Source organism: Chamaea fasciata, unplaced genomic scaffold (assembly GCF_029207755.1).
Source record: "Chamaea fasciata isolate MVZ Bird 193981 ecotype frontalis unplaced genomic scaffold, bChaFas1.0.hap1 SCAF_15, whole genome shotgun sequence".
NCBI classification, from domain to species: Eukaryota; Metazoa; Chordata; class Aves; order Passeriformes; family Sylviidae; genus Chamaea; species Chamaea fasciata.
The window spans coordinates 713,044-822,000 of record NW_027094100.1 but is presented as its reverse complement, the minus strand read 5'-3'; the positions used below and the strand labels follow the sequence as shown (position 1 = coordinate 822,000).

Below are 108,957 nucleotides of genomic sequence, written 5' to 3'. Positions count from 1 at the left end.
GGGGCTCCTTTCCCCCCCGTGAGGACCATCCCCACCTGCGCCAGGTGAGCACATCAACCGCCCTGCCCTGCCTCCAGCTCTTTTTGGGGGCTCCTGGAGGAGGCTGGCAGCCAAATCCAGCCAGGACACCCCTGTGCCAGGGAAGGCAGGCTGGAACCTTCAGCAGGGCCAGCAGCACCACGCTGCTGGGTTTAGGGATTCAGCTGAGACCAGGGCAAGGTGACCCCTGCTCTGGCAGGAGTCGGTGCTGCAGATGGCTTCCCGGGCTCCTGCTGGGGGAAAAGAAGGTTGAATCAAACCGTGACATCTCAGTGCCTGTAACTTGTGTTGCAGTGCCCTTTTCCACAGCTCCGGGGAGGGGCACTCACGGGTAAAGGGCACCGAGTGCAGGTGATCCTCGAGGGCAGAGGGGATTATCTCCTCAGTGACTCAGTGATGTCCTACAGGTAAATCCCGGCCCACAAAATGAATTCACAGCCTCTCCTGTGAAAGCCCTCTGCACATGGGGGTGACTGTGTTCCAGGTTTTCCGTGTCACTCCGTGCTGAGGAGATCCTGTTGAAAACCCAAAGTCCCCGAATTCATTATTGGCTTCCACTCCTCTCCTTTGAGCACAAGGCACCATCATTCACATCTCCAGGGCCCGCCCGGATTGAGTTCATTACAGTAAAACTTTGAGGAGATATCTTTTAAAATCGAAGAAGTTGTCGAAGATAGTACTCCATTTTTATTGCAGGTGGTGTCCTCCATTTGGCACGTTGGGAAGTATTCTCACCTGATACTCTGGAAATGAAGTCATGACCTTTAATAACTCCATTTAGCCTAAATGAATAAATAGAGCTGGCAGTGAATTGAAAGTCTTCCCCAGTGCTAACCAGAATGTATCCTCTCTGTCTTGCTGTCATTAATAGCTGACGAATTCAGCTAATAATGACAGAGGACATTGTCAAGGTTGATGGACCCAAAACTTGTCCTTGTTTTGCCAGTGTTTCCACGGAGGAGGGTTTTTTAGGGAAAGCCATTACCCAGGCACTGAGAGTGGTCTCCAAGGAGCAGATCTGGATGGATGGGCACTGGGAGATGGATAAAACAGGATTTTTTTTTTTCCTTTTCTTTTAAAACCTCGAATTCTGATCCACCCTAATGTTCAGTTCTGGCTGTTTGCCAGGACTCAGTGTCAGCTCAGGCCCTTCCAGCTCCCCACGGCGCCATGAACAGCAAAGTCCTCCCAGATTCTGTCATGGGTTGTTCTCTGCCCTTCCTTCATCTCCTGTCACCGTGGCTTCTCTGACCCCTTGGGCTTTCCCTGCCCGGCACGAGCCCTTCTCCTTCTCTGGGTGTTTAACCCGTCACCTCGGGGTTATTTGCAGAACATTTGATATTGCAGAGCTGCTGGGCAGCACGAAGAAATCACCAGCCAGGGGTGAGGAAGACAAACTCCCATGGGGAGTGCGGGACAGGCTGGGACAGGCTCGGAAAGGCTGAGTCCCTGCCGAGGTGAGTGAGAAATTCCAGTGTCAGTGACTTCCACTCACCGAGAATGCCCCCAGGGCACCGGGTCTGACTTTCTGGATTCATCACAGTGGCTTCAACCAAATATTCCCAAGGCAGGGGGAGCTGAGCCCTCACCTCAGCTTCCCTTCCTGAGGGGCTGGTTCATGTTTTCTAGTGGAACTGCATCCTAATTGTTAAATCAGGAGCTATTGCAACACAGGCTTAAAAAAAAAAAATCACATCAATCTTTAATTTTACAGAGAGAATACATTTATTTTGCCAAATTTTTAATCTAAAGCCACTTTACGTCAGGGAAATAAGAACTGTGGCTATAAATCGCTCAGCAGTGGTGTGGAGAAACAAAGAGATACTGGACATGCTTTTATGTTTCTCATATTATTCTGTGCAAGATAAGGCCTTACCTTATCTGGAATATCTCTGCCTTGATCTCCCCAGTGAAATAAAAAGGCTTGGTGAAGTCAGGAGGAAAAATGTATTTGTGGGGTGAGTGCAGATGGAAATTGAAAAAAGAGCACAGAAAGAGGGGGTGTCAGCACGAAACCTGGGCTGGTGTTTGCTGCCTCCTGGTTCCCAGCACTAGTGGGGAAGGGAAGGAGAGAAAAATGTTGAAGTACTTGGATTCGTTTCAGATTTGCAAATATCTGTGATTGTGCAGGACCCCACAGGTTGGGGATTTTTGTTAGTAACGTCACAGGATCCCAGACTGGTTTGGGCTGGGAGGGGACATTAAACCCCACCCAGAGCCACCCCTGCCATGGCAGGGACACCTCCCACTGTCCCAGGCTGCTCCAGCCCCCATGTCCAGCCTGGCCCTGGGCACTGCCAGGGATCCAGGGACAGGTGGGGATGTCACCTCGGGTGGAGTCACACAGGAAAAACCCCACACAAACCTGGGGATTTTCTCCTTCTGAGGTGAGGATTCTCTCACATTTTGCCTACAAGAGAGCTCTCCATGGAGCTTTGAATTTGGTGGCCCCAACTCAGCTGTGAATACATTACAAAGCGACCTTTTATAAATGAATAATCGCTAAATAAAATGCTTTGAACTGTTAAACACCATTACACAACGTGCACTCTAATTATTTAAGTGACAGAGGCCAAACTCTCATCTCGATACCAGCACCAACTCAAAGCAAATCCATTATTTAGCGGGGAATTACTTTGTCTGACATGAGCACAGCTGAGATGGAAACCTGGGCCCTGCTTTTCCAGCTCTAATGAAGTTCAATTGTGCAGAGCACTTGAAAGCTTTTTTTTTTCTCCAGTCTGTAGTGTGTACAACCAGGAACACTGGTCATTTACGAGATGAAAAAGCTAAACACCAAACCTGAACATATGTAGATGTTTAGGCCACCGGGAATAAAATTCTCCAATTAAAACACTAATAAATGCAGAATATCCCCTCCCTTAATTAATTGGTTAAATAAACAGTGAGACTAGGTGAAATACTGCCATGATTATTTAACACAGAGAAAAATCAAGAAGGTTGGCTGAATAACAATTCCTCAATTAACACACAATGAAGAACATTTGAGTTTTAATTAATCCTTATTGGCACTGCAGTAACTTCCACAGAGAATCTGTTCCGACTCATTTCATAGGCAGGCCTTTCAAGTTTAGGTAATTTTAACATTCGGTGTCCAATATAAATCTCCTTATTAAAGGTGATACAAATACAGGGATTAAGCTCAGAGCCCAGGGGCACTTGGGGAGTTATTTCCTCACGCAGAGCGTCGCTGCTGTTGACAGAACACGGCTCCATTTCCTGCCCTGCTGATGAGAAATGCTTCGCAGCATCATCATCATTATTATCATATTATGATTATCATCATCGTTATGGTTATTTGAAATCCTTTCTTGTGAGTGGTCAGGAATAGATAAACTGAGCTTGGCAGAGCAGCTGTGGCTGCCCCTGGATCCCTGGCAGTGCACAAGGCCGGGCTGGATGGGTTTGGAGTAACCTGGGACAGTGGGAGGTGTCCCTGCCCATGGCACGGGTGGCACTGGATGAGCTTTAAGGTCCCTTCCAGCCCAAACCATTCTGGGATTCTGTGCAACGAATAATTTTTGTTTCTGGGGTTTGGTGACATGAACATGGATAACCTAATGGAAAGAAATCTTTAAGCCCAATGGCAACACTGATATAGACAGCACTGGGTAACAGATGTTGTAAAAGCCCTTTCAGACAAGATCCAGCTCTGTAGCTAAATGTTGCTGTTACTAACAGCACCTGCAGCAGTTTTGCTGTTGTTCTGTGTTCAATCCCCAAACCAATTTCTGAGTTGTGAGTGAGGAAGCTGACAAGCAGCTCCTTGTCCTGCAGTGATACCACAGACCTTTTAAAATTTTAATTCTGATCTTTCATAACCTCGATTTCTCTTCCTTGCTCAACAAGAGCCTTTATGTTTGGATTTACAGCTGTCTCAGAGGATCCTTTTTGTAGTCTGGGTTGGAGAAAGAAAGGGAGACTCTCTGAAGTGTGTGATCTGATGGTGCTGGACAGGGCTGGGACACTCTGGAGATCTCCCTCTGCCCCAGAGCAGCAAGGTGAGGCTTGTTCCCTCCTGACAAACAGAGAATTCCCGTGTTTCCCTTGACTGATCTTGGTTTTTGCTGTATGTTCACTTAGGGCCAAGACACGCTCAGAACTATTCAGTAACACATGAAATTCAACTCCATTCCAAATTCATAAACACCAGCAGGATGGGCAACAATAAGAGCAGAGAAAGCCTTCAGAAAAACTGCAGGGAGCTGATTTTCCCCAGACTGGAACACTTGGCAAAGAGCCCACTTCAAAATGAAAAAATCTCTCATTTCTTTAGCCCCGTTACCCCATTTCCAGCCCTTTGCAGAGGGAAGCTGCTGGGTTTGTCCAGGGCTCTGCTCCCCTGGCCTGGCCGCCAGCCCAGGGGCACTCAGAGCCCGTCCTGAGGGTGTCCTGGGCTGATGTCCTGCTCCACGGGACCACGGAATGGTTTGGGTTGGAAAAAACCCCCAAATCCTCTACTTCCACCCCTGCCATGGGCAGGGACACCTTCCCCTGTCCCAGGCTGCTCCAAACCCCAATGTCCAGCCTGGCCCAGGGATCCAGGGGCAGCCCCAGCTGCTCTGGGCGCCCTGTGCCAGGGCTTTGGGCACAGCCTTGGTTTGATGCAGAGCTCTCTCCTTCCCCAGCATGAGGAGATGTTGTTGGGGCAGTGCTGGGGCGTTGTGGCCCCGCTCAGAGGAGCTGCCCACAGCAGTGCTCCCCTCGGAGCCAGGCAGGTCTCACCCATCCCCCTGCAGGTCCCGGAGGTGTCTGTGCAGGGCAGAGCCCCGGGCTGCCTGTGTGGAGGGCAGCGATGTCACCAGGTGGATTTCAGTTCACTTGTTCCAGGCGAAGCCTCCTATTTGCACAGCTGCAGCTCTCTGCTAAATCCCAGCCCTTTCTGAGGGGCTCAGCATTTTCACCTCACCCTTTTTTTAAAATTTTTTTTTTATTTTTTTTTTTTTCCAGGAAACTTAATGCCTAAATGGGAAAGATGAAATTGTATCCGCAGTGGGGAATGGAAATGCATTAATCGAATCTCCCCTTCCAAAAAAGGGGCTTTTGTACCAGAGCTGCCGCAGCAGAGTCCTGTCATTGGGGCGTGTTTACATTAGAGATGAAAAAGGCTCTCTGGTAATCAAATAGGAAGCGGCGCAGGGCTCTGTGCAAGCCTTGTCTAGACGGCGCAGCAGCGGCCAAACCACAGCGGGGCCGTGGCAGCTGCGGGGCTGGCCCAGCTCCCCCGGCTGTGCCCCCGCTCAGCCCCGGGCCTCGGGGCTCACAGGGGCTGCAGGGGACCCCCAGGATCGCCCAGCCCAGCTCCTGGCCCTGCACAGCCCCCCGATCCCACCCGGGACATCCCTGGAGCGCTGTCCCAGCCCTCCCGGAGCTCTGGGGACATTCCCTGGGGAGCCTGGGCAGGGCCAGCACCCTCTGCGGGAAGAACCTTTCCCCAAACCCAACCCCAACCTGCCCTGGCACCGCTCCAGCCCTGCAGCAGTTGCCCTGAGGGGGAGCAGGGCTGTTGGGGCAGCTCCTGTGAGATGTGATCGCTGAGCCCGCACACTGCCCAGGCTCTGTGCTGGCAGCGGCACCTCAAAACCCGCTCCAGAAAGCCGGAGCTTTGCTGTTACACTTCATTAAGAGCCTCGCAGAGCTAAAAGGGGAGGTGTGTGACGGGGTTTGCACGCAGCAGAACCCTTGACGTCTGTCCCTGACTGAATTTGGTGAAGCTCAGGCGTGAGGAAAGGCCCTGGCTTCCCTGGCAGCAGGAATGTCTTGGGAGGGAAGGCTGCAGGAGCTGCCCCGTGCCCGGGGCACTCAGCAAAGCCCACGCGGGTGTTTGTGCTCCCAACCTGCCTGCAAGGGCGAGCTGGAAGGGCTCTGGCACGGGCAGGAGCAGTGGGAGAAGCAGGTGCTGCTCTCAGTGCTGGGGTGTTTTTGGTTATCCGTGTGCAACATCCAGAGTGATTCATTCCCCACCCTTCCCTTCATCCTCATCCTGCCGAGCTCTGGGCAGGGTTTTTCACCAAGAACCAGCAGCAGCCTGTGCTGAATTAAAGAGTCTGAGCGAGCCTGTTCAACTCAATTTAGTCAAAGCAGCCCCAAAACTGCACGTGCTGTTGGAGGGGGAGCCTTTTTCCACTCTGCTTTTGCCTTAACTCTGCCCGCATGCCCTAATTTCGAAGTTTGTTTTGCTTATCTGTAACTTCCAACTCTCACAGCAGAACGTTCCCCTTCCTCACCCTCCACCTGGAGCTCAGCGGTTTCTCCGTGGTCTCCTGTCCGCAGCAGAGCTGGGGGCTGAACCCGAGCAGAGCTGCTGCCGGAGTCTGACGGGGTTTGGAGAGCATCAGGTGGTGGATTTGGAAATGTCCCCTCTCATTCCGCCCCGGGTGAAATCTCTCTGTGCACCCTTTCAGTGCTCAGAAACTGGAGTCTGAGGTCAGGCACATCCACTTCGGGGGCCCTGGAAAGGGAAAAAAAATCCCAAAATTACCTCTATAAAAAATCATCTTAAGGTGGTTCTAAGCAGATGAGGAGATGGCGGGGGCTGTGCCCTGTGCCCTGCCCAGGCTGCACACGCTGTGGAGGACATTTGTTCCCTCCAGGCACAGGCTGAAGCCACCAGGGAGGAGTCGGGGGGACACTTTGGGGCTGGAGCACCCAGAACCCTCTCCAGGTGTTCCTCCCAGCACACTCCATCATCTGCCCCTGCTCTGCACAGGCTGGGACTGAAGGAACCCGAGGTAATGGGGGGTCTTGGGCTCACCAACAACCCAGAGCTGCCTAAAACCAGCCTGGCACAGGGCTCGTGCAGCTCACCCCCCTGAGCCGTGGAAAATGCCCTTTCTGGGCCAAGAACACCTGCGAGTTGGGAGGTTGCAGCCCGGAATGGCCCCGCTCAACACCCCCAGCCCTCCCAGGCAGAAATCCCACCACGTGTGCCCAGCTGGGGATTGGTGCCACGGTGTGTCACAGCTCCAGGGCTCTGCCAGCCTCAGTCAGGTTTGGGAGAGGCTTTTGGGGTGACTTTGGGAGCACTTTGGGCGTGCAGAGCACTCCTGGGAGGCTGCAGGAACGGTCTGTGAAGAGAAGATGAAAGTCAGAGGTTGCAGATGGAGCTGTGAGGGGAGATTAAATTCCCCTTGCACTCGGTCGTGAGCAGGAGGAGGGAGGAATGCTCCCCAGGTTCCAGAAGTGTTAAAGAACCTGGGTCCAGGCCCGGCAGGGACCTGTGCCTGCCTGCCAGCAGGGTCACAGAGGTCAGGAGGGATTTCTCTCCATCTCCTGATAACATGAAGCAGCTCGTGGGGAGGATCCTGCTGTATTTCAGGGTGTCCTGCAGCTGCTCGGCATTCCTGCCGATCCTGCCTGTAAATGATGCAGCTCCTTGCGTGACCAGAAATCGTAAAGAAACCCATGTAAGGGCAGGCAGGCAGCTCTGAATGCACAAAAGCAGCACCAGATTTCATCCCCTGGGTTACGGCAGGAAGGAGTCTGGAGAAGTTTGTGTGCTCACACAAAGCTCTGGTGGCAGCAGAGGACACGGGGCTGGAGCTGGCCCCGGGCACAGCCCCCACGGGCACCTCCCGCCTGTCCCCCAGCTCTGTCCCTGCTGGGTCTGGGGAGGACAGAGCCCTGTCCTCGCTGAGCCCACGGAGGACACTGGGGGTCACTGGGTGTCACCCCTGCCATCAGCCCCGACCGCCCTCACCGGTGGCCCCGTCACAGCAGGTTTGGTGCCAGGTGACAAACACTCATAAAGGGACCCGGTGTTCCGTCGAGGAGCTCCAGCCTGAAGAAATATCTGTGCCTTTCCCCAAAGGTCTCCGTGTGACTTCTGCTCGTTTCCATGGGCAGGAGTGTTTATGACAGCTGCATAAATCAGGAAGAACTGGAGGTATTTATTACAGTCCTGAAGCTGAGGAATGAGGTCTTTGCCCTGGGTTTGAATGCCAACCATCACATTTAATAACCGCAGGGAGCCCATTTGTTCCTCGGGCTCTCCCAGCACCCATGGCAGCGTGATCCCTCCTGTATGGAGGGAGGGGGGATGTTTGTGCAGACTCCCGAGCTGCGAGCCAGCAGATTAAATTATCAACCTCTAGTTTTGGCCCTGCCCCAGAAACGTGAATATTTGTTCCCTGTGCTGTCCCTGCCCTGGTTCCCAGCCGGGCCGGGGGCACGGCACGCACACAGCTGTCTGCATCTGCACACGCACAGCCCTCCCTGCTGGAGCACCAGGACACCCACAACAGGAAGATCAGGGGGGGTTGCCACATCCTTGAGCTGTGTTCAGTGTTTCTGCAGAGTCAAGAAATCAGGGGGGAAAGAAGTTGTGACTCAGATCTGGCAACCACGGCTGCACCCATTTACCACCTATCAGAGCATCTCCAACCCCATTCCTCCAGCCTCGGGGGCTGCTGCTGCTGCTGCTGCTGCTGCACTCACTATCAGTCGCAGAAATGTGTGGGACTTCTTGCTGTGGTTTGCAAAGCCGAAATCGATGGGTTTTCTCAGGCTCCCTTGCCCCCAAAGAGCAGTAAGAGCATCCCCCTCACCTCCGGTAACGGCTGAGACATCCCTGCCCAGGAGCAAAACCCCTGTGCTAAACAGGCCTGCATGAGTCATTCCTATTACAGCTTTAATTTAAAAGGAAAATAAATTAAACACCTCCTCAGAAATTAGGAGGTTTGGGGCCCTAGCAACAATGAAACGCACACGTGTGTTTTGGTGTTAGAGCAATGCTCGGCTCCATCCTCGTCCTTTCCTCCTTTTCCTGCTCCCAGCCCCGGCAGGTTTTGTGGGCAGCCCTGAGCACTGAGCTGGAATCTCTGTGGAACGATCTTGTGCAGCCCTGAGACAGAATCCTAGAACCGGAAAGGCTGGAAAAAAAGACCTTGAAGATCATCATGTCCAATCGTCAGCTCAGCCCCAGCAGGTGCACCTGGGGGTCCTGCAGGGGAAGGACCAGCCCAGAGCCCCCCCCTGCTCAGCCCAGCCCTGCCTCTGCCCCTGCAGCAGCAATAAAACACAAACCCTGCAGATTTACACCTCCTCCCCAATGTCCTCCCTTAATTGGACCTTACGTCACCACAGCTGAAATAGTTCTGTGAGCGGGCACAGGCATTGCTTCAGAAATAATTATAGAAATGACACATTTCCCCCCGTTACAGTCCTTACACCCCTGGGGGGTTCAACTCCCAGCCAAGACACGCCTCAGGAACTTTTCTGTGCTGCTCTGGCAATACCTGGAGTCAGATATCAATCAATCAATCAATCAATCAATCAATCTCTCTCTTTCCTGGGGTTCCTGTTGGCTTTATTGGACACTTTGTGGCCCCTCTGACCCAGCTCAGTGCCACCACCCTGCCTGTCATTGTCCCCACCACCAGGGCCAGCTCTGTTCCCTTTCATCCCACTGACAGCACTATCAGCGGCAGCAAGGTTGTTTGGGGGTTTTTTATGATTGGATTATACAACCCCAAATTAATTTACATACATCATCCTAAGCCAAAAAGGAAAAATGAAGCAGGATGTCCTCTAGCCTGTTAACAAAGGTGATTAATTAAGGAGCAATTGAAGAGTAGGGAAACATCTTTTTTGCTAAATACTTTATTCCGGCTGAGATTTTGATCAGGATTCTAAGGAACATCTCTCCTAAGGCTTCACAAGTTGCTGAAAAGATTTGCATAGGTAAAACCCACTGAAAATAGTTATTTTTTACCTGCCACTAATGTAAATATTTTCGTTCTTGGCCTTTTCTCTTCTGTAAGCTTGTGATGTTTGTGAAACCATTGTGCTGTGCTTGGAAAGCCAGGAAGAAAAATCCCCCTCTAAAAACAGCAGAAATAGAAAAAAAAACCAAAAAAAACCCTGTGGGCTGATGAAAGCCCAAACACAAAGCAGCACAAACAATTCTGGCATCATCCTCAGGCACCAAGAAATGCCCAGGTCAGAGATGCCCCATGCCACCTGGGAGGCGGAGGAGAAGCAGCCCTGCCCAGGCCAGGGCACACTCCGTCCTTCACAGAGCTCCCACAGCCTCCTCTGTGTTATTTTTTGGGGCTATTTTTGCAGAAAGTTTGAATTCCCTGCAGGTTTTAGACACGAACGTGCAGAATTCCTTCCCCAGGCTTGACTCATGAGCTTTTATAGATCCAGTGGCAACACTTGAAAATAATGGCCGGGCCATTATTCACGGCCGTGACATTTATTTTAATGACATTAATCATAACGAACTCATTTGGTATTAATGCAGGTGTCACAAGGTCTTTTATAGAATTCCTCAGGCGTTCATTTAGGCCGGGCCGTTCTTTTTTATTATTTTTTTCTCAAAGTTAATTTAACTGTGCCTGAAAGGTGCTGGGCTGGCAGGGCCTGGCTGCGCTGTGTTTACCCAGGAGAAAAACACAAATCGCTTCCTCCGGCGCAGGGGTTTTGGCTGGGCTCTGGTGGGATGTGAGGCTAAAAACCATTTCCCTGCCCAGTGCCCAGTGCCCTGCTGTGGCCCAGCCCCAGGGCACAGCTCCTGGCACCCGAGCTCCTGAATCCATCCCTCCTTTCCAGGAGCCTCTCTCTGTTAATAACCTTTTCTCCCAGGCAGGGCCACGTTGCCAAGGAGCTGAGAAATGGTGCCAAACGCTGCATCTCTGCAGGAAGCTGTAAAATCACACAGTACCAGCGTCTCTGAGGCTGGAAAAGCCCTCCCAGCCCAGGCTGTGCCCCGTCCCCACCTTGTCCCCAGCCCAGAGCACCCAGAGCCACCTCCAGGAATTCTCCAGGGATGGGGATCCAAACCTCCCTCTGAAATTCCCTGCCATGAAGAAATTCTCCCCGAAGAAAGGAGCCTCTCTTCCTCTGGGCTGCTCTTTTTGGAATCGAAGCTGGGATGGTGTCTCAGAGCACACCCGGGGCTCCTCTGAGGTTTTCTCTGAACCAGATAAGCAAGGCAGCTGATGCAGACTCTTCATTCCCTAATCCAAACACTGCCTCGTCCATAAATATTTGTGTTTTAAAGCTCCTCACTCCGCCAGGAGCTCGCAGGGGGAAGGAAAACACTCTAGACATTAAAACTACAGATTGGAAACCCTGAGAGAGAAACCTGCTCCTCAGGGAAGTCCTTCTTATAGGAAAAATGTCCCATTTGGAGCTAGATCCCTAGAGAGGAGGGCGCAGCCAGCTCATGATGGAGAACTCAGAAACACAACAGGGGTAGAAGAGATAAATCAGTGTAAAAGCCACGAAAAGAAACCCCCAGCACTGCTGAAATCTCTTCAGCTAAATTTTAATTCGACAGCCACATCCCCCTTGGATGACAGCTCCTGTAGGGTGGAAGAAGGAAATAATGTGAGTTCTGGCTTCCTTTGCTGCTTTATGGCACACTTCAAGGGAGAGTTTATAACCACCCACATCCTCGAAATTCGCGGATTGTCATAATCTTGGAGGAAGTACCCAAACCTCCCAGCAGTAGCACATTAAAAGACTGTTTTTCAACCGGAGAAGAATTAAATGCGAGGGGAAGGCAGGCTCCCCGCTCCTCTGCGCTGGAGGCTCAGGGTTGGCAGCACCAAGAGCTCCGACGCGGGAGCAGGAAGGAGCTCAGCCCTCGCTGCTGCTGCTGCTGCTGCTGCTGCGGTTGTGGAATTACTGTTGCACGGCCAGGCCCAGCTCTTGGGGCAGGCTCCGTGTTATCTCGGGCAGTTTACAACCGGAGTGTTCTCAGTTTTGTACTCCAGGCCTCTGCAGAAAGGACTTTCCAGTAATCGCAGGGTGAATAGAATGCCGACGGGATCCTGCAATGAGTCACGCCGAGGGCAGCAGTGATGGCCCGGAGCCCCGAGGGCAGGAGGAGGATTGATGATGACGATGATGACGATGATGATGATGATGATGGTGATGATGGTGATGATGATGATGATGATGATGCTCGGCAGCCAGACATCGCTGGCCGCTCTCAGCGAGCGGGGACAGCCCCGGCTCAGGGATTTCCCTGCCCTGTGGCAGAGGCGCAGCAGTGGCACAGCAGTGGCACGGTCCCTGGCACACCCGCAAGTGCGGCAGCTGCAGGTACAGCCCCGCACACCTGAGGGAGGAGCAGGAGTGTCCCCGCACACCTGAGGCAGGAGCAGGAGTGCCCTGCACACCTGAGGCAGGTACAGCCCCGCACACCTGAGGCAGGAGCAGGAGTGCCCTGCACACCTGAGGCAGGTACAGCCCCGCACACCTGAGGCAGGAGCAGGAGTGTCCCCGCACACCTGAGGCAGGAGCAGGAGTGCCCTGCACACCTGAGGCAGGTACAGCCCCGCACACCTGAGGCAGGAGCAGGAGTGCCCTGCACACCTGAGGCAGGTACAGCCCCGCACACCTGAGGCAGGAGCAGGAGTGCCCCGCACACCTGAGGCAGGAGCAGGTGTGTCCCCGCACACCTGAGGCAGGTACAGCCCCGCACACCTGAGGCAGGAGCAGGAGTGTCCCCGCACACCTGAGGCAGGAGCAGGAGTGCCCCGCACACCTGAGGCAGGTGCTGCAGCCCCAGCACAGGCACAGCTCCCCCGGGGCAGCAGCAGGGAGCACACAGCCCAGCCCAGGCCCCTCACTGGAGCCCTTGAGTGCTGCCACAGCCTCCCACTGCTCTGACATTTCCTGGGATGTCAGAAATCCCAGTAAACCCAGAGCTCCCCTGTGCCCGTGCACAGCCCTCAGAGCAGCGGGATCCCTCAGGAGCGATCTGTGTTAGTTCAGATCATTAAGGCAGAGGGGCACAGCCATAAATCATTGCTGGCTTTGTACCCTTCTTTGCTGGGGGAATAAAGGCAGCAGTTCTGGAAGCGCGGGAAGCTGGCAGCAGAAGTTGAGCCAAACCATCCGGCCATCACCAGCCCGGCGCTGCCGCTTCCGAGGCTCGGCAGGAGAGCCAGAGATGCGTTAGGGACGTTTGTGTCTGACATTGCAGCAGGCTCAGTGTTCTGCAGGTACGAGACTCCCAACCCTTTTAAAAACTCTGTCCTTGAGAAGGTAATGGCTGTGTCAGACAGTGAAGTTAAAATAAGAAATGTGGAAGTAATAAAACACTCCCCGTGTGGCGCGGCAGGGCCCGGCCCTTTCACCCACTGGCACGCCAAGATGTCTCTTTCCCCCAGAAGATAAGCTGAGAGAGATGACTGCTCTGAAAATTACATTTTAGCTCCAATGAATCACATCTTCCAGCCTGGAGTCACTCGCAGTGAAAGCACTATGTGCCCAAGGACTCCTGTTTTCCAGAAATAAAGTCTGGAGTGACTGGGAACAAACCCCAGAGTGCAGCGGCCGCAGGGATGCAGGGATGCAGCTTGGATGTGCCTCAAAATTTCCCCCAAAGGCCACGGTCACCCCTCGATTTTTCATCCTCCGGGGTCTTTAGCACAGGACATTGGTGCTCGTTCTCGCACCGTCGTGCCCAGCACAGGGTTATAAATACCCAGAGGTGGTGCCAGGGAGGGAGAGAGAGCCCGGGCAGAGGAGCCCAGACAAATTGTCTTTTCTTGCTGCTCTCACATCATTTACCTTCCCACTTTCTCTCCACACTTTGCTTTCTCCTTCTGCTGCCTTCTCCATGTTCTGCTGGCAATGGTAATTACGGTTTTAAATGCAAGATGAAAGGGATGAGCTGGTTGCAGAAAATTATAGCGCTTTATGTACCCACCAAATTGAATGTTTTCCTTTTCTTGGATGTTCACATGAGCTATTAATTTTGTTTTCTTTTAGGTATGGAAGTCGGGGCTTCAAAATAATCACTTGGCTTGTTTATTTGCAGAAGATCTTCTGATTTAATTATTTATAAGAATTATGAATTAAGAACGATGAATAAACATGCAGGACAATTAATGGATTCTTTGTTGAATTCTCCTATGGAAACAGATGGTCTGACTGATGCATGTAAACAGATCATTTGTTGCATTTGGAATTCTGAATATTGAATAAGAAATTAGATATTTGCAGTTGAAGACCTTACCAAATGTTTCAGCTAATTCAGAGCAGAACTGGGGAATGGGTTGTACATGGAAATAAATCCAGGGCCTCCCCAGAATGACCACAGTTTAACACGAGCTCATCACAACCGCTCGGTGTGCACAGAAGGGCAATATTTGCCTGTCTGCACGTTTTAGTCCCCTCATTTTCCATCAGAAGGATTTGTTCCGTCTCTCCGGCCGCGGGCTGCTGACCTAACACACAAACTTTGGTGGTGGGGGCTGCCCGGGATCCCTGGAATCAGCTGGACGGGGCTTGGAGCAGCCTGGGGCAGGGGAGGTGTCCCTGCCGGGGGACAAGCTGGGCTCGGAGCTCCCTCCCAGCCCAAGCGCTGTGTGCTCCGAGATGCCCCAGCTGGTGCAGGGCCAGGGCAGAGCCCTGAGCAGCTCCGAGGTGTGTTTGCCCCTCGGCAGCCCCACTGCCGTGCCTTGCAGGGCGGGTTTGTCGGGGGAGGAAACCAGCCCGTCTGTGAAACCCCGAGGATGCTGCCGTGACACGGCTGCGAACAGCAGCGGCGGCAGCACAGAGATATCATCGCTGCGGGATAACGGCTGAGCCCGCCCGCACCGCGGGGCAGCGGGCAGGCTGAGCCCGGATCCTGCTCCTGCACCTCTGATCGATGATCCGTGATCAGGGATGGGCCGGGATCCTGCTCCTGCACCTCTGATCGATGATCCGTGATCAGGGATGGGCTGGGATCCCGCTCCTGCACCGCTGGAAATGATCAGTGATCAGGGATGAGCCTGGGATCCTGCTCCTGCACCTCTGATCAATGATCCATGATCAGGGATGGGCCGGGATCCTGCTCCTGCACCTCTGATCAATGATCAGTGATCAGGGATGAGCCTGGGATCCTGCCCCGGCACCGCTGGAAATGATCAGTGATCAGGGATGGGCCGGGATCCTGCTCCTGCACCTCTGATCAATGATCCGTGATCAGGGATGGGCCGGGATCCTGCTCCTGCACCTCTGATCAATGATCAGTGATCAGGGATGAGCCTGGGATCCTGCCCCGGCACCGCTGGAAATGATCAGTGATCAGGGATGAGCCTGGGATCCTGCTCCTGCACCTCTGATCGATGATCCGTGATCAGGGATGGGCCGGGATCCTGCTCCTGCACCTCTGATCGATGATCCATGATCAGGGATGGGCTGGGATCCTGCCCCGGCACCGCTGGAAATGATCAGTGATCAGGGATGAGCCTGGGATCCTGCTCCTGCACCTCTGATCGATGATCCGTGATCAGGGATGGGCTGGGATCCCGCTCCTGCACCGCTGGAAATGGGCAGGGATGAGCCTGGGATCCTGCTCCACTGATTAATGATCAGTGATGCACTCAGAGCTCCCGGCACCTCTGATCAATAATCAATAATGCACCCAGAGCTGCCAGCACCTCCGATCAATGATCAATGATGAGCCCAGAGCTCCCGGCACGGCTGATCAATAACCAGGGTACACCCGGGGCTCCGCTCGCCGCCTCCCCCCGAGCAGGCAGGGGCGGCTGTGTCTGTGCCCCCTGAGCTGCGCAGGGCATCGCCTGCGCTCTAATTAATTAATTAATGGATTGTCCGGGCTGATTATTCCGCGCCCGTTCTGGCGGTGACCCGGGCAGGGGGTGGGCGCGGGGCCGAGGGAGGAGCTCCCACCCTGCCGGGGCTGCTCCGCTGAGCCCCCCGAGCCTCCCCGGCCCGGGGCACGGACGGACGGGCGGACAGACAGACAGGCAGCCCCTGCCCCTCCAGGCTGCTCCCGAGGGAGCCGGGACGCCCAGCACAGACATTCCCTCTCCCGGGGAGAAGCTGCAGGCGGCCCAGGGAGGGTGAAGTGCAGCCCCCGAGGGGATTCCGGCCCCCACCGACCACCTACAGACCCCCAAATGTTCCTTTCCAGCCGAGCTTTGCCCCCATCACCCCGAGCCTCATCTGCTCTGCAGCCCCGGCCCGCACTCCTGCGACGTGCAATAACATTCACCTGCTTCAAAGGCAATTACCGTGTTTAATTAAGGACTGCTGAGCCTCGAGATGCTCCATGGCCAAGTTTATCCTTTATTATCAGAATAATCAGCCCTTAGTGAGGAAAAAAATGCAGATTGCTGCCAATAAATTCATACCTGCAAGTCCATCGAGCTTTTCTTTGATGCGGTTATTTTGCAGCAGGGCTGGGTGAAGCCTCCTCCAGGCCTGGAGATCAGAGCCTGGGGTGCCCACATCCCCCACAGGCTGCAGGGACAGAACCCTGGGGGTCCCCACGTCCCCCCCAGGCTGCAGGAACCTCCCATCACTGCCAGGTCCATGTTTTACATCCCTGAGAGGCCCCAAGTGCCCCAAGCAGAGCCGCCCCAGCCCAGGCTCTGCTGGAGCAGCCCAGCCCTGGCCACACCCGCCTGGATTTGGGCTCGGGGGGATTCTGCCTCCCCCAGCAGCAGCAATCTGTCCAGCGGGCTCTGCAGACACGCTGAGCTCAGCCAGCCCAGCCTGGGCAGGGACAGGGGCTCTGGTGGGGACTGGTGGGGCAGGACCCAGCCCTGGCAAACCTGCTGAGGACCCACAGACACTCTCTTCCCTCTCTGCACAGCTCTGGAGCACTTTGGTATCGACTACAACACCGTTTTCCTCAGCAATTACTGCAATGAAGCTATTGAAAAAGCAAGGATTTAAAAATAAATTCCACAGCTACAAAAAAGTAAAAAAAAAAAAAAAATCGAATAGTTGAAGTATAATTAGTGATAGAAATCACGAAGATTTTCACAGCTTTTAACTATAGATGGAAGAATGAAATTTTTCTCTCTGATTTTGAGGTTTGGGAGGGCCTGAGGTCCAGCTGGGATGATTTGAATCAGCAGGACCAGTGGAAATCAGCCCCTATTCAAGCACTAAACAGAGGTTTAAAACACCAACATTGTTGTTTATTTGACAGCTCGTCAGCCTTGGTTTTAAAATTCTCGGAAAGTCTGGGCACACACCTGGAAGGCGCCGTCCCTGGAGCCAAGGAAATCTGCCTCTGTGGGACGGGCCGGGCAGGAAGGATCCAACGGCTGGTGCGGGAGTGATCCGCGCAGGTGGATGTGCTGGAGACCAACCAAGGTTCCTTCTCCCCTCCCCACAGCCAGCAGCCCCAGTTACAGCCCAGGCTGCAGGAGAAAGCCAGGCCGGCTTTGCTGGGGGCTCCTGCTGGAGGATCTGGGGCTGTCCAGCAGACACGACGACCAGCAGCGGGGCAGGGCCGTGTGTGACAGCGCCGAGGCGGCTGTGCCCTGTCACACGCGGGCTCCGTGTGTTTGTCTGTCCCTGCAGGGCAGCGGTTCCCCCCAGAGCTGTGCCTCGGCCGCAGGGGAGGATCCCAGGATTGCGGAGGCTGGAGAACAGCTCCAGGGGCATCAAACCCCCCGGTGCCCCAGCCCCACCTCATCCCCAGCCCAGAGCGCTCAGTGCCACCGCCAGGACTTCCTGGGACACTCCAGGGACGGGCACCCCAAACCTCCCTGGGCACTGCCAAGGCCTGAGCACCCTTTCCATGGGGAAATTCCTGCTGCTGTCCACCCCGAGCCTCCCCTGGCCCAGCCTGAGGCCGTTCCCTCTCCTCCTGTCCCTGTGGCCAAGACCCACCTGGCTGCAGCCTCCTCCTCCTCCTCCTCCTCAGGTTCCTTAGTCCAGCAAATGCAGAAGCTCAGTGGGGGGGAGGGGGGAGGGAATTTTATCTTTGGTTTTCATTTCTCAGTTTCCTTTTCCCTTTCCGAAGAGCTCCAGTTCCCTGTCAAACACCAAACATCCCAAGCAGCCCTGGGGCAGGTGCCTGTCACTGACTCCCGGCTCCCTGATCCTGCTGCCGAGCAGAAACCTCACAACTTCCCCGAGGATTAGCTGGGGTGACATTGAGCTGCAGCAGCACCTCAGCACCATCTGTTCCCCGCTAAAGCCTCGCAGAGGGGGAGCTCAGTGCCAGCTCTGCCCTTGGGGCTTCGCTCCAACCTCCCACTGCTGGGGGGTCCCAGCCCGACCCCTGTGGGACCTCCGGGCTCCAGGTGGGATCTGGGGCCTCCACGGGGAAGGGGAGCCCTCAGGCAGGCGGCTGGGTCTGTGCCAGGGCTGCTGCTGTTGTTGCCTGGGGTTTTTGGAAGCCGAAGGGTACCCAGTGAACAATGCTGCGGCTGGAGCAGGGCGCTGCCATCGCCAGAGTCTCAGTGATTAGCTGAGCTCAGGAGATGCAGCCACCTCCGAGTGACTATGAATATTCAGGTGAATATGTTTAGCTGAAATATTGAGTCAACAGCACACGCTACATGCACAAAATGTACTCCTGCCTATTTGTCCCTAATTTCAGCACCGTGCTGGCCAGCACTGCTGGCAGCTGCAGAGAGCTGCTCTCACAGCCAGCTTGGCTTTCCCCTGGCACTCACAGGGCACTGGAGGGACCAGCTCCACGCAGCACATCAACCTGGATCTCCAGAGAGATTTGTAACTCCAGAGTGGGGCTTGGAGCCCAAGGAAAGGAAGAAAGAGTGTCTCCCAGGGGCACAGCTCCATCCCAGGGGCACAGCTCATCCCAGGCCATCCCTTCCCCAGATTCCCAGGGACACAGCTCCATTCCAAGGGGCACAGCCCATCCCCGGGGCACAGCCCATCCCAGGCCATCCCTTCCCTGGATTCCCAGGGGCACAGCTCCATTCCAAGGGGCACAGCCCATCCCAGGCCATCCCTTCCCCAGATTCCCAAGGGCACAACTCCATTCCCAGGGGCACAGGTCCATCTCAAGGGCACAGCTCCAGCTCCACCCCAGGCCATCCCTTCCCTGGATTCCCAGGGGCACAGCCCATCCCAGGGGCACAGCCCACCCCAGGCCATCCCTTCCCTGGATTCCCAGGGGCACAGCTCCATTCCGAGGGGCACAGCCCATCCCAGGCCATCCCTTCCCTGGATTCCCAGGGGCACAACTCCATTCCCAGGGGCACAGCTCCATTCCAAGGGGCACAGCCCATTCCAGGCCATCCCTTCCCCAGATTCCCAGGGGCACAACTCCATTCCCAGGGGCACAGGTCCATCTCAAGGGCACAGCTCCAGCTCCACCCCAGGCCATCCCTTCCCTGGATTCCCAGGGGCACAGCCCATCCCAGGGGCACAGCCCATCCCAGGCCATCCCTTCCCCGCATTCCCAGGGCCTCCTGCTGGGAGCAGCCTCTCTGCTCCGGATTTGGCATTTTTCACGCTGCTGCAATATAAACAGCCCCGGCTCTGGGTAAATGTTAGCTCTCGCTGACAGCCCCTGCACATATAGATTGCATACAGTTTACTCTGCCTGTTTTGGTTAGAAGGTCACAGGAGTGCTCAAATATTTGGAAGAGGCAGGAAATTTATGGCACCCGAGGAGTTCCAGCACACGGTAAACACACACACACACCTATTTATGTGTCCGTACACACAGAGACAAACGGCTCGGGCTGGGCAGGGGATTTGTTCCTGCTGGCAGCAGGAGGCAGGCAGGGAGCTCCCGCTCCTTGGCAGCTCCTTCCATCTGTGGCACACAGCGAGCCGATGCCGATTTCTATTTACATTATCTTTATTTAATTAAATGCTGCCTTTCAGACGCGCAGCCCGCGCAGCTGACGCTCACAGCTCTCCCTGTGTGCCGAGGAGAGTTTCCTCTCGGCGGCCCCTTCTCCAGATGTTTGTCTTTCGGAGGGTGCAGGGCTGCCCCAGCCGTGCAGGGGTGGCAGAGGTGCCCGGGACCCTCCGGCGTCCCCTGCCCTGCCCGGGCCGTGCTCCTGGCCCGGGGTTGGGCTGGCAGGGAGCAGCAGGAACGGCCCCGAGCCCAGCGCTGCCCTCGGGGCACGGGCCGAGGATGGGAGCCCGTGCTGCCCCGGGAATCGGCAGCTCTGACCCAGCCCAGGGCCCGGCCAGCGCCGGCAGCTGCAGGGAACTTCGGTTCTGATTCTTGAAAGGATTGCAGCTGCAGCTGCGTTCTGACTCACAGCCCTCCTCTCCCCGGTGCCCAGCAGTGGCTGAAGGTCCCCCACTGTCCCTGCAGCCCCAGAGTCACACGCAGAGCACAGCCCGGGGGATCTGCAGCCACAGCAGCCGCCCCGAGTGACCGCCAGAGCAGCGCGGGGTTGTTATCATTGTTACTGTTGTCATTGTTATTATTGTTATTAAAAGAGTCATTGTGAGAATTGCCTTTCACTACACAGAACGAGTGGGAAAAGCAAAGGAGTGGAAGCTCCCGGCCTGGGTGACGAGGACAGGGAGGGCAGCCAGGTCTGCACACCAGGACAGTGCAGGTTCCCTGGAAAGCCACGGCTACAGTGCCAAAATGGGATTCATTGTCACCCTTTGGCTGCACAAGCACCAGCCCACGGCCACGTCCTGCCCAGCACCTGTAGATCAGAGAATCCCAGACTGGTTTGGGTTGGGAGGAACCTCAAAGCCCATCCAGTGCCACCCCTGCCCTGGCAGGGACACCTCCCAGTGTCCCAGGCTGCTCCAATGTCCAACCTGGCCTTGGGCACTGCCAGGGATCCAGGGGCAGCCCCAGCTGCTCTGGGCAACGGAAACCAAGACCTGGAACAGCTTCTGCTGCTCTGGTTGCTCCCAGGTTCCAACAGCAGGGTTTGCTCAGGAAGATTTTTAACTTAACCCAAAGATGGAGTTTTCCCCTCAGATGGAGTTTAGGACTGGGACACTCAATCCCTGAGCAGGACCCCCCGGACTGGGCTGCTCTCTGCCCTCTGCTCTCCCCCAGCTCTGCCAGAGCTGCTGCCCAGGGCATCTGGAATCAGCCCTGCAGCGCCCGACCCTTCCAGGCTCACAGCTACAGACACAGCAGAACTCACCCAGGAACTCCAGAGCTCTTCACACAGGAAGCATTTCAAACCCCTCGTAATTAAAATAAAACCCGGTCATTTTTATGTTCATCATCTTCTTCTCCCCGATCTGTTTTTAGAATTGGAGTTGCCATAACAACACGTTTTAGCGTATCGCACACCCTGAAATGGGTCTGGGCTCCCTGGTGGTGTGAGCAGCGCCCTGAGGGGCACAGCCCCCGTGCCAGGGCACCCCCAGAGCAGGGCCAGGAGCCCAGACACGGCCCCAGGAGCCCGAAACCAGGGGGAGCACGGCCGGAGGAACAGCCCCAGCAGCTCTTTCCTGCCTCAGTCAGCGCTGCACAGCCCGAGGAGCCCCGCTCCATCCCAGCGGCCCAGAAACGCCCCAGCTGCACCCGGAGCCCTCCCGGGGAGAAAGGACACCCCGAGGGAGAGCCAGAGCCCCCGGCTGCGCTGAGAAACAGCAAAGGGTGGGTGGGGACAGCGGGGCAGGGGGACACCGGTGGGTATGGGGACACTGTGGGTGTGGGGACATGGGGACAAGGGACAGCTGTGGGCACAGGTACAAGGGACACCGGTGGGCACAAGGGACACTTGTGGGCACAAGGGACACCTGTGGGCACATGGGACACCTGTGGGTACAAGGGACACCTGTGGGCACAAGGGACACCGGTGGGCACAAGGGACACCTGTGGGCACAAGGGACACCGGTGGGCACAAGGGACACCTGTGGGCACAAGGGACACCGGTGGGCACAAGGGACAGCTGTGGGCACGGCACAAGGCGCACCGGGGGAGCCCCCGTGGTGATGGGCAGACCAGGCCCTCGGGGAGCAGCTGTGGGGAGGGGCACAGCGGGCTCCGCCAGACCATTGTAGATCCCTTCCAGCTGAAATATTCTGTTCTGTGCCACGCCGTGCCGTTCCCCATGTGCACGGGCACACCTGCAGCCGCCCTGCCACCTCCCTGTCCCCTCAGTGTCCCCGCGCCCAGCCCAGCAGGCTGGCAGGAGCAGGCTGCTCTGTGCTGCCCCAGGGCAGAGCTGGGATGGGCACAGGGGCACAGGGGGGACAGGGAGGGGACTCTGTGCCACCCTGCCCCGGCTCCAGGCCCTCAGCCCCGTTTCTCTGGGACCTTTAGGATGAAAACCTTGGCCGGTGAGCTCTGGTGCTGCTGGGGCCCCGCCGAGGGGTGACTGAGGGGATGGGACTGGGGGGCTGCCGCTGCCAGGCCCCAGCCCCCTGAGAGTCTCCTTGGAGCTCCTGTTCGCTGCTTCAGATGTGTTTGATGTGCAACGCTTTTCCTTGTGCTCCGGGAGGACTCTGCCCCCAGCGCCTGTCACGGGGCGCGGGGAGCAGGGAGCCGCCGGGGCTGGGCCCGGCCACCGCTGAACGCCGGCTCTCATCATTTCCAAGTCTTCCTCCCCTCCTGCGCCCCCTTTTTGCAGGGAAAAGGGCAGTGTTCTCCTCAAACCGGGCCAGCCAGGGGCACAGGTGAGCCCCCCTGGCTGCTGCTGCTCTGGGATCCCTGTGGAAAAGCTCTGCCCGCAGCAGCTCCTCAGCCCCCGGGGAAGGACGTGCTCAGACCAGCACAGGGCTGGGGGAAGCACGTCCCGTGTTTGAGCAGCTGAAGGGCTCTAATGAAAACCAGGGGGAAAGAGTTTTAAGCATAGAAAACACTATTTTTTTTTTTCCAAAATTATTTGCTCTGCTTGAAAGCTAATGCTGTGTTTAAAGTCTGGTTTTATATGTCTCTTGGACTTGAGCTACGGCACATTAATTATGGCCAGAGGCAATGAAGAAGTGTTATTTCTTTACAAAGGAGATGGAGAAATTCAGTTAAAAATAGATTATAAGGCAGCGCTGTCAGGCACAGGCGCTTTCCTGCTCCGCTGGGTTTCTGCTTTCCATCGACCAAGGAGGAATTTGCTCTCAGAATATAGGGAATTTTTCATATTACTCAGCATAATTAAGTGTAGCTGGTTAAATGACTGTGGAGGTCACTAGAACAGGCAGTAACTTTTCCCTGCTCAGGGAAGTGGCAGTTGGCCAGGACTCCTTATCCTCTCCAGCCCTTTCTGGTTTTTTAGCACGGTTTGCACAGGGTTTGGAGCTTCTGTTGGGAGGATGAGGAGGAGCAGGGTGTCCCGTGCCCCAGGGCTGCCCCGGGGTGGCACAGAGCTGGATCTGGGCTCTGTGTCACATCCAAGGGATCTTCTGGGCTCCTGCAGGACCTGGAGCCATCACTGGCCTGAGGACACAGAGCCTGGGGACAGAAAATGCTCACCACGCCTTCATTTTCTTTAAAAATGCAATCCCTGCATGGGGGGCAACCTTGGATAATTCACGGATCGAAGGGGGAAACCTTGGATAATTCACGGATCAAAGGAGGCAGGGTTTCTCTGCTTGTGCTCTGACACACTGAGTGTCTCAAACACGTCCCCAGCGAGTCTCCAAAAGCAGCCCCAGCTCGGGATGTGTTCACTGGGCTGTGTCCGCGCCCTGTCCCCTCCTGTCCCCTCCTGCGGCTCCCTGGCCCTGCTGGGAGTGTGACAGCAGGGATTGGATTCCGCTGGGAACGAACGCAGAGAGGGCAAAGCAGAGCCGGGGGCTGCAGGAGGAGCTCCGGGACCAGCTCCCGTCCCAGCTCCTGTCCAGCTCCTGTCCAGCTCCTGTCCCAGCTCCTGTCCCAGTTCCTGTCCAGCTCCCGTCCCAGCTCCTGTCCAGCTCCTGTCCAGCTCCTGTCCAGCTCCCGTCCCAGCTCCTGTCCAGCTCCCGTCCCAGCTCCTGTCCAGCTCCTGTCCAGCTCCTGTCCAGCTCCTGTCCCAGCTCCTGTCCCAGTTCCTGTCCAGCTCCCGTCCCAGCTCCTGTCCAGCTCCTGTCCAGCTCCTGTCCAGCTCCTGTCCCAGCTCCTGTCCAGCTCTTGTCCAGCTCCCGTCCCAGCTCCTGTCCAGCTCCCGTCCCAGCTCCCGTCCCAGCTCCTGTCCCAGCTCCTGTCCCAGCTCCTGTCCAGCTCCTGTCCCAGCTCCTGTCCAGCTCCTGTCCAGCTCCTGTCCCAGCTCCTGTCCAGCTCCTGTCCAGCTCCCGTCCCAGCTCCTGTCCAGCTCCTGTCCCAGCTCCTGTCCAGCTCCTGTCCCAGCTCCTGTCCAGCTCCTGTCCAGCTCCCGTCCCAGCTCCTGTCCAGCTCCTGTCCCAGCTCCTGTCCAGCTCCTGCCCCGCTCCCGCCCCGCTCCTGTCCAGCTCCCGCCCCGCTCCCGGCCCGGCTCCTGCCCCGCCGCGGCGCTGGCCCCGCGGGCAGTGCGGGACAAGGCAGCGGGCGCCGCCCGCAGCATCGCGCTCCCCGAGCGCTCCCGGAGCGATTCCCCATCGCAAGGCGCCGATTGCCATCTAGCGGCGCCCGCAGCGGGCCCCGAGCCCGGCCCCGGCTTTGGCGGCCCCGGCCCGGTCTGTGCCCCGGCAGGGCTGCTCCGAGCTGGTCCCCGCGTCCCCTCGGAGCGGTGACCCCGCCACTGCAGGGGCTGGACAGGGGCTGGACAGGGGATGGACAGAGATGGACAGGGGATGGACAGAGATGGACAGGGGATGGACAGGAGTTGGACAGAGATGGACAGGGGATGGACAGAGATGGACAGGGGATGGACAGGAGTTGGACAGAGATGGACAGGGGATGGACAGGGGATGGACAGGGGAAGGACAGGGGATGGACAGGGGATGGACAGGGGATGGGTAGAGGATGGACACGGGATGGACACGGGATGGACACGGGATGGACAGGGGATGGACACGGGATGGACAGGGGATGGACAGGGGATGGGCAGGGGATGGGCAGGGGATGGGCAGGGGATGGACAGGGGATGGACAGGGGATGGACAGGAGTTGGACAGAGATGGACAGGGGATGGACAGGGGATGGACAGGAGCTGGGTAGGGGATGGACAGGGGATGGACAGGGGATGGACAGGGGATGGACAGGGGATGGACAGGGGATGGACAGGAGTTGGACAGAGATGGACAGGGGATGGACAGGGGATGGACAGGGGATGGACAGGGGATGGACACGGGATGGACAGGGGATGGACACGGGATGGACAGGGGATGGACAGGGGATGGACAGGAGTTGGACAGAGATGGACAGGGGATGGACAGGGGATGGACAGGGGATGGACAGGAGCTGGGTAGGGGATGGACAGGGGATGGACAGGGGATGGACAGGGGATGGACAGGGGATGGACAGGGGATGGACACGGGATGGACAGGGGATGGACACGGGATGGACAGGGGATGGACAGGGGATGGACAGGAGTTGGACAGAGATGGACAGGGGATGGACAGGGGATGGACAGGGGATGGACAGGAGCTGGGTAGGGGATGGACAGGGGATGGACAGGGGATGGACAGGGGATGGACAGGGGATGGACAGGAGTTGGACAGAGATGGACAGGGGATGGACAGGGGATGGACAGGGGATGGACAGGAGCTGGGTAGGGGATGGACAGGGGATGGACAGGGGATGGACAGGGGATGGACAGGAGCTGGACAGGGGCTGGCAGGGTCCCAGCCCCCCCAGCCCACCCCTGCCTGGCTCCCTGCCCGCGGGACGGGCACACCCGGCCCCGGCTCCCTGCGGGGCTCCAGCAGACGGCTCTGGAGGGAGAACGGGGCCATGGCAACGGGGCCAACAGAGCTGGGTGGGATCTAAACACGAGCCCGGCCGCGGCACAGAGCAGGGAGTTGTTTGGGGGATCACACTGCAGGTTTCCATGGAAAACGCTCCCTTAGCACAGCCTTCCAGACAAATTACTGGGTAAACTGCAGAGGCTCCAGAGCTCCAGCCTGATGGCTTTAATGGGTGTTATCTCGCTGCCGCCAGCACTTTACAGGTCCAAAATTCAGCTTCGCTGTCTCTCCTCCGGGGTCCAGAACTGTGTTTGCTCCGAAAATCACGAAGGCCCAAGGAGGGGCCTGTGTGGTTATTCCATCACCTGCTCAGCAATCCAGGCGGCAAACAGGGAATGCGCAGAGGCAGGGAGGGAGTGGAAGGCAATCCCTGCTGTTCCCCAACAGGGGACTGGCTCTGTGCTCTGGGTGACCCCCACGGCTCCCGGAGCCTGCTGAGGGCTCCCCCAGCCCCCCGTGCCGGCCCTGGGGCTTTATTTCCCCCTGGCACCCTGGAGACAAAGCCCTGTGGATCTGAGGAGCAGGGGGGATGCAATCCCACCCCGTCCCATCCACCAGCTCCATCCCAGCACAGCCGCCCCACATCTCCCCACTCCCCCGGGAATAGGGCCCGTTAGTGGAAGCACTGACTGCCTGGGGAAACTAATCCCAGCTCATCAGCTTCAAATTCCAGCTCTACCTTCAGGCCTGAAACAACACTAAGAATAGATCTGAGGCAGAATTAGGCCTTTTAAGCTCAATTAAAGCTCAGGCAGAACATGAAGATCATCAGCACACGAGCGAAGATCTCCTGATTGCTGCAAATTTACTCTGAATTAACAGTGGTGGGAAGGATTAATCCAATGATGTGGGCTTGCACTGATCAATCATTTGCAATTATTATCTTCTCTTTTGTCAATATGCACACTGGGAACTTAATTCTGGTGGTGTATCCAGCAATGACAGGGAAACCACCGGGGATGAAGAAGTGAAATGAGGAGAGGCCCATGCGACAAAATCCCCACACAGACCTTGGTATTTAAAGCGGACAAATAAATGAGCAGAAACAAACTACCCCACGGTGTCACAACTGTCATCTTGGCTGTGCAGACGTTAATATGCATTCGGACTGGAGATGCTGAAATCCCCTCAGAACTCTTCCCGGTTACCCAAAAAATGAGACATAAAATTGAAGCAAGAACTAGGACAAAACTTCAGTAGAGAAAATCGATGGGATTGATTTTGGAAAGGCAATTAAGAGTCAATGCAATCACATTAATTACTGCACCAGAAGTTTGGGGTATTTAAGACAACCTCCCTTGACATAACACTGGTTTTTATCAAGTCCTCCACTGAAGTCAAGTGTTTGACCTCCTGCTCTCATCTGCTTCTCTCTGTTCCCCAGAGACCACTTAGAAATTCAGTTACAAACTGCTAAATTCTGCACAAAGTGCTCCTGGACACTCCCAGGTCAACCCTCGCTGCTGGAGTAGAACGTGCAGTGTCCTCCACTGCTGACTTTGTGAGCATTTCAATCTAAACAAATCCCTTTTCCTATGGTTTCTCCAAACTCAGCAGCTCTGTTGCCAGGGCAACACTGTGTTGTTTTTCCTGTGCACTGAAGTTTGCTCACGCAGTGGTGAAAGAAAACGTTGTTTATATTATTTAATATCCAGGTGATCACCCTGGAAGGTACCGGTGGAATCCCTGCAAAGCTTTCAGACCTTCCCCTCTGGAATGAGTGCAGGATGAGCTGAATTAGCTGTTCCCAAAGGACAGAATTAGAGTGTTAGAACCTGACTTGCTCAGGCAGCTCAGGGAGCTCTTCTATGTCCTAGAACTGTTTAATTAGGCTCATTGCCAATCAGTGCCATTGATCAGCACAGGACAGGGGCTCCCTCCTGCTCTTCACTCACTGAAGCAAACCCCAAATCCACCCAACGAGTTCAATTTTAAACGGGATTTTGTTTCAACATGAAAGTTTCTATTTCAGTAAGCGAACATCAAAAAAATAAAATCCGGAAAATCAAACACCTTTTTCAAAATTTAAGGAAAATTTAATCAATACGCCTTAAATTATTTTACAATAACTACAATACTGACAAGCATAACGTTTTCCAAATGGTGTTTTCCTTGGAAGTCCTGCGAGAGAGATTCCTCTTCATCCAGCAGAATGTGCACCACGAGGGAAGGAACCTCTGCCCACGTCCTTCAGAAACCCCAGTTGACATAAAGCTACAGACACCCCAGTGTGGTCATGTTTCAAGTGTCACAGAATTACAGATCCCTTTCACTTTTAAGCATCTGTTTTCTACTTCATAGTTTAAGTATTTTAATCCTGAAACACTCTCACAGCAAATGAACAAATAATTGAGACTGGAGAGCTTAGGAGGATATTGGTTAAAATACAGGAAATACTCTAATTACTTTTGTTCATTTGTGCATTTTTGGTGAGAGGGGTCAGGAAACAGGTTCCTCTTTCCTGCAGTTTTATCCAAAGTCCCCCAAATCCACAGCAGCTCCTTTAACAGTTTTGGATAAAAATCTACCAATTTGTGACTGCAACCCTTCGCCCTCCCCTACAAAACAAAACAAAGCGAACAAAAATCACAACCCTCAAATAAACAACCGAAAGTTACTTTTTTCTAAAGATCTAGGAATGGGAAAGAAATCACAGGAACTTGATAAGCATGAACACGTATTAAAGCTCTGGACTCCCCAGGTCATTGAAAACAGTATCCAAAGTCCTAAAAAAGTGAACACGAGACGTTTTCCGTTGTTCCAGGTGATTCAAACAGGTCTAAGTTTCATGATAGCAACACGAGACAGTTGTTTGCAGCTGCTTCTGGTCCAAGTCCATGTTCCAAGCTGGGATTTTTCCTTTTGGCCCCCCTGGAGTCCCCCAGAGTCTGCTCAGAAGACGGAGATGAGGGCGAAGACTCCGTAGAGCAGCGCGCAGGGATAGGCCACGAGCAGCTGCTGGCCCTCCATGGCTAAGGCAGAGATAAAGATCTTGGAAGCAGAAAAGCTGCACCAGCCAATAATTCCAGCCGTGAGGATAATCCCCATCACTCCCCTGCAAAGGCAGAAAGGAGAGAATTCCTGTGAGTCCCGTGTAAATCCACCCGTAGGAGCCACACCTGGACACACCCAACGGCTTGTGCACGTTCTGGGATGGATTTCAGCATTTGGCATTCAATGAAATATTCCCACTAAAAGCACTGGGAGAGCACTGGCACAGGTTCCCAGAGATGCTGTGGCTGCCCCGGATCCCTGGAAGTGCCCAAGGCCAGGCTGGATGGACACTGGGGCTTGGAGCAGCCTGGGACAGGGGGAGGTATCCCTGCCATGGCAGGGGTGGGGCTGGAGGAGCTTTTCCAATCCCAACCATTCTGGGATCCTAGAATTTTAAAACACGTCAATTAGGAGGGTAGAAAGCCCCCTCCAAATGAACTCTGTGCATATGAAATCTCCAAGCAGTGAGTGAAAGAACTGCGGCAAGCTGTTTCTTTTCAGTCCCTAAATTCACAGAGCCAAGAGGAATCATTCTCATTTTCTTGTATTTGTGAAATCCTAATTTGCATCTTCAATAATAATTGCTTTCAGACTTTACTGGTGCTGAGACTTGTCAGATTCAGAGCTGGCTGAAGACAAACCTGAGATGGCTCTTGGAGTCTGTGTATCCAAAATCTGTTAAAGGACTTAGAGGCAAAGCCAGGATTCAGGCCCCTTTCCCCCAGTAAACACCTGAGGCCACTGATAATAAATTCCTGCCCTTACTCAAGATTCCTGTCATATTCCAGTCACACAGCTCCAGCACTGAAGGTGGGAATTCCTCTCAATTCAGTGAGGACTCAGTGATTCCCCTGCCCCAAATTCACTCCAACTCAGTGATTCCCTGCCCCAAATTCACCCCAATTCAGCAATGTCCCTGTCCCCAGTTCACCCCAGCTCAGAGATGTCCTTGTCCCCAGTTCACCCCAATTCAGCGATGTCCCTGTCCCCAGTTCACCCCAAGTCAGTGATGTCCCTGTTCCCAGTTCACCCCAGCTCAGCCATGTCCCTGTCCCCAGTTCACCCCAGCTCAGCCATGTCCCTGTCCCCAGTTCACCCCAGCTCAGCGACGTCCCCGCGGCAGGGGCAGCACTTACTGCAGGGAGAAGACGATGGCGAAGGAGGAGAGCAGGATCATGGGCAGCAGGCAGTAGCCCAGCACGCTGGCCACGCAGCCGAAGGACACCCCGGTCATGCTCATCAGGTTGAGCAGGCAGAACATGCCCAGGCAGCCGATGGCGCTGATCCCGTACACGTACCCGAACTGGATCTTGCCGGCCTGCGGGACACGGGGGTCAGGGGGGAACAGCACGGGATGGGTCACAAGGGGGTCAGGATGGGATGGAACCGGCACGGGATGGGGGTCAGGATGGATCCAACACAGGAGGGAACACCATGGGATGGGGTCAGGATGGATTCACCATAGTACCAGCACGGGATGGGGTCAGGAGGGAACCAGCACAGGAGAGGGTCAGGATGAGATCAGGATAGAACCAGCACAGGATAGGGGTTGGGATGGAACAGTACAGGATGGGGGTCAGGATGGATCCAAAACAGGAGGGAACCAGCACAGGAGGGAGGTCAGGATGGATCCAGCACAGGAAGCAGATCTACCTACCCTGGCACACAGCAGGGGTGGGCACAGGCATTGTCCCCCAGCCCCCTCACTCCCATCCCACAGGGAATGTTTCCCCCAGGACACCTCATGCTCCAGGAGCCTGGAATTCCTCCTGACTCTGTGGATCTTACTGATCAGGTTCTGATCTGATTGTTGTTCTCTGATCTCAGCCCAGGAGCTGAGGGTTTTAGGGTTTAGGAGTTAGGGTTGAAGAGTTTAGGGTTTAATCAAGGACTTCTCATGCTAACTGATTACTTGCAATACTGATCTTTACAGAACTGATGTGTAAAGACAACAAAAATAATTCAGGAACTTCTTGACAAACCCAGGGCTGAAGTCCTTTAATTTGTGGTAGAATGCACAAAATTATGGCACAAGGAAAATTATTTTAAGAAATCCCAGGAACAGCTGAGGCTGAGCTGCCAAGCACTGGGTGTGAACTCGGGACTAGCTGAGGGAGACTTTAAAAAGCCAAACCCCAACTTTGCTTGTTCACAAGCACACAGAAGCACATGTGGGTTATGTCCATGTGCTCAGGTCACCTCCTGGTTTTCCCAGGCTGAGACTGATGCTTCCCTTCCAGCACCTTCCCCCCGCAGGGCACAGGGCTGTGCAGCCTCCAACAACTCCCAAGCTGGATGTGCTCAGACCCAGCTCTCCTCCTTCCCAAGCAGCATAGGAAACAATCCCACCTGCTCCAACCTCTGTGCCAGGCTCAGCCCACTCCCTTTCACCACACTCCATGGCTTTTTTTAAAAAGCACACAGGAGAAATAATTTTAGAGGAAAAGAAAATTCAACTGTGTCTATTATCAACATGTTCATTAATTTGACTGGCCTACTTTCCATAAATAAAAGTTACTTATTAAAGTGGGCTTGAAGTCCCCTTGGTACCAAGGTGTGTTTTAACTGTCACAGCAGCGTGAAACTTCAGGCAGAAATGAAAAGCAGTGCCTGAAGCATTTAAAGCTAAAACAGATGAAAACCCCTGAAGCTTTCAAAGCCAAAGAACACTGTTTGCAGCCATCTCATCACTGACACTCAGGAGTCATTAAAGCACAGCCTTACTCCAATTAAGCCCAATTAGAAAGGGCGAGCAGGCTCCAGCAGTGCCAGCCCCACTGAAGATTACAAAGGGTGTGACAGCAGGTTTTCTGCAGAGTGACTGACACACACCTGGTGTGTCGGAGCTCACCCAGCCCAGCAGTGTGAGAGGCCCCACACACAAATCCTCGGGCTGCGCAGGCTCAGGGGCTGGACTCGGATGATGCCTGGGGGTCCCTTCCCCTCCATGGAAAGGATGAGCTCCCCTGGCCTCCCCAGCCACAAGTGCAGTGCCCTGCAGGCCCTGCCGTGTCCCCAGCCCCTGGCAGCGCCTCACCAGCAGCAGGGTGGCCCCAAAGGCCAGGCAGAACACCATGGGCCCCGCCAGGTCCGTCTCGTTCATGATGTTGCCGTCAGCCACCTTCAGGGGGTGCAGCACCGTTAGTGTTTTCTGCCAGATGTGGTCGAAGTTGATCCCCAATTCTGCAAGGGAACAGAACGTGGGTTTCATTTCTTCCCTTCCTGGCTGCCCCACTTGCTCCACCCTTTGTCTGCCTTGTTTCCCCACTCCCCATCTCCCCCGGGCCCGTGGTGGGCACCAGGGGTTTGAGCCCTCCCCTCTTTCCTCCTGCTGCCTCCACACCTCCCGGGGCTGGGAAGTGCCCAGGTGGTTTCTGAAGGAGCAGGGAAGAGGCCAAACACAGAGTTCTGGGTTCACAGAGGTCCCTTCAGCCCAGCTCCCTGACCCTGTTTTATTTATGCAAATAAAGTAATATTTTTAATACAACAGTCCAGGGGGTGGAAGGTATCATGCCTGTGTGACAGATGCCCACCTCTGCACCCAGTAACAGTGAGGGTTTATTCCGTTTGGAACTGAAAAATCACAGAAATAAGCTGGAAACTGATCCCAGTGAGCCAGACTTAGCTGAACATCCAGCCTGGCACTCTGCACAGGCATTTCTGCAGTGTTTAGCATTCCTTGTTAGCAGTGAAACACACTGTAATAACCAAGGATCAACTCAAAGGACCTGCAGCCACTTGTTTTATGGAAGTGGGCAGTCACAATTATTATCTGCAGCAAGAGGAATATTAAGTGTTCTGCCACAAAGGCAGGTCTCCCAGTTCACTGGTTTAATCTGCCACAGAGCAGCTGGTGTGAAGCGAGAAAGCACCAACTCCCAACTGCAGAAGTTCACACAAGAACAAGAATTCCCCATGCCAAAATACAGATTAAAAAAAAAAACCAAACAAACCCTCAATGAGAATTTCAAACCCACTGAGCACTCCCAGCAGCAGGGAATCCACACACTGCTACCAACTCATCCCCAAACTGGGAGCAGTTCTGGCTTCGGGCCACAGCAAAGTTGTACCTTCTAACAGCGGAGGCTCATCCTCAAAGTTGCTCCCATAAAAAGACTGTGCTGAGGCTGGAGTGTAGCCCTGGGTGGGCTGGTAGATGTGCCCCGTGTAGGGCTGCTGCTGCTGCATCATGTCAGGGGGCACAAAGGCGCCCTGCTGGGGGTACTCGTAGCCTCCATAGGGCCTGCAAAGCACAACCCCACGTTAGGGCACAGCCAGGGCTGCTGCTCCAACACCTCCTGCAAGGCAAAGCTGGGTCCAGTCAGTAATCACAGCAAACCCTGCCTTCTGCCTTAAGAAGTCCCCCAGCTCCTCCACGAAAAACCCCAGCCAAAGCCACCCTCTGCCCTAAACAAACTCCTCAGGTATTCCTGCCACTGATCCATCCCAAGGCTAACCACAGAGACTTCCATGAACTTTTCCAAGACCTTTAACTCTGGAAACAGCAAGAAGGGAAAGGCAGAACTCCTCGTGCCAGCAGAGCCCAGCCCCGGGATCCTGGCCAGGGGATGGCACTGACCTGCTCCATCCACCTCAGGGGTCACACGGAGGGACCAAAGCCCCCAGCCCGAGGCTGGATGTTCCCACAGGGCTGCCAGGACCCCCTGGCCCAGGAACACCCCCCACACCTCCCTGCTGCAGCCTGGAACCCACCAGGACACTGCAGGCTCACTTAGGTGACACTCATTTCTACTTCCCAAGTGAGTGACTGGAGATGCAGCTGCACAAGAATACTATCTCTTCGCCCAAGGACATGCAGATCGCTCATATAATTAAAATCATTCATATAACTTGTCCCTCAATCTTCTAACACTTGCTCTGAAATCCACCAGGCACAGAATCCAACACAAAATTCCTCTGGATCTCCATTTACAGTGAGTTCAGCTCTCCACCAAACAGAGCAACCAGGACTCACTTCCAGAAACCAGCAGCTGGCTGAAGCTCCAAACCTCTCCTGGAGACACAGACTGTCCCAGAAGTGTCCTAAGGGAGCCCAGAGGAGAGCTGGAGAGGGACTTTGAACAAGGGCCTAGAGTGCCAGGACACAGGGAATGGCTGCCCCCTGCCCGAGGGCAGGCCTGGACGGGATCTTGGGCAGGAATTGTTCCCTGGGAGGATGGGCAGGCCCTGGCACAGCTGGGGCTGCCCCTGGATCCCTGGCAATGTCCCAGGCCAGGCTGGACAGGGCTTGGAGCAGCCCGGGGCAGAGGGAGGCGTCCCTGCCATGGCTGCGGTGGGACGGGCTGAGACTGGGGGTCCCCCCAAGCCGAGCCCCGGGACGCCGTGACCCCGGGCACCAGTTACTTGCTGTACGGCCGCCCGCTGTAGTCGTAGGGCTGCGCCTGGTCCTCGATGCTGTAACTGGTCTGGAAGAACTCGGTGTTGAAGCCGTCGAACCCGGACATCGCCCCCTCTGCAAGAGAACAGCGAGGAGCGTCCCGACCGCTCCCGAACGGCCCGCGGCCCCTCCCGCCGCTCGGCCCCCGGCCCTCGCACTGCGCCGGGGGCCCGGCCGCCGCTCCGCCCCGTTCTCCGGCCCCCGGGCCGTCCCTGCCCCGCGCTCCCCGCCCGGGGTCCCGCTCCCCGCCCGGGGTCCCGGCCCTACCTGCGGCCCCGGCCCGGCCCGGCCCCGCTCCCGCCGCCGCGGCCCCTGCGACGTGTCACGGCCGCGCCTCCACTTCCGGGACAGCGCGCGCCGCTCTGCGCAAGCGCGGGCGGGACAGCCCCGGCCCCGGGCCCTCCCTCCGCCCGCCCCGCCCTTGCCACGCCCCCGCCCCGCCCAGCCCCGCCCTTGCCCCGCCTCGGTCCCCGCCCAGCCCCGCCCAGCCCCGCCCCTGCCCTCAGCCCCGCCCTTGCCCCGCCCTTGCCCCGCCCCGTCCCTCCCTCAGCCGTGTCCCTCCCTCAGCCCTGTCTCTCCTTATCCCGTCCCTCCCTCAGCCGTGTCCCTCCCTCAGCCCTGTCTCTCCTTATCCCGTCCCTCCCTCAGCCGTGTCCCTCCCTCAGCCCTGTCTCTCCTTATCCCGTCCCTCCCTCAGCCGTGTCCCTCCCTCGAGGCCAGATTTATCCACAGGAGGTCAGTGTGGCTCCGGTGCAGCCTTTTCATATATCCATAAGGTATTTGAAACTCCCTTTTCATAGATCCATATTCACTCCCTTTTCATACATCCACAAGAGATATTTTCCTGTGGCCACGCGAAAGCTTTGCTAGAGCTGTGGATCTTCTTGTCTTTATCCCAGCCCTGCTGTTGGCCCAGCCCTCCCAAATCAGCTGCAGGACCTGGGGACACGGGGGAATTGAGGAAAACATGACTGGCGCTGTGAGGACACTCTCATGTGAAGAGGCTCCTTTTAGTGTCACTCACTGTTTATCCCCAGGGCCGGGGAAAAGGCTTTTAGCAGCCTTTAGAAGTCTGTTAATCAGAATTTGTGTTTATTAACTCTCTCGTGCCCCAGAGCTGAGCGCAGGGAGCAGTGACCGTGCCTTGCCGGCTTTGAGGTGACAGGGAAAACCCCGGCTGAGGAAGTGCAGCTGAAACCTCCGGATGAGCTGAGTCAGGAGTGCAGCTTTATCCTTGCTTCACACCTCGCTGGAGGAGTGCGTGGTGCTGAGGTTCAGAGCTACAGCAGAACCAGTTTCCATCCCGGGCATGACGCACTCTGAGCTCTGGCAGCCTCCCGGAGCCGAGCGCCAGCCGTGGGGGCACACGAGGTCCCACAGGCCGCGTTCCTGGTGTAAGTTTGTGTACGTTTTCCCTTTTAAATTCATTTTGGCTCAGGACACAGTTACAGTCATTTTGTTACAAATCTCTGTATGTAATATTCTGCCGGTGAGATGACTGCATTTAAATTGCAGCCCTGCAAGGCAGATCTGATGGTGCAGAGTCCGTGGCAGCGCCGACAACAGGCTCCTGAGAAATGTCACTTTGTGGTGCTGAATGGAGCTCCAGTGGAGAATTACAGCCACGGAGAACAGAACTCAGTAACCACAGAGCTCAGTAACCGTGCTGTAAGCTGCTTCATGCAAATTTACACTCTAGGAAAATTAGTGTTTGAAGGCTGAGAGGCTGCCAGCTCTCACGCAAGACCTGCACAGTGTGCGGGCTGCATCTGATGGCTCAGTGCCCCTTGGCTGAGCTCTGTGACTCGCTGCAGCTCACTGGGCAGGGAAATGAGACCCAAATCCCAGGCACTGGGCTGTGTAATTGGGATCTGCTGGGGAAAGGCTCTTTGCTGAGAAATCTGTTTGGGTTTGCTTAGATTATTAGAATTTCCTGGCGGCTTAGGTCGTGCTTTCCTTAATGAGCTCTCCCTGCACCAGGCAGCTCAGCACTGCTGTGGAGAATCACGTGTAGGATGGATTCCCAGCCCTCCGGGGCAGGGGTGCTCTGACACAGCCCGTGGGTTCGAGGGGAGGGCAGGCACTGCAGCTGCACAGTTTCCTGATGGTTTGGGGTTTGGGAAGGGCAGCCTGTGGGCTGCCTGGGGAGGCACCAAACACCGGGCACTGTCCCTTTGCCGAGGCCCCAGCTCCAGTGTTGGATTCTGGCACTGGGGCCATCACACATGCTTTGGGGTGGAAAGGACCTTAAAACTCATCCCATCCATAGCCCAGTTTGCTCCGGGTCCCACCTGGCCTTGAACACCGCCCAGACAGGGAATTTGGGTTTGCAAGAGACCCTGAAATGGCTCCAGCCTGGAATAAGTTAAAGTACTCATAGGAGTACTCAGTACCTGGGTTACACAGCACCACAGTGTTGGTGCCATGATAATGCTACCAAAGCTTTGTTTTAGCTGTAATGTTAAAAAACACACTATAATTACACCACTGTTAATAACAGGATAATTTGAATCAGACTGAGAATAAAAGTATTACTCAAAGAACTTTGGAGGAACGGGAGGATGTGGAAAGGGAGAGGAGGAAGATGTCTGCTGAAATAGGCCTTGTTGTGGCAGAACTTGAAGGGGAGGGAGGAAGGAAGCACCTTGCAGAGGGGAGACTGAAACCAGCGATTTTTGTTTGATTTTAATCCTCGTTTCCCAGTGTGTCCAGGAGGTCTCTGCCTGCCTGCCCATGCTGACTCTCCTGCAGGGTCAGGGCTGTTTGTGCAGCAGATTGCTTTGTTGAACAGTGGCCGTGGAATTCCAAAGGAGTTGTCAGCACACACACATCAATTATTCTCCAGAACGTTCTCTGATGGGCAGTGACTGATATGAAGATTACTGGAACATGATTCCCTCGCACTGTCGGCTTTTGGAAGGCCCAGACCTTGTGCTCTGCCTGTGCTGTGGGTTTCGTGTTGGCCAGGAGGAGCAGAGGGTTTCCTGTGCAGGAGCTGTGCCCCCTCTCTGTGTGACACACGATGGCAAAAGCGAAGTCGTGTCTCCATCTGAGCCTTGCTCCCAGCCTGTGCTCGCACCCTGAGCAGCTGGGAAAGCTGCTCTTCCCCTTCGCTTGTTTGGGATGAAAATACATTCTGCACTTGAGCGATGAATAAAAGATCAAGGGCGAATCTGTGTAATGCTTGACTCTGTGAATAAACCCGCCTTCATGGCACTCACGCTCTTTGCTGGAAGATCCTTTCTCAGGGACACTCAGCCATTTAGTGTCGCTTTGTGCTTTTTCTTCAAAGTGAAAGATTTGTTAGGGCTTCCCGTTCGCACGTACGGCTGGATTTGAGCAGATGAGAATTTCGCTGTGTGTAACTCACACTGCTGGATCAGGGGATAATCTCTGACTTAACTCGGTATCGCTTGTTCTTGCCTGGCTTCCCTTGCAGGGAGCTCAGTCTCTGCAGCTGGGTGGTGAGGAGGATACAGCCCTGCTGGAGAGGGGCTGGCACTCGCAAGGGTCTGGGGTTGGTTCCTCCCAGGCTCTGTTCTCTGCCGTGGCTTGGCAGTCCTGTCTGGGAGCACCAGAGCAGGACACGGTTTCTGCCTCTCATGACAGGCCCAGTGCAGACATTTCCTTATTCCTCTGCCATGCCACCACTCTCCGACACTGCCCTCTTCTCACTGACTGGATGGAGTTCTGCCTGGGAAACACTGCCTGGGCTCAGTACTTGGACATGAGCCTGCTGAGAAGCACAGAATGTTACAGGGAACGGGGCTGAAGGATCCTTAGGTGCACCTTGAAGTTGTTCCTGAATCAAAGTGCAAGCCTGGAACTGGAAGTGCTGTTCTTCTTTCTTCCTTTCTTATTTTAACTGTTGTGTGTAAAGATCACACAGAGCGATGAAAGTTCTCATGTGCCTTTTCAGGTGGAATCTTCTGTCCAAAATCCAACCTGGATATATCTTTTCCTCAGAATTCCTACTTCAGTTTCTCCTACTTTCAATTGCTCCTTCTCCAGGCACCTCAAATCTCTTGTGTTGTTGCTGATAAACATCTTCCACATTTCTCACTATGTGTGGGTGACTTGATTTGAATTTCCAGCCTGTGTTTCCTCTGGAGATGGGAGGTGATACACACACACACACACATTGCTACTCCACCCCAGGTAATGCTGCCCTTCCTTTCTAGCACTCATTGCTCCTGCTTTTCAGACACCTATTTTTAACACCCACCAAATTCAATAAGGTCAGTTGTTCCATGATTTCCCGAAATGCCAATTTAGCACTTTGTCATAAGGAATGACCTCAAACCTGCAAATGGTGTCACAGCATACATGGGTTGGCTTTCAGCACAGCTAAGCTGGGGCTTTTGGAACATACACTTTAAGCTAAATTTTCCCTTGCCTGTGCTGAAAGTTATGAAGGCATCTGTCAGAAGCGAGAAGTGCTTCATCCTCCTCCCTTTGATGGATCTGCTTTTCTCTTCCATCAGAACTGTAGTTGCCCCTTGGTGTGGTCCTGACACATATTTTACATTTAGGTCACCACGTATTTGGCCCAGATTTTAAAGTTTCACTCTCTCAGGCTGCATTTTGATGGATTTGGCCCATGGCTTGTATTTAGCTGGGGAGCATTACGTGATGCTTTTACTACTGAAGTCATTTCATCAAAGGAAATTGTGTTACAGTGAAATGATTGGAATGTCCCGTGTAAAGAAATAAAAGCAGGTGCTGAATTGCTTTCATTATTATTTGAAAAGTGCATATGCATTTCTAAAGCTGTTGTGATTAAAATTCCAAGGTTTTTGTTCTTTTCAAAGGGCAATTCTGATGATAATGTTCCAAAAAGACTTCGAGCTTCGAGCTGTCTGTACTGGCTAATCACACTGATCCGTGCCTGATGCTCGGCAGAGCTTGTCAGGATTCCCAGGTGCGGGTAACTCCTGTCCCCGTTCACGGAGCACCTGCACATCCCACTCTGTGCTGTCCTGGCCCCCAGAGCAGCACCTGGCCGAGCTTCCCCCAGCCCTGGCCTGTGGGTTTTGTCACTGGGACATCGCAAAACCTTCTGTGCTGCTTTGAACACCCTCCATCCCCAGCCCTGGCCTGTGGGTTTTGTCACTGGGACATCGCAAAACCTTCTGTGCTGCTTTGAACACCCTCCATCCCCAGCTCTGGCCTGTGGGTTTTGTCACTGGGACATCACAAACGTTTCTGTGCCCGTTTGTACCCTGTCAGTTCTTACTGGGGAGAGGGAATTGATTCTTCCAGCCCTGCCAATATGGCACCTCTGCCTTTATGGAAATGGGTTTTAATTAGATTGCAGCATATGAACCAGCACGGGGAACTGAAATATTTGTAAAAGCTGATGCAATTCTCCCTGCTTTGAGCAGGGACAGCACTGTCACTCCCAGAGGCAGCTGCCGTTCCCTCTGGCTGGTCATGCAGATGTTAAATCCTGTCTGCACAGACTGAACCAGGCTCTTTAAAAAGTAATGAAGACATTTAAGTGAACATGATCTCACATCCCACCTTTAAATCCTCTCTGCAGGGGTTATGGAGCACTTGACCTGCACTGCTCCAGCTGCTCTGCACAGCCACAAAGGCAGGACACAGGACCTGGGCTTTTCTCTGAGGCACAACCAGCACACCCTGTAGTAGCACCAGACTCTGCTGGTTTGAAAATAAAGATCCTGAAGTGAGAGACAGACTCTGTTCAGGAGTGCAGCAGTTGCTTCAGAATTATTGAATTAAGGTAAAAATCAAGGGTTTAATTAACTGTTCAGCTCTCAGATTTAATTTGAAAAATCTGTAGGTACACAAATAATGATTTTCTGTCGTAGCCATGAAAATTATTCTTTTTGGCTCTTTTGTTTTAAATCGTGGCCATGTTTTCAGAAGAATCTCACTGAAGTATCTGCAGCCTCAGCTGGTCAGAGCGTGGTGCTAATACACCAAGGCTGTGGATTCAATCCCCGTGTGGGTCATTTACTTTAGAGCTGGACCCCACGATCCTTGACCCTTCCAACTCAGAATATTCTGTGAAACTGTGAACTTGACTGCAGTCAGCAAAATCTGCCCCTGCATGGTGACTCCATCACAGAGAGGCTTCACTCCAAAGCTTTTGGTCACCGTTTGAGTGAAAGGCTCTCTTTTCTCATATGTTTGTCGTTCCGAGTAGAGTATTTATGCCCAGAAGTGGTGTGAGCCGGCCCAGGGCGGTGCTGCCCCATTCCCGCGGGTGCCCGGCGGTGTGGGTCGCTCCGGGGAGCCGCTCCCGCAGCTCCTCCGCTGGCTTTCGGCCGCCGGCTCCACTCTCCGTGTCCGCAGCGCCCGGGCCGAGCAGCGGGGACGGACACGAGGTGGCGGTGCCGGCGCGCCCGAGGCTCCCCCGGTTAGAGATCCACAAGTAAAGCGAGTCCTCCGCACCGCCGGAGCCGCCCCCGGTCCCTCCTCCTCCTCCCTCCCGCGCCCCTCGGCGAGTCCCCTCCCTGCCGGCTCCGGGGAGATGAGGAGCGGCGGCAGCGGCAGCGAATTCCGGTGCTGCCCGGCGGCGAGTCCCGGTGCTGCCCGGCGGCGAATCCCGGTGCTGCCCGGCAGCCGCGCGTCCCGGGAGCGCCGCGCTGCCCGCCCGCATCGCCGGCGGGGACCCCGCGGAGCCGGGACAGGCACGTTGCGGGCGGGCAGGGGACGGGCGCTGCCGGCCGAGGGGACGGAGCGGGAGGGACCGCGCCGCAGGCGGAGCGGTGAACGACACGGCGAGGCGGTGACCGGCGCTGTCCGCGGTGCTGCTGCTGCCCGCGGTGCTGCTGCTGCCCGGCGCGGTCCGCCTGTGCCCGCCTGTGCCCGCCTGTGCCTGTGCCCGGCCGTGCCCGGCCGTGCCCGGCTGTGCCCGGCTGTGCCCGTGCCCGGCTGTGCCCGGCCGTGCCCGCTCGCGGCGCTGCCCGGTGCCGGTGCGGGCGCGGGACGCGGGCGCCCATCCCGGCCCGACTCCTTTAAGATGATGCAATCGGCATCGCCCTCCGCGCTGCCGGCCCCGCGGCGCTGAGCGGGGCCCGGAGCGCGCAGCGGGGCGGAGCGGAGCCGGCGGGGCGGCCCCGGCGGTGCCGGCGGTCCCGGCGGGCCATGGGGGAGCCGCCGGCCGGAGCCCGGCAATGCCGAGCGCAGGCTGCGGGCTTTCTGCAAGTCATCGGGGCTGGCGGACGAGCCCCCGCTGCCCTCCCGCTCCCCCAGCCCAGCGCATCCACTCGGGAATTATTTCATTTATTTATTTATTTGTTTGTTTATTTATTTATTTTCCTCCGCCGTGCTGTATGTACTGGTTTCCTCGTCACCCGCCACGGTTAACTTCCCTGTGACTCGGTTTAACACTTGAGACCTCCGTGGATGCTACTAAGCGCACTTCTCTTGCCTTTGCTGTCCCTTGCTGGGATCGGATTCACACTACCCGGACCCTGTGTGCCTGTTTGTGTGTTCTGAGTGTCTTGACATTTTGGTTTTCTTTACAAGAGCTATGCATTAATTGTAACCAAGGTAAGACTCCCCGTTCTTGTTCCCTCATGTGCATGTCTAATTTAGATGTTTCTTTAAAGATGAAGTATGCAGTCTCTTTTTAACAGTGAGTCGTATGTAGCCCTTTCATTGATGAATGCTTGTGAAATAGAAGTGTAGAACTTGCCAAAAAAAAAGAGAGACCTATTTAGCAGATTTAGCTTGGGTCTACAAACTGCTCTGCTTTTCTCTGTTGCAGCAGCTGTGATGCTTAGAAGAGTAATTTGTGCCTTGTTTTGTTTTCCCTTTTCACAGACCTGTGAATGACCATAGGCTTGGCTTGACCTTGATTTTGACGGCTTTGTTGGAAGATCTGATGATGTGATTGCATGTCATGAGGTGATAGCTCTCCAGCCTCCAGCCTCCGTGGCTCAGTGTATAAACCACTTCTGCCACACTGTCACCCATGGACAATTCAGCTCTTTCTTTTAAACAATCCTTTTGGCTATTTTTATTTTCTCACTTCTTCTTTGCCCCTTGTTTCTCCTTAACATTGGGAGCCTTATTCTACCCTCTGATGTGATTGATAGTCCTGCTTCTCCGTGCTGCTGATTTCCAGTTTGAGCTACCATGGCTCTAAGTGGCAACTGCAGGACTTACCTTCCTGCCCGGGAGCAGGGCACGGGGCTGCACGCCTTCCCCGAGGTGGTGGAGCTCAACGTGGGCGGCCAGGTTTACTTCACTCGCCACTCCACCTTGGTCGGCACCCCTCACTCCCTGCTCTGGAAAATGTTCACCCCAAAGAGAGACACGGCCAACGACCTGGCCAAGGACTCCAAGGGAAGATTCTTCATCGACAGAGACGGTTTCCTTTTCCGCTACATTCTGGACTATCTCAGGGACAAGCAGGTGGTTCTGCCCGACCACTTCCCAGAGAAGGGGAGGCTCAGGAGGGAGGCTGAGTACTTCCAGCTCCCGGACTTGGTCAAGCTCCTGACTCCCGACGACAACAAGCAAAGCCCTGACGATTATTGCCACAGTGACTACGAGGAGGTGTCCCAGGGCAGTGACACCAGAATCTGTCCCCCCTCGTCGCTGCTGCCGCCGGACCGCAAGTGGGGATTCATCACCATCGGCTACCGAGGCTCCTGCACTATCGGCAGGGAGAGCCAAGCAGATGCCAAATTCAGGAGGGTCCCGAGGATTTTGGTTTGTGGGAGGATTTCTTTGGTCAAAGAGGTTTTTGGAGAAAGTTTGAATGAAAGCAGAGACCCGGACAGGGCTCCAGAAAGGTACACCTCCAGGTTTTATCTCAAGTTCAAGCACCTGGAGAGGGCTTTTGACATGTTGTCCGAGTGCGGATTCCACATGGTGGCCTGTAACTCCTCGGTGACGGCTTCCTTCGTTAACCAGTACACAGACGACAAGGTGTGGTCCAGCTACACGGAATATGTCTTCTACCGTAAGTACCAGCGGCGCGGGGCAGCGCAGCGCGGGGCTCCGGCTGTCCCTGCCCCGACAGAGCTCCCGCAGCGCGGGCAGCGCCGGCTCCGTGTCCCGCAGCTCGGGCCGCGTTCAGATCCGGGGGCACACATTTCCCCGGAGCTGTGCAGGTGGAGCGGGGCCGAGCCGGGCCTGGCTAGGTGGCAGCACAGACTGCCGAAAGCGCCGTGCCTGTGCCCGGAGGACGCGGTGCCTCTGGCGCCGTAAACCAGCACCCGGGCGCCTTGCGCGCTTCCCGGGACACAAAACCGAGGGTGCAAGCGCTGCGACATTCATTACGGGAAACCTTCGATTGGGGTTCACTTTGCTAAGGTAACAGCGGCTTGGTGATCATCAGGCGCAGGCAGCCCAGCCATCTGTCAGCAGCCCTGACACGCTTCCACACAGGGAGGGGAAAACACAATTCCATCCCTCTGGCCGCGTTTCAGCCGGGCCCTCCCAGAGGCAGCTGCTGTGCCCTGGAATGAGAGCACAGAGCGGAGAGGGGCAGCGGCTGCGCCGCGTTACACAACACGGCCCTGGAAAGGCGAGAGTCCTCTCCAGCAGCGGTGGGTGCCCTGCCGCCCGCAGCCACAGCGGCTCCGCTGCTCCGCCGGGTTGAGCCGCCCCAGGGCTCATTAACCCTGGGCTGATCCCAGGTACGGGCTGGTTACCCGTGGTAACACCGGCTGATCTGGGTCCTGGGAGTCTGTGTCAGAAAACCATTCCACAACCGCTGTGCTGAAACGTTTCAGAGGTTCATGAGGCTGCTTGCCTCCATTTTCATTTGAGGAGCAGGAAGGATGGAACAGCTGCCCCGTCCATCAGTGTAGCCAGGGGCTGCCTTGGCCGGTGGCCTTGGGAGAGAGGGACAGAGGGACGGAGGGACGGAGGGATAACGCAGAGCTGCTGCCCTGGGTGTGGTGCTCACAGTGAGCAGGCTCCTGGCGTGGGGAGCTGACAGAAGTTTTCGATGGAAGGTGCCTCAGGAAGTGAACAGTTTGGGTGTAATTCCGTGGATTCAGCACCATCTACTCTTGTGTGGGGCTCAACAGGCAGCCCTAATCTGCTTATGCAATGAAGCTTAAGTTAGCATCCTGAAAAGCCATCTGGGTTTTTGACATCTGTAGATTTACTTAAAATTAGTTTTCTAGCTGGATTTCTTAGCAAAATAGTCCTAAGGTCATGGATCCGCTTATATTCCAACAGGGATAGATGATTTGTGTTATTAAGAAGCTTCTGCTTGAAATTACAGTGTCTTGTACAAGTTCTAGGAGGAGAATTAATGTGGGTAAAGGAATGGATTAGAACAAATTGTGCTGGCATTTATATTTAAAGTAAGGAAAAAATCTAAGTTCTTTATGGGCACAATGGTCTCTGCTAATTGAAGAGAGGATGAATGTAGGTTCTCCCTGAATTAGCAAAAACAGGCTCCTGATTTTTGTATTTTTCAAATTTTTACCTTCAAGGATTGCTCACTGCTCCCACCTCACTGCAGCCAGGGTAGGGACCAAGAGGAGAGGTACCATAGAAATTCTGGAGAATGAAAGTCCATAGCAGGTGTCACAAAATCTTCTCTCGTCTGTTAAATCCAATTGAAGTTCCTGGAACGATTTCTATCCAGGTCAGCAGGCTTTGGATTTGGATTTGGCTCTGATCGGTTTTGTGGGGTTTTGACACTGTTTTGGTTTCAGAGGTGGATTTTTCACAGGGTCCTTGCCCAGGTAAAAGCCAAAGCCATGGCTGGGGTGCCCGGTGACCCTTTCTTGTCCCAGCCCGAGTGGTTCAGTTCTGCCTGATGCTGCTGCTGCTGCTGCTGCTATGGAGCTACAGATCTTCCCTGGCCCCACACTCAGGGCTGGCCGCAGCTGCTGCACCTGCCAGAGGCTCCACAATTCACCTGGACCAAAAGAATTCCCTCTCCAAATCTCCTGAAGTCATTTCATTCCAATTGTCCCAAAGCCGTTTCATCTGAAACTTTGAGGCTCAATAAAATCGACATCTGGTTTTGCAGTGGAATGTGGCATCTCCCCCACAGCTGCTCAGCGATAATTATTTATTTAGGTGCTGCCAGCTGTGGCTATGTAAGCATTAATCCATCAAGCCGCTGTGAGCAGGTTAATGGGCCTGAACCTGGGAGGTGACTAGCACAGCTGGGGAGGCAGAGGCAGAGGTGGCCTTTGCAGGGCTGCTCAGGAGATCTTTGAAAGGAGGAAATCTTCCCAGCTGGAAAAGGATGATTAGTTCCAAGGAAGGAAGAATACAGGGAAGAATGGTGTTTCAATCCACCAAGTACATTGTATGCTCCAAATACCACTGGGAAGGTAAATGCCTGTGCTTGGCATGAAGAGAAAGAACATTTTCCATGTGCAAATCCATCTGACGGTGGCTGAGAGGGACTGGAGGGGGTGTGAGCTGAGCAGCTCTCACAGGGTACAGCGTGTGCTGCTGAGGCACTGCACCATCAATATTGCACAGCCTTCCTTCCCCGCGGGCCCGTTCCGGTGCTGTCAGGGCGGTGAGGAGATCCCTGAGAGCTCCCCGAGGGGAGCCTTTCCCGGAATGAGCCCTGCAGGATGGGCCTGGCTCAGCAGCCCGCGGCTCTTGGCTGAGGGGAGCCCAACGGGGACACAGCCGGGCTCCAGCCAGCCCCACACGGGCCAGGGCACGGCAGGGCTTGGGGACAGGCTGGGATGGGCCAGGGGAGCCACCCCTGGACAGGTCAGTGACACACAGTTCCTGCAGGGGTGGGGACAGGGCACTGCTGGGCTTGGGGACAGGCTGGGATGGGCCAGGGGAGCCACCCCTGGACAGGTCAGTGACACACAGTTCCTGCAGGGGTGGGGACAGGGCACTGCTGGGCTTGGGGACAGGCTGGGATGGGCCAGAGGAGCCACCCCTGGACAGGTCAGTGACACACAGTTCCTGCAGGGGTGAGGACAGGGCACTGCTGGGCTTGGGGACAGGCTGGGATGGGCCAGAGGAGCCACCCCTGGACAGGTCAGTGACACACAGATCCTGCAGGGGTGGGGACAGGGCACTGCTGGGCTTGGGGACAGGCTGGGATGGGCCAGAGGAGCCACCCCTGGACAGGTCAGTGACACACAGTTCCTGCAGGGGTGAGGACAGGGCACTGCTGGGCTTGGGGACAGGCTGGGATGGGCCAGAGGAGCCACCCCTGGACAGGTCAGGGAAGGGGACAGGGCACTGCCAGGCTTCTGCTGGCAGCAGTGCTGAGGGGCTGCTCATGCCTTTCCTTTCAGTTTCTGCTGTAGCAAAGACATTTCCTTGAATTTTCTACTGGCTATGTCTGGATTTCTGACCAGAACCATTCTGTGGGTTCCCCCCACTCTTGCTTTAATGATCTTAAAGTAAAACCTGATTGCCGAACTGTCTCATTTCCGAAGGGGGTGAACAGCCTCTGCTTGGAGCTTCATTTTCACCTGTTTTCAGCCTTTACAATGTGATGAACTGGAAGTGTGCTCTTGAACATCTGGTGACGGTGGTGCTGGGGGCGGTGACAGCAGCGGGGCTGGCCCAGCCCTGCGGAGCCTGGCCCCGTTCCTGGGCTGTGGCTGCACCGTGCTGCTCTCCTCCAGAGCCCACAGAGCAGCCCTGCCTCCTGCCAGCCCCACAGCCTTGCCAGCCCCGGGTGACACGCTGCACGTGGCGGCTGGGACTGCCAGGAGGGCAGGGCAGCAGGGTGGGAAGGGAGAAGGGCTGAAGAAGAACTGCTCCTGCCAGCAGCGCTGTGACACAGCAGGATCTGTGTGCCTGTGCCTGCGGGGCAGCTGGGACCTGTGACACGGCCAGGCATGGCATGGCATGGCACAGAACTGCCTGTCAGCCCCGTGTCACCTGGTTATTCCCCCAGCACCCTGGAGCCCTGTCCCTTCTCTCCTGGAAGGGCTCACAGTCAGGGTGTTCGGTCTGATTTGGTGGAGCTGTCCCTGGCACGGCTGCACACAGGGAGCAGCCCAGGCCCCTGCAGATGTGCAGAGGGACCTGGGAGACGTTCCTGGGGCTGCAGCTCTGGGAGCCAGACGTGGATGGATGATGCTCCTGCTCCTGCAGGCTGTGCTGGCCCCGCTCACTCCGGAGCCCTGTGGATGTTGGGGCTGAACTGCTCTGGGCAGGAGCTGGCCAGGTGTGACTGCAGCTGCAGGCAGGAGCTGATGGGCACGGGTGTTGGTGAAGAAGGCTTCAGAGTATCCTGGGGTAACCAGCTGAATCCTCCTGGGTGGGGATGTGTAGGAGGAAGGAGAAATGCCAGGTGATATTCCCGATGCCTGTCCACTGTACGTGATTCCCTGGGATAATCCTGGGGTCTGTTTTCCAAGAGGATCATTTGGGATTGCTGCAGCCAGCTGGGGCCTGTCACTGTGTGTGTGTGACTGAGCTAAAGAATCCCATAGTGATGTGCCTACCACTGACTCATAACTCATTGTGTGGCAGAAATTTGACTCACAAAACGGAGCAGTCTTTGCAGTGACACCCACAGCTGTGCTGTCAAACGGGCAAGATGTGGGAGAGGAACATCACCCAGTTCTCTTTAAACCAGTAGTGTCACATGATCCAGGAGCTGCTGCTGTGTGGTTTTAAATCAGTGGAGATCAAAATGACCCCAAAGCAAGCAAAATGAAGTCTAATCCAATGAATAATGCAAGCTCCTTCCCCGCTGACAGGAGATGTTTGTGTTTCCAGGTAATTATTGTCATCATTGATGCCTCTGGTCCCTCTTGCCAAGGCAAAGCCTCTCACCAGGATGATCACCTGCAGGTGATGGGGCTGCAGCCAGCCAGCTCCGTCAGTCTGTTCATGGCCGGAGGACCTTGCTCCGAGCTTTTTGCTCTCCCAGTTTGTCAGGGGAGACTGAACAACCTGTAGAGTTATTGATGAGAGCTGCTCCACAGATGAGAAATGCTGTTATTTATTGCAAACCACTTGTGTCAAATCTGACTGTCGGATAAGGCCAAGAATCTGCTGCTCAGTGAGTAAGCGAAGCAAAACTTGCCTGAAGAGCTGGTTGGATTTAGGGCTCAGAGGAGATGTACCAGCACTGTTGCAGAGGTGTTGAGCAGGCTGTGGCTGCAGTGTGTGTTTTCCCTCTCTCCCCAGGCTGCCAGGAGGGCAGGGCAGTGTGCCAGGGGCTCTGCAAACCCTCCTGAGGGCTGGCTGGGGAGAGGCCCTGGTGCGGCCACCGCTGCGGGCATGTCCCCGCTGTCCCCAGCCACCACGGCCGCCACAGGGCCAGCAGGGAGGGGCTGGAGGCACGGCCTCCCCGTGGCACTTGCAGCGCTGCTGCTGCTCTGTGATCCGGAAAAAGACCATAATGACTAAAGGATTAACCGAGGAGGGCTGGCGTTTAGGGGAAAATAACCAAAACAAACAAACAAAAATCAATGTATTTGAAAGCGCAGCCTGGAGCTGGATGTTTGCCAGGGGCACCACACCGGGTCCCACAGCCCCGCCTGGGGACCAGAGCAGGGTTTGCTGGGCTGGCAGCACCCTGTGCTGGGGAGGGACTGGGAGTGCCAGGGAGGGGACAGGGAGTGCCAGGGAGGGACTGGGAGTGCCAGGGAGGGACAGGGAATGGCAGGGAGGGATAGGGAATGGCAGGGAGGGGACAGGGAGTGCCAGGGAGGGGACAGGGAGTGCCATGGAGGGGACAGGGAGTGCCAGGGAGGGACTGGGAGTGCCAGGGAGGGGACAGGGAATGGCAGGGAGGGACAGGGAGTGCCAGGGTGAGGACAGGGAATGGCAGGGAGGGATAGGGAATGCCAGGGAGGGGACAGGGAGTGCCAGGGAGGGGACAGGGAGTGCCAGGGAGGGACAAGGAATGACAGGGAGAGGACAGGGAGTGCCAGGGAGGGGACAGGGAGTGCCAGGGAGGGGACAGGGAGTGCCAGGGAGGGCCAGTTCTGCTGCCCCGGGGTCCTGCCCCATCACCCTGGGCTGTGCCCTCCCTGCAGCTCCTCCAGCCTGCTGCGGGCTGGCCTTTCCCAGAGTTTGCTGAAATGTGGCTGTGGCTCTGAGGAAAACAGAATCCGAGCGAAGGAGTGTAAAGAAGAAAACACAGCCCGAGATTTGCCGCTCAATAAATACCAGCAACATATTGTGCACACAGACAAACACTTCCTTGCAGCAGGTTGGGTTTTTTCTGTCCAGCCATCCTGGATTTGTTTAATTTTGTAAACACGATATTTTCTCAGTTTTTCCTCTTTTTTTTTTTTCGGCTCTTCAAGTTCAAACCTAACGTACAATAAATATGGAGACACGAAGCAAAATCTAAATTACATCTTTGCACACAGAAAGAAAAAACTCTTTTTTCTTTCAGCTTTCTTGCATGAAAATGTATTTTTTGCGAAGGAATAAAATAGACCAAGGTGCTTTAGGCTTGGTGGAATCACTTCAGTTGTCACCGAGGTGTAATGCAGCCTAAGCTGGCCAGACCCACAAATCCTGTGGCAGAGATTCCCCTGCCACTTCCAGACGTGCTCCATTTAATTCTGGAACACACCCAAACGCTGCAGCCATTATCAGCCCTCCTAATGCTGCTCCCAGGGCTCAAGGAGCAGTGGAGCTCAAGCTGCAGGTCTGCGGGGTAAGGGAGGGTGGTTCAGATCATTTGGGAGGTGCTGAACACCTGGACTGGCTCCTGTGCTCACCCAGGGCTGCTCTGAGGACTCAGGTGTGATACAAAAGCTCAGGACTGAGGTGACGTGTCCCTGCCTGGCTCAGGGCAGGAGCTGCTGTTATCCCAGGTTCAGGGACCTGACTGGGGCCTTCCCAGGACTCTGCACTTACAGAGGGGGACTTTTTCCAGGTTGACAGGCCTTCCCACCCCAACCATTCCCCGGTTCCACAATTCTGTGACTTCTGGAACGGAAGTCCCTTGGAAAGAATGTTCCTTGGAGTGATTGTCCCTTGGCTTTATCTCTGCCAGCAGGGCCTGAGTAAATGAACTGGAGAACGCCCAGCAGAGCCCTGGGTGGGCTGCTCTCCTCAGTTTTCGCTAAGTCAGCCGTCTGATGGTGTTTGAAGGGGAGCCAACAGTCTGGAGCTGTTGGAATTGTTTTGCATTTCAGTATCCGGTCCAGGCTGTGTTGAAATGGCTGTAAGTGTAAATTGGTCAGTTGGAGGGTGACCCTGGTGAGCCCCCTCTATCGACTCTCACTCGTGCCCTCCCCATCCACGAGCTGTTCATACATCACTTGTGTTACAAATTTCCCCGCTCTGCCTCTGCATCTCCTAACGACGTGATTAACGATTTCCAGGAGCTCATTGATTAGCTGTTAGGGCGGCTCGAAAACTCCTGCAGCAGAAACAAAGTGGGGAGAGCTGTGGCCATCCTGGCTGGCAATCCATCCTGGAAATCCTGCTGCTGTGATGTTGAAGGGTGAGTGCAACATCCCCAACCACTGAATTCCAAGGAGGAGAACGATCCTGAGCTTTGGGGAGTGTTCCTGGAACGGTCTGGGGGGAGCAGCAGCCTGAGGGAGCTCCCACCCTGGGCCTGAGCAGGGAACAGACCCAGCACTGCCCTCCTGGCTCCAGGCTTTGGCCAGGGCCTCAAAGTCAAAAATTTTTTTTTTAGAGGAAAAAAAAAAAAAACCCACACCTCTCTGCATATTTTGGAGGAGACTCATTTCAGGACTTCAGATTGAATTTCCATCAAACTGAATCAGAGTGTATTTTTACAGCGGAATTAAATCAGGCTGAAATAGAACCCAGTGGAACATGCTGATTTTGACTGAATTTTGCACTTTAAATATTTTCAAAGCCAAAAACTCCAGGCAAAGCTTGAGTGAGGAAAGACCACACCACCAGAGGGTTTGGGAAGGTGTTTGTGCTCCTGCAAGGAGAATGTCACTGGATTTCTCTCAGCCCAGAGCTTTCATGCTGTGGGCAAGCGCACGCTGGTCCCATGGAGGATCTCAGAGGCTGATCCCGGGGCAGGGAGGTGAACATGGCTTATTGCCAATCTGCCCCGGGATGTTCCTGTAAAAATGTGATTTTTGACCACCACTTACACTGAATCTGCCACCAAGACTCTTGATGGGGCTTCCATAGACAGCTGCAGGAGAATTTTCTCTCGCAGTGCCATTGCCTCACGGTGTTGTCATGCAGCCGGTGAGTGGAGGGGAAACACTGAGGTGCCTCACCCTGAAACACCCGTGTTCTAACAATATCAATAACGAGGAATTGGAGGAGTTCTAAAAGGGTGTTGGCTTTGGTTGTCTTTGGTTTTCTCTCCTGCCCATCAGTCAGTGCAGGGAACTGGGCCTCCAGAGGCTGCCCGGTGCTTTTTTCCTTTGCTTTGATGGTGCAGCACAATTGTGGGGAAAATAAATGACCATTGTCCTCCTGTGGAATTGCAGAGGGAATTCTCTGTCTGAATTAATGTTCCAGTGGTGGTCAGTGGTAACACAATTTTTATGCATAAATAATGCCATTTATTATATTATTGATGCCCTTTCTCGTTGCTGTTGTATTTATAGGCAGAAGAGCAGCCCTGAGGAGCTCGGGTTAATTGCAGGAGCAGTGCTGAGCCCAGCAGAGCTGGCCCAGTGCAGAGCTGGCCCAGTGTTTGTGCTGCCCTGCCCTGGCACTGTGTGCTCCCATGGGGGCTGGAAAGGCTGCACATCTCTCCTTGTGGCACAGGGAATAGATTTAATCTGCTCTGGTTACGTGCAGCTGGGCTTCCTTCAGAGCTCTGCTGGGAAATTGTTGTTGAAAAGTTCTGGGAAGTTGGGTTCCTTCTGTTTCAGGAGTTTGATTGTGACTCTCTGTCACAGAGTCCTGGAATCCCGGGATCACTGAGGCTGGAAAATCCCTCCCAGCCCATCCAGCCCCAGCTGTGCCCCAGCCCCACCTTGTCCCCAGCCCAGAACGCTGAGTGCCACCTCCAGGATTTCCTTGGACACTCCAGGGACGGGCACCCCAAACCTCCCTGGGCACTGCCAAGGCCTGAGCACCCTTTCCATGGGGAAATTCCTGCCGCTGTCCACCCCGAGCCTCCCCTGGCCCAGCCTGAGGCCGTTCCCCCTCCTCCTGTCCCTGTTCCCTGGAGCAGAGCCAACCCCCCCGGCTGTCCCCTCCTGGCAGGGAGTTGTGCAGAGCCACAGGGTCCCCCCTGAGCCTCCTTTTCTCCAGGCTCAGCCCCTTTCCCAGCTCCCTCAGGAATTCTCCAGCCCCTTCCCAGCTCCATTCCCTGCCCTGGGCATGAGGGCCGGAGCTGCCCCAGCCCTGGAGGTGCCCCAGCAGTGCCAGCACAGGGGACAAGGACACTGCCCTGCCCTGCTGCCACCCCGGAGCTGTGGCTGAGCCCTGCTGCCAGCAGTGCACACCGTGACTTTGGCTCAATCCTGCCATCATCTCCTGAGCCTCAGCCTCGTGGTCAGAGAGGTTTAGTACCCAGGCCTGGGGAGTTCCCTCGGGCACCGTTTAACCCAGCCCACGGGTGCCTTCACCCTCCTGGCACAGCCACAATTACCAGGATGCAAACCCTCTCCTTTCTGCGGGAGAGGAGCAGTTCCCAGGTATTCCTGATTTCATTAATTTGTGAGCATTCAGGAGAACAAACCCTCCATTCTCTCAAGTCAATGCACTTGTATTTCGTGAGGATTAAATCATTCCCTTCCCTCCGAGCAGAGTCTGCAGACACAAACCCTCTATGCCTTCCCTCGTGTAGACAAAGAACATTTCAATAAGGGTGCTGATAAAAATGCTTTCACTGGTAAAGGCTTGATTAAAGAATCTGCTGCTTTAGAGTCCTGTTGGTGAAGGCAGAAGTCAAGATGTGCCATTTCATGCAGAGGGGTTGAAAAGTTCATTTAAGTTTGGTCTGTGGGAAGAGTTTTCACAACTCAATGACATCTCCAGTGCTGGGGAGAGCCCAGGTCCCAGATCTAGGGGAGGTCACTGCTGGAGAGGATCAAACCCTGCTCTGTTTTATTTCCATTTCTAAATCTTCAGAATACTTGACTTGTGCCTAGGAAGCACCAGTGTTCACTTTACACGGGTTTTCTGGGTTTGAGAAGGCCAGCTAATCTTTGCTGAGACTCAAGGGACTGGAGCTGATCCATTTGAGAGTGTCAATAATTGCCTCCCTTGCCTGCAGCAGCAGCCCACGTGTCCCAGCAGGCTGGAACGAGGCAGGTGGCACGTTGGCAGCCAGGCCCTGCTCGTGTGGGAGGACGACAGATCTGCCCACCTCTCCCTGAGCATCTCCGCTGGTAAACCAGGGGATCCAGGGCTGCCTGAGGCCGCTCTGTTCCTGTCATGGGATGGTTCCCATCCCTGGGAATGCCTGTGGGCTGCTGTGCCAGGCCCACACAAACCCGCTGCAGGAGCTCAGGAGTCTGTGCATCCAGCCACAGCAGCCTTGGGATCCGAGCAAGGCTGGCTGCGAGCAGGCAGGAGCCCTGGCTGCCACGGCACAGCAGCCTGGGCTGCAGCTGAGCTTTGCTTCTCCTGCTTTTGCTCATGGCTCTGGTACAAACACCAGCAGGATTCCAGCCTGGAGCTCCAGGGGGACCCAAGTGTGCCATGGCAGGGGTGTCACTGGGTGGGTTTGAGGTCCCTCCCAGCCCAATCCATCCGTGGTTCTGTGAGTCTAAAAACATTCCCAGATTTTCTCTGCAAGAGGACACTCAGCCCACGAGCAGTGAGGGAAGAGCAAGCCCTCCCCCAGGGCCTTGGGAAGCAGCCTGTGCTGATGGAAGTGCAGCGGAAATGCAGCATTCTCCTGGGGAGAGCTAAAAGCTACATGGCAGATAGTAAATAAATAATTGCAGGGAAACACTGCACATAGATTTCTCGGGGAACAGAACTTAATTAAATTTTGTGAACATGCCTACATAGTTCCATTGATCAGGAAAAAATGGATATGGGCTACGTCTGTAAGATTTACTTGCTTGGTTGTGTTTTGCCTCTTTTCCCTCCCCCAGCTTCACTCACTTCATATCCTGCAGTGGTGAGGGAGCGCATTTCTGGTTTTCCTCTGTGAAGAAATTGATTCTGAGCAGCACAGGACATGATGTATGGTTTGTAACTCTACAATATTGCTAAGCAAAAAAAAAAAAAATTACTGAAGAAGGCCATGCAGATATTATATTAATTTCCATTTTAAAATGGATTTCTCCCCACTAGGACCAATAAGAAATATGCAAAGACTTTCAACAGCCTCTCTAGTAATGATTAATTAAAAGATGGGATAAATCTTGCCAGGATAATTTAGCAAAGTAGGCTTTTTGAGACACTTCACAGGACAATTTTTGGCATTGAATCCAAACTTACACCTCATTTCACAATACTCGGGCTCTGACTGGGATCTCAGCATCTGTTTGTCATCACAAGCAGAGTCAGGGAGGTGAGTGTGGCCGTGCCTGGCAGAGGAGCAGAGGGACAGGGCACAGGGTGGTGCCAGGGGACTGCACCTTCCCCATGGTGGTGACGGGTCCCCCCTGCAAGGGCTGATCTCTCTTGAAGGACTGGTCCCTCCTGGAAGGGCTGATCCCCCTTTGGAAGGGCTGATCCCTCCTGGAAGGGCTGATCCCCCTTTGGAAGGGCTGATCTCTCCTGAAGGGCTGGTCCCTCCTAGAAGGGCTGATCCCGCCTGGAAGGGCTGATCCTTCCTGGAAGGGCTGATCCCTCCTGGAAGGGCTGATCCCTCCTGGAAGGGCTGGTCCCTCCTGGAAGGGCTGGTCCCGCCTGGAAGGGCTGATCCCCCTTTGGAAGGGCTGATCCCTCCTGGAAGGGCTGATCCCTCCTGAAGGGCTGATTCCTCCTAGAAGGGCTGATCTTTCCTGGAAGGGCTGATCCCCCTCTGGAAGGGCTGATCCCTCCTGGAAGGGCTGATCCCCCTCTGGAAGGGCTGATCCCCCTCTGGAAGGGTGATCTCTCTTGAAGGACTGGTCCCTCCTGGAAGGGCTGATCCCCCTTTGGAAGGGCTGATCCTTCCTGGAAGGGCTGATCCCTCCTGGAAGGGCTGGTCCCTCCTGGAAGGGCTGATCCCTCCTGGAAGGGCTGATCCCTCCTGGAAGGGCTGGTCCCTCCTGGAAGGGCTGGTCCCGCCTGGAAGGGCTGATCCCCCTTTGGAAGTGCTGATCCCCCTCAGGAAGGGCTGATCCCTCCTGGAAGGGCTGATCCCCCTCTGGAAGGGCTGATCCCCCTCTGGAAGGGTGATCTCTCCTGGAAGGGCTGATCCCTCCTGGAAGGGCTGATCCCTCTTCTGGAAGGGCTGCACATGCTGCTGACTCTGCCGGATCGCAAATGGGTACTGCTGTGGAGAACAAAGTATATTCCATGAGAAGGCAGAGGAATTTTTCCTGTTCATATTTTACCATTCAGACATCCTGCCCAGATTTCCGTCGGGGCTCTGAGGGCTCCTGGGGTGCTGCTGGTGGCCTGGGGCTGCTCTCCCCACCCCAGGGAAGGAGAAGCCCCAGGTTTGCTTTGCCCTGGGCTGGCTCAGCCCGTTCCCCTCCCAGTGAAGGCCCAGCGGGAGGGTGGTGAGCAAGGGGGCTGCTGTCCTTGCCGCAGCACTGGGAACTGCCATATTGGCGAGGCGTTAAAATTCCAATGGAACAGATGGTGTCAGCATTTTAACTTATGCTTATGAGATGCAGATGGTCTAGGGAGTGAACTTGTTCACCAGTTATTTTTATTTTGAACAGGTTAAGAACAAATTACACTCTGACTATTGTTGTTACCGCTCCGCTTGTCATTTCTTCTTTCCCTGAGTGTGTTTGTGTCTGTGCACTTGTACGGGTCTCAGGATCTCTTTTCCATGGACTGACAGGCTGAAATGGCCCGATTTCTGCCTAAACTTCCTCTCTCTCTATTTTATTTACTGTTCCCATGTGCTCAGCCCAACCTGCTCTGGAAGGACTGTCCCTGTGCCCAGGGCAGGCAGGTCCTGCCCAGGCTCCTGGGGGGCAGCTCTGGCTCCCAACCCTTCCCTTGCAGGGTTTGCCCACCTGGGGACCGAGGATGGCAGGGCAGGTTTCTGAAATAAACCAGGCTGACCCCACCTTTACCCCAGCAAGGATGTGATTATCTAACCCTGTCATGAAACACAGGGTTGTGTTTTTGTCATAATTTATAAGCTTGTTTCATTTTTTCACAGAAAGAAAATATGTGTACTGCTACAAATTATTGATGTCCACCTGAATATTTTACACCCACCACACAGCACTAATTTTCAAGCAGAGGCCCCAGTGTTTGGCACAAAGCACCTGGGTACATTTCCCAGGCTGCTGCCCCTGTCCCGCGCTCAGGGAGGTCCCAGGAGCTCCACGTCCCCCCTGTGCCAGCCTGGGCTGTGCTTTGGCTCTGTCCCCGCTGGGGCTGCACGGGTGGCACCTCCTGGGAGGGCTGAGGTGTGACATGGCACACGGAGCTGCTCTTGCAGGAGCTCTGCCGTGTGCAGCTGCTCACGGGGAGCTGGTGCCAGCTGGTGCTGGTGTTTAATTTAGAGCCCAATGCAGAGAGCAGGAGAGTCCCAGAGCTTCTCGCAGCTGAAGCAAGCTGGAGGTGTCTGAGATCTGTAGATTGGGGGAAACAACATTTCCCAGGGGGGAAAGCACTGGGGAAGTGTCTGCCCAGCTCACTCCAACAAGGAGCACATGGCTGAGGTCTGACTGTGATCTAGTGCCCGGGCCAGCACAAATAAATCTTGGTCTGTTCCCTGCCCTTGGTGCATTTCCCGTGTCCATCCTGGAGCTCTGCAGGGCAGGGCCCCACAAAACCCCACAAACACGCGGCCAGGGGTAGAGGCAGCCGTGCAGGTGTGGGGTGATGAGGTTCAGCTATTCCTCCCCCGTGCCTGCTGCCATTGCTCATCCTCCCTCCCGCATGCAAATGTGCAATCACAGCTCTCCCTGCTGCAGCCCACGGAGCTTTGCTGGCTCTGCTCCCACCCTGCAAAGGCAGCAGGTCTGGGAATGCAACGCTGAGGGGATGGAGGACCCGGGCTCCCCTGATCCCACCCCCTGCTCAGGGCCCTCAGTTCCCATTTTTTCTGCTTCCCGGGAAAGTGGTGCGGATGTGAAGGGCTTTTAGGGTGCCGGGGCTGCTGAGAGCTGCAGGGAGGCTCAGGGATGCTGGAGCACATCTCCAAAGGCTGTGAGACACCTCGTCCCTGCAGGGCTGGCATGTCCCCTCTCGCTGGGGCAGCCGTGCTGATGGGTTGGGCTTTTGGGATCCCCTGCAGCACCACAAACCACCCTCCCACCTATTTCTGATAATGAGCACTTTCCATAATTATCCCGGGTACGATGACATTGAGCGAGAAGGCCGGGCCATAGCCAGAGGTGTTTGAGCTGCTTTGGTTTCCCTCGGAGCAGCTGGGCAGGGCAGGGGCTGAGGGGAGCATCCCCCCTGCTCTGCTGGGGGCTGAGTTCCCCACGGGGCTGGGGGGGTGATGAGCATTCCATGGCAAACATCACAGGGCTGGGAACGAGAGCCCCTGACGGCCACCCCACCGTGCAGCTGCCACTGGGGCTGGAGAACTCCCTGTGCCCACCTCCCACCCCTTCCCCCTGTCAGCAGGAGCACAGAAACCTCCTGTGACTGCCTCTGAACCAGGGGGCTACAGGGCTCTGCAAGTTTAACTTCTTGGATTTTACACCGTGTTTGAGACGTTGTCACCCTCTGCCCCGAGCGGCGATCCCGGCTCTTCATCCCCCGGGAGAGCCCCAAGCCCTGGGCCCGTGCTGTGCCGCTGCCCCGGGCTCCTGCAGGAGCAGGGTGAACCTTCCACTGCTCCTTTTCCCTGCCGGGAGCGCCGGGATCCTCCGGGACACAGCCCGCGGGACCGGGCTGCTGCACCCTCCCGGCCCATTCTGCACTCCGCCCTCCTGCCCACCGTGCCCGTGGGACTCCTGTCCGGCTCAGCTCTTCCCACACATCACTGCATCTCCATCTCCATGGTTTGGAGTGGAGCCAGCCTGAAATCAGTGTCCTTCCATGTGCCAGAGAACCCAAGACTGAGTTCCAGGGTCCTCTGTGCTGTCTGGTGACATGGCCAGGAGCCTGGGGCCAGGGAGAATCTCCTGGACCCAAATTCCCTGCCCCTGACCCTGCCGGGTTTCTCCACTGCAGGGAATACTCAGCAGTATGTTTTGGTGAGTCAAGTAAATGGAATAATAAGCGGAATATCAGAGACATGGGGAAGTGTTTGCTCAGCTGGAGTGACAGCCTCAGTCCCAGACTATTTTTTGTTTGCAGATGCAGCTTTTACCAACCATGGCTATGGGACAGATTAAATATTGTTTGAAAAAGTGATCAGAGATTTTGTTTGCAACGGTGCTGTAGCTCTTCTCCAAATATTGGAAGGGTTTGAAATTGGTTTGTATTGATAATGGCACTGTAATGCCTTTCCTTGCTTGTACAGATCATCAGTGGTTTAATGTGCTTATTCCCAAGGGATGCAGTGACTGAAGAGATTAAGATAAACCTTAAAGAATGTTTTGTGGGGGAAATTGTATTTCCTTTGAAGAGGCTTTGTGTAAGGCCTTGGCTTGTGTTTGTTAGGGCTGCTGTGAGCAGTGGGCCAGTGCCTGGTGATCCCTGTCTGCCACACTGAGCCCCAGAGCAGGAAGGAGATCCAAGGCAGGGATATTCCCAGAGCTTTTCAGAAAAGGGGGTTCCCCCCGTGTCCTGTCCCTGTCCCTGTGTTGGTGGGGTGTGTCCCCATGTCCCTGTCCCTGTGCTCCAGCAAGGCTGTGAGGGAGCCAGGCTGGGGAGCCCTGGGGCTGCAGCTCCAACCCAAAGCTGCCTCTCCCAGCTGGGAATGCAAATGGGGAGGGCTGCACTGGTGTGTGTGCTGCCCTGCTGTAAATGCTGCACTGGTGTGTGTGCTGCATTGCTCTGCTCTGGGCTGTGTGTGCTGCAGGGCTGTGCTGCACTGCTTGCAGTGGCTGAGCTGGCACAGCTGGCTCTGTCCTGCCCTGTCCTGTCCTGTCCTGTCCTGCTCGGTGCCACATTTGGGACTCAGCCACTCCAGACTCATCCACCTGGCAAATCCAGAGTGACACCATTTGCCAGAAGCAGTTTGGGTGTACAGGAGTCACATCTTTACTGAGCTGCTCTGAACACGTCCACCTGCATACAGCCTCCCACAGGACAGGCCCCGTCTGCAGGACAGGGACACGGCCCAGATGTCCCCAGAGGAGCCGGATCCACGTGACCAGCCCTCACTCACAGCCCTGGAGCTGACATGTTCCAACCACCAGGTCCTGAGGGAAAAGGGATGGAGCTGTCTGTGCCAGCAGCACCAGGACTGCTGGGCCCATCCGCCAGAGGGGCTAAAATCATTTCAGTGAGGCCTTTGTGGGGTTTTCAGTGAGATCTTTATGGGGTTTTCAGTGAGACCTTTGTGGGGTTTTCAGTGAGACCTTTATGGGGTTTCCAGCCTTTGTAGGTGAAGTTTGGGTCGGTGTGTGTTGCACACCCTGACAACAACGTGCCAAGTAACACCTGTGTCACTGTGGCCATCCCAGAAACGGTTCAGCTTTCTACAGCAAGGGAAGCTCCCCTTGGTTCTGGACCTTGGTTAAATACAGGGTGACACAACCCTGTCTTGTCACTGTGTTTTCCCCCCACCATAGCCTCGGCTTTGGGCAGCTGGATGGGGACAAAACTCAGCTCAGGCCAGGCTCAGGAGCAGCCCAGGAGCTGGCAGGGCCGTGTGGATGTGACACTGGCTTTGTTTATTGCAGGAAAACCACAACAAAACCCCGCATAACCGATGTTTCAGCTGATCAGAATTGGTTTATTTGTTGGTTTTTATTGATGCTCTGATCTCTGGTGAGAAAATAATTGGTTTAAGCAGCAGAAGCCTATTCCATCTAAACCCCGTGACAGCTTTGTTCAGTGACAGCAGTAGGTGACCCTGCTCTGGATAAACAAACAAACACTCTCACTTATGTACCAATTATGTGTTGTGGAATGGAAACTCTCAAGTACCCGCTTTGCTTTCTCTAATTGTGCTGCTGCCTCCCTGCATGTGTCTGTGTTTGATAATTGCAGTTTTTAAACTTTGGATTGCACTGGGGGATACGGGCTGGTCAGAGCTCTGTGGGAGGGCGGCCGTGCCTGGCAGCAGCTGGACACGTGGCTATAGATGTCAGTATATTTATATATATTTTATTTATCCACATTTAGCCCTGGCCTTGGCTCAGCTGGGTACAGCATGGTGCTAGTGATGCCAAGGCTGCTGCTCATTCCCTGGGTGGGCCACCCACTCAAGGCTTGGACAGGAGGATCCTTGTGGGTCACTTCCAGCTCGGAATATTCTGTATTTCTGTGGTTTAGCAAAAGTTGGGCTTGATGATCTTTCCAACCTCACTCTAACTTGCAGCCACCCCTGGGGAGCACAGGGCAGGGCTGGGCTCTGCTTTACCCAGGCTGGGGCAGGGAGGGTGCAGAGGCCAGCCCTGAGTGCTGCAGTCCCTGCCCAACTCCTTGGCAGTGCCGGGGCAGGGGACAGCAGTGCTGGGGCAAGGGACAGCAGTGCCAGGGGACAGCAGTGCCAGGGGACAGCAGTGGCAGGGCAGGGGACAGCAGTGTCTCCCCTGTGCCAGCACCAGCAGGGCTGTGCAGTCACAGCCCGAGTCACTGGGTACACTGAAGTTATGTGAACTGAACAGGGAAGGATTCATCTTCTAAAAATAACTGGCTTTGTTTCCCCAAGTCATTTATTTTTGATAGATGGCTCAGCCGTGCGTTTGTTCAGCAGCAGGACAGAGCTCCCGCAGCCCCCGGCGCTGTCAGAGCCGAGCTCAGCCCTCCGGGAGCCTCCGGGTGCCTCCGGTTGTTCCCTGGGCTCAGCCTGGCCCATCTCTGATGGGCAGCGGCCTCTGCTGACCCTGCAGCCCAGCCCAGCCAAGCCCAGCCCAGCCAAGCCCAGCCTAGCCTAACCCAGCCTAACCCAGCCTAACTCAGCCCAGCCTAACCCAGCCTAACCCAGCGCAGCCCCTGACCCTGCAGCCCAGCCAGGGGTGCCAGTCCAGTCCAGTCCAGCCCAGCCTAAGCCAGCCCAGCCCAGCCCAGCCTAAGCCAGCTCAGCCCTTGCCCAGCGCTGCCCGAGGGGCACAGGAGGCTGCCTTGGTGGGAAGGCAGGATGGGAGCTCTGCCCCCAGCTCCCCAGCTGGAATGGGCTCCCAAATCGGCTGCTTTGGGTATTTCTATGTGGATTTTTGACCTGGTTTGCTTTCAGGATAAACGGAACCTGAGAGGGGTTTTCGTAGAGAGTAGATCCAGTGCCTGTTCTCACCATCTGGAAACACACAAGATACATTCCTGTGGTTGTCCTGTGCAGGGCCAGGAGTTGGGCTCTGATGATCCTTGTGGGCCTCTTCCCGCTCAGGGTATTTTGTAACTTTAAGTTTGATTTCTTTATGATTTTTCTATATGATCAGCTGAGTTATTCTGCAGATGGAAGTTGTTGCTCGGATGAGAACACAAAGAGCAGTGTAGAAATTCAATTTTCTGTGAAGATAATCTGCAGGCACGTACAAATGGGGAAGGCCAGGGTAAAGGGGCTGGAGAGGAGGAGCTGCCTGTCCCTCCCCTTGCAGGGCAGTGCCCGTGAGCGTTGGCACCCAGCCGAGGGCTTGGCAGCTCCAGCCCAGCCCTGCAGAGCCCCCGGCCCTGTGAGGGTCCCCCAGAGCCCCCCTGAGCTGCTCCTCAGCCATCCCAGCCCCTTCCCAGCCCTCCCTTGAAGCCACATCTGCAGTGAGACGATTTTTTTCCCCCTCACCAAGTCCAACAAGGCTGGGCTGTCTCACAGCAGCAGTTTTGTCAGACTTGTGCTTGCATCTCTCGTTCCCCCTCCGTGTGAACGTTCCTCAGATAACACAGCTCACATGAAAAGACTTCTCCAAATTCTTTAAGTGCACATTAAAATGCAAATCGGCCTTCTTATTAAAGACTTCTGGAAGTTCTCTGACAACACATTTAAATGCAAATCAGTGAAACGTAGACTCAATATTAAAATCCAAACAATTACTTGATCCACATGCTGAAATTAAAGTGGGACCACGTTGTGTGTCTGCAGGAGCCAGTGGCCTTTGCAGCAGCACACTCCGTGTGGGGCTGCCCCGGCTGGCCCGGGGACACTGAGCTCTCGTGTCCCACACGGGATGTCACAGAGCTGTGCTGGTGACAGAGCTCCCGATGCTGCAATGCCAGAGCCCGGCCGGCATTCCTCATAACCCTCCCCGAGGGAACCACGTCCTCTCCCTGTCGGGTTTGGATGCCACAATGTGCAAATCGCCCGGGAGGAGCCGAGGCTGGAGCTGTGCCCCGGCAGGTGTGGGCTCATCGATACCCGGCAGAGAAAGTGGCAGTGGGGGAGGCAGCAGCACAGGCCATTAAAATCCCCTTAATAAGTGAGAAGCCATATCTGGATTTGGAAATTTTCCTCAAATGATGCAGTCTGAGGTTAAAGCTCTACCCCCAGCCAAAGTGCTGGTAATTATTTGATGGAGTTTTAGCAGGCACGGGCTGAGGCCAGTTCTAAAAGCTCGGGTGTCAGGGGAGGCAGCTCAGCTGAGCACATCAGATCCGTGTTTTAAAGCATGAGAACCCATTAGGAACAACAGGCTTTAACTGTCTTTAAATGTGGATGAGGCCCTTTTGCTCTGCAGTGCTGGTGACGCTTTCCCACCACTCTCTGTTCCCCTCTCTGAATTTACGGGGCTGCTTCCCCCCAGGCTGGGCTGGCAGAGGTCGGTGGCGGAGCACTCAGGGTGTGCCAGGGCAGGCAGGGCTGGCACTGCAGAGTGCTGGGAGGCATTTCTGTTTTCCCCTGCTTCCCTCAGACCTTCCTTTTGGAATATGACCGATTCCTCCGAAAACACCCTGTCTTGTTTCCCAGCCAGCGTTGTTTGGAGGACAGTGAAGGTGTTGATGTGCACCAGGAGTGTGGGGCCGATGGATTTGGGGAAAGCACTGCCTGCAGGGTGGGCTCAGAGGAACAGCCCCTGTGCCCCTCAGGCTGCTCATTCACAGTAGTTGGAATTATTTCATTATCATCTTCAGCAGGCTGAGGGGACAGGGGACACTGCAGGGTCACTTGGCCATGACAGGTTTTGTGTAGCCACACCTGAGGCTTCTCCAAGAGAAAAGGGCGATTCTTTTCTCTCACGAGTTGGAGATCCCACAAACAAGCTTTGCCAACACCGACATTTTATTTATTTGGGGTGTTTGAGGGATCTGAAGCTCTGCTTTTGTTTGGATCTTTTATGTCATTTCATGTGCTAATCAGGGCTTTTTAACTTGACTCTGTCACTCAAAAGCTTCTTGATGATGATGAGCAAAATTAAGCTGTTTCACTGCTGAGTATGTATCATCAGTGAATTTTAATTTTAAAGGGAAAAGTGAGATTTTTTCCATTTTTAAAAGTATGACTATTTTAAAAAGGACTCATAGTGGTTTTAGTTAATCCTCTAAGTGAAATGGAATCCAAAGTACAAAATGGATCTGGTCGTTCCCTCTCCTCCATAAACCATTTATTACATGAAAATAAATGTCATCCCCAAGTAGATGTGAGTGATGCACAAGGACAAGGTGTCCTGGAGCTGGACTCCACCAGGATTTGAAAAATGGAAAGAATGGGAAGTGTTTCAGCTGGTGATGTTCACGGGTTCCTTGTCTCTGCCCCACCCTGGATTGCTAATATTTCAGTGCTGGGGAAAATTGAAGATCAGGTCATGAACTGTAAATGAAAATGGATTTTACATGTGAGAAGGTGGGGCCCTTGGGAAAAAGGGGGAGAATCACAGAATCACTGAGGCTGGAAAAGACCTCCAAGGTCATGGAGCCCAGGCTGTGCCCAGCGCAGAGCTGTGAGTGCAGCTCCAGCCCTTCCCTGGGCACCTCCAGGGCTGGGAATCCAAACCCCCCTGGGCAGCCCCTGCAGTGCCTGGGAGAGGTCCTAGAGTGTGCAGAGAGATCCAGGTTTGGATTGTGTGTGCAAAGCACGGCGCTGCTCTGGCTGCGGGAGGAGGAGGAGGAGGAGGACGGGGGGAGGCAGGCCCAAGGAGGAGCTGTGGGATGCTCCTGGGGCAGGCCTGGCTGCATCGCCTCTCTGAGGGTTTTGCTCCACGGGAAGCAGCCAAAGGCACAATTCCTGCCACTTGTCCCCTCACGGGCATGGTCCCTCCTGTCCTGCCCTGGTGGCCCTGGGAGCAGGAGCTGCTCCCGTCCCCTCCATCCCTGCAGAGATCTGTGCTGCAGGGCTGGTGCTGCACAGGTGCAGGGCTCTGCCTTCCGCAGCTTCAGCAGCGAGGAGGAATCGCCTCTGCCGCTGCCTGCGGGCACTGAAATCCCTGACATGTGCTCTTTATTATGGGCTTAAGGAGCCTGGAAAATCAGTGTCTCGGCAATCCCCCAGCACAATGCACGTTCCTGCAGCCTACAGTGCAAATCAGACTGGAAAACCGCGTTATTCCTGAGCCGTTTGTCCATGGGCTTTGTTGCTAAGTCGGTGCTTTCTCATTCAGAAGGAGACAGAAATGCAAAGTACCCGTTTTCCGTGGGTGCTGGGATCCTGTGGAGAACATCTGCTTCCCACCACGAGCACTTGGCTCAGCTCTGCTCCACTCCCTGCTCGGTGCCCAATTCTGCATCAACACTGGGAATGGTTTTCAATACTGGGATGTGCAGCAGCTCCTAGGAGAGCCCGGGTCTGGAGTGCTGGCACTGGCAGAGCCCGGCCACCCCACCCAGACATCCCACCCCACCACCCCACTCCACCCAGCCATCCCACCCAACCATCCCATCCCACCATCCCACCGCACCCGGCCATCCCACCCAGCTCCGGGATCAGGAGCTCTGCCCCGGGCACGGCCGGGCGCTGCTCTGGGGGTTTAATCCTCATTTCCTCGGCCTCCCGGAGTCCTTGTCTCTTGTGCCTCTTTAACAGCCGCTCCTCACGCTCCTCTCCCGGAGCTGTTCTACATTCCCCGGTGCCCGCAGGGATGCTCTGAGCATCTCCCGGTGTCGCCCCGGGGCTCTCCCGTCCCGTGCGGGGCCCCGAGAGCCCAGCAGCGCTCCTGGACTCAGTGCCCGACTCATTTCCCTTCCTCCCCTCTCCCTGTGACCTCTTTGTCCCGAAGTCACCTCCCCACGTGCCCGCTCCCCCTCCCCGTGCCCTGCTCTCGCCTTCCCCTGCGGTGCACTGAAAGATATTTCCATTTTGCTATTGAATTTCCACTCTCTGCTTGACGCAGCTTAGGAAAGCGCTGCCCTTGGGCTCTGTTGGAGGTTTCTGGGGGAGGAGAAGCGCAGCCCGGGCGCGCAGAGCCCGCTCGGCTCCCGCTCCCGCCGGGAAAGGCGCTCGCGGAATCCGCCCGGCGCCCTCGGCGTGCCCGGCGAAACACAACCCAGACACGCTTTCCTTAACGATCCCGGAGCAGCAGTCAATATTTAACAGTAGCTCTTTCAAGCTGCTTTCTGGGCTCCGAGGAGAATTCCTAAAGAAACAGTTTGTAGGAAATGTATCGGAAAATTAACTTTGTGTTCATCAACACGTCGTTAACGGCGTTCTCGCTCTAACAATCAAATGTCCCGAATTGTTCCCGTCTTGGAGAGAGGTGAAGGCTGCCACCAGGCAATCTGTTCTCCCATCATTTGCTCGTGGCAGTGCTGGTCCCGGGGGGCTGCAGGCTCCTGCAGAGGGGGCACTGCAGGGAAAGACGTCTGCTGTGTTCCTCAGCCTGTTTACAGCACCGAGTCCAAAATCTCTAGGGGTTGGAAGTGACGGATTTTTTTTTAAAAAAAATTGTTTCTACAAGAAACAGGCATCATTCATGATTCCCTTTTGCCGTTCTCAGTTTTCCTTGCTTCTCCTTCCCAGTCTCCTCAGCCAGCCAGTGCAGCTTTTCATCTCCTCCTGTGTCTTCTGGCATGTCTTCATTCTGTGTCAGCTTCCTCTGCCGCATCAAGAACATCATTTTTTATTCTATTTGGTTTTGGATGCTGGTCCCCAACTGTATGATTTGCTAAAGGAGCCAAAGTTTAGTTTTTCTTTTACTTGCATGGCATCGATGTGAATTCAAACCACCCCCACCACCCCCACCCGGTTTTTTGAGTCATGAGCGAGTTGCCTTGGAGCTGTGACTCCTCTCCACTGCTCCCCAGAACAGCGACAGCCAGAACTGGGGGATAACTTGGCTGATGTCCCCAGAGCCACTCTCCTGAGGGCTGGCAGGGCTGGGGCTCACAGGGATGGAGCCTGGAGCTCCCTCCCCACACGGGCTCTGCTCTGTGTGCCGGGATGAGGCTCCTCTCCAGCACTTCCCACACGGCTCTCCAGGGGAACAGCCAGGGATGCTCCAGCCCTGGACGTGTCCAAGGGCGGGTTGGAGCAGCCTGGGACGGTGGAAGGTGTCCCTGCCATGGCACAAACCAGGCTGGGATTCTGTGATAACCCCATTTCAGGAGAGAGGAAGGAGGGGAGGCAGTTCTGGTTGTGAGGAGGAGGAGGAGGCAGAGGAAGGGTTTGCAGAGACACACTGAGGTGACACCTGGGGCTGTGACCTTTCCCAGGATCTTCTGGCACCGTGTGAGGGGCAGGAAGGGGGAACAGCCAAAGAGAAGAATTCAACAGTTATGGAGATGGGATTTTGTTTACCAGGAAATAGCAGAGAGGGCGTCTCCAATCCCTGGGCCCAAGGACTGGCACCGTGGGGGTGCAGCCAGGCCACCCCCGCTGAGGGTGATGCCAAACCACGGCACTCAGTGATGGGTGTCATTGGGATGTTGGCCCCAGCGATGGGGACAAATGTGTGGGGAGGCTGGAAAGAGAGAGGGGCAGAGTCCCTGGCCCTGCAGGACAGACTTCCCTGGATTGGGGGCTTGGGCTGAGGGAGAGGTGTCTGGAGCCGAAAGATGTGAGTCATCAGCACAGGAATGTTAATTAAAGATGTGTTGAGGGACGAAATTACGCAGAAACGAATGAGGAGCAAAGACAAACAAGACAGTTGGAGAACTGCACAGAGAGCTGAGGGAGCTGTGGGAGAGGATTCTCCAAATGATGGATTCCAGCAGGGATTTCGTGTCAGGATGTGTGGTTTGGAGGGGAGGAGCTGTCGGCACCCCTATGTTGGAGGGTGCCAGAGGTGTCTCCTCTCCCGTGGACACAGCAGGGCCAGGAGAGGCTCCAGCAGCGTGTGGTGGTGGCCAGGACTGGGACAGAGAGCCCGGGCTGGGGGGGAAAGAAAGGACATCTCCCAGCTGAGACACCCCCTGTGCCTTTTAATGGCCTTGGAGAGAGCAGGGCTGGGGCAGAAGCAGAGGAGGTGTGGGGGTGACAGGGACAGTTGCCAGTGGGGTTGCTGCTGGCAGTGGGGGAGTGCAGCTGTGCTGGGACAAGAGGTGGCAGGGGAATTCAGGAGGAAGGGCTCAGCCTGGCCATGCAGTTGGTATGAGATACCCGTCCCTGGCAGGAGCAGGAGCTGCCAGCCCGGTGCTCATTTCCATTTTAACTGCATTTTCCCTCGAGGGAGAGCACACCAGGTAATCTCCTGTTTTGCTTATTCTGACATTAAAAAGAGAATAACAATAGGGCAACAAAACAAAACAAAACAAAAAAAAAGATTAATTTTCACACAGTAATTGCCTTTCTGTTGATCGCACCGACAACTCCCAGGCACCTTCCAATTACAGGCTCGTGTCTACCCTTTGCCTCAGCTCCCGGGGCTGTGCCTGGAACAGGACCTGCAGCATCATCCCCAGCTCGTCATTTCCCCCGGTCTGGTGGGACAGGGAGCGTCCAGCTGGCGGACCTGTGGCAGGAGGAATCCCCAGGTTGCAGCAGTGCTGTCTGTGGCTGCAAACGGAGCCCACCCCGGGGGTGATGCTGAGCCGGGGCGGGAGTGCTGTGTCTGGGCTTTATGGCGCCGTCGGACACGTTGGAGCAGGAGCGGGGCTCGGCAGCAATTGATCTCCTGTTCGCCGGAGTTGCCGCTGTGAGGAGGCTGCAGGGAGGCACAGCCCGAGACAGCAGCCATCCCTTCAGCCCCGCGCTGCCGCTGCCGGCGGCTCCGCTGCGCTGCGCCCTGATGAGGCCGGCGGAGGGGCCGGGGCACCGCCGGGCGGGGCAGCGGGCGGGACCCGGGGAGCCCTGCGGGAGTGAGGGGCCCGGGGGCTGCGGGAGTGGTGGGACCGGGGGGGCCGTGCGGGACCTGTCCCTGCTTGGTTCCCCGTGGGTGCCCGGTGGAAGCCCCGGTGGGTGCCCTGGTTGGTTCCCCGATGGTTGCCCCTTGGTTCCCTGGTGGGTGCCCTGGTGGGTTCCCTGGTGGGTTCCCTGGTTGGTTCCCCCGTGCGTCCCTGGTGGATCCCCTGGTGTGTGCCCCAGTGGGTTCCCCATTTGGTTCCCCAACGGGTCCCCAGCTAGTTCCCCAGTGGGTCCCTGTTGATTCCCCCGGTTGATTCTCTGGTTGATTCCCCAGCTGATTCCCCAGTGGGTTCCTGGTTGGTTCCCCGGTGGGTCCTCAGCGGGTTCCCCTGTTGGTGCCCCAGTTGTTTCCCCAGTGGGTCCTCAGCGGGTTCCCCTGTTGGTGCCCCAGTTGTTTCCCCGGTGGGTCCTCAGCGGGTTCCCCTGTTGGTGCCCCAGTTGTTTCCCCAGTGGGTCCTCAGCGGGTTCCCCTGTTGGTGCCCCAGTTGTTTCCCCGGTGGGTCCTCAGCGGGTTCCCCTGTTGGTGCCCCAGTTGTTTCCCCGGTGGGTCCTCAGCGGGTTCCCCCGTTGGTGCCCCAGTTGTTTCCCCGGTGGGTCCCCTGTGGGCCCCTGCGGGGTCTGTCCCAGGGTTGGCTCCCTGCACCCTGAGCTCGGCTCTGCCCCTCCCGCCCCGCACGCGGCGCTTTCCGTGCCAATTACACTGGAAATTATTATTTGATTACACAATTCTTTGCTGAGCGCTTTGTTCTCCATCTTGTCTTTGATTGCTCAGGAGCGTTTCGGGGTGAAATAATTGCACGTTCAGGGAATTTGCTTCGAAGCTGGTAATTATTAATTTCCTCATCAATTCGTGTTCCTCGTGCGTTTGGTGCTGGGGGAGCAGCGGGGCCTTGGGGAGGGGACACAGGGCTGGGGGCTGCTCCTGCCCCGAGGGGACCGTGCCTTTGTGTGCCTGCAGTGTCATCACCCCGGGCAGCCTCGCCTCTCCCCTGGCGTTTTCTGTGCCTTTGCAGCCGGGGGTTTCTGTGATCGGCTGCCGTGGCTCTATGTGGTTGGTTCCGATTCCTCAGTAAAGATGTGCCAAGGATTCTGGTTCTGTGTCTGCTGATAATTGCTTCAGACTGTGAGAGTATGGAATCATTAAGGTTGGAAAAACCCCCAAGATCATCCAGCCCAACCTTTGACAATCACCTCCTTGTCAACCAGACCCCAGTCCAGACCTGAAGAAAGTTCAAGGAATGACTTTAAGTAGTTTAGAGTAGTTTGAAGTTCATGAATAATGCGTAGCTCATCTCAGGAGCCATCATTAACCTGTGCTGAGGCACACTGAAGGATTTAAACTCGGTTTAAATCTCCCATTTGCTGAGCAGAGATGATGTCTAGGTGTGAGCAGTGTGACAAATCCTCATCTCCACCCCCCTCTAGACTCTTCAGCAAGTGTCCAATTATTTTCCCCCACAATTAGGCCCATTCTGAATTTCCTAACTGTGAAATTAAAAAATCCAGTGTCTTATGTCTCTTAAAATTATGGTGATGAGCCTTTTGTGGATGCAGGGGAGACGTGGCAGGGGAGGCCCGAGGCTCCTGCCTGGCCCAGACACTGCACCCTAAGAGCAGAAGTGGTGCAGCCACTGCCACTGTGCTTTATACGGAATTTCTGCTTGGGCCTTCTAGTCAGCAACCACTGTGAGTTTCCATAACTCCTGGTGTAAAGTTAAATTTTAGAGCCAATGCTACTGGGATGGGAGCCCGTTGGAGGCAGAGAAGAGGTTTGGTTACTCATGGGGGAAGTTTGGTTACTGTTTGGTTACTGACGGGGGAGGTTTGATTACTGTTTGGTTACTGATGGGGGAGGTTTGGTTACTGATGGGGGTGGTTTGGTTACTGTTTGGTTACTGATGTGGGAGATTTGGTTACTGATGGGGGAAGTGCAGGGGAAGGTCCTGGGGCAGGAGCTCCGACGCGACCTCGCAGGGGCTTTGGAGGCAGATGCAAACCTTGTCTCTTCCACAGGTACCTCTGGAATGGGCTGTGGACAGGGACGGGTGTCTGTTAGAGACTCCTGCAGGTGCTGGAACACGGAATTTTATGTGCTTCATTTCTATCCCTGGTTTATGAAGGCTCCCAAATGCAGGGATGCTGAGATGTCCTTGCTGCCACTCCTGGCCCTGCCAGCCCCTGGGAAGGGAAATTCCCTGGAAAACTGCCTCAGTCTCCCACTGAACTTTCATTTTGTACTTCTGGGCCTTTTCCTTTTGACTTTTGCTCTTTTTCCTTTAAGCTGAGATCAGTGTCTCAGCTTCTGAGGAGACACGAGGGTGACACTTCAGCTCTCTCCTGTGTTTTGCAGGAGCTCTGACACAGGAGGCAGGGCTGTGTACCTGCAGAGCTGGGGGGACATGCTCTGTGATGTGTTCTGTGACAAACAGCAAACAAATAACGATTTGGAAAGGATTTAATTAACCCGAATGAATTTAGTTAGGCAGCATTAAAAGTTTTGCCCGGAGTATTTGCCGTCGTATTTTTTCATTTCCATGTGAAAAGGTCCCTTGCTGGGTTTGTGCACGTTACCTTGAGGTTTTGATTAACTTCAGTGTTTTCATTAGCTGGCTGTAATTAAATATTTATGGTACAGCACATCCACGTTCTGCAGAGCCCTGACAGCAGAGAGGAACCGGGGCTCAGGGGCTGGAGAGGGGCTGGGAGCAGGGCTGCCTTTGTGCGGTGCTGGTGTTTGTCCCTTCTGCTCCATCCTCTGCCCAGCCTGGGGCTCCGAGCCCCGGGAGCAGCTGGGGGGAAGGAGCAGCAGAGATTTCTCTCCCCCGGTGCCTCCTCTCGGGCTGTGCACGCCTCATCAGGAGCAGGGAGGGCTCACCACGTCCTCCTAAATCACCTTGTCAGTGTTTGTAATTCGGGCTCATAAAACTGGCAGGAATTACTGGTGTAGGAGACCTCGGGGGCCATAAAAACTGGGAGCTTTAGTTAGATTTAATTAGTGACGAAAAGTAGTTTTGTCAGACTCTTATCTAGCGGAACCCTGGCTGGCAAACCCCCCATGGGCCTTGGGAAGAGACTCCTGGGGCTCAGGATCCTGACAGACTCCACAGTTTGGGTAAAAAAGGAGCGTCTTGACAAAGGGCAGGGGAAAAGCCCTCGGGCTGCCCCGGGGAGGTTTCGATTGGATGTGAGGAAAATTCCCTCACCCAGAGGGTTGTGGAGCCCCGCAGGGTTTGCTCAGGGCATGGTGGAGCCCCAGAAGGGCGGGTGAGAGGTGGATCAGGTGATCCGTGGTCACAGAGGTGTTTTCCAGCCATGAGGACTCTGAGTGCAGCTGATCTGGGACAAGGCCAAGCATTCACACCCCAGTTTTTTCTCTTGGGCTGAAAGCAGAAAAGATGGGATCTCCTTCAGGCCAGAAGCTCAGGAGCTATTTCAGCACAGCTTTGGCTTTCTCCCTTTAGACAAGGAATGTGTTCCTGCTGCAGGCCGGGGAGGCACAGACCATTTGTGGCTGTTCAGCAGTCAGGGTGCTGTTGGCAGCTGTGGAAATTGCTTTAACTTCACTGACTTGCCCAGAAATGAACCAATCCTTCTCTACTGCGAATCTGCTTCCACGGGACTGAACTGATTTCCAGGCTGACATTTTTACCAGGAATAACATTTAAAGTTCAGATAATACTCATCAAGTGTTTGCTTACTGGTGCCCCCACCATCCTGCCTCGGTAAATAAGGTTACTGTATGTATAGAAATCTGATAAAGAGATAAAAACCTGGATATTAAGAGGCTGCCTGAGGAGAGCTGTGATCAGACTGAGCTGCAGCACGGCCTCAGCCCAGGGAGTTTTGTCACTGAAGTGAGGTGGATGCAGTTCCCAGGGTTATGGGATGCCCCAGAAACTCAGGTCGCTTTGGAGAACTCAAGCACCAAAGAGTCTCCAACCTTCAGCAGTGCAGAACCTCTGCATGTCCTCTACCTCCCTGTTTATATCCTCTGTTAAATATTCATAAAGTGCCTGTTGCATCAGGTGATGGCTGCCAGGGCTGCTCTCCTCATCTCACACCTCAGCCTGGGGCTCTGAGCACGGCAGAGGAGGGAGGGAAAGCCCCAAGGAGGGCCCGTGTCACATCAGTGCTCACTGCCCGTGCTCAGTCCCTGACTGTGGGTACAGCGGCAGATGTAAAATACCGGCTCTGGCACCAGAAAATCGTTCCTTGAGTAATTGTATTATGTACTTCAATGCCTCTTTGATAAGGAGCAATTCTTTTGAGGAGCTGGCAAGTCGGTAATCCCGGGTTTTCCAAGGGGATTTTACAGGGAGCGGGGCTGTGGATGAGGCTGTTGATGAAATCTAGGGGGAGAAATGGGCTCCTTTCAAGGGGGGGAATGTTACAGCTGAAGGAAGGTGAACCTTGCATTTAAAACCAGATCCACTCCAGTGGTTGGAAATGTCAGGGATTTTTGTCAGTGGGAGGCTTTGAATCCCCGGCTCTGCTAAGATTTTTAACTTCCCCATTTGCCTTGAGCTGAGCCACGGGAGCCGGGCAGGGCCTGTGCTGGGCGAGCCCATCCTACAGAGTGCCCCCCACTGCAGTGCCAAGCAGCTGGACCTCATGGAAATGCTCCTGACAGTTCCTGTTCATTATGGCCAGGACAGGCAGCCTGAGGTGCCTCCAGGGCTGCTGTTCGCTGTCCCTTTCGGATCTTTGAGGTGCCATATGCAGAAAGAACAAGCCCAGGCAAACACAGGTGATGTCAGGTATTGTTTTCCTTTTTATTCCTGCCGTATTAAATGCTGCTCCCCTAGAAACGAATGTGTTGTGCACTAATTTGGTTGGGCGCCAGGAACAGCATCTGCATTTGCATTCTGTGAATTAGAAAGCAATCTGTTGCTAGAGGGGAGCTGGTGTAGTCATTCCTAGCTCAGAGTGCTCCTGAGATATTTCACCAAAAATACTCAGTGTCTGAGGCTGCTGCTGCCTCCTGTCTCAGATAAAAATGGCCACACAGGTGCTCTCAGAAAAGAATCATTCATAGCTATTTGTGTCACTTACCTCATGGTGCTCCAGAGAAACAACCACCCTGCTTCCGAGGAAGGCAGATCTATTTTTTTTCTGTGAAGCCTTTTTTTAGTCAAATGAAACGCTGGGGTTGCTTTACCTTTCTGTTCAGGAAACGGTAAAATTCCACCTGCAGAACGGGGGGCGATGCTGACACCAGCTCCTGTGTGACTACCTGGAAATGCCAGGAGCCTTCCCAATCACCTCTGGAATGTGCTCTAGGTTTGGTGTTGTACAAGGTAAAATTGATGAGCTTCTTCCCAGTGGGAGGGTTTGCAGCGAAAGCAAGGAAAGCTTTACGTACAGATTTTTCAGGGCTGGGTTGGACAGGGCTTGGAGCAGCCTGGGACAGGGGGACCATGGCAGGGGTGGCTCTGGATGGGATTTAAGGTCCCTTCCAACCCAAACCAGTCTGGGATTCTGTGGTTCTGTGACCTGCAGGGGCCTGGAGGGACATGAGGGACATCCTGCGGTGCCACCCCCCGTGTCCCCGGGGACCAGAGCCAGCCCAGCCCCGTGACCCCAGAGCCGGGCAGGGCCCAGGGCTGAGCTCCGCTGTCCCCTGTGGGTTCTTGGAGATGACGATGCCCCGAGAAGTGCACAGCCTTTGCAGCCGAGAGCTCAGGCGCTGCCGAGCGTTTGCATGAGCTCCGTGAAATGGGAACGGGGGCCGGAGCTGCGGGGAGGAGCCGGGGCCGCGCTGCCGCAGCGGGGATGGAGCTGCTGCCGCCGGAGGGACCGGCCGTGGCCCGGGGCCGCTGCCGGGCTCTGGGCGCCGTGCCCGCTGCTGTGTCCGGCCGTCACACCTGCGGGGACGGCTTTTCCTGCCGAGCTCCCGCCGGCCGGGCCGTCCCCACGGGGCGCTTCAGGGCAGCCCCGGTCGGGAAAAGCCGCCCGGGGGCGGCGGGGGCCGATGTGCGCTGGCTGCGGGCGCCTTCCTGCCGGCAGCTTCTCCTCCCCCGCTCCAGCGCGGTGAGCGATGCTCTGTGGCGCCGGGGTTCGGAGCGAAAGGAGAGCGAACGAAGGCGGCGGGGCCGGTGAAAGCCAGCCCGGGCCACTGGGCACCGCTCAGAGCCCTCGCTGCCGCTCTGCGCTCTCTGCCGCACCGAGCCATGAAAGCTCTCCATCTCGGCTGATTAAAGCCTCACTGAGCCCAGGCCGGCTCGGGCCCACCTCCGCCTCCATCCCCTCCTGCTGCTCCTGCAGATAAAGGCGGCTCCAGCGCGGCTTCAAAGCGCTGCATTAGCGGCCTCTGCCTCGCTGGGAGCCGGGGATCAGAGCAGCCGGTGCTCCGAGCAGCCGGTGCTCCGTGCGCCTCAAACCTCCCCTCGGAGCCCGCCCGACCTTCACACAAAGGCCGGCTTAAAGCAGAGACTGAAAATCCTCCGTGCGGGGACACTGCGGAGCTGCGGGAGCGGGACCGCGTTTGGGCCGGGTGTGCATGGAGCAGGTGCACCATCCAGGTGTTCCTGCTCCCCTCCTGTGCCAGGAGACAGAGCAGGGATGTCTCAGCACCATCCAGGTGTTCCTGCTCCCCTCCTGTGCCAGGAGAGAGAGCAGGGATGTCTCAGCACCATCCAGGTGTTCCTGCTCCCCTCCTGTGCCAGGAGAGAGAGCAGGGATGTCTCAGCACCATCCAGGTGTTCCTGCTCCCCTCCTGTGCCAGGAGAGAGAGCAGGGATGTCTCAGCACCATCCAGGTGTTCCTGCTCCCCTCCTGTGCCAGGAGAGAGAGCAGGGATGTCTCAGCACCATCCAGGTGTTCCTGCTCCCCTCCTGTGCCAGGAGAGAGAGCAGGGATGTCTCAGCACCATCCAGGTGTTCCTGCTCCCCTCCTGTGCCAGGAGACAGAGCAGGGATGTCTCAGCACCATCCAGGTGTTCCTGCTCCCCTCCTGTGCCAGGAGAGGCTGGGCTCAGGTCTCAGGGTGACCCTGGCCCTGGCAGGCTCTGCAGAGGGGCCCTGGTCCCTCCCTCGACCTTTGGGGACCATCCAGAGCCTGCAGAGCTGGTGGAAGGAGTTCAGCAAACTTTGAATCCTGCTGCAAGTGCCGGGTTCCTTTCCCCGCGGAGGTGCAGCTCCTGATTTTAGTGCCTGTTTTTGTCGGCATCCCTGGAGGTTTTTATTTCCTTGAGCTGCTCTCGCTGGTTCCTTTGGCTGAATCCTCGTCGAGGCGCTTGAGCTAAAAATGAAATGCAAATGTACAGGAGCTATTCCTGGTTTTTTTTTTCAGCTGTAGAAAGCAGGAATTGGAAAGATAAATTACCATAGTTCCCTTTAAGCACATATTGCTGGGAAGCAAACACTAAAACATCAAAATAAAGCCTTTTTTTTCTTCTTCCCTCTTTTTAAAGCAAGAATATAATTATGCTCCACGGTTCTCACCAGAGCACAGATCAAAGCCACTAAGGAACTGCTCCTGGCTGTTTTACCGTGGCTCTGGGTGGCACTTGCAGTGTTTGTTGGGGTGCCAGGGGCTGGGCTGGCACTGCAGGGAGCAGCCCTGGCACCAGAAGGGCTCTGTGGGCAAGGGGCACCCCTGGCCCGCGCTGGGGGCACGAGGAGCAGCAGCAGCAGCCCCCAGGGAGTTGTGGGGGTCCTGCCCTCAGCCCCAGAGCGTGTTTATGGCAGGGGCTGGGGTTGGGGGTAGGGAGGGGCCTGCAGCCTTGCTCAAGTCACTTGCAGCTTCAGTGTCTGCTTGGCTTATTCTCATTTAGGATAAAAATCTCTCTGAAGCTCGGGAATGCCTCAAATGCAGCTCCCCTGACTCCCACTTTGCAGCAGCACAGATTGGCTGCCCAGCACTGGCAGCCCTCGGTCTGGAAGCTGGCGATGGGCACGTGGTCATTTTCCCATCAGCCAGGAGATTGTGCACAGATAAGACCATCTATCATTTTTAACTCGGGCAGGATTGGCCAAAAAAAAAAAAAAAAAGACATTTCAAGACTGAAAGCAATTTGTATTTCCCCACAGAAATGTTCCCCTAGTTTAAAAATACAATAGTTCCCTTCTTGCCTTCCCTCTTCCTGCACTCCCCTCTTCCAGGGCAGGTTCCAGCACTGGCTCGTTTCTGACTGCAGCGGAAATTCCCAGCTCCTGCTCCCCCAGGAACGGAGCAGCCCCAGGAGAAAAGTCAGCTCAGGAGAGGAGAAAGGATGAGGCGGGAAGGGAATGACCCAGGTGGGAAAAGGTGATGCCCTTGCAGGGGTGGGAGCTGCAGCATCCCCCGGGCCCTGGTCAGGCTCAGCTCAAACCTCACACTGAGAGAAGCCCACCTGTGGCCAGGTTAATGCCACAGCACGCTTGGCCGAGGCCCAGAGAAGGTCCCAGATCCACAGAGATTCCCTTTGATCCATTTTTCGATTGATCCCCATCCCTGGAGGTGGCAGCTGGTGCCCTGGGCTGGGGACAAGGTGGGGATCAGGCACAGCCTGCCCTGGATGGGCTGGGAGGGCTTTTCCAGCCTCTGTGATGCTGGGGTTCTGTGCCCCATGTGCCACACAACTGAAAACCAGCTCCAAACACCCTCAGGGGTGTGTGGGTGGTGGCGGCAGCGCCAGTGTCTTCTCAAGATGTCTTGGAAGAGGGATTTTGGAGAGTTGTCATGGTGACCTCCCCAAAAACTGTACATGGACATTTGTGAGGCTGCAGAAAAGGAGCCTTTGCATGAAGGTATGGGAATAGATCACTCGGCTTGGGTTAAATCCAGAGGGTTTGTCTGGAAAATAAGTTTTGAGAAGAAAAGAACAGTTTTCCAGAACAATGTTCTTTCTCATTTGCCCTTTCCCCAGGCTGCCAGAGGAAAACTCTCCATCTATGCCATGGCTGCTATTGGATCCCCAAAAAAGTAGACTTAGAGCCAGAGTTCCCCTGAAATGAACCAGGATATTAATTAAAATCTGTAATTGCAGAGCTCCTGAGCCAGTAATGATAGGATGTGCGAGTGTTTCTCTGTGATTCCTGTTAATCAAGAGGAGAGCCAAAGAAACAATGCATTAATCACAAAAGTGAAGATTTCTGAGCACATAATGATTGCCGAGGACCCGACTGTCATTGATTATCCCCGGGAGTTTCACACACCACGGCCTTTTGTGCCTCTCAGAGCCTGCCTGGAACGGAAACCCCCCAGATCCCCCGGGGTGGGCGCAGGGGGAGGCTGCTGATCTGTCTGCTGTAATTGCAGGGAGTTTTGGGACCGGGAGGGGCTGAGCTCCGGTCTGGGCACCTGCAAATCTTGAATCCCTGCCACTGCCACTGGTCTGCTGAGAGAAACGCTGCCAGCCTGGCTGGGAGCAGCCTCACCGAGCCCAAGGCAGGTGATGATGTGTGTGCTTCCATCACAGCCCTCCCAGGGGAGCTGGGTGAGGAAAAGGGGAATGACCCATGGGGAATTGTTCACTGGGGTGACCCATGGGTGTTGTTCACTGGGGTGACCCATGGGGCATTGTTCCCTGGAGTGTCCCATGGGGATTGTTCACTGGAATGAGCCATGGGGAATTGTTCACTGGGGTGACCCATGGGTGTTGTTCACTGGGGAGACCCATGGGGAATTGTTCACTGGGGTGACCTATGGGCATTGTTCCCTGGAGTGTCCCATGGGGATTGTTCACTGGAATGAGCCACGGGGAATTGTTCACTGGAGTGACCCATGGGCATTGTTCACTGGAGTGTCCCATGGGTGTTGTTCACTGGGGTGACCCATGGGCACTGGGGTGACCCATGGGCATTGCTCATTGGAATGTCCCATTGTTCACTGGAGTGTTCCATGGGCATTGCTCACTGGAATGACCCATTGCTCACTGGCGTGTCCCATGGGCACTGTTCACTGGAATGTCCCATTGTTCACTGGAGTGTTCCATGGGCACTGCTCACTGGAATGACCCATTGCTCACTGGCGTGTCCCATGGGCACTGTTCACTGGAATGTCCCATTGTTCACTGGAGTGTTCCATGGGCATTGCTCACTGGAATGTCCCATTGTTCACTGGAGTGTCCCATGGGTATTATTCACTGGAATGACCCACTGCTCACTGGGGTGACCCATGGGGAATTGCTCACTGGGATGACCCATTGCTCACTGGCGTGTCCCATGGGCACTGTTCACCAGAGTCCCCGTGCTGGAGCTGCCCTCCCTGCACTCCTGGAGCCCTCGGGGTGCAGGGCTGCTGTGGGCCAGGGGATTGCCCCGTGCTCTGTCAGGTTTGTAACTGCTCAGTGCCCCTGGAGCTGTGGCCTTTCCTCAGGGCAGTTCTCCCCTCCCAGGGTGGAGCAGCAGAATAAATCCTCTGAGCAGACCCTGTGGGAGCTCCCGGTGCCTGTGCAGGGGCTGGGTCCTCTCCTGGGTCATGCGAGGCTCTCCTGATCCCTCTGTTAATTCTCTCACCCCCCTTGTGCTTCTGCTTTGAGATGCATTTGTTGAGCACGCAGTAAATCTGTCACTCCAGCGAGCGCCTAATTGAGCTACTCAGCCCCGGGAAGTCTTTGTTTCCTTCCAGAAGATAAATAAACACCATCCACCACGGTATTTCTTCTTCCCTCCCTGCCCCATCCATCCCCATTTCGAAGGAAGCGTTCCCGGTTTCGATGGGGCCGTGCTGTGCCGCCCCATTCCCTGCTGGGTGTGGGGTGGGAGCCCGGGGGGGCCGCAGCAGATCCCCCCCTGCTCCCCGTGCACACCCGGACTGCTCCGGGGCTGGGCTGGGGCAGCCCCAGGCGCTGTCTGTGGACACTGGGAGCGAACACAGAGCGGGAATGAACCCTTGGCTCTGCTCTGGTCCCCCCATCTCGGCCCCAGCCTGCCCTGGGCACTGTTCACTGGGGCGGTTTCTGCAGGAGGGACCAGCCTGTGGCTCCAGAGGCAGCAGTGCAGTCAGGATGTCTGTCAGAGGCAGCAGTGCACGGTGTCTATCAATCAGGGCAGCAGTGCAGGGTGTCAGGCAGCAGTGCAGGATGTTTATCAGGGCAGCAGTGCAGGGTGTCTATCAGGGCAGCAGTGCAGGGTGTCAGGCAGCAGTGCAGGGTGTTTATCAGGGCAGCAATGCAGGGTGTCAGGCAGCAGTGCAGGGTGTCTATCAGGGCAGCAGTGCAGGGTGTCAGGCAGCAGTGCAGGGTGCCAGGGCAGCAATGCAGGGTGTCAGGGCAGCAGTGCAGGGTGTCTATCAGGGCAGCAGTGCAGGGTGTCAGGCAGCAGTGCAGGGTGTCTATCAGGGCAGCAATGCAGGGTGTCAGGCAGCAGTGCAGGGTGTCAGGCAGCAGTGCAGGGTGCCAGGGCAGCAGTGCAGGCAGGGCTGGACTCTCTGGCAGCCCTGGCTGTCCTGTGCTCCTGCCCACGGAGGTTCTATCCCTGCCCTGTGCCATGCCCGGGGCAGAGCCTGCTGCTCCAGGCCTGCACTCAGCCCTCTGCTCTCAGGGAAGGCGGTGCGGGGGGGGAGAGCTGCCTGCTCTGCAGCAGGTCGGGCTGGCTCCCCTGTGTCCCTGCACTGGGGCTGCCTGTGGTGACCTGAGCGTGGCTGTCCCCGAGCTTCAGCTGGGCCCTGTGATCCCCATTGCCCCACTGGGGACTGGTGCTTTTTGCTTTTTGCTGTTACAATAATTCTCAGTGTCACACATTTCACTGTTGAGCTCACGGGACTGCCTCTAATGCTGGCTTGGGCCTTGAAATAAATTGCAGTTTCATCAGTTCCAGGATAAATCACTTAATGGAATTTCCCCGATGCTTTAAAATTAAGTTTGTATTCTCCTAAAAGAGTGTCAGGCTCGTTGCTGTGATGGAGGAGCTCTCGCAGTTCACTGGAAAGTTAAAGTTCTTTCTCTCCTGCTGGCAGTCCAGCCCCTGCTGCCTGGGCTGAGCTGGTGTCCCTGGAGCTGAGCGTGGCCCCGGTGGCCGCACCGGGAGGTGTGTGACAGGCAGACCCAGCCGATTTAAATCCCAAAGCAGCACGAGCTGCCCGTGGGGGGTGGAGGGTTAGGACTCATTTCAAGGGTGTTTTTTGCTCTGCTGCGGGACCTGTGTGGCCCCTCTGGCCTGAGGGTGGCCGGAATCTCCTGCTCCTGCAGAACGAGGTCACTGCCCGGCAGTCGGGAAGGGTCCCGGGGGTCTGAGACACCTCTGGTGGCCGGAACGTGACCCCGAGAGAGGAGGACCTTGCTCCAAGGGAAAATCCCAATGCTGCCAGCCAGCTGGTAATGAAGAAATGAGAATCTGTTCAATAAAGGCTCCTGTGGGGTTTTGGTGCCCTGGGAGCCAGGGAGGCTCTGGGCTGGCTTTGTTTGGTTTGGATGTGGATGAAGTGCCCGTGCTGGGCAGTCCATGGCTCTGAGTGGGACACGAGGGGCCAGGTTTGGGGACAGCAGCACGAGGGGAGGGGGGATCAGACAGCGGAGGACAGAACATCGTGCTGTGGGGAGAGCAGGCAACTGACTCTGCTTTCCCCGGGATGTTCGTGAGCTCTGGAACCTCACAGCTCTTCCCTCGCCAGGATGTTTTCAGCAGAGGCTCCCAAAGGAAGATTGGGAAGGGAGGAGTCACTGTGGGTGTGAGCACTGCTCCCCTGGGCACCCAGGTGTCACGGGGCCGTGTGCTGGGAGCACTCTGGGGTCTCTGCAGACACCTGGCCCCATGCAGCCTTGGGCCCCAGCCAGGCTGAGGGACTGCCCGGGGCCAGGGCTGGCTGTGGGCCCCGTGCTGGAGCACAGCCAGGGCGCTGGGACACAAACGCCCTTTGCTACCCCTGCGTGTGCCTGTCCCCACTGCCGTGGCACCTTCCCTCACCCCGGGCTGCAGCTGAGGGCGCCAGGGCTGCTTTGGCCTGGGGGGCTCCCTTGGGGTGTGGGACTCCTTGGGGTGTGGGGCTCCTTTGGGGTGTGGGACTCCTTGGGGTGTGGGGCTCCTTTGGGGTGTGGGGCTCCTTTGGGGTGTGGGGCTCCTTGGGGTGTGGGGCTCCTTTGGGGTGTGGGGCTCCTTTGGGGTGTGGGGCTCCATTGGGGTGTGGGGGTTCCTTTGGGGTGTGGGGGTTCCTTTGGGGTGTGGGGCTCCTTTGGGGTGTGGGGCTCCATTGGGGTGTGGAAGCTCCTTTGGGGTGTGGGGGTTCCTTTGGGGTGTGGGGCTCCTTTGGGTCTTGTTCAGGGCGCGGGGGCTCCTTTGGGGCGGGCAGTGGTGCCGCTGGCAGCCCATCCCATCCCATCCCATCCCATCCCATCCCATCCCATCCCATCCCATCCCATCCCATCCCATCCATCCCATCCCAGCCGGCCCTGCCGGGATTCCTGCGTGCTCCTCTCCACGTGTTGGGGTTTTCCATCACTCCCAGTGCTCTCCCAGTGCTTTCATAACCGTTCCAGCCACGCCATCAATATTTCAAGAGGCTGCGAGTGCTCGTTTCCAGAGCTCCCTGGTGCAGGCAGCAGCTCCAGCCCAGAGCGGCCCTGCATAGAAAACTTGTGCCGGGCTCTCCGCCCTCCCTTTTCCTCGGGAAGGATTGGACTTTTATTATGGATATCCTGAAAGGAGGATCCCAGAAAACATCCATTAGAGCAATAACCATTTCATAAATATGTATTTGCACCGGAGCGGGCAAATTTATCTGCAGAATGATTTAAAACAAAATAAATTCGTGGGATAAATTATTCAATGATTAATATTTGACCAGGCACAGCATATGCAGAGTTACCTTAATCTGTTTGGAGGCCTGGGTAATGCACAGCCTTCTGCAGGGTTTTTACAGCTGTTAAATATTAAGGGCCTCTTGGTCATGTGCACAGGGGGCCCAGAAATCATTTTGTCCCTGTAAAGGGGCCTTGAAACACAAGTAAATCACTTTGTGCTTGGTTTATGGCCCTTGTATGCAGCAAGAGGGATATAAAGAGGCTGAACGTGTAAATGACGATCTGACTTGGCTGCTTTGGGCTTTGTGATACTTTCCCAGCGCCAAACTCCCCGCGGGCAGCGGGAGCGTGGCCAGGGGCAGCACACACCGAGGTGGAGCACCTCCAGGGCCTGTCCCATGGCTGGCAGGGTCCTGGGGACCCCCTGGTCTGTCCCATGGCTGGCAGGGTCCTGGGGACCCCCTGGCCTGTCCCATGGCTGGCAGGGTCCTGGGGACCCCCTGGCCTGTCCCATGGCTGGCAGGGTCCTGGGGACCCCCTGGCCTGTCCCATGGCTGGCAGGGTCCTGGGGACCCCCTGGCCTGTCCCATGGCTGGCAGGGTCCTGGGGACCCCCTGGCCTGTCCCATGGCTGGCAGGGTCCTGGGGACCCCCTGGTCTGTCCCATGGTTGGCAGGGTCCTGGGGACCCCCTGGTCTGTCCCATGGCTGGCAGGGTCCTGGGCCCCCCTGGCCTGTCCCACGCGCTGGCACAGGGTCCTGGGGACCCCCTGGTCTGTCCCATGGTTGGCAGGGTCCTGGGGACCCCCTGGCCTGTCCCATGGTTGGCAGGGTCCTGGGCCCCCCTGGCCTGTCCCATGGCTGGCAGGGTCCTGGGCCCCCCTGGCCTGTCCCATGGCTGGCAGGGTCCTGGGGACCCCCTGGTCTGTCCCATGGGCTGGCACAGGGTCCTGGGGACCCCTGGCCTGTCCCATGGTTAGCAGGGTCCTGGGCCCCCCTGGCCTGTCCCATGGCTGGCAGGGTCCTGGGCCCCCCTGGCCTGTCCCACACGCTGGCACAGGGTCCTGGGCCCCCTGCCCTGCCCCTGGCACCCCCGGGCCCCACAGGGTGACCCAGTGCCCGGTGCTGCGCTGGGAGGACGGGGCAGCCCAGGGTGTCAGCTCAGCTCAGTTACTGCTCACCAAAGTGGGACTGAACGCCAAGCCAAGAGCAGCCTCTGCCCCAGATCCTGCTAATGCTGCTTTTAATTTTATTGTTGCTCCATGTGTAAGAGAAATCTCTTAAACTCAGTGAAATCTGTCAGCTGGCAGGAGGGAAACTGCTGGAGCCAAGCTGTCACTGTGATATCATAACTAGAGCAAATGGCTTTTGATTTGGTGATGGCAACGAGACAGACCTTTAGCTGTAAATTATTCATGTACAGGACTAATACAGCAAACATTACAGAGCATGCCAAAATGCTCCTTGGATATTTGTTATGCCTGACTGCGATGCAGACGAACGATCCCTTTGTCGTTGGTGAATCCCTGATCTCCAGCTACTGCTTATCACAGCACAAATGCAAGTACCCATGAAATGAAATTTCACTGTATTAATTAAATATTTTGCGTTACAGAATTAATCTCCCACGTTGAGGAAGAGTTTGTTCTATTTTCTGAAGGCAATAGGTGGAATTTGAGAGTGAACTACAGTATCAAGCCCCAGTGAGGGGATAAATGCTGCCGAGCTCCACGAGCATCCCAGACCCCAGGGCCCGAGGCTCCCCGGGTGGACAAGGTCCCTCCTGCTGGCACAAAGCTGCTGAGCTGCTCCCTCCTCACTGCCCCCAGTGCCCCCAGTCCTGGCCCCACCCCGGGACCCCTCTGTGCCCCCCGGGCCAGGCCCTGCGCCCTGGGCAGGGTGCCACAGCAGCTCAGGTGTCACAGCTCCTGCAGGGATCACCCTGATGGAGCTGCAGGGCTCTGCCTGGATTCAGGCTGCCTGGGAGCAGCTGGACAAGGGTGCAGAGCCACCAGGGCCATCAGCGTGGGCACTCAGGCCTGAGCAGCTCTCAGGACGCTGAGCGTGGTGTGAGCAGAAGCTTTCCTCTCTCACTCAGGTGCTGTTGAGCTGAAGCTGAAACATTTACACTCTGATGTCAGCCTGGGCCTTTTTGCCCTGCTTGTCCATCCCACCCCTGTGTTCACACGTGGATTCGCTGCTGCCTGGGCTGTGGCTGTGGCTGAGCAGGGATGCTGGCACGGGGCTGATGCAGCCCTTGTGGGGCCAGGACCCCCCATGGCCCAGCGTGTCCCCCCAAAGCTGCAGCTGAGAGCTCCAAGCATCGGGCCCAGACCTCAGAGCTGGTCAATAAATAATGAACATAAAACACTGCAATGAGCCTCTTGACCAGCAGGTCACACACGCATTTACGGTGCCATTTATCTTTCCCCAGCAGAGAGCTGGGCCGCAGCCTTCGGCTTTCACCAGATAAAGCTGAAATAAAGCAATAGGTGAGGTGTGAGCAGCTGCTCCCTGTGTCAGCATCTGGAAATTGCTCCCAAAAACGAGCTCCAGACCATTTCCTCATGGCTGGGGCTGACTTGGGGAGAGCTGAGGGCTTTTAAACTGTGGGCTGGGGGGTTTCCTCCCCTTGCCCAGCACAGAAGCCCCTTTGCCCTGCTGGGGTCAGTCCAGGACGTGGGGTGGAAGGACCTGCTCGGCTTCTGTGTTCTCTTGGGCCACGGAGCTGCCTGGTTCCTCAACAAGCTCCTTCCCTGCCCAAATTACTTTTTTCCTGCAGCTGATTTGATGGCCAAAGGGCCCAGGAGGGTGCAGGAGGGAAGGGGGAACGGAAATGTCTGAAGCAATTAGTGTGATTAGAGCGCTGAATGCTCTGCTTCCCCAAACCTGAGCAACTCCTGTCTGAGGCGGCTCAGCCCTGCCTCGGGCACCTCCCGGGATGGGCATCCAAACCTCCCTGGGCAGCCCCTGCAGTGCCTGAGCTCCCTTTCCGTGGGAAAATTCCTCCTGAAATTCCCCCTGAATGACTTTGCAGAGGGTGGTGGGGTGTGCAGTGCTGGGAGCGAGGGCTGCTGTGTGCCCCTGCTGTGGGCAGTGCCAGGACCTCTGCACCTGGGCACTCCGGGAATGCATTCCCTGCCCTTCTGAGCAAAGGGAAAAAGAGGAGCAGGAATCGGGAAAACACAAACCGCATTTTCGGTTCCTTTGACTCCACCACTGAAGCAGCTGGAGGCAACCCCAGCTGCTCCTCCAGGGCTGCTCGGGGAGCTCCAGCCCATGGCCTTGGTGGTGTGTCCCTGGCAGGCTCCTGGCACTGCCCATGTCCTGTTCCCTGCCCATGGAGGTTCCCTCTGCAACACCTGAGGTCCCTGCCCAGCCCCGTGCTGCCGCCCCTGCCCCGGCTCAGCGCCCTCCTCATCCCCCCAAACCCTCCACAGGAGGGAAAGGCGTCTGATCCCAGAGCATTTAGGATTGCCCAGGCATGGGTAACTTAATTGGTCTTGAAAGCGGTGCAGAAAATGTTTGGAATAAAGGAGTGTCTGGAGGGTCTCCCACTGCCTGCGCTTATTTGATGCAGAAGTGCTTTGCTCAAGATGCTAAATCAGATAAACCAAACCATTCATTTCTGAAAGTTCAATTCACCACTTAGAGGACAGAAAATAAACCAAGCTAAGCCACAGCACCGCTGAACAGCGAGATACGGGGTTTAAGGCAAAGCCCACTGCGCCTGGGAATGTTTCTCACATAAATCAAATTTATCTCTGTAGAGCAGAAGCCCAGTTTATGAGGTTCAGACAGGGAAAAAAATAAGAAAACTTCCAGAGAGGGTGTCTTAAATAGCTCATAAAACCCGAGCATCTGCCCCTGTGGGAAGGGATATCTGATAGTCCCAGGAAAGTGCCAGCCCCGACCAGAGCTCGGCTCCCTCTGCGCTCCTGCAGAGGGCTCGGAGCGTCCCTCCCTTCCCCTGGCAGCAGAGAATGATCCGCTCCACAGAACCCCTGGACAGCAGCCAGGGCTCCTCGGGGCCTCGGCCCCTCCGCGGTCCTCGGGCAGGAGAGGAGCAGGAGCAGGGGCCGGGGCTGTGGGGACGAGCCCGGGGGGATGAGCCGCTGTCCCCATGTCCCCGCTGTCCCCATGTCTGTCCCCCCCGCTCCGGGCTGGCACCGCTGCCCCACAGCAGCCCCCTCTGCTGCTTCAGCCGGAGCACACAGGGCTCGCCCCCAGGAGCGGCTCAGGGACCTGCAGCCGAGCCCGAGCTGTCTGTCAGTGCCTGTGGCCGGGGGAAATGCCACTGTCGTCCCAGGGGATGGATAAACAGAGAACGCCCCGTGGCACTGTCATTCCAGGGGATGGATAAACAGGGAACGCCCCGTGGCACTGTCATTCCAGGGGATGGATAAACAGGGAATGCCCCGTGGCACTGTCATTCCAGGGGGCAAATAAACAGTGCCCTGTGGCAGTGCTGGGCAGCTCCTGCGGCCAACGGTGCCCGCAGAACTACAGAATCCCAGCGCTGTTTGTGTTGGAAGGGCATTAAATATCAACCTGTTCCCACCCGTACCGGGGGCAGGGACACCTGCACTATCCCAACCCTGGCCAGCCTGGCCTGGGACACTTCCAGCGATGGGCAGCCTGTGCTGAAGCTTAACCAGTCTCTCAGTGAAGAAATTCTCCCCGGCAGCGTGATCTGAGCCTCCCCTGGGGCCCCTCGAGGCCACTTTCCCTTGTTCCATCCCTCAGCGCCTGGGGAAGAGGCTGATGCTGCCATCACAACAGCCTCTAATTAGGAGATCAGTAATGGCTTTGAGCAGGAAAGAGGGAAGTCATTTCCGAAGTAATTGTTTTCATAAGCATCTTTTCCAGCCGGGTGTCTCAGCAGAGCCATTTGCGGCTGCTCTGCTGTCCCTGTCCCCGTCCCCGTCCCCGTGCCCGGCCCAGGTGCAGCAGCCGCGGTCCGTGTCCCTGTGTAATAGGGACATACATCATGTCACAGTGCCCAGCCAGGAGCAGCTGTTCTGCCGCCTCTGCTGCTGCTGCCAGCCCCGGGGCAGGGCCGGCACGGGGCTGAACGAGGCAGGGAACAAATCATCAGTGCACTGTGGGCTGATGACTCCAGGCTGCCCCTGTCACCTGTGCAGGTGCGCTCCGCGGCGCTTCACACCACTCCAAACGGGAGAGACTCCCCTCCTGGCCCTGGGGGACCACCGGCAGAGCTGGAGGAGCTGCTGTGCTCCGTCTGCCCCCCTTCATGTGGCACCCAGCACTGAACTGTGCCAGGAATGGGGGAGCCTGGAGACCCCTCCTCGGGGATTCTTCTCCCTGGAGACCCCTCCTCGGGGATTCTTCTCCCTGGAGACCCCTCCTCGGGGATTCCTCTCCCCGGGGACCCCTCCTCGGGGGTTCCTCTCCCAGGAGACAGCAGCCCCTGGCAGCAGATCCCCTCCTGCCTGTGAGGCTGCTCAGGCTGAGCAGCAGGGCTGCATTCACTCGCCTTCAGCAATATTTGCTTTAAATTCAAAGAATCTCCTCCCACCACCGCCCTTTTTCAACAGCCACCTCAGCTGTGTGTCGGAACAGCTCGCTGCCTGCCATAAAGCTTAATTATTGATTGATAGCCCTGTTGTACAGCTCGATTATTGATTGATGGCATTGTAACACCCTGCTGTGCATGTGGTGGGTGGAGGGAGGGGACTGCTGGAGCAGACAGGGAGCTGCTGACCCTGGGGAGAAGGAGAGCGGGACTGCAGAGCCCTGAGGGCTGGCCAAGGAACCGCTGGGAACAGCTCCGGGGAAGGGTGACTTTTGGGAACAGCACCGGAGCAGAGACAAAAGGGACAAGGGGAGGATGCTCCCAGAATAGCAAATCACTTGATACTGAGAGAGTAAAAGATGAGAGAGAAGAAACTGGAGCGAGTGCAGGGACAGAACAAATGAGAGGTGAAAGGGGTGACTGTCTCCATGGGATGGTGGCACACAGAGGCCACCACCAGGGCCCAAGGAGATGCAGATTTATATATAGTGGAGATGGGCACCAGGTGGGAAATGAAAGGGAAGAGAGTGTGGGAATAAATCATAGGGAGAAAAAAGTGAAACTTGGTCTTTTAACAGGAGAGCTGGGTTTGTTCCAGCTGTATCCGAAATAAAATGTCACGGAAAGACAGCAGAAGTGTAGCTGGATTGAAAACTACCTTTAGTGGTTGGCTGTTAGCAGAAATCTCATTTAAGAACTGGTTATCTCTCAGCCTGGGATTTCCCCCCCTGCCATGCTGGAATAGCCTGTCGAGCTGGAGCCTGTCACAGGGTGACAGTGAGTGACAGAGTGGCTGTCCCTCAGCTCCCCCGGCCCCCAGAGCTGTCCCTGCAGGGCTGCCTGCCCCAGCCCTGCACACCCCCGGCCTGTGCTCAGCACTTACTGAGCTGCTTTGATTTTCATGTCAAAATAGCTCTGTCGGGATTTGGGCCCTGGCTGTAAAGCCAAACCAAACTGCTGCCCCCAATAAACCCTTTCCAGTGGTGATTCCTGTCCCCAGGGCTGGCACAGAGTCACAGAGCTCGGCTGGGAGGGGATCTCAGAGAAAACGGAGTTCCAGCTCATTAGAACAGGGTGATATCAGAGCTGCCATCCTGGCACGTGTGGGAGCCCCAGGAACTGCCTGCAGTCCCCTGTGCCAGCCCTCATCTCTTCCCTCGTGAATCTGCAGCTCCAGTGCCATTGTCCCTGCCAGGGGGACAGGAGGGAATCAGGAGCTGGGCTCCTGTTCCTCCTTTTCCCTGTTCCCTGAGATCTCTTTGCACGGGTGTCATTTGTGGTGGGGGTAAAGGGGAACATGCAATTTATTCTCCATTATGTTCAGAGTAATGACAAGTCTTAAAATAGCTCTCAATTAGCGATTGATTGCAATTAATTGGAACAACATAGGCTGACATGATAGCTTCGGATCTCCAGAGCATTTTTGAGTTCATGAGCTCTAATTTCCAAAAATTCAAGAATTCCAGCTCCCACATTACCACAACCATCTGTCAGCAGTTTCTCACACAGGTCTTGGAGAAGCAGGAGCAATAAACACTTCGGCTTTGCTAATTAAAGCAGGTGTCCAAACCCAGGCTCATTTAATGTAAACTGGGGGGCTCCATCTAGGTCTGGAAATATCCATCTCCTGCCCAGAGGGGCTGTGGGCCCCCACCACCACCCCGGGAGTGTCCACGGGTGGGCTCTGCCCTCACTCTGCACTGCTGCAAAGCTCCTCGGGGCACTTCCCGAACCGGGGCAGCCTGAGGGGAGAGGGTTTCTCATTGTTCAGACCGATGTGGTTGTAGCTGTGCTTTTATTAATGCAGGATTGGAGTATCTTCCTTAATAAGAGGTTCAATCCACCATCCTGCATCACTCCCCTGGCTGAGCAGAGCCTTCGTGTCTGTGGCTGCAGCTCAGCCTGGCCGGGGGTCACTCCTGGGATCCTCCACGCAGCACAAGGAAAAGCCCTGCTCCTCAGCCCAGGCTGCTTTCTTCCCATCAAACTTCACCTCCAGGGTCTTGAGCGTCAATTGAAAGTAACAGGGAGCAAAAGGAAAGGCAGTGTTAAGGTACTGGGTTAATATGGCATTGATAAATCAAAAAAATACCCAGGAAAGTCCGAAATTTGAGGAGGCAAGGGTGAACTGGAAGAGGGAAGATGCAGAGAGTGGCAGCTGTGAGTTCTCTGAGCTCCAAACTCACCCCAGCTGGAGCTGCTTGGCAGAACAGAAAGAACAAACGCTGCAGGCAGAAGAAATCTTAAGTGTCAGATTTTCATATCAACATCGTTTTCCCAGAGGAAAACACACTGAAATGCCTCAGTCCTGGTGGCCAAATATTGTTTCTGTTCACAGTCCTGGGAAAGGGGAGCACCGGGCAAGGGAGCCTGCAGCACTGAGTTATTCCCGCAGGAATACAACCCCTGTTCTATTGGAGTGCGGAATGTGAGACCTCAGCTCGTCCCCCAGAGCAGCCTCATCTGCTGCTGTTCCCTTCAGGCAGAGTCCCTCTGAACCTGCGGTGAAAACCCCGGGGAGAGCTGGGAGGGCTCAGCTCTGCTCCTGCCCCGGCCTGGCCAAGGCTTCGCCCTCTGGGTGGGCACTGAGGGCCAGGGGGAGCAGTCTGGGGGCTCCGGGGCTCACAGCTGGGGCTGGGGGAGCAGTCTGGGGGCTCCGGGGCTCACAGCTGGGGCTGGGGGTAAAGTCTGGGGGCTCCAGGGCTCACAGCTGGGGCTGGGGGAGCAGTCTGGGGCTGGGGGAGCAGTCTGGGGGCTCCGGGGCTCACAGCTGGGGCTGGGGGAGAAGTCTGGGGGCACCAGGGCTCACAGCTGGGGCTGGGGGAGCAGTCTGGGGGCACCAGGGCTCACAGCTGGGGCTGGGGGAGCAGTCTGGGGCTGGGGGAGCAGTCTGGGGGCTCCGGGGCTCACAGCTGGGGCTGGGGGAGCAGTCTGGGGGCTCCGGGGCTCACAGCTGGGGCTGGGGGAGCAGTCTGGGGCTGGGGGTGCAGTCTGGGACCCCAGGGCTCCCAGGGCAGGCTTGGCTGTGCAGTTGTGGCCAGCACAGGGGGCACCAGCAGAGCCCAGACTGTTCCTTGCCCAGCCGGGCCATGCCCAGGAGGACGGAGTGACCACGGGAGGAGTTTTCCTCTCCACGTGCAAGGAGCTGTCTGTGAGTGCAAGGAGCTGCCGTGGCCGCGGGAGCAGCCTCTCCCCACACTCCCTGGGTCTCTCCATCCTGCTGCTCACACTTCAGGCTGCTCCCTCCTCTCCAAATTTTAACTTCATCACATGTTACTTTGCGAAGATCCCTATATAAATATTTTGGCTCATTTAATATGCCTTCTGGTATTTTAGGTCTCTTTTTCTCCACCATTTGGGGAACTTATTTTTATTTTCAAACAAATTTGATACTCTTACAGAAGTTCACTTCCAGAACCGAGTGTTTTAGGGAAGCTCGGAGGAGTGCTGGTAAAATGACAATGTGCTGCGAGGCTCCTGCAGGAAGTGTGTGTGCTGCTGGGGGCTGGCTGAAAATCTCTGTGCACAAACAAGACACACCAGGGAGCAATTCTGGGGGTTATGTTGGCTTGGCAAGTTCAGAATTCTTGAATGGAAAACACTTTGAACTGGAAATTTTCAGTTTAAATTGATTTCGAATCAGATGGCAGCACCGGGTGTCCCCAGATGCCCCCAGAAGGGTAAAAAATGGTGGGAGCTTCCTAAGGGGGCTGGAACAGCCACGGGGTCTGCCTGTTCCCTTCCTTCCTTGGTTCCCTTCCTCCCCTGATCCCTTTTCTGCCCAGTTCCCTTCCTCCTCCCAGTTCCCTCCTCTCCCCCCCTCAGTGCCGCCTTTGAGCATATGGGAGGGTTCAAACCCATGATGTTACTGCCAAGTCCTTCCCAGCTTTGTCTCTCACTGAAATTTTACTGCAGATGCTTGATCCTGAAAGCAAATAAACCCCGGGGTGTCCACCCTGCTGCCAGGACAGAGCCCGGAGCCCGTCAGTGCCCGGAATTCGTCGTCCTTCCTCAGCTCGACCTGGGCAGTTTTCTCCGGCCAGGGCCATTTTCTGCTGGTGAATCTGGCCCCATTGCCAAGTCAGGATGTATTTATTAAAACACCAATGAGAGCCTGGCCTGCCGTCAATCACCAGCCCCTGAATTCCCTCCTGGGTGCAGGGCTGTGTGAGGAGCTGGGCACACCCCGGTGCCGGGTCTCAGTCAAAGTGTCACATCAGCCTGAGCCAGCGTCCCCCTGCCCTCAGCCCCGGGGGAATCCAGCTTGGGTTGAGCACGGGAACAACGGGGGATGTGTCTGAAAGCCCCAGCTCTTCATTCCTGGGTGCTGAGAGGTGAGCAGAGGGTGCACAGGCTGTGAGCACAGCGGTGACGGGGCTCCAGGGGGGTGGAGGTGACAGGGAGGTGACATGGGGACACCCCTGCTCCCCCAGCCAGCCCTGCCCACCTGGGCACTCCGGTCAATTAATGCTCAAACAGGGTCAGCTGCTGCCCTGAGCCCCAGAGAGGACAGACCAGGGGCAGGAGGCAGCAAAAGCCACAGCAGAGGAGAGGGGAGAGTCATGGGACAGGGAGGGGAAAAGGAGCGTGGAACAGAAATGAATCAAACCAACAACAAAGCCCTGCAGCAGAAGGAGCAGGAGCAGGGATAAAAGGTGAGAAGATAACATAAATGGGCCAGAGTGGATGGAGAACAGCAGGAAAATGGCTCAGGAGATGATCACAGGCTGGGAGGTTGGTACAGCCACACACGTGGAGGGAAATGAGAGTCTGGACACAGAAAATGTCCCTGTCTGCCTCAAAAACAGGCACCAGATGTGTCTGAGCTGTTCCCTGGGGACATTGTCCCTTCCCAGCCGTGACACCATCCCCAGCCTGGCCACAAACCTCAGGAAAAAGGTCTGCACAAACTGCAGGAACTGAGTTAAAGGAACATCATCCTGAGAAGGATCCTGCCGGGGCAGAGCTGTGGGAGAGCTGTCCCCATGCCAGTGAGTGCCCTCCCACAGCTGGGACTGTCAGCCCAAATTCGGGAGGAGCAAAAGTGAAAATTCTGAGAATTCCCGGAGAATGGAACTTTGTAACATTTGTTCTGAAATACGCCAGCATTGTATTTCTGGGCACCGGCCTTGGGGCACCTTTAGACCCCTCAGAGTGTTTGTGCAGCCCTCCTGGCACTGGGGTGGCACTGCCAGCTGGGGACAGGGGATGGGGACGGGGACAGGGGCCCTGTGCTGGGCTGTTCATCCCAGCCTCGGCATTTCCCAGTTCAAACTGGGATCAAACTGGGCTCAAACTGGTGTCTGAGCTGGGGGAGGGTCCCTGTGCCACCTCTCACCATGAAAACTCACTGGCTTTTGTCACTCCTGGTTTCTGTCCCAGCTCCTCACTCCTCCCCAGTTTTCTCGCAGCATCTGTCCCCCATACAGGGATTTCCCATTCCCTCCTTGCAGCCTGGCTCTTGGGAAAGAGGGAGAGGAGAAGGGGGAAAACTGGGTGGCTGCTGGTTTGTGTGTCAATTATACATCAGAGGCTTTGCTGCTGCTTCAGAAGCTTCTAATAATAATTATTATAATTAGGGCACTGGGAGAGAAATGTGCTGAGATCAGGGAGGCAAGCAGGAAAGCCAGGCCAGAATTAATTAGCCACTTTTATCTAAGAATCTCAAAGCATTTAGACATTAATTAATGAGTGCTGTGGTTAAGTCAGCGCGATGCTCCTTCGCTGCCGTGGTGGCTCGGGCTCAGCCCAGCCCGGGGGTGCTGCTGCTGCTGCTGCAGGACACAGAGATGGTTCTGTGGTCCCTTCGGTGCTGCCTGTCCCCCTGGCAGCTCTGCGGAGCCCCGGCCCGGGCGCACATCTGGGCAGATGTGCGGGGCTGCAGCTGTGCCCGCGTTCCGTGGGGAGCAGCGGCTCCTGCTGCCCCAGCCCGGCCCCGGGATCCCCCTCCCAGCCCGGCCCCGAGACTGCCCCGGGGCTCACACACAACTCTTTCCTCAGGGCAAAGTCATTTCTGTCTCCGGGCCTACCCGTGGTGTGCCCACTGTTGGTGAATATTCATTAAGTGAAATTAGCATCTAATAGGTCTTTAATTGACTTATAAAAGCCTTGTTTTGCGGTAATGAAGTCTGTTCTGTGGCTGTGCCTGATGGCAGCTGGTGGGTCCCTGTGCCCCGGCTGCCATCGCGGCTCAATCCCTTCTCCCCCGTAGTCCATTGGAGATGTCCCTGTCCCATCCCTGGAGTGCCCAAAGGCAGCTCGGAGAGCCCTGCTCTCTGGGAGGTGTCCCTGTCCCATCCCTGGAGTGCCCAAAGGCAGCTCGGAGAGCCCTGCTCTCTGGGAGGTGTCCCTGTCCCATCCCTGGAGTGCCCAAAGGCAGCTCGGAGAGCCCTGCTCTCTGGGAGGTGTCCCTGTCCCATCCCTGGAGTGCCCAAAGGCAGCTCGGAGAGCCCTGCTCTCTGGGAGGTGTCCCTGTCCCATCCCTGGAGTGCCCAAAGGCACCTCGGAGAGCCCTGCTCTCTGGAAGGTGTCCCTGCCCACGGCAGGGGGGTTGCAATGGGATTAAGATCCAGTCCAAGCCATCCTGGGACTGTGACAGCCCCGAAGTCCCAGCTGGGTTTGGGTGTGGGTGGCCTGGGCACTGTGGGCAGGTTTGCAGAGCTGCACTGATGATCCCAGTGGTGCCCTGGGCCCTGCAGGGCGGGGTTGGGGTCGGGTGAGGGGTTTGGGTGCTCGGGGCTTTGTTCCTCGGCTGGGTGAGCTCAGCCCTCTGGTTTCACTGTCCCGCTGCTGTGGGAGGTGGGGATCAGCTGCAGGAAGGAGCTGGAATCCACACAGCTCCTGGAAGTGCTCTCAGAGCACGTGGGTCAGGGTTTTACAGGGGCTCAGCTCATAATGCCTTCGCCCAAGCCTAGAAATTGATAAAAAATCTCAATTTAGCCATTATTGACCGTTTCCAGACAGGACACAGGGCAGCTTTGGAGTGAGTCTGTAAATCAGAGTAGCCCTGCAACCCCCAGACTGAGAGACTCCTCCGTCATTGACAAGGAAGAGGAAGGAGATGAGGAGGTTTCCTGACTTCTGGTTTTCTGCCTGTTCCTGTAAATGGTGTGCACTGTGCTCCTGGCTGGGTAAGGAGGAGACTCAGCAGGGCAGGGCAGTGCAGCCAGGGGCTCTGTCAGCACCCACAGCCCCTTCTCCGGGCTCAGGGGCTCTCCACTGGCCCCAACACCTATCCCTCCTTCTCTTCTTTTTTCCCCGTTTGGCAGTGGGGCTCTGGGGCGGGGGCAGAGCAGCAAAAAGTCACCTCAGCCCATGGTGTGAGGAGGTTTCCCCAGTTGGCCCCACAGGAGCTCTGGTGCAGCTGTGACCTGTCTCCGTGTGTCCTTGTCACCGTGTGACCTGTCACTGTGACCTGTCACCATTGCCAGCCCAGGGCAAAGCTGCAGCTCCAACCAGACCATCCCTGTTCTCTGCCTCTCCTCCAGCCCCTGTCCTGCTGTGAGCGCCCCTCGGGCCTGGTGTGGCACTGGGGACAGGCCTGGTGTGACACTGGGGACAGGCTGGTGTGACACTGGGGACAGGCTCGGGTGTGACACTGGGGACAGGCCTGGTGTGGCACTGGGGACAGACTGGTGTGGCACTGGGGACAGGCCTGGTGTGACACTGGGGACAGGCTGGTGTGACACTGGGGACAGGCCTGGTGTGGCACTGGGGACAGGCTCGGGTGTGACACTGGGGACAGGCTCGGGTGTGACACTGGGGACAGGGTGGCTCCCTCCAGGCTCAGACAGGGGCTGCCAAGGGCTGTGGGTGCTCCCCTGGCCCGGGGGTGTCCCAGCCCTGCAGGGGCTGGCAGTGGCCGTTCCATGTGGGGACGCTCCATGGCCATTCCATGTGGGATGGACGCTCCCCTGACCCCTGTCTCCGTGCTGCCTGGGCTGGGCTGGGCACAGAGCTGTTGTTCCCGGTGCCAGCTGTCCCCTGGTCACGGATTGCTGCGGCTGGGCAGGGCTCCAGCTGGAAAACAAAACCTCCAGCCCTGCAGGATCGGGAATTGTCATTGTCCTGGGCTTCCCGCGGCTGGGCTCAGGGAGATGAAGGACCCCGTGTCCCCGGAGCCTCTGGTCTGGCTGTGAGCAGGCTCTGAGGGGGGCAGGACTGAGTCTGGGGAGGGAAGGGGGTGCCGGGGGGTGATGCCTGCCAGGACAGAGGCCGGCAGTGCTGGCTGCACCAGCGGGCTCTGCGCTGCAGCCTCACAGAGGAAACCGTGTCGGGACAAGCCAGGGGGGCTCCAGCTGTGGTGGCTCAGTCAGATACTCTCGTGGTGGTTTCTCCCTGAGGATCTCAGGAGAAGTTCCAGCCCACACTGGATACTGAGCAGCACATGGAGTGGGGTGGATGGAGTGGAGTGGATGAGGTGGGGTGGATGGAGCAGGGTGGATGGAGCAGGGTGGATGGAGTGGAGTGGGTGAGGTGGGGTGGATGGAGCAGGGTGGATGGAGTGGAGTGGGTGAGGTGGGGTGGATGAGGTGGCGTGGATGGAGTGGGGTGGATGGAGTGGAGTGGATGGGGTGGGGTGGATGGAATGGAGTGGATGGAGTGGGGTGGATGGGGTGGGGTGGATGGAGTGGAGTGGATGGAGTGGGGTGGATGGAGGAGCTCCAGGGCTGATGGGAACCAGCCCATGGGGCCCGGGGAGCTTTGCTGGCGGTCTGTGGTGATGTCCAGGGACGGTCCCTGCAGGGTCCCCGTGGCCCTGGGGGGCTCAGCAGCCCGTGTGGGGTGTGTGGGGTTGTGGAGCTGCAGTAACCCCGGGCTCTGTGTCCCCTGCAGGTGAGCCCTCCCGCTGGTCCTCGTCCCACTGCGACTGCTGCTGCAAGAACGGCAAGGGGGACAAGGAGGGCGAGAGCGGCACGTCCTGCAACGAGCTGTCCACGTCCAGCTGCGACAGCCAGTCCGAGGCCAGCTCCCCCCAGGAGACCGTCATCTGCGGGCCTGTCACCCGCCAGCCCAACATCCAGACTCTGGACAGGCCGGCCAAGAAGGGGCCGGTGCAGCTGCTGCAGCAATCCGAGATCCGCAGGAAGAGCGACCTGCTCCGGACTCTCACCTCCGGCTCCCGCGAGTCCAACTCCAGCAAGAAAAAAGCCGTGAAGGAGAAGCTCTCCATCGAGGAAGAGCTGGAGAAATGCATCCAGGATTTCCTCAAGATCAAAATCCCAGACAGGTTTCCCGAGAGGAAGCACCCCTGGCAATCGGAACTGCTGCGGAAGTACCACCTCTAGGCCCGGGTGGGGAGAGCACACCGCCTTGTTCCCTTAGAGCCAGACCCCGAGTGACACCGAATTCCCAACAGTAACTATTTGTTAGGTCACCGAAACCAAAACCCATCTCTAGTACTGCCTAATTCGCCTGTTTCACCTTAACATTTCTAGTCGTAGGGGAACGATATTTTTTGCAGTCCTGGAAGCACAATGACAAACGCTTTTGTTTGTAAACTTGGAGTCTTACACAAGCTGAAAACCTTAAGGGCACGGCCAGGCCCGGCCCGAGGGGCGCTGGCGCGGCCCCGAGCAGGCAGGGCGGGTGGAGAGGGCTCCGTGCCCGGAGGGAGGAGCCCAGCACAAAGCCCGGTGCTGCCCCGGCAGTTTAAGCATGTGTATTTATATATGTGCATATATATATGTGTGTATATATATCTCTGTGTATATATATATATGTATATATATATCAATATATATTGCTTAAAGATTTTTTGGCTCTCTCCTTATATAACTGCACTTTCTCAGAAAAGAGCTTTTTTTTTAAGGCCGTGGATGTCCCGTTTCTTCCCCAGGCCTTTGAGGGCTGAACAGTAGAAATCCATCTCCCTGTCTCCCTCCTGCTCCCCCTGCCAGGCCTTCCCCTTCCCTGGGGCCCTGGGAATGCCCCAGTGGAGACCAGGCTGCAGTCTGTGGGTGTGTGTTACCGTCAGCAAAACATTCCGTTTGTTTGGGATGCTCCTGGTGTCCTCCCCACACCTCTCGTGTGTTCCAAGGCTCCCCGTGGGTTAAAGGTGTGGGGAAAGCCGCAGGGATGGATCTGGGCTGTGTGGGGATGTCGGGGAGGACGCTGGCTCCTGCAGGTGCCAGGTGTGTGTGCCGGGAGCAGCTGTCCCAGCTGGCAGGGACAGCGGGCACCGTGCCCCCTCTGGCCCAGCAATGCCCCCAGCCCACCCGGGGCTCTGCCCTGGGCAGCCGTGGCTGCAGGGGGGAGCAGGGCTGTGCCAGGAGGGAGCAGAGCCCCGGAGGAGCTCCCTGTGTCCCCTCCCGCAGGTGCCAGCACTGCCAGCAGTGCCGTGGTGGCACCGCAGTGACCGTGCCCTGTGTCCCATGTCATCCCAGAGCCGTGGGGAGGGAAGGGCTGTGCTGGTCCTGCACTGCCCCAGAGCCCAGGGAAGGGCAGTGGGGGTCAGGCCAGGGGAAGAAAGGGAAATGGTCTGTCCAGAGAGGGGCCGGGGCATGGCACAGGGACAGGGACAGGGACAGCCAGAGCTGAGGCACGGCACAGGAGCAGGCACAGGGACAGCCAGAGCTGGCACACGGCACAGGGACACGGACAGCCAGAGCTGGCACACGGCACAGGGACAGGGACAGCCAGAGCTGGCACATGGCAGCATTGGGCTGCTCATTTAACATGCCTTCTGGCCAGCCATGGAGAGGCAGGGAACACTCCAGTGCTCCACCTGTGGAGGCCACAGCTGGGAACAAACCAGCTAGAGAATTTGGTATCAATTATTAGTTTTCTAAAGGCACAAGAAGATTTATATATATATATATACATGAATATGAAACTGTGGGCAGTGACAGTGCTGGTAACACAGAACACTCGGATTGTGCCTCAAGAAGGGTCCCGCAGGTTCCAGGGCTTCCCCCTCCTGAATTCCAGGAGCTGCTGTGGGAGATGCTGTCCTGCCTGCCCAGGTTCTGTCTGTGATGCTGCTGCAGCTGCAGCCACGGGGGATCCTGGTGCCTGCAGGGCTCCATCGTGCCGGGCTGCCAGGGGACGCTGAGGGCAGCACCAGCTGTGTGTGGGGTCGGGTGTGTTTTACCCGCTGGAAAAGGAAGCGGTTCTGGCCCAGAGGGATGGAGGAGCAGGAGCTGGCTGCAGGGGGGAACCCTCCCGCAGTGCACCTGCAGGTGGCTGCAGAGCAGGGCTGCGACGTGCAGCTGGGGTCACCTCGGGGATGGTGTGGGTGAGGAGGAGCTGTCCCTGACCGAGCTGTCCCCTCTGTCCCCTGTGCCCTCTGCCGGTGCCGCAGGGCCGGGCTGGGCAGGACAGGCTCTGCCTGGGACACGCTCGGTGGAGAGACTCAGCACTTGCCGGGGTTGTGCTTCAGAGCCAGTTCAGGGCTCAGGACGTTCCCTGCCCCTGGAATTCAGGCCCGGCTCTTGTGCCACCCTCCACTCCCGGGCTCTGAAGGCACATCTTCCCACGGAGATCGATGTTCTGTACAAGCTCCACAGACTTGGCCCTGCTTAGCTATTTCATGGTTAGTTTACAGCACTTTTCTCTCCCTGCTCAACGTTTCCCGCACCTTGTCCCCCTGGGAGCCCTGTCCTCTTGCTCTGGCACCAAGTGAGAACAGGGGAACAGGGAGGGCAGGATTCCCAGCAGGGCACGGGGTTCAGGACAGGTCACCTCTGTTCCCTGGCAGGAGACTGCAGCCAAAACCTCGTGCTTTCACCCCAGACCTTCTCCCGTGTCTTTTTCACACTCTTTGGGCTGTGAGCTGTGTGTGCAGGGTGGAGGAGCAGGCCCTGGGTGTGTGTGTGTGTGTTCCCAGGGACACGGCATTGCTCCATGATTAATAACTGGGGAGAAATCAGACCAAATGAAATGCGCCCAAGTGGGCTTGATTTATGTGGCCTTCACGTCTCCAGTACGAGATGAAATGGTTGTTACTCTCCAGTGCTACAGAAATAAAAGGTCTTAAACTTCAGTAATCACAGGCAGGCCCAACCTGCTGGGGAAGCCAGCCTGGGCTGGGGCAGGGCAGTGCCGGGCGTGGGGCTCCTGCCTCTGTGTGTGTGTGTATGTGTGTGTGTGGGTCCTGCTGCACCCCTGAGGGACCTGCTCCTGCTGTGACCCCGTGGACAGCTGTTGGATGAGAGTTTGTGCAGAGCTGGGCTGTGCTGGCAGGTTTTGTGCTGCTCAGAGGGACCGGGGGCTGCAGGTGGAACACAGGGGAGGTGCTGGGGGCTCTCACAGCCCGGGAGGGGTCAGCAGCTCTGCCCAGAGCCCCCAGAGCTCCCCTTCTGTGTCTCCTCACTTGCTGTGTCTCTGCACCACCTGCCCCACAGCACGCCCTGCACCTTTGGGACACCTCCCGGAGCCTTTCAATAGAAAATGCTGCTCCGTGACGGCCCCAGAGCTCAGCTGAGGGTGGTGCTGCCTCAGGAAGGGGCAACCAAACCTCCTGCAGGCACCAGGACGGTGGCAGAGGGTGACCTCCCCCACGAGCCCTGGAGATCCCTTCCCAGCATCGGTGCCCTGCACACGGGCATGCACAGAGACATGCACAGCTGCACATGGGCACCCCTCACCGGGGACAGGCAGGTGCCTTTGTGGCAAGGCTGCTCGCCCTGTGTGGGACGGGGCACCTGTCCCTGTGCCCAGGGCAGGACATCCCTCAGCGGGTGGTGACACCTGGGAGCCGGGGCCACCCCAGCTCGGGTGACCGGTGCAGGGCAGGTCCGGCCCCTCCCGCCCTGCGGGGCTCTCCCCGGGGGAACGGGAGGGGAGGGAGGGAGGCAGAAAGGAAACTGGAACTGAGATGGCCTGAGGGAGACCTGGCTTTGGGCTGTGAAATGTATCCTGCTCAAATTCGACTTGGTTTCAGTGAGGGAACCCACGCGTCTCCCTAGGACGGGTTTTGCGGCAAGCCAAAATTAAACTCCACTCGTGGAGTACTTGGTTCTTTCTAAAATGCCTGGGGAGGAAACTGGACTTTGAGCTACTTTCCACCGGTAACAGACCAAGTCCTGTTGCAAACAATGTGAAATCTTACCTAGAGTGCAGTGGGACTGGGGCTCAGCTCCCGGAGGCAGAATTCCCAGTTTCCAGGGGCTTTGCCACCCCAAACCCCCCCCCGAGACCCCTGAGCAGGACTCAGAGCACTTGGGGGGCACACAGAGAGCTCGTCATTTCCACAGACCCGTGGGGACCAAGTGGTTTGGTTTTGTCCCTAAACCACCTGCACACACAGCACAGAGGCTCCACAGCGCTCTGGAGAACCTTGTGGGTTTACGTTGGGTTTATCAGTTTTATTTGCAAGTTGTGGGCTGAAGGAGAGGACGAGGTTGGGTTTATTGGCAATGGCCACCACACACCTGAGCCCCTCCGCCGTGTCCTGCCCTGCTGTCCCAGCCCTGGGGAGGCTGGGGGGAATTTTCCAGCCCTGGGGAGGCTGGGGGGAATTTTCCAGCCCCCTCCCCAAGCCCCCCCCGCCCCCCACCACTGCAAGTTCAGACTTGACTTTCAGAGTACTTTATGCATAAGGCCCCATGTGTATCATGGTACAGAATAATTGTCCAGTCTTATGGATAGTTTATGCCCCAACGGGGTTTTGTAGATTAATAGTAAAAGAACAAAAAAAAAAAAAAAAAAAAAAAAAAAGAACAAAAAAAAAAGAAAAAAGAAAAAGCACTTTTAAATTATTTATATTATAAAAAGACATTCTTTATTTTTCTCGGCATTGATGTCACTTAGCTAAAAAAATCCGTTTATAAATAGGATATTGCAGATTTTAAACTATAGCAATGCTCAAGCGAACACGGATTCAGAGTTCCACAGAGAAAAGGAGCGAGGTGAGGCAGGAGGGTGGCAGGGCCCAGCTGGCTCCGTGGGTGCCCTTGGAGACGATGTCCCTGCGCGGTCCCCTCTGGCCGTCCCCAGCTGGGGATGGCAGGGCTGGACCCCAGGCCTTGGGGCTGTACTGAGGTGCTGCCAGTGCAATATCTCCCAGCCCACGGGGGAGCAGAGGGGCTTTGGTGCCGTTGGGATCTCTCGGGGCCTTGCTTTCGTTACATTTCCGGACCTCATTCAGCACTAAATGACTTCGCCCAGGCTGAGTCAGTCTGTTGCACATTGATGTAGATTAAGTGGCACCCACTGGATTACCTCTCGACTTTCCAACGTGGTTCACTTGTACATAAGTGTAATGTCAAACTGTTTACAGGTTCTTTTGTGCGTAATCGTGGAAAAAAAAGAAAACAAAAAAAAAAGTTTTATCTACAAATTTAAAGGAATCGATTTTACTGGAAGGTGTTTAAAACAAAATGAATGTGCTTAATACAGTATAGACATCCTTGCTAATGGTCTCACCTGAATGCATGTATCCGTGTTGTCAGTCCCACCAGTGAGGTTATTGGCAATATTCTGCAGTCTGTGAATAGCAAATATGCATAAACTACTGTGACTCTGACAAATATAACTCGGTAACTGTTTCTACTGTGGTATGTGAAAAAAACTCCTGTAGCTTTTAGCCTGCTGTATTTCCCTGGTGCAGAGAGCACCAGGAAGGAGAGAGATCTGGGACAAATGAAGTCACAGCCGCGCCCTGAGCAGGGTGGGTCACCCTGCTGGCTGGCCGTGCTACAAGTGCTAAAAATGCCATTTTCAGAGCCCGGCAGGTGGAGGGGAGGTGCTGCTGCTGCCTCCCGCTCTGGCATCGCTGCTGGGGCAGAGCTGGGCTGGGGCAGGGGCTGTGGGACCCTGCGGGGGGGAGCTGGGGGCTCACAGCTGCAGCCAGTTGGTGTTTGCAGCCCCAGCACAGCAGTGAGTGCGCACAGACCCGCACAGAGGAGCTGGGATCCTTCCGCTGTCACACACTCACCGGGTGCACCCACGGGCACATCCAGGCTTTGTGCCCACGGGGATTCAGCACTGGCTCATTGACCACTTCCCTCCCTGCCGCCTGGGCCTTACCCTCCCTGCAAAGCGGTGAGGTTTCCCCCAGTTTATTGCTGGGTTTGTTGTTATTATGGCTTTCAATCTGCAGTACTTTGCTGTGGCTGGGAGGAAGCCCTTTGCAATGGCCGCTTCCTGGGGAAGGTGGAAGATCCCTCCCTGCAGCGTTTGTGGGGCTGTTTGGTGTGGGTGCTGCAGGGCCGGACACGCGGGAGGGCTGTGCCCTCAGTGGGGAGGCACCGAGCTCACTGAGCTCCCCTGTGGCACCAGCCCGGTGCTGGCAGTGCCACCAGGCAGGTGGTGCCAGGATTGCTGTCCTGGCACTGCCCCGGGCCTGGGCCAGCTGCTGCAGAGGGGCCCCGTGGCCCTGGATGTCCTCCCAGCTCTGGGATGAGCTTCTCCCCACCGACCACCCCTGCGTGGAGCCCAGGGCTGGGGGGACGCTCTGCTGCCGCTCCCGGGCGAAGCTGGGGCCCACAGCCCTGCTCTGGCGGGGTCTCAGGCTCCATCCCCCCCTCCAGCCACGTCCCACAGGAGGAGGGCACGGAGCTGCTGTGCTCCCTGGCTGGTGCCAGCTCTTCTCCCGGCCGGGACAGCCCTCAGCCCTGAGCAGCGCTGCCCACTCGCACTCCGCAGCGGGGAGCTGAGTCGGGTCATTCTGAGCACTTCTGAGCACTGTCTTTTCTGCCTCTCACGTCAGGGCAGATGTGAGGGAGCGGTGGGAGTCGGGGCAGAACACCTGCACAATAATTACCGAGGATGTAATTACCTCCCCCACGCAGCACTGGTGATGTGCACGGAAAGGAGAGATTCCCTGTGATGCCAGGTGATACCAGAAATGATTTTAATCTGCCTTACAACTATATAATTAAGAGAGCTTATATATAGAAGTATCTATCTACGTCTGTCCCCACACGTGTGTTCCTGGCTGGGGGCAGGGTGGGCAGCCCCGGGGCTGGGCTGGCCTCGCTCTGCGCCCGCCGCTGCCACAGGGGCGAGGGCCTGGGCGGGGCGGACAAGCCCAGAGCTTGTCCAGAGCCTTTCCAGAGGAGATTCCCCCGCCCCAGGGACAACCCTGAGCCCCAAAACGCTGAGCTGGCCCAGCACCCGGCACCTGGGGCCAGGTGTGTCTGGGGAGGCCGTGCCGGCCCGTGCCACCCTGCCGTCCCCTGAGCAGGTGAGGGTGACCCTGCGGGCACCGCGGGCTGCCCGGGCTGGGACAGAACTCCTGCCGTGCCCCGAAGCCGGGCACAGGAGGAGCTCCGGGGACGGGAGGGGCGGGAGGGCGAGGCCGGGCACAGAGCCCAAATCCTCCGGCCTCCCCCGTGCTCCGAGGGCCGCGAGAGGAGCAGAGCTGCTGCTGCTGCTGCAGGGAGCGGGAGCAGGGCTGGGCTCAGGGCTGGCTCAGGGCTGGGCTCAGGGCTGGCTCAGGGCACAGGGCTGGGCTCAGGGCTGGGCTCAGGGCTGGGCTCAGGGCTAGCTCAGGGCTCAGGGCTGGCTCAGGGCTGGGCTCAGGGCTGGGCTCAGGGCACAGGGCTGGGCTCAGGGCTCAGGGCTGGGCTCAGGGCTCAGGGCTGGGCTCAGGGCTGGGCTCAGGGCTCAGGGCTCAGGGCTGGGCTCAGGGCTCAGGGCTCAGGGCTCAGGGCTGGGCTCAGGGCACAGGGCTGGGCTCAGGGCTCAGGGCTGGGCTCAGGGCTGGGCTCAGGGCTCAGGGCTGGGCTCAGGGCTCAGGGCTCAGGGCTCAGGGCTCAGGACTGGGCTCAGGGCACAGGGCTGGGCTCAGGGCTGGCTCAGGGCACAGGGCTGGGCTCAGGGCTGGGCTCAGGGCTCAGGGCTCAGGGCTCAGGGCTCAGGACTGGGCTCAGGGCACAGGGCTGGGCTCAGGGCTGGCTCAGGGCACAGGGCTGGGCTCAGGGCTGGGCTCAGGGCTCAGGGCTGGCTCAGGGCTGGGCTCAGGGCTGGGCTCAGGGCTCAGGGCTGGGCTCAGGGCTGGCTCAGGGCCGGGCTCAGGGCTGGCTCAGGGCTCAGGGCTGGGCTCAGGGCACAGGGCTGGGCTCAGGGCTGGCTCAGGGCCGGGCTCAGGGCTGGCTCAGGGCTGGCTCAGGGCTGGGCTCAGGGCTCAGGGCTGGCACAGGGCTCAGGGCTGGCTCAGGGCTGGCACAGGGCTGGGCTTGGGGCTGGGCTCAGGGCCGGCTCAGGGCTGGCACAGGGCTCAGGGCCGGGCTCAGGGCTCAGGGCTGGCTCAGGGCTGGCTCAGGGCTGGGCACAGGGCTGGCTCAGAGCTGGGCTCAGGGCCGGGCTCAGGGCTCAGGGCTTAGGGCTCAGGGCTGGCTCAGGGCTTAGGGCACAGGGCCGGGCTCAGGGCCGGGCTCAGGGCTGGGCTCAGGGCTGGGCTTAGGGCTCACGGCTGGCTCAGGGCAGGCACAGGACACTCACTCGCTGCTCGCCCCGCGGTTCTCTCTCTGCTGCTGCCCCAGCCCCGCCGCCGTGCCCCGGGGCTGTGCAGGGAGAAGTCTGTAAATACAGCAGGTTAAAATCTGGCACAGTATCAGCGGGTCTGTATTAAATGCAGATGTTTCCCATGTTTTGTAGTATCGTTTTATTGATAAATAAAAATCTACCAAAGACAAGGCCGGCGTTTGTTGTGGTCCGCGTGAGCGGGAATCCTGTGGGCACTCAGGGAGACTGTCCCTGGCACGGGGGGGCTGCAGACCCTCAGCCTGTCCCTGGGAACACCCCCAAAACAGAGACCAGCACCCATGGAAAGGGAGGGAGCAGAAAACGTCCCCTGAGCTCCGCGGGAACAGGAGCCCTGAGCTTGTCACCGTCCCCGGGTGTCCCCTGCACGGCCCCGCTCTGGGTGTGACACTGCGTCACCCAGCAGGGCTGGGAGGACACAAATGTCACTGATGGCTCCGAAATAACACCAGAACGCTCAGGATTTTTAAGGCACGGCGAGAAGAACTTGCAGCAATCAAACTGCGTCGTAATGAGCTGCCTCCCAAAGAAAAGCTTGAGAAAAATGGGTTCATCAGAGACTCGTTAAAAAAATCACTACAGCCATTAATACCATGAACATCCTCTCCGTGGCATAAATTTTGCATCTTTCCAGATGTATTTTTATTATTGTGCCCAGTTTATGGGAGGAGAAAACAAGGCAGAGCTCTTTGGGTTTGTTTTGTCCCAGGGATGCCAGCAAGGAGCAGCCAGGAGGCCCCAGAACCACCTCCCCTCACCAAACTCCTGGGCAGGTGTGCCCGTGCCGCACCGGGCTGCCACCGCCAAACCCGTCTGCACATTTCATTGGGGCGGGGCAGGGGAGGGGAGGGGAGGGGAGGGGAGGGGAGGGGAGGGGAGGGGAGGGGAGGGCAGGGCAGGGCAGGGCAGGGCAGGGCAGGGCAGGGCAGGGCAGGGCAGGGCAGGGCAGGGCAGGGCAGGGCAGGGCAGGGAAGGGAAGGGAAGGGAAGGGAAGGGAAGGGAAGGGAAGGGAAGGGAAGGGAAGGGAAGGGAAGGGAAGGGAAGGGAAGGGAAGGGAAGGGAAGGGAAGGGAAGGGAAGGGAAGGGAAGGAAGGGAAGGGAAGGGAAGGGAAGGGAAGGGAAGGGAAGGGAAGGGAAGGGAAGGGAAGGGAAGGGAAGGGAAGGGAAGGGAAGGGAAGGGAAGGGCTGTCAGGACATCTGATGTTGGAATTTGGAGCACAGGACCGGGAGCAGGGCTGGGAGAGCCCCTGTCCCCCGGGCTGTGCTCCTGCACCACCCCTGGCAGCCGGGGACAAAGGGACACTGTCACCCCTGCTGCAGCTGGGGCCATTCCAGCCCAGCCCAGCATCCTCTCCCCCCCCAGTTCCCTCCCCTGGGCTGACAGCAAAGGCAGATAAAGCTGCCGCAGGGACAGCACAAGGGCTCCTCGTGCCTGAGGGACTGAGCTGACGGCACCAGCGATGCCCTTGGCTGAACCTCCAGGAGAAATCCACAGCTCCCCCCTTTCCATTCATTCCCAGACATTTCCCTGAGCTCCATCCTGCTCTGGCCCAGCTGACACCTGGGAGCCAAAATGTGAGTTCTGCTTTCTCTGTGCTCTTGCCTCTGCTATTGAAGTTGTTATTAAGCTACCCTAATTATTTTTTAAATCCAATAAAGACATCTAATGTGTGCAATTTTAACATAATGTGTTAGGAATAGCAGTTTAGTGCTATTAGCAGTGCTAAAATCAATGGCTCTACTCACGGAGCTGTGAGCTTTTCTTTTCATCATTAGGCCAAGAGAACAAGTCTGTATCTCTATCTCTATCTCTATCTCTAGTCTATATCTATATCTATATCTATATCTATATCTATATCTATATCTATATCTATATCTATATCTATATCTATATCTATATCTATATCTATATAGAGATATAGATAAATCTCTATATCTATATCTATACCTATACCTATATCCATATCTCTACATCTCTATATCTCTGTATCTCTGTATCATCATTAATGTGAAATATAATAACATAAAATTTAATAACATAAACCATGGATAATTATTCATGAGAACCATTACACGTGACCCCTCGTTCTGCTGGCCATGAGACACTCCCGGCCCCCCCGTGAGCCCTGGAGGGTTCTGCTGTGGTGCTGTGGTGGAGCAGGGCAGGAGGGGACAGGAGGGGACAGGAGGGGACAGGAGGGGAGGTGCTGGGTGGGCGGCACAGCCCAGGCTGCAGCTCCTGCTGAGACACAAACACGATTTTTCCTGTTGCCACCAGGGCTCTCCTCGGCCTCTGCACAATGAACAAACGCAGCCCAGCCTCTCCGAGGGGCTGCAGCTCCTCAGCCCCCGCACTGGGCACACACCAGGGCCTCCAATGCTCTGCAGCTTTCTACGCCACTCAGCCCGAGCATGATGAAAAAATTGCCTTTTAAAATTTCTGTTGGGACGGATCCATCAGGCCTGGACACCCCGCTGTCACTGTGGCCCCTGCACCTCCAGGGCCCCTGAAGGCTTACAGTTAACAAAGGACAAAGCATCATACCTGGATGCTGAGCCCAGCTTCAATGAATTAAACAGGATTTTCTCCTCTGGGTGGTCTCCTCAGCCAATGTTTTATCCCTCCATCCCCCGTGGAAAGCTCTGTGGGCAGCGGGCTCGTGCTCCACCCTGCAGCCACAGCTCAGCCCAGGGCAGTGGAGTGGCCAAGCCCTGGGAATTCCTCCCCAGCCCTGAGCTGTGCCTGGAACAGGAGCCTGGATGTTCCCTTTGGGGCTGCCTGATGGGAGCACAAACGTTATTCGGCTTTTTATAAATGCAGTATTTAAGTTCTCTCCAAAAGGACAACGCAGGTGAGCTGTCTTTTCCAGGAAGAGCAGATTTCCATCCTGCAGCTGGATTTTGGCACCATTACGAGTAATCATCTCCTCCAGGTTAAACCTGCAAAGACGTCCCAAATCACGGATTTAAACGATGGCAAAAAAATTCCCCCAACTCCTTAAAGTTAATGACGATCTTCATTTTCATTTGCCACGTATTCCTCTCCCGTAATGGCCAAGTGCTAAATCTTCATGAGATTTTTTATAGTTTCACTGAAGGAATATTTGCATAATTATTAGCGCATAATCTGCTTTAATGGGCCCGCAGATTTTATGGCCCAGACGAACGTGTGTGGTGGCAGGTTTGAGCACGAGAGGGCCCGGGCAGTCCTGGGGAGAGCTGGGTGTGCTGCAGGGCAGTGCCCGGGGCCGTGCTCAGCCCTGGGGACAATGTCCCTGCCCGGGTGACACCGGCCTGGCTGGGCAGGGGGGTCAGGATGGGGCAGCAAAGGGGAAACAGGGGCTGCTGTGTCCTCCCTGTGCCCCAGAACCATCAAACCCCTGCCCTAAATCCCACCCAGTGCCACCCCACAGCCATGGCAGGGACACCTCCCGCTGTCCCAGGCTGCTCCAAGCCCTGTCCAGCCTGGCCCTGGGCACTGCCAGGGATCCAGGGGCAGCCACAGCTGCTCTGGGCACCCTGTGCCAGGGCCTGCCCACCCTCAAAACCAGACACAGCCCCCAAAATCCCTGCCCAGGGCCTGGGGACAGAGAGCAGCCCTGGCCCAGCACCCTGGGGCTCCTGCTCAGGCCCCTTTGGAACCTTCCCCTGCACTGACGTGGGAATTTATAAAAAGCAGCCCTTGAAGTAAGAGGAGTGAGGTGTGAGCAGGGTGTGATGACAGCAGCTATATAAGGAGGCAGCGCAGAATTCTTGAGGGAAAGCATCAAATTTCTGCTATTTTCCAACCAGATCATCCCCCTCGCCGTGAAATGTCATTTCTGGAATTTTTTTAGACTGTTCTAATAGATCCTGATAAATGCTCCTCTCCTCGGGGCTTGTCAGGAGCAGACGTGATTGATACCATCTTCACAAGGAGACAAAAGTGTTCTGGGCAGGATCTGCCACCGTGGCAGCTCTCAGAAACAGTGGTCTGAACTGAGCAGTACAGAGCACTTCCAAAACATTTTCAATCCCTACAACAGCAATTCGGGTTTGAATCCTACCTCCCTCAGACAGCCGTAGTGAAGGCCTTTCCTGAATTGGGGAAAATAATAATGAAAGAAAATCTCAAAATCTGTAGGCAGCAGCACAGCCTGAGTGCAGCCTGGGACAAGCTGCATTTTCTGCACTCCTTTCGAAAGTGCCAACACTCAACGGATATTTTTTTTTAATCAAATATTAACATGTTTTAATGGAGA

At 56.3% G+C, this 108,957-nt stretch overlaps 2 protein-coding genes across 2 annotated transcripts; one reads left to right on the top strand and one right to left on the bottom strand.

The window, feature by feature from the left end:
- Positions 1-27,558: 27,558 nt before the first annotated feature.
- On the bottom strand, positions 27,559-34,293 carry YIPF5 (Yip1 domain family member 5). Its single transcript, XM_066196929.1, has 6 exons — positions 34,204-34,293; positions 33,903-34,011; positions 32,609-32,781; positions 31,576-31,721; positions 29,675-29,856; positions 27,559-28,599 (listed from the first exon to the last, which is right to left on the bottom strand). Exons 2-6 carry the CDS (start codon positions 34,001-34,003, stop codon positions 28,437-28,439), a joined length of 765 nt encoding a protein of 254 aa, XP_066053026.1. The 5' UTR covers positions 34,004-34,011; positions 34,204-34,293; the 3' UTR covers positions 27,559-28,436.
- Positions 34,294-41,083: 6,790 nt separating this feature from the next.
- Positions 41,084-102,019, top strand: KCTD16 (potassium channel tetramerization domain containing 16). The gene is made up of 3 exons (XM_066196928.1): positions 41,084-41,460; positions 41,734-42,880; positions 96,122-102,019. The coding sequence occupies exons 2-3, from the start codon at positions 42,049-42,051 to the stop codon at positions 96,571-96,573; spliced, it is 1,284 nt and encodes a 427-aa protein (XP_066053025.1). The 5' UTR covers positions 41,084-41,460; positions 41,734-42,048; the 3' UTR covers positions 96,574-102,019.
- Positions 102,020-108,957: the final 6,938 nt, after the last annotated feature.

What these genes read in the sequence shown, in the direction of transcription:
- KCTD16 (XM_066196928.1), top strand. Translation starts at nt 42,049, where the DNA reads ATGGCTCTAAGTGGCAACTGCAGGACTTACCTTCCTGCCCGGGAGCAG. An exon ending in CACGGAATATGTCTTCTACC is followed by an intron (nt 42,881 to 96,121) that starts GTAAGTACCAGC and finishes TGTCCCCTGCAG; the next exon opens with GTGAGCCCTCCCGCTGGTCC.
- YIPF5 (XM_066196929.1), bottom strand. Translation starts at nt 34,003, where the DNA reads ATGTCCGGGTTCGACGGCTTCAACACCGAGTTCTTCCAGACCAGTTAC. An exon ending in AGCGGGCGGCCGTACAGCAA is followed by an intron (nt 32,782 to 33,902) that starts GTAACTGGTGCC and finishes TGTGCTTTGCAG; the next exon opens with GCCCTATGGAGGCTACGAGT. An exon ending in TTGGGGCCACCCTGCTGCTG is followed by an intron (nt 29,857 to 31,575) that starts GTGAGGCGCTGC and finishes CGTGTCCCGCAG; the next exon opens with GCCGGCAAGATCCAGTTCGG.